The following is a 142,810-nucleotide window of genomic DNA, read 5'->3' as shown; positions in this document are numbered from 1 at the left end:
ACCCATCCTCGATCTGTCAGTGTCCAACAAGGGAATGGCCTTTATGCATGCTGACGATCAAACAGGTTCTGGAGTGTTCACCAGGGAGGCACATCCATAGTCCTGAAGGATGCAGTCCTCCACGTAACCATCATCCCGAAACACAGAATTTCCGAGAGGGGACCTCCACGCTCAGGACAGTTCCGGTGCAGACCTCCACTCTCAGAACACCTCCACTGTCAGTACAGGAAGTGCACGCTAAGAATTCCAAAATAAAATCACCACTATCAGTACAGTGCCACTTTCCAAACAGGAATGCACGCAAATACAAAATAAAATCGGATCGTGACGGATCGTGACACTTATTATATACATATGTATATATCTATATCTATATATATATAGATATAGATATATATCTATATATATACATATTTTATATACGGACACCTTGTATTGTAGTTACTATCAGTAAAGCCGCAGCGCCACTTTCCGAACAGGAAATGCACGCAAATACAAAATAAAATCGTACTGACACTTATTATATATGTAACAGAGTTATAAAGGTTGGTGTAAAATCCAGGTTAAATTGGAGAATTACGCCATCTGGTGTTACAAACGTGTGCCTGCATTGCTGTAGCTTTGTTACCGCAATGGATTGTGGGAGGTTCTCATACCGCGTGAGGATCTGTTGAGAGTAAGGTGCTATTGTATTATGTCTGTGGACAACATTTATGTTATTATTTTATTAGGACAATAACGTTCTGTTTGTTTAGTTTAATGTTAGTCGTTTAATGCTCACAGCAACATGTTTTTGTGTGATTCGCCATTTGTGTTATTTGATTTATTAATGTGTTCGTCAATAGCTAATTTGAGCTAATAGGCTAACGTGAGCGTGGTGCTATCTCTCCAACAGAACGCAGCTCACGTGTTCATTGTATGTGTCCATTGCAATGCAGGTATGTGAGTTTTGTACACCAGTTTGTTTATGTTTAATGTTTCACATTGTTACCACTATACGATCATTGTTGTGTTGTTGATTATTGGATTGTAAAGGAGATTTAGATTCTGCGTGAGGATCTGTTGAGAAACGCAGCTCACGTGTTCATTGTATGTGTCCATTGCAATGCAGGTATCCTATGTATGGAGTAAACGGAAGTAATAACCAGCTCTGAGTGGTCTGTTGCCGAGAGGACATTACACCGGGGTTACATATACATAAAGTATATATAGATATATATAAAAATAGGGACACCTTGTATTGTTTACTCTCAGTACAGCACCACTTTCCAAACAGGAAATGCACGCTAATACAACATGAAATAGCACTGACACTTATTATCTATATATATATATATAATATATATATCTATATCGCTATATTTATTTATTTATATATATAAATAGCCTACGACATCTTGTATTTTAGTTACACCCGCTAGACAACAGTGGAAGGTTCGAGAAACAACCGTGTTTGCCGGGTGCACCGCGGCGGAGCTGGGGAGGTTCCAGCTGGGAACCTCCACCCCTGCTGCGGGACCCCTGGACGGTGCGTCTTGGTCACGCTTCATATCGGCCGGCGTGGAGGCCCTCCGACAGTGGGTCGCGTTTTCCATTCGATCAGTGAGAGGAGAGGAGAAAAATGCAACAAAAATGGTCAAAATCCGTTAATATATGGATGAGTGTGGGGGGGGGGGCTGGACACAGGCCGTGGGGGGACACCAGAGACCGGGCAGTCCCCGGTAGAAACCGGGTGAAATAGCCAAAAAAATAATAAAACCGGGGAAAAATGAAAAAAAGTGTCCGAAAATAGGCACTCGTGAGGAGGGCAGAGTCCTCCCGAATGTACTCCCGTTACATTCCTCCATGGTGTCATTTGAGCAAAAAACTTTTACGAGAACCAGGCTGGGGGGGTCAAAAGAGCTTGACCAAGGCTGACCCAAAGTGCACGGTGGTCGGACTCATCACCTCCGTGATGAGTCTCCATTGTGATTTGAAAACTTCCATCAAACGAGTCCTTCGGTGGGCGGGAAAAAAACGCATCAGAATCGTCACTTCCTGTACTGACAGTGGAGGTGTCCTGAGAGTGGAGGTCTGCACCGGAACTGTCCTGAGAGTGGAGGTCTGCAGTCAGGCTCCCATGGAATTTCCTGCGTTTCTCATTCCTGGCTCCACGCACTTTTTCAAAGTGGGTGGAGCCGGTGGGAGCAGCTACTCAGAATGGGGAGTGTTATTTTACCTGGACGACCGGCTGTGGCTGGCTCGCTCCAGGAAGGGAGGAAGCGGCTTACAGACGATACAGTTCGTATCTCAGGGAGCACAGAGACTCAGACATGTGTCACGCGCTTTGGCGCCTCAATGGGGTTTTGGCTTAGTGTTACGCGCACTGAGTAAAGCTCCATTTGAACCTTTAGATCAGGTCCCCCTGAAGTTCTTGTCAGCCAAAGTAGCTCTGCTCTTGGCTCTCACATCAGCTAAAGGGTGAGTGATATGTCTGCTCTCTCTGTGGCTCCGTCATGTCTCCAGATCCAAGGAGATGGCAGCTCAGCTGTTTTGCGCCTTAACCCGGCTGTTACGTCCCCACTAAGGTCTAGGGGACCTGGAGACAATAACGTACAACCAATAATTATGAGAGAGTCAGAGTAAAGGTTGACAAAAGGTTTATTCCTTGTAACCTATCATATAATACAATTAAACAGAAACACTCTGTTTGTGAGGAGGAGGAGGAGGAGGAGGAGGAGGAGGAGGAGTCAAAGGATTGTGCCAAACAAAAGAAACAAGCATAACAAAACCAGGCCAATCTCTACAACTATCCTTTGAAACCAAACTCAAACAAAAACCCTCACTAACTAACTACAAAGAATTTGACAAAACAATATACAGGGGTGGCAACAATCCGCTTACCTAGTGTGTCTAAACAATAGTTAGCTCGGTGGTGAGAAATGTACAGGGTACCCCAGACGTACCTAACTCCTCCACCTCTCAACACACACACATTAACAAAGTTCAGATTATTCAAATAGCTTTAGTTGCTAAACACAGCCGTGTTCCTTCCTCAGCAACAGGCCCAGAGTGAGAGAGAGAAGACTTCCTGGGTGCCTCCTTTATGGTCGGCCCTGGTTGCTGATAGGCCAGCTGAGGGTGAGAGGATCCAATCAGCCATCAGACTCAGGTGCACAGGCAGATACCGATCAGCTGCTGATTAGCTGTGCAGAAGACAGGGAGAAGAGAGAAACACAGGAGGGAAGGAAAACCACACATGTACAGCCTGCCTGGCACGTAACACCCCCACACATATAAATCCAAACAGTATGTTTGGCCCTTACAATGAACATTCTATTTAGATAGCACGAGATAGTGCATCGGCAAGAACATTATTGGACCCCTTTTTATAACCTCTCTCTTAACTGGGTTAACTCTGTACGCACGCTGTTTGATGGGCGAGGGGTTGGTCAAAACCACATCATGAGCTAGGACAGAAGTTTGTGATGGAGTGTCATTAAAAAGACATGCAAAGTCAAATATCAGTTTCTGTATATCACTTCCTTGGATATCAGGAAGATGAGACAAGTAATTGGGCAAATCAGCTAATACCTCAGTATTGCTTAGTCTTGCCCCCTGTGGTGTTGCACTGCGCATCACCAACTCATCCTCATCCTCATTTGGGCTCACCTTTGAAACTGAAGCCATAGGAGAGACGGTTGTCTCCACCTGGTGAGCTTTAGAAGACTCACTTTGGTCTTCCCTGGTGCAGTACTTCTTCAGCATGTTGATATGACACACTCTGGTAGGACGTCTGCGGTCAGGTGTTTGAATGACGTAGTTTGTTTCACCGAGCTTCTTATCTACAACATAAGGACCAGCAAATTTAGTAGACAGAGCAGAACCAGGTACAGGCAATAGAACCAACACCTTGTCACCTGGCTGAAACAAGCGTGCTACCGCCTTCTGGTCGTAGCGTTTCTTCATGTTCCCCTGGGTAGAGGTCAAAGCTTCCCTAGCCAAGGAGCAAGCACGATTTAGACGATCCTTAAGTTTGGCGACATACTCCGGGATACTGCAAACTGTTTTCGTGGGCATGATCAAATACTCTTTAAGAACCCTTAAAGGACCTCTGACCTCATGTCCAAACACTAGCTCAGCAGGACTAAAACCTAGAGACTCCTGAACAGCTTCACGGGCAGCAAATAACACTAAAGGAACACCGTCATCCCAATCTTTATGAGACTCATGGCAATGTTTTCTTAACATGCATTTCATAGTCTGGTGAAACCTCTCTAATGCCCCCTGACTTTCAGGATGATATGGGCTGGATGTCACATGCTTGATACCTAAGGTGTCAAGTACCCGGGCAAACACTTTAGACATGAAGTTGGTACCTTGGTCTGTTTGAACTACCTTCGGTAGACCAAACATGGAGAAAAACTTCAGAAGTGCCTTGGTGATGACCGGGGCAGTAATTTTCCGTAGTGGGATGGCTTCTGGGAACCTAGTGGAAGCACACATGACAGTTAAGAGAAACTGGTTTCCAGTTTTAGTTTTAGGTAAGGGTCCCACACAATCCACAATCACCCTTTCAAATGGCTCTCCCATTACCGGAATAGGAATGAGAGGAGTAGGGTGAATCACCTGATTCGGTTTACCAACAACTTGGCACACATGACATGTTCGACAATAAAGAACTACATCAGACTTAAGTCCTGGCCAAAAGAAGTGTTTTAAAACTCTTTGATATGTTTTTGTTACCCCCATGTGACCTGACCATGGATGATCATGAGCCAAGGACATCACCTGAGAACGATAGGTTGTTGGCACGACAACTTGATAAATTGCTAAGGAGTCTGACTCCTCACAGGCATCACTAATCCAGCGACGCATTAATAGGTGATCTTCCATAATGTAGGCCATCTTCTTTGACTTGGCCTCTTCCTGACTGATAACAGAAGAGAGACATTTAGAAAGTGTTTCATCACTTAACTGGGCTGCCATGAATTCTTCCCGAGTGGCAGGCAGTTGTACAAGCTCTGAGCTGTTACTGGGTGATCCAGCACCAGCAGACCGGTCCACTAGTGGCACCTCACAGGGATACCTATGGTGCAGAAGAAGTCCTTGTAAATCCCTGGCACTTTGAGGGCAGACAGATCCAGCAGCTCTCAGAGACATCAACACATAAACTATTCTGCGTGCATAGCTTACTTTCACATAACTACTAATCTCTCACTTTACTCTCTCTGACATTGTTCTCTGCTTTGGATTTGTGGACATCCCAGCCATGTTCTCTACCGGGCCTGGTTTTACACACTGTGGGTTTAAGCAAGATATAGAAATGATGAGACATGATGAGTGTGTAGTTTTAGCATTTGAATTACAATGACATTATTCTCAGACTTGCCATAGTTCTTGGTTTGTACCACTGCTGCTCTGTACAGCTGAGTACTGGGGACCCACTGGGAGTCATGTGACTGGAGCAGGAGAGTAACACACGCCACACCTGCAGCCATGATGCTCCAGCGCAATGGGGGTCGAGTCTTTCAGCCCCACCTGTAAGAAGAGAAACAAAATAAATACGTATTCAGTTTGCTTTGTATTATTTATTTTATGGTAAAATGTTTGTTTAATAACATTGTGCTATTTTAAGGATTAAAAAACAAGTCATATCTTTGTTCCTATATGACTTTGTTCTTTTCTATACTTACAACTTCTTATACTGATATGAATTGATTTACTTTTACACTATCAACGAAGAAAAATAACTCTTTAACAACAGAACAGGAAGAAAAAACACAACTGTGACCTCTGTGCAGCACACACATACCAGTCAGTCCATTTCTGGGGAGTAGCTACCTTGTGCTAGTTATATTAAAGTGGATGTTTTACTATTGGCTGTGTCTAACCTGTCTGAAATGAGCCAAATCCCCAGGAACATGTTGAACCAGACGGTAACTAAGACAGTAACACTTCATCCTGAACTCACTGTGGGGCCTGTCCTCATGGACCTGTAGCATAACACCCTGACACATACAAAAATACATAGTATGTTCATTAAGAATGCACATAATGTCCCTCCTCTGTCTTTCAATGTAGTCAAACTTGTTGAAGAAAAACAATAAGTTTAACGTTACAGAAATAAAAGCTTAATTACTCACCCTCCTAATTGTAGACGTAACTTCACAAGTACAACTTAAAACATGTCTCCCGCTTGTTGCTGGGTGCAGGTGAAAGTAGGTAGACATTTCTGTACATCACTGACATTTGTCACAGGTAAATCTTGTAGGTATCGCAAAAAACATTTCGTTGGATTGACCAAATAACTACACATTCTTATTTACATTAGATAGTTATTCAAAACCAACAACCTGTATGTTGTTTGCAAAACACTGCCACTGAAATACCACTCAATTATCAAGCCCCTGCACCCAGAATGCACATGTTAAAAGCCATGTAACCAATGATATCACTTAGAAATCTGAGCTTGAACACTTTGTTGTGCACAACAATGGAGGCCAATCTTGGAGAGAGAGTTAGAGGAAGAGGTAAATGCAATATACTGTATTTTGTCTTCAGTACCATACAGTAACTATGTTCATGTCATCTTCACTCTCAGGAAAGTCATTGTGTCTGATACTGTTATGAGTATTCAGAATAAACCTATGTGTGTGTTTCCACATTGCATGTGTTCATTCATAGTCCATATTTACAGCGTGCTACAAATGAAAATGCCTAAAACTTTGACTTGAATGTCTTGTTTATTAATCAACTAATGGACAGTGTTTCAATTCAGTTCATGTAAGCCTTACACACACTCTTTTGAGCGTCTAGTGATTATGGCCTGCATTTCTTTCTGTTCTAACTCAGCTGTCAGCTTCTTAGCAGTTTAGACAAACAACAAATTCATAATGTAGACTAGTTGGACAAAATAATGCTTAACAACTGTTCCATTACTCCTGTGTGAACTGTTTTAGGGGTCGACTGTATGATATATTGTTCTCCCGCTTGCTGCTGGGTGCAGGTGAAAGTAGGGCGACAGTTCTGTTCACATCGCTGACATTTGTCACAGGTAAATCTTGCAGGTATGCAACAAACATGACGATGTCACCAGGTTGTCACACAGCGACAAGCTGGACACTGGATTTGCCGACACAGTACAAACCGGAAGTCAGCGAAATAAAGTTATGCACAGAGCTTGCATATATTAATCTCTATAACGCATATCTGCATGTGAATGCAGAAATAAACGTATCCTCGTCAGCATGGGTGCCGGAAGCGGGGGGCCAAGGGTCGTCAGACTTCTGGGTCTTTTACAGCATTGCCATTATATCCTCCTGTCTTTTATTTTGAAATATGTTCTTTAACTTCCGGTTCACAGGACTGCTTTTCTTCATTCTTCATTACAAAACGGAAAATTGAATGAAGTTGTTATCAAAAACCAAAATGAGACCCTTTTTTTTATTAGGTCTTCTTGTTATCCGTTTTTTGATTCACACAACAACAACAACAACGGGGAAACGGGTCAGTGTATGTTTTGGTCATTGGATTTTCTTTTCATAAATGGATATTCAAAAACAAAAAACCACTGGATATTTGATTTTCGTTTTCAAATTGAAAAACCAAAATTGAAATATAAGGCGTTTTTCTTTATCATGGTCAAACATGGATTTACTAAACTTAAAAAACGCGATGATTTTCATTTTCTCCTTCTCAAAACAAAAAATAAAATCACGAGAAAACGGAAACAAAAAAACCCCCGTTTTTTCATATTCTGCTACCGGAAGTTGTTTTTCAAAATAAGAGCGCAGATGAGGACGGCCAATCCGTGTACGGTCCATTTGTTTTCACAACGAAAACAGCCAAGACACATATTGAGCCCAGATAATGAATGTTATATTGAGGGCTGGAAATATAATAGGCCTGTGTCTAAAATGGACAACATTGTTAGGAGATTTCAACTATACAGCGATTCTGCACTGCGGTCACTCAGCCGTCTCTCGAGTTTGTTATTATTTTTTCTGCCAATAGTTATTCGTGAGATCGATCCTGTTGGACTCAGTAGCCTACTAGTGAAACTACTCCCACAACAAGTACTACAGTATGAAGTACTTACTGTGTAGTTTTTGAGTAATCCTCTGTCAATGTCCCCTACCGCAACCATGTCTCCTAAAAATTACGTTCCCACAGAACTAAACTGCCGTTGGGGACGTGGAACGTCACCTCTCTGGGGGGGAAGGAGCCGGAGCTTGTGCGGGAGGTGGAGTGTTACCAGTTGGATCTGGTTGGGCTCACCTCTACGCACAGCGTCGGCTCTGGAACCTTACTTCTGGATAGGGGTTGGACTCTATTCTTCTCCGGAGTTGCTCAAGGTGTGAGGCGCCGGGCGGGTGTGGGGATACTCACAAGTCCCCGGTTAGGTGCTTCGTTGTTGGAGTTTACCCCAGTGGACGAGAGGGTCGCCTCCCTACGCCTGCGGGTTATGGGGGGGAAACTCTGACTGTTGTGTGTGCTTATGCACCCAACAGCAGTTCAGAGTATACGGCCTTCTTGGAGACCCTGGAAAGAGTCCTGTATGGGGCTCCTGAAGGGGACTCTTTAGTCTTGCTGGGAGACTTCAACGCACATGTGGGCAATGATGGAGACACTTGGAGGGGCGTGATTGGGAGGAACGGCCCCCCTGATCTGAACCGGAGTGGTGGTTTGTTACTGGACTTCTGTGCTAGTCATGGATTGGCCATAACAAACACCATGTTCGAACATAAGGATGCTCATAAGTGTACGTGGTACCAGAGCACCCTAGGCAGAAGGTCCATGATCGATTTCGTTATCGTATCATCGGACCTGAGGCCGTATGTTTTGGACACTCGGGTAAAGAGAGGGGCGGAGTTGTCAACTGATCACCATCTGGTGGTGAGTTGGGTCGAGTGGCGGGGGAAGCCTCTGGATAGACCTGGTAAGCCCAAACGTGTAGTTCGGGTGAACTGGGAACGTCTGGAGGAGGCCCAAGTTCAGGAGGCCTTCAACTCGCACCTCCGGCGGAGCTTTTCGAGCATTCCTGTGGAGGTTGGGGACATTGAACCAGAGTGGTCGGTGTTCAAAGCCTCTATTGCCGAAGCCGCGGCGGGGAGCTGTGGTCTCAAGGTCCTAGGTGCCTCAAGGGGCGGTAACCCTCGAACCTCCTGGTGGACACCGGTGGTCAGGGAAGCCGTCCGACTGAAGAAGGAGGCCTTCAGGGATTTGTTATCCCGGGGGACTCCCGAGGCAGTTGCAAGGTACCGACAGGCCCGAAGGGCAGCAGCCTCATCCGTGGCCGAGGCAAAGCAGCGGGTGTGGGAGAAGTTCGGAGAAGACATGGAGAAGGACTTTCGGGCGGCACCAAAGTTGTTCTGGAAAACTGTCCGACACCTCAGGAGGGGGAAGCAGGGGACCATCCAAGCTGTGTACAGTAAGGATGGGACGTTGTTGACCTCAACTGATGGAGTGTTAGGGCGTTGGAAGGAACACTTTGAGGAACTCCTGAACCCGACAACTCTGCCCTCTATGTTAGAGGCAGAGCTGGAGTATGACGGGGGATCAACACCAATCTCCCGGTGGGAGGTCACTGAGGTCGTCAAACAACTCCACAGTGGCAAAGCTCCGGGGGTGGATGAGATCCGCCCGGAAATGCTGAAGGCTCTGGGTGTTGAGGGACTGTCATGGTTGACACGTCTCATCAACGTTGCGTGGAAGTCGGAAACAGTACGGAAGGAGTGGCATACCGGGGTGGTGGTTCCCCTTTTTAAAAAGGGGGATCAGAGGGTGTGTGCCAATTACAGAGGCATCACACTACTCAGCCTCCCCGGGAAAGTTTACTCCGAGGTACTCGAAAGGAGGGTCAGGCCGATTGTCGAACCTCAGATTGAGGAGGAACAATGCGGATTCCGTCCTGGTCGTGGAAAGACGGATCAGCTTTTTACTCTCGCAAGGATCCTGGAGGGGGCCTGGGAGTACGCTTATCCGGTCTACATGTGTTTTGTAGACTTGGAGAAGGCGTATGACCGAGTTCCCAGGGAGTTTCTGTGGGAGGTGCTGCAGGAGTATGGGGTGAGGGGTCTCTACTCAGGGCCATCCAATCTCTGTACTCCCAAAGCGAGAGCTGTGTCCGGGTCCTCGGCAGTAAGTCGGACCCATTTCCGGTGAGGGTTGGCCTCCGCCAGGGCTGCGCTTTGTCACCAATCCTGTTTGTAATATACATGGATCGGATTTCGAGGCGTAGTCGTGCGGGAGGGGTCTGCAGTTCGGTGGACTAAGGATTGCACCACTGCTTTTTGCAGATCATGTGGTTCTAATGGCTTCATCGGTCTGCGACCTTCAGCACTCACTGGATCGGTTCGCAACCGAGTGTGAAGCGGCTGGGATGAGGATCAGCACCTCCAAATCTGAGGCCATGGTTCTCAGCAGGAAACCGATGGACTGTCCACTCCAAGTAGGGAATGAGTCCTTACCCCAAGTGAAGGAGTTCAAGTATCTCGGGGTCTTGTTCTCGAGTGATGGAACAATGGAGCGTGAGATGGGCCGGAGAATCGGAGCAGCGGGAGCGGTACTGCAGTCGCTTTACCGCACCGTTGTGGCGAAAAGGGAGCTGAGCCAGAAGGCAAAGTTCTCTGTCTACCGGGCCATTTTCGTTCCTACCCTCACCTATGGTCATGAAGGATGGGTCATGACCGAAAGAACGAGATCGCGGATACAAGCGGCCGAGATGGGTTTTCTCCGCCGGGTGGCTGGTGTCTCCCTTAGGGATAAGGTGAGAAGTTCGGTCATCAGGGAGGGACTCGGAGTTGAGCCGCTCGGAGTTGAGCCGCTCCTCCTTCGCGTCGAAAGGAGCCAGTTGAGGTGGTTCGGGCACCTAGTTAGGATGCCACCTGGGCGCCTCCCTAGGGAGGTGTTCCAGGCACGTCCAGCTGGGAAGAGACCAAGGGGTAGACCTAGGACCAGGTGGAGGGATTATATCTCTTTGCTGGCCTGGGAGCGCCTTGGGATCCCCCAGTCAGAGCTGGTTGATGTCTCCAGGGAAAAGAAAGTTTGGGGCTCTCTGCTGGAACTGCTACCCCCGCGACCCGACCACGGATAAGCGGGAGAAGATAGATGGATGGATGGATGGAGAACTAAACTGCATTCTCAATTACGTTTAGCGAGAAACTTATTTTCTCCCACGTTACGTTCGTTATGAACGTATCTCAAATACGTTTAATTTCTACATATCTTCTAGAAACATATTTTCTCCCACGTTACGTTTCTTATGAACGTATCTTAAATACTTTTATTTTCGACATAACTGGACTCGAACGCCCCCCCCAGAACTACACATGCTGGCTATTGTGTTCCGCAACATGTTCTCTATGGCACGTCTCTACTGGGAATTGTAGTTCTAAAAGACGTTTTATTTTTTCCCAAAATTAGAAGTTGACACTGACAGTATCAAACTGTGTACAGCCCTGGAGGTTTAGGTGATAGGAAACACATTGGTGTGGACACATTTAAAACATATAATTACTAAATGGGTGAAAATCACTTGTGTCCATAATGGGCAGCATTAATATATACCCACATGACAGCTCATTGTTACTTTGTAATTCTACTCCACTACAATTCAGAGGTTAACCTGGTATTTTTACTCCACTACATTTATTTGAGTTACTTTGCAGATTCTGATTAATGATGTGAAATATAAACAACCCTTAAAGCAGACTTTAGCTACACCTGGGTAAAATTCAGGGAAGGTGATTGTCAAGTGCCAACAATCAGGAGAGATATTTGATAGTTGGTGCTTGAGAAGACTAAACATTTATCTGCAGATCCGTTTAAAGTATATTAATTACTCGTTATGCTCTACTAATAGTTACTTAAAAACTGTATAATGGCTATTTTGCACATCCCTTTCAAGATTTTCAAAGGATTATTGACATATCATACACAACTACGGTGTAGTTATGCAATGAATGAAAAACTTGGGTCACAGGTTCCTCAACAGTGCATTACAAGACATCCATCAATATGTGTGTACCTCCACCATTACACTGTCATATTCTGCACATTTCTTATTCTATCTACATACATAAGTGTATAATTAATATGTATAATATCAGTTAAAATAAGTGCTTCAACATAGTTAACATTGCAGGAAAGCAATATATTAGATGTTAAGCACTTTGTCAGGTTTAATATTTATCTGTAGCTTTTTTCTTATTTGAAAGAAGACCTTAACCTAAAGTATTCTTTAATGTGTTAATAAAGGTTAATTAGTTTGTCAGTTTTGCACATCCTCATATTAATATCTTTGTACATCCAGCACTAAACTGTTTTATTGTAGAGATCACTTACAGTATCGTCTTTTTTTATATTCTATATTTCTATCACAGACCTTCTACTTTCCCCCTATGAAAGTATGTACTCTTAATATTGTTTTCATCAAATAACATTGTTCAACAAAAATAACATTATTCAACAAAAATAATTCAATAACGTGCTTTAACCACTAGGCGGTGCACACAAGGTACACACAGCATACTAATAATAACTTTGTATTATTAGTGTAGGACACTTATGTATGTATAACATCTGTATGTGTAGTTTTATTCATGTTTTTACATAATTTTACAGGATATTGCTATACTATTTCTCATGTTTTACTTCTACACATTAATATCTGATTTGTAAAACATCACAGACAGAAAGGCATATCCGTCATTTAATGGTAAGCTATTGAAATTGTGAATCCATAGATGTGTCTCCCATCACCCAAATCCCCTGACTATTCTCTCAACTCAGTATTTACATTCTGATATTCAAAGAAAATCAGTAATATCTTTAAAAACTACAAGTCTTTTTCTATCAGCTGTGCACCGTTATGGTGTAAATGTAAGCTATCTACCAATTGGATCAAATATAAAAGTCAGCCGAATTACTATTGATACTGCAAGGAGACGTATTTTGTGAAAATAAATGCAAGATGTTGTTTAATTGTTGATATATTTATGATCCAAGTCACATATTCAGTTTTGGCAGTAGTTCTCCTGTTTGTCCAGAAGTCTTCTCATCAGGGCTCTATAAATAAAGAACTACGTCAGATGTGTAATATGTAATGCAGCCGAACCGTGTATTTGTATTACAATGCCGTTATGTGATGACTTTCAAAGAGAAAAGCAAGAACACTCGGAATAAAGTTTTTTTTTTTTTTTTAAACGTTTTCGGATATCATATCGCATTAATATCATATCCCAACATGCATTGCGGCTAAAACATCCAATCAATGAGCTTCAAGTTGAGGATCTTGGGTAATCTGTTCAGTGGGCTTGTGGTGTGTATTGCTGGAAATGTCCCTTATAGGCCTACGTCTGTTTCCAGTGACTTTATTTACGGCTAAAAAGCCCAAGATTATAGAATTAAACGAATAAATAAAAACAAGGATAATTGTGTGTTATCGTTGAGTAAATAACAGTGTGTTATTTAGAAAATAATAACAAATTAGAAGGAAAAAAAGATTTTCAAAAATACAGATTTCAGTATTTTGAGGCTCTAAGCCCCATTTATTTTCCTCACAGACGGCAAAAAAAGTCCGACATTATACGATTTAAAATAAAAACAAATAAATAAAAAGATAAAACACTGGCATGTAATTTACGTTACAATAAATAGAATGGTTTTGAATAATAGATGAGAGTAAAATCTACGTCACTTTACAGCCCGCCCACTTTTGGGGAAACCAATGCTGTCATTTGAACAGCGATCAAGCCTGAAGCCACAGAGATCTTCTGTTACTGTACTTTCTCTAAGAAGAAACACACACACACACACACACACACACACACACACACACACACACACACACACACACACACACACACACACACACACACACACACACACACACACACACACACACACACACACACACACACACACACACACGCACACACACACACACACACAAAGAAAACCTTTTGAATTCATATAGAGTTGTTTTTTCTATTTCTTCTGAATTGTAGAAATCCTTGGTGTTTCAATACCCTCGTATTATATCATTGTTGCCCTGAGGCAACAAACCAACCCCTGGTTGAGGGGTGTGGGGGGGTCACATGTTATAATTGATATAATATCATTGACCCCTAAGCTCCTAAAACACATGGTGAAACATTGTTTTTCCTCCCAAAATAAAAAGTCATGCCATAGAGGGATAAGGCACCATTACAAATATTCTTAATTTGCAGTATTTTTATTTTAAAAGTGTTCAGAAAGACTGCATCAAATATGCTATATCTATATATCTATATAATATCAATATTGTTATTAACTTCAATCAAAGTCAATTTAAATAGCGGGCAAGACTTTCCAAGGAGTAAAAATGCTGCTGCTGGACTACTGACTGGAGGTATTGCTGATATCATGTCTACCATCCTCTTAAAATACTCTGTCCAACAATGAAGAAAGGTGTTTTAACGCTGATTCAAAATAGCAGAGAAACATGCATTCTTGTTCTCAGGAGGGGACATTGACAGAGGATTACTCGAAAAGTACACAGAAGTACTTCATACTGTAGTACTTGTTGTGGGAGTAGTTTCACTAGTAGGCTACTGAGTCCAACAGGATCGATCTCACTCACGAATAACTATTGGCAGAAAAAATAATAACAAACTCGAGAGACGGCTGAGTGACCGCAGTGCAGAATCGCTGTATAGTTGAAATCTCCTAACAATGTTGTCCATTTTAGACACAGGCCTATTATATTTCCAGCCCTCAATAACATTCATTATCTGGGCTCAATATGTGTCTTGGCTGTTTTCGTTGTGAAAAAAAACCCCCTGTTTTTTCATATTCTGCTACCGGAAGTTGTCTTTCAAAATAAGAGCGCAGATGAGGACGGTCAATCCGTGTATCTACGGTCCATTTGTTTTCACAACGAAAACAGCCAAGACACATATTGAGCCCAGAAAATGAATGTTATTAAGGGCTGGAAATATAATAGGCGGGCCTGTGTCTAAAATGGACAACATTGTTAGGAGATTTCAACTATACAGCGATTCTGCACTGCGGTCACTCAGCTGTCTCTCGAGTTTGTTATAATTGTTTCTGCCATTAGTTCTTCGTGAGATCGATCCTGTTGGACTCAGTAGGCTAGTAGTGAAACTACTCCCACAAGTAGCCTACTATGAAGTACGTACTGTGTACTTTTTGACTAATCCTCTGTCAATGTCCCCTCCTGAGAACAAGAATGCATGTTTCTCTGCTATTTTGAATCAGCGTTAAAAAACATTTCTTCATGAGACTGATATTGTTGGACAGAGTATTTTAAGAGGATGGTAGACATGATATCAGCAATACTTCCAGTCAGTAGTCCGGCAGCAGCATTTTTACCCCTTGGAAAGTTGCTATTTAAATTGACTTTGATTGAAGTTAAGAACAATATCGATATTCTATAGATATATAGCATATTTGATTCAGTCTTTCTGAACACTTTTAAAATAAAATACTGCAAATGAGGAATATTTGTAATGTTCTGCACACATTTGAAAACACGTGGCAGCTTTATTAATACAGCAGTTGAAAAGATTTGCGGAAGGATACATTCTTCATGGGCTTCAATGGCTCTCAAAGGGTGTTTTATGGTTGCTTGTATTATCCTCAGATAGGGGTTTGTTTAAATAACTAGTGACATTTTAATAAATATTGCAAAAAAGGGCTCCAAAAACGGCATTTATCCTGGCCGGCTTAGCCAGTGTGTATTTTTTCAAGCACCACAAGATTCATAGTTTATAAAGTACAATTCTGGGCCATTGATTGTTTCATTTCTCCAAACACATACAGTAGAAATGCCAGTTTTGAAGCCTTAAAATTGTGCAGAAAAAGGACTTTACATTGTATTATACTTAAAGACAGGACTATTCAGTTAAGAGAAGAGAAAAAAGGAAAGCAAACTGTTATAATGGGTGATGTAACATTAATGACAGACATAATATGAGGTCCTTGGCACACACTGTGTGATCATGGGGCATCACCCTTACAGCATCAGGACAATGTCATATGGAGTCAGACACTGGAAGTGTGCTGGAGGCGTTGACTGGGACTGATGGAAGCATGAGGCTGATGAGACTGAAGAATCTGCGAGGAACGAATTAGCGGCTGAGAAATAGTTATATATTAAAAGACACCAGCATCATAAGAGGGCAACCAGAGTGACATAGTGTGTCAGTGTGCTGAAGGATATTTGTGACCAGCTATCCAGGCCAGACTCTAAAGAAGTTCCAAGGTGTAAAATGCTGCTGCCGGAGTATCTGGAAGTATTGCTGATATCGTGTCTACCATCCTCTTAAAATACTCTGTCCAACAATATAAGTCTCAGGAAGAAATGTTTTTTTAACGCTTATTAAAAGAAAAACATGCATTCTTGTAGTCGGGAGGGGACATTGACAGAGGATTACTGGAAAAGTACACAGTAAGTAGCCTACTTCATAGTAGCCTACTTGTGGGGATAGTTTCACTAGTACTGAGTCCAACAGGATCAATATCACGAAGAACTAATGGCAACAAAAAATAATTCCCTCATCAAACTTAGCAGAAGTGGCTTGATTTTGTTCTCAGCAGGGGACTTTGACAGAGGATTTCTCAAAAAGTAAATTAGAAGTAAATTACTTCAATGTATTGTAAGTAGTAGGCTAACTAATACAAAGTCAAACAGTATCAATTTCATTCAGTGTTATAGCAGAATGTTTAATACAGCGTATTTCTGATATTCATTAAAGATCACATGGCATTCCATATGATGTGTGTTATTGAGTTGGGTCACACACAGTTAGAGAGACAATGGTCTCACTGTGAACCTCTGTCGCCTGTCAGCGCAACTTACATGATGCCGTTTAAAACATATAATAATAAAGGGCGGGCCGTCAGCGAACTGAGCCGGCCTTTCTCCGCATCTGATTCATGTCATCAGATTTTAGAAAAGCGTTTTAGCCAATCTAAATTAAATATGCGGGACATCGTCTCAATGTACGTACAAATCGTGAAAATGCTGTGCAATACCGCACAAAGCGGGACATCTGGGGCCTTATTTATAACGATGTGCGTAGGATTCACCTGGGAAGGTTGCTTACGTAGTAGAAATCCAAAAAATAGGTACAGACATTTTCCGACATTTTCCGATTCACCGAACATTGCGTACGGGCGAGGAAAGTGCGTACAGCACTTCCTACGCCGGTTTCCCTTTATAAATCACAATCGACTCAAAATGCGGTGCAGCTTTTGCGGGCTTCACGTAACGCCCATATTTGCCTATAAATAGTCAAAGAAACGCCCATTAATTCATTCATTCTGACTGACTTTATGAAGAAGATCGCAGGAAATGACGACAGAACAGCTAAAAAAGACATCTCATACCGTGTCAGATTTGGGTTATTTTGGGAGGTGGAGATAAATCATATTGTTTGGTGGATGCAGTTTGAACCAGAGTAGCAGCATGGAGGTCGGATCGTCACCAAAATAAATAAATAAGTGGACCGAAAAAGGTTAATGACAAAAAAAATACACATAGCCTTCCTCAGGCAGTGTGTTTGTACCGGGGACAGGAGACACCCCCCCCCCCTTGATGAGAAACTGTAAGAAGTGAACGGGGAATCCCTCCGGAGTGGAGTCATGACGACTGGATCTGAATTATGTTTTTGTATTTGGTGGTTTGTGTTCCAGCTGTCGATCAGCTGTGCGCAGCGTCTCCACTGCAGCCTGTGCGTCTCAACCCCCCCCCCCCCCCCCCCCTCCCCCCGCAGCAACACCAGTTAAAGGAAATACAACCAATGTGTTGTGTTATATGACCTGTACAATTTACCACATATGGTGTTCTTAGCATCCATACTCCTGTGTTTTACGAGCGACTTATCAAGTCTTGGCAAACGGCATAACACACGAATAAACATGATAAAACCATGCTCATATCTACAACCTATAGAAATGCAAAACGGCGTCAGTTTAGACGTAATTCTGTCCTCCTGGCTGCTTACCGCATAATTCATGAGAAAACATTTCAACATTAACACAACATATTCGAGGTGGTTTTAAATAATAACCCGTATTTATTTATTTCTCCAAGTTATGTTTTTGTGTGCACTGAGGAATCGCAAACAGGCGTTTGTTTAATCATTTTAAGATTGGCTTTAATCAATGTTTGAAAATGAATTGTTCATATATGATAAATGAGAGGTAACATTTTGTTTCACTTTATTTCCACATATTTATCTCCATTCTTCCTTCTGCCAACGGTGTCGCAGTTTCTCGTCTCTCCCGTTTTTGTGCTTAGTGCGTACCTTTATATATACAGTCTATGGTGCGTGGGTTAGAGTTTGCGTGGAGGACCGCACATTTTCCCGTCAAGTTAGTATTTTATAAATCGCAAACATTGCGTAGAAACTGGCGTATGCCATTTTTTGAGCGTATATCCCTTTATAAATGAGGCCCCTGGTCACCGCGGCTGAGCTGACCGCAGTGCAGAATCGCTGTATAGTTGAAATCTCCTAACAATGTTGTCCATTTTAGAAAATATATATATATATTTAGCCCCTAATAACATTCATTTTCTGGGCTCAAAGTGTGTCTTGGCCGTTTTCATTGTGATCGCTAAATTCCCCTTGTTTATAATAATCACAGTTCCTTCAACAGGATACTGTCGTGATTCGAATTGTGATTTTAGCATAGCCTACGTGTGTTTTTGTTTTTGAAATCACTTCCGTGAGTTTCGTCTGCGCTCTTATTTTGTAAGGTAACTTCCTGTAGCAGAATATGAAAAAACGGTAGTTTTTTTGTTTCTGTTTGCTATTGATTTTATTTTTTGTTTTGAGAAGTAGAAAATGAAAATCATCCCGTTTTTTAAGTTTAGTAAATCCCTTTTTGACCGTGATAAAGAAAAACGCCTTGTATTTCAATTTTGGTTTTTCAATTTTAAAACGAAAATCAAATATCCAGTCGTTTTTTGTTTTTGAATTTCCATTTGTGAAAAGAAAATCCAATGACCAAAACATATATGTTTTGGTCATTGGATATACACTGACCATTTCCCCGTTGTTGTTGTTGTTGTTGTTGTTGTTGTTGTTGTGTGAATCAAAAAACGGATAACAAGAAGACCTAATAAAAAAACGGTCTGATTTTGGTTTTTGATAACAACTTCATTCAATTTTCCGTTTTGTATTGAGAATGAAGAAAAGCAGTCCGGTGGACAGGAAGTTAAAGAACATATTTCAAAATAAAAGACAGGAGGATATAATGGCAATGCTGTAAAATACCCAGAAGTCTGACGACCCTTGGCCCCCCTGCTTCCGGCACCCATGCTGACGAGGATACGTTTATTTCTGCATTCACATGCAGATATGCGTTTATAGAGATTAATACTTGTATGCAAGCTCTGTGCATAACTTTATTTCGCTGACTTCCGGTTTGTACTGTGGCGGCAAATCCAGAGCCATTTAATAGAAGAGTTATGACAACGGAAGTCCAAAAACGGTTATCGTCACGTGGTTCATGTAGACGAGGATCGTTCCCCGGAAGTTCATGGCGGGCAATGTGAATGCATTGATAACAGGAGATAGAACTACGATTTTTGGTAATTATTAGTGAATAAAGGTTTTGATTTGCAATATTTATACAACAAATCGATATGTGTATGTATTTACATCAATATGTTTTAAAAAATAAAATAGAATTTGCTAATATTAAGTGATAATATTAGGATTAGTGTGAACAGCTAGTTTACATGTTAGGCTAACAGTGCCTTGTTAAAGAGCCTGTTGTTGTTTATTTATAGCTTTGGATTCTTTAAAACCAATATTATCTTCTTAAACTTGTATGGTAGTCAGGAGCATCACTTTCTAATGTTTATTGATATATTTAGAGGGAGGGTATCTAAAGTAATGCTTTAAAATTAAGATTAGATTAATTTCTACCATTTTCTTAAATTCATGGTAGTTTCAGTAATCCCATGGTAATTGAGGACACAAGTTATCTAAATGACTAATGTCATCTTTATGGCTTTCAGAAAGGACAGGAGACCGACAGGTGACTATCAAAGGACTAGCAGCAGCAGCAGCAGCAGCAGCATGATGATGATGATGATGTTAAATGTGTTGTTTTAGGAACATCCATTGCAAATACATGAAATTCAATAAACATTGAATAGCATATCATGCAGTTTCTGTTTGTCTGTGCCTTTTCCTCCGTGTTGTCATGGTTTGCTGTGCTGCCTGGGGATGCTCAAATTGCTCCGAGAAAAGAGTATGAATGTACGGCTTCCCCACTGACACAGAGCGGAGGAAAAAATGGCTGGCTCAAGTCAGCAGGAGCAATTTCACGACCAACAGCAGAAAAATATGTGATTTATATACAAACACTGCATTTGCACTTTTTCACAAAACGAAAACCACACCATTGGGAGAGCTTAATGTTTTGTTTAATAAAACAAAACAGGGAAAGGCTTGAAAAACACTGAGAGTTGAGACTCAGGGTGCAGGGTGAGGGTCTCAGTGCAGGTATTCAGGCTCCATTGAACCCCCCTCTGGTTCTTGTGCTGAAAGAGGGAGTAACAGATAGGAGAAAGGGTTATACACACCTATATAGCACACCTATTGGATGGGAAATTGCCTTGGGGAGATAAGGTGTGGTCTTTGTTCCCAATCCCAACTGAAGTTATGGAACTTTATTATTTGTGAGTTTAACAAAGTATGACAAATGGCATCAGTAACAGATGTGATATGAATTTCTATAAAGTTGTCTCACATTCTTGGTCATATTTTATATACAGTAAGTAATGAGTATAACATGTCCAGTAAGTATAAAGTGTTTCCTAATACTGTGTATTCAACCCCTATGGAATATGTATGTGGACAGACAAGATTGAGTTGTTCTGTGTGTGAAGTAACCTCAAGTCACTCCGCAGGCACATTTTGATGCAGACCAGTTTGTCAAGACAAAAAAGGGCAAGACTAGGCTGAGAGCAGAGGCTATACCCACCATCTTCGTGCATCGCCCTGTGGTCAAAAAGAGAAGGGCCCCTGCACCACGTTTCACCCCGGGACCTGTATCTACAAAGCCCATAGCTCATGATCACAGCTGTAGGAGCCAATTAACTGTGGGTATAAAGGTAGGAACCTATGTGTGTTGGGGAGAGGTTCCGCCGGAAGGCCCATACAGTTTTGAACACACACGGAGAACACACACACACACAAGCAAAGCAAAGGTATTGTGTAAACGGTAATATCGTGTGGTGAATATGAAAAGAAGCAAGTAAATGGAAACCAGTAAAATGGAAATAAATGGACTGTTTCAAACTGGAAAACTTTGTTTCTGACCTTTATTCGGCAGCAAACTTGTGTGCGTCAATTACACCCACCAAGCGGATCCTCAGAGGCTTAAAGCGTTGGCTTAGCCTCTACAACAGCTATAGTGTGAAAGGTGACACAGGTATAATAAGTATGAACTCTTAGTAACAAAAGTAATATTTCTTATTTTTAAGTGGTAGCCTATACTATTTTAAATTTTCGAAAATGTACAGTGCCATTGTTACGTGCCGTAGTGTGTGTGTGGTCGTGTGTGTGTGTTTTCCTCTCTCTCCCTCTGATTGTCCCCAGGTGCAGCCTCTCCCCAGGTGCTCCTAATCGACAATCAAGGCTTCCATATAGGACTGGAGGAGGACGGCAGTGAGGCCCTTCTTTCTCTCCTTCTCGTCTGGCTGCAGGGGTGCAGCATGTCTCTGTGTGAGACCCAGCCTAGTGGTGTGCCGTCTATTGTAAACTTGTGTTGTAATTTGGCTGGTGAGCCGCCTCACTTATGTTCTTATTAAAACGTCACTTAAACTCCTTCAGCATTGAGTTTCCTCTCCTTTTTCTCTCTTCCAGCTATCTTTTGTGTCGCTACTTCCCTTGGTACCCCTAGATCTACAAGGGAACGTAACATGGGGGCTCGTCCAATCTTTGAGACAAAGAGTGAGTATGTGGTTGTTGGTTAGTGTTATTGTGTTTGGTGGTGAGCAGTAGGGTGTATATAGGTGTAGGATTGGCTGTGAAATTATTTACTGTTGAACAGCTTCCTCAGTTTAGACAGGGGAGTGTCTAGCTGGACTGAATCAGTCCTTCCTTCAGGCACTCATTTTTTATTTTGCCTTTTTTATTTTCGGGGTAATCCTGGGTGGGGATTTATTCCCTGTTGGGGGCAGGCGATTCAGGGTTTCGGCCGCTGATGTTTGCCTTTAAAATCGCCTCGAGCCCGGCACGCTCCAGAGGATAGTTAGGTACAGTTTGGTAGGCAGGATCTGGAGAAGTTTGTAAATAAATAAATAATAATATTTGTAAGTAGCCGTTGCTATGGGGTCTAAATTAGATGCCAGGGTAAAAGTGCGTATGGCTCGTCTCCAGTGTGAGAGGGAGGAGCGTGAGCGAGAGTTTCAGCTCAGGAGGGAGCTGGAGATCAGGAAGAAGGAGCTGGAGATCAGGAAGAAGGAGCTGGAGATCAGGAAGCATGAGCTGGAGATCAGGAAGTTGGAGGCAGACACTGCTGTCCGGATGCGTCAGCTAGAGCTTCAAGCAGCTGTGGTGGGTGATTCTGCCGTTACACCTTCAGGTTCTGCTGCTGCTTTTGATGCTGGTAGCAACATTCAGCTGGTCCCTGTCTTTCTTGAGTCGGAAGTGGAGATGTTCTTTGGTGCATTTGAGCGCATTGCTGCTGCTCTGCGCTGGCCAGATGACGTGTGGGCCATACTTGTACAGTGCAAGCTAGTCGGCAAGGCTCAAGCGGCTTGCTCTTCTCTTTCTGTCGAGGATAGTTTGGAGTATGACAAGGTGAAAGGTGCTATTCTCAGGGCATACGAGCTTGTGCCTGAGGCCTACAGGCAGCGTTTTCGCGGCATGAAGAAAGCTTCTGGCCAAACATACGTGGACTTTGCGAGGGAGAAGAAAGTCCTCTTTGACAGGTGGTGTAGAGCATGTAAAGCGGATGACATCGCTTCAGTATGTGAGCTGATGCTGTTGGAGTTCAAAAACTGTGTCCCGGAGCGTACGGTAGTCTACCTGAATGAGCAGAGAGTGACTACCCTTCAGCAGGCTGCCACTCTGGCAGACGAGAGTGCGCTGATACACAGGAGCGGTTTTTTCCAGCGGGATCCTCCTCAGCGGGACACTTATCGGAGAGCTCCTGATAATGATGTTCCCTGTGCCAGTGTTCCATTGTTAGGTCCCAGGATAGACAGAGCTTGTTTTTTTTGTCTTGACCCAGGTCATATGATAGCAGACTGTGCAGCTTGGAAGAGGAAGCAGGCCACCACTATGGCGGATGAGGAAGGGCTTGAGCTATCACACAGTGGTGTTTTGGCTCAGAGCGATTCTCCTCATCGTTTTGGTTTCCGGAAAGCTCGTAACAGGCGTGCCACACATGCTCATTCTGCTTCTCTTCCAGGACCCAAGAAAAAGAGATTGTGTTTCTTTTGTCTTGATCCTGGTCATCTAGAGGCAGAGTGTGTAGCTCGGAAGGAGCAGGTGGCAGCTGCTCTGGAAAAGCCAAAAGACCGGCACCCGGTTGCGATGCGACAGAGTGGTGAGTTGCAGTTAAGTTCTGCATCCGTCTGTGACAGTACTGTGGGTGTGGGTGTTTCCGTCTCTGAAGCGGTGGGTGTGGACCTAGCTCAGAGCGATGTGGTTCAGTGAGTGGTGTGTGTGTTGTGTGTGTTCCATGTGTTGCTCCGGTGTTGGCTGCTGGTGAGCAGTATAAGGTGTGTTTTATGGGGGGAAGTGTTACGTGCCGTAGTGTGTGTGTGGTCGTGTATGTGTGTTTTCCTCTCTCTCCCTCTGATTGTCCCCAGGTGCAGCCTCTCCCCAGGTGCTCCTAATCGACAATCAAGGCTTCCATATAGGACTGGAGGAGGACGGCAGTGAGGCCCTTCTTTCTCTCCTTCTCGTCTGGCTGCAGGGGTGCAGCATGTCTCTGTGTGAGACCCAGCCTAGTTGTGTGCTGTCTATTGTAAACTTGTGTTGTAATTTGGCTGGTGAGCCGCCTCACTTATGTTCTTATTAAAACCTCACTTAAACTCCTTCAGCATTGAGTTTCCTCTCCTTTTTCTCTCTTCCAGCTATCTTTTGTGTCGCTACTTCCCTTGGTACCCCTAGATCTACAAGGGAACGTAACAGCCATGTAGTGCTGCGTACCTGGACTCACATTCAGGTTCAGGTCCGGACTCAAGTCCAGAGGTTCAGGTTCAGGTTCAGGTCCGGACTTATAAGTCCGGACCTGAACCCATGGCTTGTGTCAAGTTGTGTGAGTAACTAAAGTGAACTTATTGTGAGCTAATTATCAATTGAAAATTAACTCATAATCAACTCAAATTCAAACTCGTCAGGTTTATTGTGCTCCCTTCCAACTTGTGTCCACATTTCTCTACAAAGTACAAATGTAAAAAAAATACTTTTTGCCACTTAGTCTACAAATGACTTATGACAGCAACTACAGTGAACTACTACAAAGTGCAGTGCAAACATTTATTTCATTTACCAAACTAAAGTAACCAAACAGTCCCTGAGCTGACTGAGCCTAAATCCCTAAAACGTTGCTGAAAGGTAGAGTGTAGAGTAGACCATACGCATTACACTGTTACACACCTACTATACAGTATAGGCTACACTGTAGTGACTGTACAGTCAGAGTGTACTGTACTGTCTGTACACCATGTCTTTTCTACAACTCTACATGTTTACATTATACAGTACATACTACATACATAGTGATGTACATACATACTGTTAGAAATTAAAATCAATGTTGATATGGCGTAATTTTGAATTAAATACACTATTTAATTTAAATCAATTTTATTCTGAAAAAACCGGAAGTTCACACTTAACTTAATACTTTTATTCTGAAAAGTATTCACTTCCGGTTAGCATTAGCATGTGGCGAAATGCGAAATGTGATGTTGTACACTGAGCACACTGGGATTAGCACTCATTTATTGCCGCTGAATAACGTTTATCAGGGAATGTTTAAATAACCACAGAAACCAGAATATACCTAGTGGTAGTTTTTTTTGCGAGTCCAAGTACCGGTTCCCGACGTTCCGGTTTTAACCGGACTTGAACCGAAACTTTTTACAAGTCCAGTACCGGTTCGGCGTACCGGTACGCAGCACTAGTGCCATGTCTTCATGTCTTCAAAACACGTGACACGTTTTTAAATCCAGAACAGACAGACAGCTGTCAAGGATTTATTGACCGTTGTTAAGGACGCTCACATCTGCACAAAGAAGTCCGTTCGATTTAACTGTATAGAGTTTGGCTGAAACTAACTGACAAGACAAGAGCGACAAGAAAACAGCGGAGAAGTAACGGGCAGAACCCCTCCTTTTTACGCAGCGTTCCAGACATAGGTCAGACGGCGACACCTATTCAGTTGCCAGTTACTTTGGCATTAGGGCAGGGATATCTAGATACTTCCCAAGGTTTGACATAATGAATTGTTCTACTTTTAAAGCAAGCAACGATTTTTTCAAATCTGTGATCAAAAAGCTCCTCAAAAACGCTATCAGTTCCTGCCATTGCTACGTTAGTTCAAACAGTAACAACGGACTATTTTTCTTAGCGGATGCATGTCAATTTAAATACATACAACTATTTTTTAAATCAATAAAATCATTTTCTAAATCCACAAAAGCATTTCAATTAATATTGGGAGTCATGTCGTTACTTTGTTGAGAATGTGGCCATGTAATAAGCGGGATAATGTGCAGCAGCGCGGTCATTATAGGGAAAAGAACACCTTCATGCCGATCTAGATCCCGCCGCTTCGCGTAGAGAGGCGAAGTCACGCCCATCTACTTCCGGCCCATGGGACCCCGGAAGCGAAAAATTTACATTGAATTCAATGGAGAGAGAAAACGTATATTTTGATCCCGTTTGAATTGTGCCACGAACTACACATATGATGTTTGTCAATCTTAAACAATAAGTTCCATGTCAAAAAAGTCACATTTTGTCGTAAAACTGTTGAAATATAAGACTATGAAAAATACGCGACTACAAAGACTACAAATCCCAAATCCCATTCTGGCTCGCGTAAGTGATGTCACAGGCGATAATGCTCCAAGTGGTTGTGACTCGTAATTAAAGCGAAGAAGAAGAAGATCTCATAACTGATTTAGAGATTGCTAAAAATAAATTCACTTTTACAAGATGCCTGTGTGCTTTGTACCAGGTTGTAATCACATAAGTGATCATACCACTTGCTCGTTCTATCGATTCCCGTCTGATGAAAGGACCAGGAGTCGCCGGATCAGACATATCAGGTAATGCACATGTTGTGCATGGAACACAGTCAAGTTAGCTACCTAGCTAGTAGCGACGAGTAGCGAGCACGTTAGTTAGCATTACATTACTTTAGTAATGGTAGCCTTACCATGAAATTATTATTTTATTACATGAAGTAAACTAAAGCAAACAGATATTGTTCTAAACTGTATTAAAGTAAACAGGTATTATCTTGAACTGTATTGAAGTGAACATGTATTATTTGGGACTGTTTTAAAGTAATCCTATATATATAAACCTTCTTACATACACTTTCCCAGACACCCTGACACACACACACACACACACACACACACACACACACACACACACACACACACACACACACACACACACACACACACACACACACACACACACACACACACACACACACACACACACTACACTCCCTGACCAAGATATCAACACACACACTTTCCCAGACACCCTGACACACACAATACACTCCCTGACCAACACACACACACACACACACGTCCTTTTCAAGGTTCTTTTTGGGGCCAATATAATCTCAAGTACTGATAGCTTTGCATGACATTCTTCTGGACGTGTTTCATTGTGATGACAGTGAGGGTGAGTCAATCTGTTTGTTGGAAAGACAGTAGTTGAGTGATTACTGAGAGAAAATTATTAGAAGAGATAATTATTCAAAGTGTTGTTACTTTAAAGTGTTGTTACTGACCTTTTTCTCTTTTATTTCCTTTACCTCACCTGTAACTGCTGAGACCCTGAGGAACATGCACACTGACCTGCTCTGGCAACCTGATTTCCACTGTACGTAATAGTATTTGGTTATGGTATATTATTTATATACATCAAAGGCACAATGCACCCCCCAGAGACACACATGTATTGAGTGTGATATTGTGCATAGGTCAAGTGAAATCATCTTTACACACTAGAAAACTGTAGGAGCGGCAACTTGTTTTGAAATTGAATTTGTAATATCCGATAATGAAGTTGTTCTGTTTTCTTTATTCTTCTCTCTTCCCAGCTCCATCCATCACCGTGCTCTGTTCCTGCAGGTCCTGCTTGCTAATCAATGCTCTATTTTTTTACACAATTACAAATAAAGTCAATGTATTGTATGACATGAAGTTGTGCTTCATTCGGAGTCAATAATAATAATTTCATTCTGAAGGTTGTTTTTAAGTTTACTAAAATCTATCGTTTCAACTGTTTCACTTTATAAAAAGGAACAGGTGAGTAGAGCATCATTGAGTCAACCCTAAACAAATTGATTGTACCTTTTTAATAATGACCTTACATGGTCGCCAAAGTTAAATTAACTTCAGAAAATCAAATCAATTAATTTCTCCAACAGTCAACTATTTTCATAAAGAATATATATATTTTTCAAAGTCAACTTTATTGTCAATCTTACTCAGTTTGTGTTTATAGACAGAGAGATCAAAAAGACTTTTAAATCAAATAAAATTATACAATTTACAGATATGTATACAAATATATATATATATCCTATATACACCATCATGTATAATGATGGTGGACACTTCACTGTCTGGATGGCAGCTTGCTGGTCTCTGCTCAGTCGCATTGAGGCAAGCATTGCCCCCATGCCCCTTCACCAGCTCCGGCACGGTGACAATGGCCTGATGTTGAGGCCGCGGCTCTGGCTCAGGTGACAAAAGCCATGCCATCCCACACTGTGCGCCCCTCAGTGCAGACCTGAACCAGTCTACATCCTGAGTGGCGATGTCTCTGGCCAGTGGGTTGTATGTCTCCTCTCACTGTTGGTAAAGTTGAGACACCGGCTGGACTACTTTGGAAGTGCCAGGCTTCCTCCACTGGCACTCAACATCTGTGGAGCTGATCTGCCACATGGCACATATTGCCAATGCTGCAGCGTGGCTGCATTTGTACATCCCCCGTGCACAATCACAGACAGCGCTCTGCATCGCGCCATCGTCTCCCATGCAGATCTGTACAAATAAAGAAAGTACCATGTTTGTTAGCATGCTATAATAGATTGAATGAGCAATAATACAAGGATGGTCCGGATCTGGGGGTGGGAGGGGTTATTTTTCCATAGTTGTGTCCTCTTGTCTGATTGTTGTTATTGTTTGTTTTTTCTGTATTTTTTGTAATTTGTGTTGTACTGGTTGTGATTGTACATTGTATTTTTCTAAATGTGTATGAATATATTTTTGAAAAACATTTGATCAACAATAAAAAAGGATTTGGTCAGGATCTAGACTCAGTGTGTAGTTCATTAATGAATCAATGCTCTCTACATTAGGAAAACACATACCAGTGTACCAGAGGGAGTCACACACAGCTGTGCCTGGATAACCAAACAAATTGACAAGATAACCAAAACCCTTGACTCTACACACAGCAAATAAACTCAAATGACACAACGAGATGTAAAAGGAGATCACACATACAGTATAGTCGATATAAAACTGGCCGCTTCAATCTGAAGAGCAACTAAAACAAAACACGGGAGTTTACCTTGTTCTTGTGAACACTAATGTTATCCACAGCATACACAGAGACCACGAAGTTCTTAAGGAGAAAACTAGTTCCTGAAACAAAACACGTTAGTGTACCTTGTTAGCTAATGTTAGCTAGCTGACATTAACGTTACACATTGCACTCATATTACTCACCGAAACCTTGTAAAGCCGGTCCCGCTGCTCTTACAGAACCGACTAACTCCCCTTTCGTGTATGTACAGCTCTCAACGTGTCCAGATTTGTAGTGATATTCACCTCGTTTTATACTTTTATTCTCATTCTGAAAGAACCAGGTGAAATTTGCTAACGTGACGGCCGTCTTTGTGATGGTGACGCATATTGTGCGAGACTAGAGACCTGTAGTTCACTCAGCGGTTTCACACAAAAAAATGTGTAACTTCACAGTTTTACGACACATTTTTATTTTTTTGACTTGCAAAATATTCTTTTAAATTGACAAACATCATATGTGTCATTCGTGGCACAATTCAAACGGGATCAAAAGATAACCTTTCTCTCTCCATTGACTTCAATGTATAATTTTACGCTTCCGGGGTCCCATGGAGGCTCCCGGAAAGGGAGGGACTTCGCCTCTCTATAGAGTCTGACTGCAGACCGCAGCAAGGAGGCGTTTCCTATAGGGGCGTTTCCTATAGGGGCGTTTCCTATAGTGAACGACGGTGTTGTGCCATAGATTGAAGCCTTGCCGTAGATTGAAGCCCTGTTCGCGGGGACGCGCAAACGTGACGTCATCGCCTGTATTGAGTGTTCGTCTAGTTTAATAAGCTTTTCTCTCTCTTTTGAATGATATATTTCCCATCAGATTAAACAGCAAACGGCTGAATAAATAATGTGCATACAATTGCGAGGAGGGTCGTTTTAAGGACACTTTTCAGATAGTCACAATCTTCGTATTGGAACAAACTTCAGTTTTTGAGTGCAGTCCCACTCTGTTATATTCCTCCTTCCTACAGAACAGACAATGACAGGATAATAATTATGTCATTTGTCAGTATAGTCCTATTTCTTAAAACCCTCTCTGTTGTTTAAGTGTCTGATAACCACGAATAGTAAGCAATTATATGACAGAAATAACATATGTCAGACACTGTGTTATTTTCAAGCAAGCCTAAAAGATATGTGTTCAAACTGGCTTCACTCACTTTAATTGCTCCTTTGAATGTAATGTTCCTCTGTGGTTTCCTACTCAACACATGTTTGTATTGTAATGCCACTCATATTTTATTTTTTATTGTATTTTAAGGTGACATTGAATGCTTTGAAAGGTGCCCTAAAATAAAGTGTATTATTGATCTTATATCTGTGCCTATATCACACTATTAATGTTCCTTATTTTAGATCTGTACTGTTCTCTATAACATGTTCAGCAGAGCAGGTATTTCTCCTGCCAGATATGGCACCCCCCCCCCCCCCCTACAACTTTCTCCAGGACAGTCACAACTTCACCAAAATCACACTGGTGTTGCATGTTCCCCTCTAGTTTATGCTCACAAAAGCATTTCACTCTGGGCCCAGCAGGTACAAAAATAAAGAGGGGCTTCCATATCCGGCAGTGCAGTTGCTAGAGCTGCCAGATTTTGAAGCGCCCCTTGTAATTTTGGCCAGGACAGTCACAATGTCACCAAAATCACACTGGTGTTGCCTGTTCCCCTCTAGTTTGTGCTCACCAAAGCATTTTACTCTGCGCCTAGCAGGTACAAAACTAAAGAGGGGCTTCAAAATCTGGCAGCACCAACACCTGATCTGCCGGATTTTGAAGCCCCTCTTTAGTTTTTCACCTGCTAGGCCCAGAGTGAAATGCTTTTGTGAGCATAAACTAGAGGGGAACATGCAACACCAGTATGATTTTGGTGAAGTTGTGACTGTCCTGGAGAAAGTTGTAGGGGGGGGGGGGGTGCCATATCTGGCAGGAGAAATACCTGCTCTGCTGAACATGTTATAGAGAACAGTACAGATCTAAAATAAGGAACATTAATAGTGTGATATAGGCACAGATATAAGATCAATAATACACTTTATTTTAGGGCACCTTTCAAAGCATTCAATGTCACCTTAAAATACAATAAAAAATAAAATATGAGTGGCATTACAATACAAACATGTGTTGAGTAGGAAACCACAGAGGAACATTACATTCAAAGGAGCAATTAAAGTGAGTGAAGCCAGTTTGAACACATATCTTTTAGGCTTGCTTGAAAATAACACAGTGTCTGACATATGTTATTTCTGTCATATAATTGCTTACTATTCGTGGTTATCAGACACTTAAACAACAGAGAGGGTTTTGAGAAATAGGACTATACAGACAAATGACATAATTATTATCCTGTCATTGTCTGTTCTGTAGGAAGGAGGAATATAACAGAGTGGGACTGCACTCAAAAACTGAAGTTTGTTCCAATACGAAGATTGTGACTATCTGAAAAGTGTCCTTAAAACGACCCTCCTCGCAATTGTATGCACATTATTTATTCAGCCGTTTGCTGTTTAATCTGATGGGAAATATATCATTCAAAAAAGAGAGAAAAGCTTATTAAACTAGACGAACACTCAATACAGGCGATGACGTCACGTTTGCGCGTCCCCGCGAACAGGGCTTCAATCTACGGCAAGGCTTCAATCTACGGCACAACACCGGCTCTCGCCCCGCGAACGAGCCGTTTTTTGTTTTGTTTTTGCGGAGGGATCTAGATCGGCATGAAGGCACATTATGCAATGTGCAATGTGGACATTATCCCGCTTATTACACATGGCCACATTCTCAACAAAGTAACGACATGACTCCCAATAATAATTGAAATGCTTTTATGGATTTAGAAAAAGATTTTATTGATTTAAAAAATAGTTTTTTGTATTGATTTAAATTGACATGCATCCGCTAAGAAAAGTAGTCCGTTGTTACTGTTTGAACTAACGTAACAACGGCAGGAACTGCTTCTATAGTGTTTTTGAGGAGCTTTTTGATTACAGATTTGAAAACATCGTTGCTTGCTTTAAAAGTAGCACAATTCATTATGTCAAACCTTGAAAGATATCCCTGCCCTAATGCCAAAAGTAACTGGCAACTGAATATATGTCGCCGTAGCTATGATGTCTATGTCTGGACCGCTGCGTAAAAAGGAGGGTTTCTGACCCATTACTTCTCTTCTTACTTCTATAAGAATAAAACACGGAGGACGGAGATCTCTTTTTGTCCCCCTCTTCTCCCCGCTGCATCCTAGCAGTTGATCTCAAAGCACGCTCCCCTCTCCTGCAGGGAGAAAAACTATATTTATATACTTTATATAGGTTGATACAGTAGCCCCTTTTTTTAAATAGTTTTTATAGGTGTTGCCATTTGTTTTGTGTAGCGTGGTTCTACAAGCAAGTCAATGCATTCATTGGGTGGTATCAGAGTTACACGGGTCTGTAAATGCAATGAAAACAATTGGTCACAGCAAATAATTTATATTAAACATGTAATGTTTACTTTTGAATACTTTAGTACAAAGGATGTCTTGAATAATGTAAGTGATATATGTGTACACATATAAATCATTAGTCAAAACAGGGCTACATTTGATTTAATTAAAAGGTATAATATGTGGTAAACTGAAGAGCCCTTTGGGAGCCGAAAGAGCCGGCTCTTCTTGGTGAGCCAAATGATCCGGCTCAGCAAGAAGAGCCGGAATTCCCATCACTAGAACAATGACTTCTTCTGCGAGGATTTATAAAAGCAGCTGGAATCCCTTAAGTTGCTATAGAGAGGCGAAGTCACGCCCATCTACTTCCGGCCCATGGGACCCCGGAAGCGAAAAATTAACATTGAATTCAATGGAGAGAGAAAACGTATCTTTTGATCCCGTTTGAATTGTGCCACGAACTACACATATGATGTTTGTCAATCTTAAACAATAAGTTCCATGTCAAAAAAGTCACATTTTGTCGTAAAACTGTTGAAATATAAGACTATGAAAAATACGCGACTACAAAGACTACAAATCCCAAATCCCATTCTGGCTCGCGTAAGTGATGTCACAGGCGATAATGCTCCAAGTGGTGGCGACTCGTAATTAAAGCGAAGAAGAAGAAGAATAAGAAGATCTCATAACTGATTTATTCCCTCCAATAAATAAGAGATTGCTAAAAATAAGTTCACTTTTACAAGATGCCTGTGTGCTTTGTACCAGGTTGTAATCACATAAGTGATCATACTTATAGATCATAGCTCGTTCTATCGCTTCCCGTCTGATGAAAGGACCAGGAGTCGCTGGATCAGAGATCTCAGGTAATACACATGTTGTGCATGGAACACAGTCAAGCTAGCTACATAGCTAGTAGCGAGCACGTTAGTTAGCATCACATTACTTAGCCTTGTCATTTGTATTAGCCTTAACATGAAGTGAACCCAAATGTTAAACAGTAAGAGTAGTCATGATGTTAAGTATTTTGTGAAACATTTGAAGAGGAGCCTATCGCCAGGTGCTAAGGGGGCGGGAGGTAGGCTAACGGCAGATTAGCATCTGCGATCTTTTCTACTTAATGCTATCTGCTCAAATGGTTAACATTGAACATTAAAAGATCAGGCAGTTCAGGGAGAGTCGAAGGAAGGAAGGAAGGCAGGCAGGCAGCTTTGCATGACATGTATTTATTTATAGAAGGACCATGCATACACAAACATTAATCTCAGCAAAGAGAAGAGATGCAATATGCCAGATTATAGCTAATAGCTAATTTCCATCTGTGGTCCATTCTTCTGGACGTGTTTCATTGTGATGATAGTGAGTCAATCTGGTTGTTGGAAAGACAGTAGTTGAGTGATTACTGAGAGAACATTATTAAAAGAGATAATTATTCAAAGTGTTGTTACTTTAAAGTGTTGTTACTGACCTTTTTCTCTTTTATTTCCTTTCCCTCACCTGTAGCTGCTGAGACCCTGAGGAACATGCACACTGACCTGCTCTGGCAGCCTGATTTCCACTGTACGTAATAGTATTTGGTTATGGTATATTATTTATATACATCAAAGGCACAATGCACCCCCCAGAGACACACATGTATTGGGTGTGATATTGTGCATAGGTCAAGTGAAATCATCTTTACACACTAGAAAACTGTAGGAGCGGCAACTTGTTTTGAAATTGAATTTTTAATATCCGAAAATGAAGTTGATCTGTTTTCTTTATTCTTCTCTCTTCCCAGCTCCATCCATCACCGTGCTCTGTTCCTGCATGTCCTGCTTGCTAATCAATGCTCATATGTTTTCACACAATTACAAATAAAGTCAATGTATTGTATGACATGAAGTTGTGCTTCATTCTGAGTCAATAATAAATCCATTCTGCCTTCAACTGCACAATGACTGTGGACTGCACCGACATCCATGTAGCTGCCCCCCAGTAAGATGAACCAAGCAAAGAGGGTCAACATCATGCCCAAGGACATCCAGCTGGCCCGCTGCATGCGCGAGAGAGGGCTTAGACTGACCTGAGACCAGCACACCCAAACACAACGGCTCTTTTAAGAGCCACCTACAGTTTCAAAGAGTTGCAATCCTACGTTATTATAATGATTAAACTGGTTCATGTGTCACTTAGTTTACTGAACCGTGATGAATGAAAGAAATTAGTGAGGTAGTGGTTTAAAGAAGTTACAAAGACATTAATATATGAGTGACAGGTCAGTGTAAACACAAGCTTCTGTCAATTATGGATCACTCAAACTATTTATATAAAAATATGTAATAAAGTTCTAAAACAAGTATTCGGTATATTCCTTGATAGCTTTTGGAGAAGGTTGTTTTTAAGTTTACTAAAAATCTATCGTTTCAACTGTTTCACTTTATAAAAAGGAACAGGTGAGTAGAGCATCATTGAGTTTCTTATTCTGTCAGTAAATTTTCCAAATGAAATGTTTATCATTATTTTATTCAACCCTAAACAAATTGATTGTACCTTTTTAATAATGACCTTACATGGTCGGCAAAGTTAAATTAACTTCAGAAAATCAAATCTGTTCTGAGAAAAAAACTAATAAATGTTTAAAGATAGGAACTTGCCATCCCACTGAAGAACAGTCCGTAGAGATTTAAAGGCGTTGTAGTTCAGTCCAACGTTTCATTTGGATTCATTTCGCCAACAGTCAACTATTTTCATAAAGAATATATATATTTTTCAAAGTCAACTTTATTGTCAATCTTACTCAGTTTGTGTTTATAGACAGAGATCAAAAATACTTTTAAATCAAATAAAATTATACAATTTACAGATATGTATACAAATATATATATATATATATATCCTATATAATGATGGTGGACACTTCACCTCCAGCAGGGCAGATGGCTGCACAAGTCCATCGGGGGATGCTCCCAAAACACCGACTCACTCACAAAGAGACCAGACTCGAACACTGTCTCCTGAGAGGCCTGCACAAAAGCCTTCGGCCTCGTTTAAAACCCCCCAGTTGACAGCCATGACTCCGTCCAAGTTGTACCCCCCGAGCACCCTCTTCATGAGGGACGCGCATGGAGTGGATGAAAGTCCCGACCGCAGCACAGAACCAAACTTGCTGGCTGTCAACCTGCCCCGCCTGTGTAACTGCCACTTTGTCCGCTGTCCTCCGGTGGCTGTCTGGATGGCAGCTTGCTGGTCTCTGCTCAATCGCATTGAGGCAAGAATTGCCTCAAGCCCCCGACCCCCTTCACCAGCTCCGGCACGGTGACAATGGCCTGATGTTGAGGCCGCGGCTCTGGCTCAGGTGAAGCCATGCCATGCCACACTGTGCGCCCCTCAGTGCAGACCTGAACCAGTCTACATCCTGAGTGGCGATGTCTCTGGCCAGTGGGTTGTATGTCTCCTCTCACTGACACCGGCTGGACTACTTTGGAAGTGCCAGGCTTCCTCCACTGGCACTCAACATCTGTGGAGCTGATCTGCCACATGGCACATATTGCCAATGCTGGAGCGTGGCTGCATTTGTACATCCCCCGTGCACAATCACAGACAGCGCTCTGCATCGCGCCATCGTCTCCCATGCAGATCTGTACAAATAAAGAAAGTACCATGTTTGTTAGCATGCTATAATAGATTGAATGAGCAATAATACAAGGATGGTCCGGATCTGGGGGTGGGAGGGGTTATTTTTCCATAGTTTTGTCCTCTTGTCTGATTGTTGTTGTTGTTTGTTTTTTCTGTATTTTTTGTAATGTGTGTTGTACTGGTTGTGATTGTACATTGTATTTTTCTAAATGTGTATGAATACATTTTTGAAAAACATTTGATCAACAATAAAAAAGGATTTGGTCAGGATCTAGACTCAGTGTGTAGTTCATTAATGAATCAATGCTCTCTACATTAGGAAAACACATACCAGTGTACCAGAGGGAGTCACGCACAGCTGTGCCTGGATAACCAAATAAATTGACAAGATAACCAAAACCCTTGAATCTACACACAGCAAATAAACTCAAATGACACAACGAGATGTAAAAGGAGATCACACATACAGTATAGTCGATATAAAACTGGCCGCTTCAATCTGAAGAGCAACTAAAACAAAACACGGGAGTGTACCTTGTTCTTGTGAACACTAATGTTATCCACAGCACACACAGACCACGAAGTTCTTAAGGAGAAAACTAGTGACTGAAACAAAACACGTTAGTGTACCTTGTTAGCTAATGTTAGCTAGCTGACATTAACGTTACACATTGCACTCATATTACTCACCGACATTTTATTCTCACTCGTTTTAACTCACCTCGTTTTATACTTTTATTCTCATTCTGAAAGAAACAGGTGACATTTGCTAACGTGACGGCCATCTTTGTGATGGTGACGCGTATTGTGCGAGACCAAGAGACCTGTAGTTCACTCAGCGGTTTCACACAAAAAAATGTGTAACTTCACAGTTTTACGACACATTTTAATTTTTTTGACTTGCAAAATATTCTTTTAAATTGACAAACATCATATGTGTCATTCGTGGCACAATTCAAACGGGATCAAAAGATAACCTTTCTCTCTCCATTGACTTCAATGTATAATTTTACGCTTCCGGGGTCCCATGGAGCCTCCCGGAAAGGGAGGGACTTCGCCTCTCTATTGGATAAAAAAAGTTAGGAAACGCCCCTATAGGAAACGCCTCCTTGCTGCGGTCTGCAGCCAGACCCATCTCTCCTGATCAGCCTGTCGGTTTTCTTTTCCTGCTTATCCATGAGAGACCTTCTGCAGAGGAGGGGCGTTTCACCGACGACAGGTGTTCTTACTTTTATGTAGCTGACGGAGAATATTTACTTTACACGCCACTTTTCAACACTTAATTCTGCTTTACTCTTTAACTAAACAACCGCGGATATCTTGAAAGACTCTTTGGCTAAAGATTTTTGAAGATATCCGCGTTCTTGTGACACGTAAATACTGCGCTTCCTATGTTTTGGTGCGGACTGCGTTCACACCAGCAATTAACCGCTCCAGAGTTCGCAAGCAAGCGCTCCGAGACCACCTATTTTAGCGGACTACAGTCCGGTTGTTTAGTTCACTTAAGAGGTCTCGGACTGCGTTCACACCGACCCAAATGAACCGCACCAGGGTTCGATTCAACCGGACTATACAAGGCAGGTGTGAACGCACCCTAATGTCTACTATGTTTGTATATCATGTATGCGGAACTGCAGGACGGAGTCCAGAACAAATTTCCTTACGGGGACAATATAGTATATCGTATCGTAATAGGAAAGGGTTTTCGTTAGGTGTCCCATTCATTTAGACAAAAGGGATTATTTAATTTTTGTATTTGGGTCAGCGATCCCTCTTTTAGCCTCAGGAGCATTTGGGCATGTGCTTTAAGAGTTAAAAGGTTCCCCCCTGCAGCTGACATTTGCTGGGCAGCTATTATCTTACTGTTTCGACTGAACTGGAACCATTATAAATGGTCCATTGAAACACTATACAGCAACTTCCAAAATGAACTTCGATGAAGAATCTGAAGAATCAAAGAAAGAGGTGAGTAGAAACCCAAACTCGGCAAACTTGTAATGCCTCAGAACTTCAGAAGGCTGCAATGCTCCTGCTCTTCTGATGTCTGAGACATACATCAGGAGTCAACACTTTACTACTGCTGATTTTGAACATAATGCTTAATTAAACATTACTGTAGTTCAGGTTACATAGCCTATGGATTCAACATCTCTATGACATGTGTTTGACGTTCGTAACTTTTAGAATGTATTGTAGAAACACGAGTTTATAATTTATAAAGTTGGATAATGATTTAACAGTGTGGCTGTCATGAGCCCGACTCTCCGTCTCCTCCACAGCTAAAGGCTGTGTAGGCAGTAGGCTAAAGCAGCACGGATGCTGTTATCTATAATAACTTCTTTTTTGGGAAACATTCTTTTGCGCGACAGCTCGTCAACAGTTGGATAGAGATGTAGTCTACTGAGGGGAAAAAAGCATTTGAAGCTCACATTTGTGATGCAGCTGGTTCTATACGCTGTGAAATCCTGATAGACACGGATTAATAGAGCCAATTCTCCTCACCTCGCTGTGACTTCATGACAATTGATCACTTGTATCTTCCTAATGATAAATCCATCCTACCGTCATTTAAACTTCCTTTTGAGAGCAAACTCCTCTCATGAAGGACACACAAACGAGAAACCACATTGGACTTTGAGCAAAAAAATCAGTGACAAAATGCCAAAAGAATTTACGGATGAATTTGAGCCTCTGCTTATTAAAGATTTCAATGGACAAAAACAATCAAAGGTATGTGGAATATGAGAAAAAAATAAAAAACTATCTCTCCTGAGACGTCGAAATTAAAGTTGTTATTGATGTAAATATATGTTTTGTATGTTTGTATTGCAGCTCCCAAACAGATCACTTGTGTTGGCTGCCTGTGCTGCCTGTATAGGGGGAACCTTTCAGTTTGGATATAATATCTCTGTCATCAATGCACCCACAACGGTAATAACCCACCACATTTACTGCAGTATTTATACACATTTGTCTGTACTCCTTCTAAATGGGCTACTTTGTAATTTTAATTCATTCTGAACATCCATGTTTCTCTTTTTATCTTCAGGATGTGCATAATTTCATCAACCAAACCTGGATTGAGCGTTACCAGATTGGCATACCAGAAAGTGTTCTCACCCTGCTTTGGTCCACTATTGTGTCTATATTCACCATAGGGGGGCTATTAGGAGTGACAGTCGGTGGGACACTGTCTGTGAAGCATGGAAGGTATGGCATATTTTTTGCAATATTTTTATTTTGTCCATATTGTTTTAAACATTAATGCCATAATGTCATATTGCTTTTCCAGGAAAGGGACACTGTTAGTAAATAATGCATTTGCAATAATCGCTGCTCTGCTGATGGGTCTGAGTTACCCCACAGGATATTTTGAATTACTCATCATCGGACGTTTTATCACTGGATTAAATGCAGGTAAATCATTCAGAAATACATCTAGAGAGTGTGTTCACCAGTGTATTCAGTGTTTGGTTTTAATTTTGCATTTCAAACCTCATAAATATAGCTTTAATCACATATTTTATTTTCACAGGCATTGGTCTTTGTGTTCAACCTCTGTACCTGGGGGAAATAGCTCCGACTGCATTTCGTGGCTCCATGGGAATGGGAACCTCAATTTCCATCACTTTAGGGCTCTTAGCTGGACAAGTGGTTGGTCTCAAGTAAGTAAATGCTATATTAAGGCAACAAACAACTCATTTCATTTTAGAATAATCTGCCAATCATTAAAGGTGGGGTAGGTCATTTTAAAGAAACCAGCTCGAGTGCGCTAGAATTTGAAAATACACAACCGTAGAAAATCTGCCACTTTCTCACAGAGCCCCTCCTCCAACACACACGAAAGCGCACATGACCAATGAGGGCACGAGATAAATTTGTGCACAGATGTAAGGCTGAGGCAGGTAGGCCATCCAGTTATTTTAGCTGGGCTGGCTAAAATGATTGGTCGTGCTTTTTACAGTAGCCTACTACGGCTTCCACAGATGAATTTGGATTTTTTTGTCAAAGCACTTAAGATATTCATTGTTATCGGGATGTTAAGAGCATTCCATGGAATATAACAAAAAGTGTATCTTGAGCCGGTTTCTCAAACTTACCCCACCTTTAAGTAAAAACGTCAATAAATAGTGAAAACATATCCATCCTAGTTTCTCAAAATTCAGAATGATGTCTTAACTGTTTTACAGTCCAAGGCTCAGAGATGTTCTGTTAACTATAAGATAAAACAGAGGGAAAAAAATAAATCTCCATTTCGGAGAAGCTTAAAACAGCATTGTGTGTCGTTTTACATGAACAAACATGTATTACTTATCAAAAAAGTAGAGCTTTGATTTACTTTTATAATTGAAGCACTAATGGATATATTTGATTTTCACATTAAATAATAATATTTCCCCATAAACATTGTGTCTGTGCACATGCCACATGCACTGAGGCTCAGTCCTTATCACAGCGGCTCTCACATCTTTGTTCCCTTTTGCCATCCTTGTTCTGTATACCAGGCTTAATGGAAAAAGACAACACTTAAAAAGAAAAAGAGATAAATGCTATACTGTGTTTTTATTTAGACATGTCTGTGTGATTTCCCAGAGAGCTCCTGGGTAAAGAAGACAGCTGGCCCATCCTGCTCGCCACCACATGTGTCCCAGCCTTCCTGCAGCTCCTGATCCTGCCCTGGTTCCCCGAGAGCCCACGCTACCTGCTCATCGACAGAGGAGATAGTGAAGGATGCAAGAAAGGTAAACTTGCTCTGAAACTACTGTACAGATGCTTTCATTTCCAAATATGTGTGATTGTTTCTCTTGACCACCAAGAAGATCATAGCACACATGATAGCATGGTTGAAATGGTTGAGGGCTCCCTTTTATCTTGAATCACCGGAGGCAGATTTTGTCCTCATACCAGTGACTTACAGCATGTGATAACATTGTGTTAATGCCACATTAACACAAGAAACCTTTTTAAATCAGATTCTCAAAAAATATCCCCTCTAGCCTTGTCACATGAGAAGAATGGTAAATATGGGGAAAACTTCAATCACCATGCTTGTCATGTGTTTCCCCATCTGCAGCCCTGAAGCAACTGCACGGTGTATCTCGCTGTGATGGCGAACTTGATGATATCGAGAAGGAGAAGAGAGATTTGGCAGATTTCAAGGCCAAGACACCCTGGGAGCTCTTATGTGATCGTAGCATCCGCTTGCAGGTTCTCACCGTGATGCTGCTCAACGTGGCACAGCAGTTGAACGGCATCAATGCTGTACGTCTATATTATACCTGTTGTTCCTTTAATTGATTTGTCCTGCTACCTCTAACAAGGTTCCTAAAATATGATTCACTTTGTTTTTTAATTTGATTCCTGTAGATTTATTTCTATGCAAATTACTTGTTCACACAATCTGGTATCTCTGCTGAAAGAATTCCATATGTGACCCTTGGCACTGGTGCCTGTGAACTCGTCACAGCTTTAACATGTGTAAGTATGAGTTTTACACTGTATTTTTATTGTGGTGTTCCTTCTTGCTACAGCAACACAACAGGGTAATAGATATAGGTGTACAGCCACAAGGGTAAAACAGTCAAGACATTTCTAATAAAAGCGTCATGCAAAAGATAAGAGTCAGAGTGCAACTGAAATAGATCAGAACAGAATACTACAGAGGAAAAATTGTAATAAAACATTCAATGGTGAGATTAAAAAATATTGTTGAGCAGGATTTAGCGGAAAACAAAACTACGGAGCCCTGGAGGGTTCATAGAGAGAAAAATAAATAAAACGAGGCCACGTTTTATTAATTTGTGCGCACGAGATACAAAACTGACGCGTAAAAGGTCGAAGTTAAATTCAAGGAAAGTGTTTGCCTCGACTCGAGTGTCTTTGGTCCTGTGACATGCTGTGTGTCTCACAGGGTATCGTCATTGATCGACTGGGAAGGAAAGTACTCATCGTGGGAGGATACATACTGATGAGCATCTGCTGCATATTATTCACGCTGACGCTCTCTTATCAGGTACCTCATTATAAACCATATATTTAAACCATTGCTTTTGAGCATAAATAAGTATGTACTCACTAAACTAATTTCTTCTGTTTGGCTTTATTTCTCACAGAGTGCCAGCCCCATAGTTCCTTACTTGAGCATAGCTAGTGTGTTTGCTTTTATCCTCAGTTTTGGCTTAGGACCAGGTAATACGTTTTTCCTTCATTAAAGTAGTTTCTTAGCAGCTGCTGTTGCACAATGGTTATAACTAACTGATTTATTTTGTTGTTTCTTCTTCCTTGAAGGTGGTGTGACTAACATCTTGACCACTGAACTCTTCACTCAAGCAACACGCCCTGCAGCCTACATTATCGCAGGATCCTTGAACTGGTTGAGCTTCTTCTTGATCAGCATGGTCTTCCCTTTTCTTGTGGTAAGCATTCAATAACTGCCGTCCAATTTGATAATGTTTTTCCAGATCGATATATTCTCTGCATGATTATTATGCTAGAAATGATTCACAGTTATGACATTATAGAGATATTTAAAGACATTTTGAGACAATGCTGTCACTCAAAACCATCTTTAACTTTGTTTATTGTATGTTTTACCTTTTTTGTCCAATAGAATACACTCAAAAGACGAGTTTAGGGCAGAGAGAGTTATTCTTTAACCAAGATAATATCTGTAACCAATTACTTAAAAGGTGCTGAATTATTTACACCATAATATAATATGTGTTAAATGAATATAATATCAATATTTCACTTTTCAAATATCACGCTAGGTCATACAGGTATATCACAACACAAGTATGTTCATATAATGGTATCTTCTTTTTAAAATGCTATATCATTATCTGATACATTTCAAAGGACGAAATGAAGGTAATAAACTTGGTTCTTTGAGAGATTTGGACTCATTGTGTTATATCCTGTTTTATTTGTACAGGTTTGGCTGGAGCAGTATTGTTTCCTCGTCTTCATGGCTGTCTGCACCTGTATGGCCATATACATTTTCTTTGTCGTTCCTGAAACCAAGAACAAAACCTTTATTGAAATCCAGAATGAGTTCAAGTCCTCCAAAAAGGCCCGCACTGTCGATGCAACAGGGATGACACAGTTATTATCTATATAACATATTACCCATGAATACAGCAATTAAAGCATTTTTGTCTTCCGCTATTTGTTTTCACAAACATGCGTACCTTCCACAAGGCTTTATAGTCCACACTCACAACATATTCAATCAGAAAATGTAACTTAATATAAATGATAAACATATAGCATAAATCATGGTGCTTTGCTTGAACTAAAGAGATGTGCCTGGAAGTCATAACAACATCACTTTGGTTCAAATTGTATTTGTCACAATATGTCATATTTTGGTATGATAAATGATCAATTGGTGTGTAAAACCCTTAAAAAAGAGCATTTCATTGATTTTTTTTTTTAAATAAAGATGAACTCATGACAGAGTGAGAGTATTTTCAAAGTGAACTGTTATGCACTTTTGGATGCCTGTTAAGTTTCCTGACCTTTCAGTGTGGTATGTGGCCTGGAGAACAAAAGGTTCATTGATGTGTGAGTTAAGTAGTCTGTTTTCATTCTACTGGGATCACATGAGTGCTTTATATTACTTTAACAGCAATTACAGTACTATGATAAATGTTAAAGTAAAATAACTTAAAGTGATCATTCATATGTTTTGAATGTATGTTATTTGAAGTTGCGTACTTAGTCACAGTGTTATCTACAGTAGATGGCAGTCTGCATTAAAGGTCCCATGTCATGGCCATTTCCACTGATCATAATTCCGTTGTTGAGGTCTATTAGAATAGATTTATACTGTGCAATTTTCCAAACTCACATTGGTGAGTGCCAGACCCGATGCATGGCCGATTCAACATGTTGAATCGGCCATGCATCGGGTCTGGCAGTCGGACCAAATAATCACTCTGATTGGCTATTCAGCTAGCAAATCAGTGCATGAGAAGCGAAGAGGAAGTGAGGGATGTAAACAAACGATTTAAGAAGGCACACACAGACTGCTATTCATTTTCATCTCATCATGGCGATCTGGAATGATGCAAACGAAGACCTGCTCATCACCTTGATCCAGGAGAGGCCAGCTCTGTATGATATTACGGAGAAAAGATACTCTTCTTCTTCTCTGTCTTCCGGTTGTTGCCTCTTTTGAATGACGAATACACACTACCGCCGCCTGCTGGTAAGGAGAGTTATTGCCACTCACGCACTGAAGTCGGTGCGGTGTGTTCCCGTGCGACACATGGCCAAAACGCAGGAGAACACGGCCAGGCAACAGCCGACTTCAGCGTCGGCTAGTCCTCTGGTGACTGCTTGGTGTGTCAGGGCCTTAAGTCGGACAGCTCGGAGTCGGAGTCGGCTTGACTGGCTGGGTTTGCAATGGCGGAAATTTCATTTTACCCACTGTAGACAAAGGTGATATCCATTGCTTTATATAGGTTTGTTAATTCAGTCATGATGATGAACCACACCAGTGACTGGATTCCATAATTAGAAATGCTCCTCCCTCTTAATGTTTGCAAAACTGATAGGTGGACAGGCTACAAATGATCAGTCCCTTCAGATCCGCACACATGAAGCTGAATGAGCATGAATTGAACAGACCTGCTGCTGTGTTAATTCTTTAGCTGCCACTTTAAGCTTTATGATGTGTACAACATGGATGTAATTTAATCTTGCCATTTTAAATGATGTATTCAATAAATAAGGTTAAACCAAATCATTGCATTACAATATATTTTATTTTAATGATTTGGTTTAACTTAAAGAGAAACTTTATTGTTATTGCACATATTACAGGTACTGAGAGAACGAAATGCAGTTTAGCTTCTAACCAGGTGCAACACGCAGTGAAGTGGAAAGTAATGTACACAATCTACAGAATAACATATAGAATGAATTTAATGATGAATAAACAGTGGGGTATGAATACACTAGATATCAGCCTGTGAGCAGTATGAACAGTGTGTATGAATATGCTAAGATATATAAAGTACTTGAGTATTTTTGACATTATGTTTCTTTATACTTTTACTCCTCTACATTTTGTAGGCAAATGTTGTATACTTTTCACTCCACTACATTTATTTTATACATTGTGTTACCAGTTACGTTGCAGATTTAGATTATTAATACAAAATATAAATCAACACACATCATTATATATTTTAGGTCAAGCTAGCTACCCAGTGGTAATTCAAATAAACCAATTCAAGTGATGAACACATTAATGCGCCAACATTTTAATTCAAATGAATGTAATCTGTTGCTTAAACTGTCCACAACGAATACTTGTAATGCAGGACTTTTACGAGTATTTATACACTTCAGTACGGAAGAGGATTAGGGCCACAAGTGAAACACTTTTTTAGATCCGACCGAAAGTGAGGATTCTGACTTCTTTCTTGGAATTCTGACTTTAATCTCAGAATAAAATAAAAAAAAATTTGGGTCAATTTATTGACCAAAACAGTAATAATAATATATATATATATTTTTTTTTACTTATGCTAATAATTATAACAAAGTAAAAAAATAATATATAAAAATAAAATAACTTTTGGTCATGTGGCCCTAATCCTCTCCTGCCGCTCAGTGTAGTCTCCAGCAGGGGGCAGCAAGGCTTAATTTACGATAGTTGGAAAGCAGAGAAGAAGAAAGAGAAGCTCCTCTCATTCAACATGGCGTCCTAGAGCAGTGTCCATGCTCGTTTGTTGACATATATTTATACATTAAACTCATGCTACATTAGTGGAAGTACAGCTACTAAAACCATGTCGAGACTCATCATTAAAAACCTCCCTAATGGGGTAAGTAAACTCCCGTATGTCAGCACCATTTTGTCTGGTTTCTCCTGAAGATGTAACCTCGCTGTGTGTTGTGTGCAGATGAAGGAGGAGAGGTTCAGGTCCATGTTTGCTGCCTTTGGCACAGTGACAGACTGCTCTCTGAAGTTCACCAAGGATGGGAAGTTCCGTAAGTTCGGCTTTGTGGGGTTTAAAGCCGAGGAAGACGCGAACAACGCTCTGAAACACTTCAACAAGAGCTTCGTGGACACATCCAGATTGACGGTATGGAGATGACCATCAGTGGTGCAGTATTCAGATGCTTTACTTTAGTAAAAGAACCAATACGTTTGTGTCAAAGTACTGCATCAGAGGTGGGAGAAGTACTCAGATCTTGTACTTAAGTAGAAGTACCAGAGTGTACTTCCCACCTCTGTACTTCATTACAAGTAATGGTCCTGCATTCAACTTACTTAAGTCAAAGTACAGAAGTATTATCAGCAAGATGTACTTAAAGTATAACAAGTCAAAGTAATCATTGTGCCTTTCTGTATTTATATAATTATATTTATATAAGTGACATTAGGAGATAATATTGTTGCATCAAGTAGCATTTTACTTTAGTAGAGAAACAAAGTTCTGATGGACTTTTTGTAAAATATTTTAAATGATTTGACTCTTGTGACTTAAACAGTTAGTCCACTAGTTTAATTTTTAGAGACGCTACTTTTTAAAAGTAGCTAAAGCTTTTAAATTCATGTAGTGGAGTCAAATTATATTATTTCCCCATTTAAAAGTACTGGAGTAGAAGTATAGAGTAGCATATCATGGAAACAACCCTCAAAATTGTAATCAGGTACAGTACTTGGGTTAGTACTTAGTTACCTCTGCTGACCATGCGTGTTGACTGTAACTGTTTGTTTTCCACATGTGAACAGTAAACACTGTGGTTTTCATGTCTTCCAGGTGGAGATGTGTAAGGTGTTTGGAGACCCCACTAAAGCCAAAGCCTGGAGCAAACACACCCAGAGCTCAGCCCCCGAAAAACCCTCCACCCCTGCTGACTCAGACAGCAAGAAGGTACACACACCAGGAAGAAAGTATTATCATCACAAGGAAAAAACAATAACCACATACAAAACAATTTGACATCTCTTCCGGATTCTTTATACTTTGTACAATGTTTACATACAAATCATATGAAGATTTAAAAAAGTATAATGTATATTAAACTGTTCTGCAACACTATCCCGTAAAACCTTATTTTTGTGTCTGCTTTTAGAAAAATAAACAGAAAAAGGAAACCAACAGCACCCTGGAAATTGTGAGTAAAAGTATCAGCTTCTATGTTTGTCTTCGGTTAAATGTTCATTATTAACATCTGAATGTGGACATGATGAAACCAAACTGAAGCTCCTTGTCAATCATACATAATAAACATCAATACTTATTTGGTTACCAACCACAAAGTGCAGAAATCTCCTTGAAGTTGTTATATTTACACCCAGGTCTAAATCAGCCTCACTAAAATCTGTTTAATATTGACGACATGACATTTTTGACGTAACTTCAATAATTGTTATAATAAGTGACAAATGACAGTTTTTCTGTTTTTAAAAGAGAATCCTTTTTGGACATTTGACCATGCCAATATCTCACAGTTATAGTGGAAAGAGAAGCTAAGTGTGTACAGTTTTCTTTGTTGTTGTTTGTTTATGCTAAGTTGTAATCATTGCATGTCTACTTGTCGTGTGTCTCAGCTGGAAGAGGACCAGGGGTTCAAGGAGTTTCTGTCGGTACATCAGAACCGAAGCCAAGCACCGACCTGGTCCAATGACACTATGCAGCAGCTGCAAACTGATCCTGATGCTGCAGTGGTGAAGACTCAGAGCAAGAAAAAGGTTGCTTCTGATGATTACCTTAACTTTGATTCAGACGAGTCAGAGGAGGAGGAGAAGGAGGAGGAAGAAGAGGATGAAGCTGAAGGTTAGTAATGACTTCTTAGTCTAGGCAAATAAAAGGTGTGTTCTAATTTAGGGGCTTGATACTCTGAAGTCTGGATTTGCATATAGTTCCATAAAAAATGAGTTAATGTATACGTTTATGATATAGCAGGTACACAATCTGTCAGATAAAGTAGTAGTACAATACTGTGCATTCAATAGAAAATGCTAAAATAACAGCAAATAAAAGTAGAGAACATTTAAATGAGGCTGCATCAGATGATTATAAACTGTAACTGGGTTCCCAATGACAATCCAGTTGATCCTATACGACAAATGCTACACATAACAAGCATAGAAAAAAATGTGTGTGAGAGATTGACCGATCTCCATATTTGTGTTGCTTTCAGGTGCCACTAAAGAAGCACTGAAGTCTGGCTTATCAGACATGGATTATCTGCGCTCAAAGGTGGCACAGACAGAGGACACCATGGAGGAGAGTAAGGAGAAGCAAGATGGTGAAGAGGAGGACGAAGATGATGATGAAGGTGTTCCTGCGCAGCACACAGACAGCGCCTATGAGAGCGGTGACAAAGAAAACCTCTCAAAGACCAAAACCGTAGTTTCCTCTGGGGATGAGAAGCAAAGCAAAATAAAGAAAACGGCCAAGCAAGAGGTGACTGTTCAAATACACACGTTAAACAAAGCTGTTTAATTCAGGACATTGTTGGTTTTCTAGTTTACACTCTCACCTGTTTGTTGCAGATGGAGCCGACAACAGAATTTACAGTGAAGCTAAGAGGAGCCCCGTTCAACGTGAAGGAGGTGAGTGAACAACAGCGTCCCGGTTTCAAAGTTACTGTGAAGATATTCCACTTTTAATAGTTCTGTGTATTTCATTTAACAAAAATATCATCTTTTGTGTTTGTCCTCATAGCAACAAATTCGGGAGTTCATGTTGCCCCTGAAGCCTGAAGCAATCAGGATTGGGAAAAACGAAAGTGGGAATAGAACAGGTTTGATATTCAAAGGACTTTTCTCAGCATAACGTACCCTGATAACATTTTATGCTCATAGTCATATTATCCAGAAGTTTACTTACTAACCCTTTTGTTACCTCCACTACTCCATTGTGAGTCACCTTAGGGTGTAATGGTGTGTTAATAAAAATGTACATATGTTGCATCATTTGGATAATTATGGTTATACATTTTGTCACTTAGTTGAAGTAAAGTTAGTCCAATCCAAATGAGTCCTCTAAAACATGACTTGAACTATATTGTATAGATTGCCTCACATGTGCTTATCATCGGGTAGTTTCTAAATGCTAGGAAGCCATATTCTTTATTTCTTACATAAAACTACATTACCAGGTTTAAAATTTGCTGGCAAATGTACTATAGATATTGGACAATGTAAACCACCTGGTGGGTAGAGTTGTCTAAATAAACCCTATGTCTTTGTTGACTGTGTCTTTCAGGGTATGTGTATGTGGACCTGCACTCTGATGAACAGGCGGAAAAGGCTTTGAAGAAGAATAAAGATTACATAGGTGAACAATACTTCATCCTTTTCTCTTGTTCGTGCATCACCATGAATTGAACTGAAATGATCACCAACCTTGTGTGTATCTGATGCCTCTTCCTGGCTGAAAATGACACACCTGCTTGTGTTTTCAGGTGGGCGTTACATTGAGGTCTTCCGTGTGGACCCCAATGGGGGTAAGGGGAAGAGAGACCGAAAGGACAAGGACAATGACAGAAGCTTTACCAGGACGCTCAAGGAGGATGAAGAGGAGGAAGATGTTGCAGAGTCCGGTCGACTCTTCATCAGGAACCTTCCTTACACCTGCACAGAGGAAGAGATCAAAGAGCTTTTTGCTAAACATGGTGAATTTTAAACAAAAACTATTTTTCAAGTTCATTCAGGCTTTCACTTTAATCCTGGGGAATAATAATTGTACATCTTTACAGGTCCTATATCTGAGATACTTTTCCCCATTGACAATCTGACCAAGAAACCGAAAGGATTTGCTTTTGTCATGTACATGATACCAGAGAATGCTGTGACTGCTCTGGCTCAGCTGGACGGACATATATTTCAGGTATTTGTACTGCAACGGACTTAGTATTCCAACTTATTTTCAGATGAAGTTAAGGCTGATAAGTCACGTTCATTCTCTCGTGCTTTCAGGGCAGAATGCTTCACCTGCTGCCCTCCACCATGAAGAAGGAAAAGACGGACTCAGACGCTGGTGGTCCTGGCTCTTCCACTTACAAACGGCAAAAAGATGCTAAAAATAAAGCTTCAAGTTCCAGGTAAACAATATCTAAGCACAATATCTTCTCATTCTGTGTTTGTGGTGTCGTGTGATTTTACATCTGACTACATATTTTAATGTTTTGGTAAATGACATGACCCCTCACCCTCCTTGCTTGATTTCATGTTCTTTCTAGCTCCCACAACTGGAACACCCTATTTCTGGGCACAAGTGCAGTGGCAGATGCCATTGCTGACAAATACAACACAACAAAAAGCAAAGTCCTGGACCATGTGAGTGAAGCTGTTTCCTGTTCATAACGTGTTCATCAACTCCAGCATTAGTGTGTGTTCAGACCAAACACTTTCCTGCATTAAAACAATGCAAATGCTTGAGGTTCCAGTGAGTGCCTTGAGTACTATACTATGCCCAGTTTAGATCTATGAGTTTGAAGTAGGGCTCCACTAGATGAGGAATAAATAAGTGATATTGGACACTGTTGTCAATTAACGCAATTGTGTACTCAGTTCTGTATTCCTGCTGCTTTTCAGTATACAGCTTAAGTACAACTATTAGCTTTAAAATAAATAAAAATACATAATGAAACGTATAGTGAACATTATTGTTTTTTTCAAATGTACCATTAATCTGAACACAAAAGACACTAAAACAATAAAATATCAGTCTTCTACAAATTAGTGTATTTGGAGTTTGACCTCATGATGACTAAACTTAGTTTGAAGGCTCCCAAAACTTTAGTTTATTTAACCTAAAGGAGTCATCAAGGAAAGCATGTTCTATTTTAAAAAAGGAACAGTAAAGATATTCTGTTTACATTAACAAATAATCTACCAGGAGTGCATGTTTGCATATTCTATTGACTTTGCTGGATGACGTCTTATTGCTTTCCAACAATGTAAGTCAGGTAAGTATTTTTTTTTGTAACAACATGTGAATAATATCCACTTGTCTATGCTTGCCCTCCTCTGCAGGAGTCAACGGGAAGTCTTGCAGTGAGGATGGCCTTGGGAGAGACGCAGATTGTACAGGAGACTCGACAGTTTCTACTGGACAACGGTGTCAGTCTGGATTCCTTTAGTCAGGTATGCTCGGTACAAATTCCCATTTACTAATTGCTAAATTGACAATAAACAATATACCGTGGCGGAAATCCAGGAACATTTTTAACATTGTTTCCTACATATAAACATTCCCAGGCAGCAGCAGCGAGGAGCACAACCGTGATCCTGGTGAAGAATCTTCCAGCTGGTGTGACGGTGGCAGAGTTGGAGGAGCTTTTCTCTCCTCATGGCTCTTTGGGCCGAGTGCTGCTGCCGCCCTCCGGCCTCACCGCCATCATCGAGTTCCTCGAGCCCACCGAGGCGAAACGAGCCTTCACACGGCTGGCCTACAGCAAGGTGCGTGTCACTTTATACCAGTAAAACCTGCACATGTACCACATGTTTGATGTTTGACCTGTCCTGACTGTATCTCTGAAATCTGTAGTTCCAACACATCCCGCTGTATCTGGAGTGGGCTCCTGTTGATGTGTTTGTGGCAGGCAGACCAGAGCCAGGTATAATCTCTCACACGTTGTTTCGCATACAAACCAACCTTTCAAGTTTTTTTTTGGACTAATTGAAATAACCTAAATATATTTTTCCACCAAGTATTAGAAAAGGAGGAGGCAATGAAAGAGAAAAAGGAAGAAGAAGAAGAGGAAGAGGAGGAGGAGGAGGAATCTGCTCCTGGTTCCACACTTTTCGTCAAAAATCTTAATTTCAGCACAACAGAAGAGACACTACAGGAAGTGGGTTGATTCATACATTCAACCCTTAATTAATCATTTTAATCATAGCTTAATGTTTAATATTTTTTTATTCATTTGTTTCAGACATTCGCCAAATGTGGAAAGATCACTTCCTGCACCATCTCAAAGAAGCAAGATAAAACAGGTATTAAACATTCAAAAGTACTATGAACTTTCACATCCATAAATGTAAAATAAAACACAGCATAAACTTTGGTCTGGAAGCAACGTCAATGTATGTATGTACTTGTATGCATTTGCCGTTGTTTTCTCAAGCTTTGCAAGAGAAATGTACAAAGTTATTATTATTTTTTAGTTAACAACCACCTTTACAATATTCATTTGCTTCCAGGCAACATGTTGTCCATGGGCTACGGTTTTGTTCAGTATCAGACAGCGGAGGCAGCACAGAAGGCCCTGAGGACACTGCAGGTACCATCCTTATGTCCGTGTTGAACACATGTTCTCTGCAACCTGGATCTTTGTTAATGTGTGTTTTTATATCTCGTCCCTCCACCAGCACTGCTCTGTGGATGATCACCAGCTAGAGCTCAAGGTCTCTGAGAGAGCCACAAGGTAAGATATGCATCAGAATAATCAAATATAAATAATATATAAATTGTGAATGAGCAAGTTTATTTAAAAGTAAAGTGTTATGGAATAAGCCAGGACAGTTGCTATTTTCAAGCTTTGTGCATTAGCACCAACCTTAAGATATTGGAATCTGTATCATCTGAAATGTGCATCATGATAGAAAATGACTTGGTAAAAGCATTATTATTGCTGACTGTAAGAGTTTGTGAAGACAGCTGTTTTGATATGTAAACTCACTTCATAAATAGTTACACATAAATGTATTTCCTCTGTATGCAGGACTCCTGAAGTGTCACGCAAGAAGAAACAAAAAGACAAGAAACAGACGGGATCCAAAATCCTCGTGCGAAACGTCCCCTTCCAAGCCACCGTCCGGGAAATTCGAGAACTCTTCTGGTACTTGGCACATACACACACACATGAGGTTTATCCTCATGTTGTATGGGAAACAACCTGAAAAAGATACATTAATAATACAATGATTTCATCCCCATGTAATTTTCAGTACTTTTGGAGAGCTGAAGACAGTCCGTCTTCCAAAGAAAGCCGCTGGTTCAGGGAATCATCGAGGCTTCGGCTTTATTGACTTCATCACCAAACAGGACGCCAAGGTTTGTATTATCTACGTTTTCAGACTGAAACACTGTTGCAATAAAAATGACCATTACCTTAATACAAACTATGCTCCTGTCTTCTCCCCAGAAAGCATTTGCTGCACTGTGTCACAGCACCCATCTGTACGGCCGACGCCTCGTGCTGGAGTGGGCTGACGCTGAGGAAACAGTGGAGACACTGAGGCGGAAAACAGCTGAACATTTTCATGGTAAGTCCACATTCTTTTGAAACAACATGCAGAAATGAAAGCAACTGTTTATTAATGTATTTATTTTTGCTTAATTGATCCTCCTTGACAGTTGCCAACAAAAAGCAGCGACAGTCAGAAGTCATGGAGGGAATTGTGGAGAACATGGAAACCGGAGGCGATGCAGAAGACTGAATCTGCCCACCATCACTGTCCCTGCCGACTCTTTGACTCTGACCAGTGTCGCCCTTTGTCTTTTTTTTAATAATAGGACTGTGAACAAAATAAGGACTGGTTGGCAAAAGGAGATCATTATTAATAATGTCTCAGCTGTTGGATGTTTTGTGGAACTTCTAGATTTCTTACAATGTTTGGTGTAGAATGATCCTCAAAATAATTTAAATGGTTTGATTTCAGTTTTTATATAAAACGTTATATCGTGCTTTAAGGGTTTAATGTCTTAATTTGTTTGTAACCGACTGAGAAGAAAATAAGCAAAAAAAACATGAATTGTTTGTCTTTTAAGAAACGTTCTCATTAATGATTTTGAATCTTAAAATAATGATAAGAATAACAAAAATAACGATTATATCAAGATAAGGTGAGTCATTCTGAAAAAACCAATACTTTTTTGGAAAAGGTTTCCTACTTACAAGATATTTTCTTTTGCATCACATTGCCGAAAATTGACCTCTATATATTTTAAGAGCTGAAACTTTAAAAGTATGATAATGTTGTAAACTCAAAGGGACATCTAGTGGCAGCAGGCTTGCAGTGAAAACCTATTTAAGACTGAGAAGCATTTTTCTCTTATTATTAATAAGGTAATAGTTATTTAATATTTCTGCACAATTGAGGATACATATTATTCTGTAATAAATATATTTGTATTTTATTTTTGTAGAATCAAATTACAGTCATTGCTGCACAGGATTGCTTCTGATTCATGTGATCCAGACATTTCCAAATATTAGACAAGTTGTTAAGTCCTGAAGTCAATATGTTGTAGTTTATCTATGTGGACCTCATTGAGATACGTGAAACACTTTGTAGATTAGCAGTTATTATATCTGCATATCATGTGTTTTCTTTTTATATGTACAAAGAAACTGACTGTTACATTACATTTAGTGGAGTACACTATTAACATCTGAATTGTAGTGGAGTAGAAGTACAAAGTAGCAACAAGTACTCAAGTGCAAGAACCTCACAATTGTACTACAGTACTTTTGTAAATCTACTCGGTTACTTTACACCACTGTTTATCTGGTGCCAATGTGCATGAGTAGCTGTTTAGTGATTGGTGGAGGTGTGGACATTGGGAGTGGGCGTGTTGTCATGTGACTAGTCACCCACGGTGTCATGTCACGTGACTTGTTCTGGCAAACATGGCGTCCGGACAAAACAAGTGGTCTGCTGCTGGGTTTTTTAAACTTGCGTTTACTGTTTTAATCGGTTTTTGTTTTATGTGCGCATCTGTTCGGGCAGATATACAAACCGCTGTTATTGACAAACATACCGGACAGCTGTCTGTTGTTGAGGGATATCGAGAAGATTTTGTGGCCTGGGCAAACTTCACTGATGACATCAAAACATCAGGGTGAGTTCATGTTTGGGTCTTTCTATTGGAGGGACTCCTTTGCTAATGCTGTTATATTTTTAAGAATATTTAAACGCCTTTCCTCAACGATTAGTTTGCAGTTTATAGACCAATCGACAAATTCTTTCAACTTTTACTTCATCTGCATTTTTACTTCTAAAAATATCCTAAAACCCGATAGCAGAAGTGAAACACGTGACAGGAAAGGTCAAGATAGTCATACATGCATAGTGGACCTCTGTGCAAATGTAAGAATAGTAGTAAAACCCAATGAATGCATGAATTCATAAAAAGGAAAATAATTAAAAGGATATGGAGAAATTCAAGCAAAACATGAGAACACAAGTAGCCCTTTCTTTGCAGCTGGTCTTTCTTGGAGGTCACCACCAGCAGTCAGTACAATGACAGCATCCAGGCTTACGCTGCCGGTGCAGTGGAGGCTGTACTCACATCTCAGGTTAGATTATACAGTCCTTTTTGATGATTTACCTACATCACATTTATTTAACCCTAAGACTTGATGTGTGTCTGTTGTAGCTCATCTATAAGCACTGGATGAACACTCTGATGGGCTACTGTGGGCCCTTCACCTCTCGAACTGGTTACTGCGAGCGCCTTAATACCTTCATCTCAACCAATCTGCAGTGGATTCAGGATCAAATAGAGAAGCAGCCCAGTTCACCCTACTGGTACCAGGTATGAATGTAGTATTTGTAGGATGATTGCATGGCCTGAAACATTTGAAAAAGCCATAAATAACATCTTTGACATTTATTTTCTGCCTGTCAGGTGCATCTGGCCCTGCTGCAGCTGAAAGGTCTGGAGGACGGCTTCAATGAACAGCTGTCATTTCCATTAGGGTCGTTCTACCTCAACCCATTTGGCTTCTTGTAAGTGGCTATCTCCATTTTTTTTTATTAATTCATGTATTAATTTAAAATATTTCTTTACTGGTCCAAAATGTAGTTTCTTGCTCTTACTCTACGTCTACTCTGTCCAACCAGACTGTTCCAAATGGGTGGGGATCTGGAGGACTTGGAATCAGCTCTGAACAAATCCAGCCTTACTCAACCTCTTGGATCGGGCTCCTGTTCGGCTCTCATTAAGCTGCTGCCCAACAATAAGGAGCTACTGGTGTCACATGACACCTGGAACACTTACCAGGCCATGCTGCGCATCATGAAGAAATACATGTTTGCCTTTAGAGTTTCCCCTTCAGGTAATTTCTAATCCAAGTCTATCTTCGGTTCATCATTGCTTATGTTAAAGCTGTGATTGTGACTTTATAAATTGTTTGCTGTGTTTTTAAATGAATTATTTAACCTTTGCTTTTCGCTATTGCATATTTAGTATGAATTAAGATGTGATGATAAAGGCCGTGATGGTCTGGTTAATTATTTTTGGGTTTATTTACCATTTAAAAGTGGTTGCCTGAATGAACCCACATTTTTACAGACCCTTTTTCAAAAAGACAAAATGTGTTTACAAGTTTGAAGCACCAGTAAAGGACTGGCACTGTTGTTGATGTCTATGATGATGAGAATGCCGATAAATCTAACTTTATTATGTTCTTAATTACATTTTTTTCAGACGAGCACCTTCTTCCTGGAGGAATTCAGGCATTCTCCTCTTACCCTGGAACGATCTTCTCTGGAGATGACTTTTATATCCTAAGTAGTGGCTTGGTGAGATCTGTTTGTACTTGCCACAATACAACCGACTGCAAATAATACTGAGTTATTTAAATGTATTGTCAATATTTTTACTTGAGTAAAGGAAACATTTATTTTATTTCCCCTAATCTATCTTGTGTCTCCAGGTTACTTTGGAAACCACCATTGGCAACAGTAACCCCGCTCTCTGGAAGTTTGTGCAGCCCACAGGGAGTGTCATGGAGTGGCTCAGGAACATTGTGGCTAATAGACTAGCTTCTACGGGCAAGGAGTGGGCCGAGATATTCAGCAAATACAACAGTGGAACGTGAGCATTAAGACACAGACCTTCAGGACTTTTTGGTTAAACAAGAGTAACCACGGGCTCATTACGTCGGTGCATGTCTATCAGGACAACAGTGTCAGTAATGAAAAGTCACACTAAGGACACTAAGTCCATGCCAAAATCAACATTTTGTCTTAATATAATCCATCGTCTTTTTTGTTCTGTGTTCAAAGTTCCATTGAATGAAAAGGATAAGATGTGTGTTTTGTGTGACCTCATTCTGTCATGTGGATTGATAGGATAAGGAAGCAGAAACAGGGTTTTTATCAGCAGTCACATGAGAAGTCAGTTGGTTTACACAACTGCAATCAGGCTTGTGTCTTTGTTGTGGACTGCTGAATAAGCGACTTCATCAATGACATGATTATACAGTTAAAAATAAATGTCAGTTAATGGTATTAATTAGGGTAAAGGAGGTTGTATGCTAATTTTAGACTGTGTGTGTCTTTTGTAGGTATAATAACCAGTGGATGATTGTGGACTATAACCACTTTACTCCGGGGAAGACTGACATTAAAGAGGGGCTCTTTGTTGTGCTGGAGCAGATTCCGTAAGTCCTTCATCATACATTATTTCAGCATTATATTATCATGACTTCTAAATAACCTTTTTAAAATATTTTAATGCTGCAGGGGAGAAGTTGTTTTCAAAGATAAAACTCAGGAACTGCTGAAGAAAGGGTACTGGGCAAGTTACAACATACCGTAAGTATGCAGTTTAAAAGTTTTATGTAAATATATACTTTGGATGTGTTATAATTGTGTTGCATGTAAAACTGCCTTTTGTTTATATTTGCTCATATGTAGATACTATGAGGAAATATTCAATGCAAGTGGCTGCAATGAGCTGGTGGAGAAGTACGGCCCGTGGTTCTCTCTGGACCAGAATCCTCGGGCTCAGATCTTCAGAAGAAACCAGACAGCTGTCACAGATGTGGACTCCATGATCCGCCTTATGAGGTACAAACAAACTCTAACATTATACTTTAAATATGTTGATAAAAAAAAAAGTGTTATCAATGCGATTCTTTGTCTCTCCTCAGGTATAATAACTTCAAGGAAGACCCATTGTCAAAGTGTGAAGGCTGCAATCCACCTGGAAACGGAGAGAATGCCATCTCAGCCCGTTCAGACCTGAACCCGGCGAATGGAACGTATCCGTTTGGCGCCTTGAGGCAGAGGTCGCATGGAGGAACAGACATGAAGGTTATTAAATGTTCCCTGTAATGGCAATTTCCTTTCCTATGTCCTATATATTTTTGCCGTTACTTTCACAGAAGGGCTGAAGAGTGATCCAGACGCAGACACAAACAGATAAGTTTCCGGTCCTTTGTTGAAGTTTATAATGAGGTTTTATTCAGCTTTACATACCAGGGTTAATTATACAGTTCTAGTTGTTGTGATGAGCATCTGCCGGGCTGGTGGAATCGGTATGCTCTCTTCCTTCTGTGTCCCTCCCTCTCCTGTCACCTATGACCTCTTTATATACACCCGGTGCAGCTAAACCCCGCCACCCAGTGTTCATAAATAATATTGCACTATACATATAACTTAAATAAACTGACACACCAACAACACCCATAAAATGGCTCCTACATTCCCATGTATCTACTTCCCATCACCCATATCTCTGCCTATGCTTACCCCAACTCTTTTCTATGTGCTTGCTAAATCTGATGCATTGTGTGTTCCTGTTCAGATGACCTCCTACGGGATGTTTCGTGACTACGGTATGATGGCAGTGAGTGGACCAACATGGGACCAGGTGCCGCCCTTCCAGTGGAGCACTTCCCCTTACACAGATCTGATGCACATGGGGCACCCCGATACTTGGGCATTCAAGCCGATAAAAGTCACCTGGAATCCTTAGTTGTTTAAACGCTGAATATACGAGTGGCATGATCAATGTAAAAACTGCCGGCGGTTTGGACAAAGGGAAATTATACTTGGATTCATTGTTACTCCACTTTTATGAACTCAATAGTCATTTTAATGATTCTCAGAAGAGTGGCAATAATATCCAGCAGGTATTACAGTTATGCACTATTTTCATAATTAAAGCACACAAGGTATACAAATTTTGCAATATGAACTACCTATCTGATTTTCATGTTTTGTTTGCTTAATAAGTGTACCTGCATACATCCCACTTGTTTCAATTGTGCTGCCATTTTCTTGAAATTGAAAAATGTTTTCACATGACCTCACCTTTCTTTTGAGAAAAACGCTAAGTTCAATAATACAGATAAAGAAGGTACTGTATGTCACTGTGAAGTCAAATGTCTTAATTAGTTTTCGAATAATTGTAATATAATGCCTTATATGATTTGGGTATTTTTTTCAAATGATTTTCTAAATAAAATACTCAGATTGTTGAGATGAAATGTCTTCATGTTCTCTACTGCATCATTTAAATTGTTATTGTGGATGTGTTCAAATATATGTTTGTCACTATAGCCAAATAAAATCATATCGTTGCAAATACTAATACAATGGTAGAAGAAGTACTCAGATCTTTTATTTAGTTAACAGTAGCAATACTACATTGTAAAAATACTCTGTTACATTACAAATAATGAATTGCTAAAACAACATTGAATGTAAATTGGTTTTATTTTTATTTATTTTATTGAACTTTATTGAACAATTATTCCAATTAACCGAAAAAACATCAGTATTCCTTACATTAATTTAAAACTGAGTGCATTATGAACGGAAAACAGAAACAAAACACAAGATCACTCATTGGTTGTGAAAACAGTCTGTCCATCACGTGACCAGCCATGGTCGTCGTCAGGCATTGCACTGTCGTAAAGTGACAGCGCGGTCGTGTTGTTATCTTTGAACAGCTCCTTTAGCTGAACTTTAAACATGTTAAAATGTCGATCTGCTGTTCACTAACTGCACGTAACTCTGGAGAATACCTAAACTGTTGACGTGATCATAGGAGAATGCTTAAATTCAAGGTATGAAGTTTTCTGTAAGCTCATTGGTTTGCAACATTACAAACATAACGGAGTAACCTAACGTTGCATGCTATTTATCAATGGAGCTCGTTTGCTGATATGGTAGACAAGTTACACGTGTCCTATCGCTCTGTGGTGTGCACTCAGTCTGTAGTGCATTTATTTATATATACAATCTATGGTGTGGACTAGCTAAATTCTAGTTATTCCTCGTATTCCAAACATTGGCGGAAAGATGGTTTTCTGGGTCAATATTTGTACAGGTTAGCTGTTAGACGGCATATGGCAACTTAAAGTCAGCAGTGTGTTTAAACTTGTTTTGGATTTCACTAAGCTTAAAATGAGGTAGGTAAAGGTTATATAAACAAGTCCTGCAGAAACGCTAAATTGTTCTGAATATGATGAAACAGTCCTGAACATCTTGCTTTAGTTTAGGTAATCAAATGTGCTGACCTGGGTCCAACAACCGACCAAAGTCCATGAAGGAGACCAACTTGTAGAAACGTCTCTAACTGAGGTAACTGACTTTTGTTTACAGTTTTGCATAGGTGTATCTGGAGTCTGATGATGGGTTTCTGGCAGCCGGGGACCAACCTCAGGGATTATGTATCCCAGAATCCTCCATTGGTGACATTTTTCCTGTGTCTGTTGACTCTGGCCATCTCCTTTATCTGCTTCAGTTCTTACAGCTACACCCACACTGTTCCAAACCCCGACACAGTGAAGGTAAGGACTCACTTATTCAATTCATGATTTGAGAGTGGAATTGTCTGATGTTCTAGCATGCAATCTGTTCACACAATCCTTTTAAGAGGACAAGTTATTGTGTGTAAGTAAAACATGATGTTGTGCAGACTGTGAATGCATGTTTGCTTGTGTTTCTGTGTGTCTGGAACTGATTTGTAAATGACACACTTTATTCCTCTTTTAGGACTGGAACCATCTACTGTCCTCTTTTTCACAGCACAAGTTTTGTGTGCAAGCCAATGCAAGTTCGTCTGAGCTTGTCTCACCAGTGCCTTCTCCTCTGATGGATAAAGACAGTTTAGTTTCCTCAACAAAGACACTCACCACTTTGCATCTCAAGGTTCCTCTGTCTGTGACTACCAACTCAAACATTGGCTCCCTGAAAAACCTTGCTTTACACACTGCCTTCAGAGCCAGTCAGTTACATCTTGGAGGTTAGTTTTTCACTGCATTGCTTTGTTTCAGAATAAAGTTAAAGCAGGTGAATAACCATAACATCTCACTCATGATCGATTGTTTTACTCTAAAGGAACGGAGAGTGTTGATGTGACTCTGGAGTTTTTGACTGAAAACGATTCCTACACCTGCCTCACCATAAGGGCCCCAGCGCACCTCCTACCCATGAAACTGTAAGTTAATTCACCCTCAAGTTTCTAAGCTTTCTTAAATCACTATCTTTAGTGTAAACCGCTTATAGCACTCACTGTCACAATGATCAACCGTGTATATGGATCAATAAGATTCCTATACATTGTTGTATTTTAATTAAACGCAGCACAGTCATTTGTTTTGTGCAGATTTTTTGGATAAAAAAAGTTTACAAATCTGCTAATTAAATACAATTCCGTAAATAATAAAGCTCTCTGTTTTATTCTTTATATGTTATGAATATGCAAATGTCAGTAAAATGGGAATATGCATGAGTAATACATGAATTCATATTAATGTCATTTTCATTTACTTATGGTGATTAATTTTTATGGGTGGGTGGCGCAGTGGTCTGTGCATCCGATCATCAGATCAAGGGGGAGTGCTGGGGAACTCCAGTTCGAAACCTATATATACAGTCTATGTTCGAAACCCGCTCCCGCCCCCACTGCGTCAGGCCGTTGTGTGCTTGGGCAAGACACTTCACCCGGATTTGCTCCTGTGGGTATTGTCCAAAGCGCCTCGATGACCTCGAGGCGTGAAGATGGACAGTGTGGCGCAGTGCGCTGTGCAATGATCATCAGATCAAGGGGTGAAACCCGCCGCTGCTGCGTCTGTAAAGCCGGTGTGTCCTTGGGCAAGACACTTCAGCTGAACTTGCTCCTGTGGGTATTGTCCACAGTTTCTGACCATTGCATGTATGATATATGTGTAATGTGTGTATATGTAAAGCGCTTTGAGTCATTGAAAAAGCGCTATAATAAATGTAAGGAATTATTATTATTATTAATTTTGACAAAGACAGAGCTTTCCACTGTACCTAGGAAAAATCGCTCCTGAATTTGTCATTTTTTGTGTGCCTCTAATTTCATGCTTTTTCTTTAATTAAAGACTTCCGCCTGAGTGCCCAGAATTTAAGAAAAACATTTCCCCGCTCCATGTGGAAGTGAGCGACAAGAAGCCTGCAGCATCACAAACCTGCTACAGCCTACACTCACAGGATGACCCTACACTCACAGTCATGTTAACACAGGTACAGGATGTCAAACATGAACAATATAACTGAGCCATACCGTCTCGACATTTTGTCAGTCATTCTCTACTTGTATTCTTTAGGACGAGCGAAACGTGGCAGTGAGACATCTGATGGAAGTCAGTGTGTGTCTGCTTGGAGTTTGTTTGGTACTCTGTGTCGCTGCCAGTCTCACACAGTCGCTCATACGCCGCCATCATTGGAATGGACTAGATATACAAAATGTAAGTAATTTCTTATATGACCATACCACTTTATATTTGTATCTCTGGCTATGGTTATGCCATAAGATTGAAAATCTACATACTGTATCGTAGTCTTTGCATTTGCTGTTATATGTGCATATGTTGTTTTACCTAACCTTATTGTTGACTTTTTTGTTTGCAGGAGCCCTTGATGGACACATGAATATTTGTTATCTGCTGACACCAAAGTAATTCATTTGAGAGAAGAGCGTTATGTGTCACTACATTTATTTTTAAGGCACATTCAATCGATTTCTATGGGGAGTAATATTCAGTGTTTAAAACAAATTGATTACAAACAGATTGAGTACATTGCATGCAGTGTGTTGTGCAATTTTGAAGACAGCCTACATTTTTATGTAGCACCCAGTGAGATGAGGATACCGCATTGAACATCTGCTGCATCAATGTTTAACATTTTTATGACATATCTCGAAGGTTTTTCCTGCTTTAAGAAAGTGTGATGCTTAATTAGTAGAGAATACATGATATATGACAATGAAATGTTATACAGTATCAAAGGGAGAAATAATTATATTATATTACATATATTATATTATAATTATAATAGAGAAGGAGTATATTTTGTAATGGGATCCTGATGTACTCTTCAACTAGTAATGCCCACACTGTTGATTGGTCATACATTCACTATCAAGTCTAGTGCATTTTGTACCATGTTTACGTCATACATTTCCGATGCATTCTGCCGAGGGAGAGCTCAGTGTTCTCCATGAGTTTTTGTGCATCCACCTGTAATGTGTTAGTGGGTGTCAAGAAAAACCCAAATTCCTGTTGCTCCTAAATTATTTCAAAGCAAAAACCTTTGTTTAGGTGGAAAAAAAGGAATGTACCATGTGCTGCTATGATAAAACTAGTTGTAATAACACTTCAAATAATGCACAGTTTGTCACCTTGAATGTCTACCCTGCCATCAGTGATTTAATGCATTTGAGAATGATGACATGTCGTCGCGTAATGGGGTGTAAAAGTGCTTTGAGAGGTCGGACAACTAGAAAGGCGTAAAATGAATGCAAATTAATTTACAAAATATATACTGACATGTCCTACAGACTCACTCCAGAGTAGGCTAACTCTTAGAAACAGATGACTGCAACCTGTTTTCTAACATTCTTTCTCCAGTGTTTGTAAGAATTAAACATTAAAATTGGAACATAAAAACTAGGTTACTATTGCTGTTATGGCTAGGGCGCTTAAACTTTAAGTGTCTTTTTAAAAGTAATCCACACTATTAATGTTACCCTTTAGGCTTGGGGCTTAACCATAGGGCTTGACTTGGTGCACACACCACAATATTGGTAATAAAGCACTGTGAAATGTATTTAAAAAACCTTACAAAGTTGTCTGCATCACCGATGGTGATCGAAAAAAGTGTATCTTTAGTGGAGTCCTGCCAAGACCATCAATGGATTATGTTGATCAAGTTAAGAGAGCTGAATTGGATTTACAGTTTAAATGTTTATTTAAAGAAAACTGAAATGTCCCTTACATTTACATTACAATTTTATTGGAGGTTAATGGTTTATTAAAGTATGAAACTCCATCTGAACTATGATCTCTCTTATGACCCTTTGCCAAAATGGTGTGTGTTGCCGAATGTGATCAGTTGACAAACTCACAATAAACAAATGTTTTTTTTCTAAAAGTCTGTTTCAAATTATACATATAAAATTGTGTTTACAATATTTCAATAGTCATTCCAACGACGTAAGGCGGGACCGCTGATGTACCGGTATGTTACCTCGTCTACGTAGCAGGATCTCTCGTCCAATCATTGTAAATAATATTTACAGGGGGCTTTCCTATTGGTTGAATATAGAAAAATAGAGGCGGGATTTGTGCAGAATGCAGATCGAAGTGGAACCAACGTCGAAGTGGTTGTTGGATTATTCGCGGCCTGACGGATTGTTTTATGTTAAGGACAGGGAAACGTAACTTTACAAAGTATGTATTATTGCTTATACATATTATTACTCTAGGCCGAAGCAACTACAAAGTCGCCATATTTTAAAACGGTCGGCAAAGTGTGTGAAAATGACTTGAGAGAGCTCCATGTTTCCAGTGTGAAGCTAGCTAGCTAGCTAGCTAGCTACTGTTAGCTAATAAACACTCAAGACGCAAACGTCTGTTAGCTACAGTTAGCCTAACATTAAACGTTAGAATCGTTAATGCATAACGTATGAAACGTTTATTAAGGTGTATATCATGTGCACTTTACTTAATATGACTTTGCATAGACCTAAAACAATCACTGACTTCAGCATAAACAACTTATATAAATGTGTCTCTTGATAGCTAGCTAAGACTGTGCCTAAATGCGCCCTTTGCTCTCTTCCATGAAATGTTGATGTACCTAGTCAGGCCCCACACGTGGAGCCTCTTCCACGGGGGCAGCGTTCATTCAGCTGGATGTTCAGTTTCCCCCAATGAACTGTTGAGTGACTCAATCATCTGCTGTCGCATCATGTCCATGGTGACAGCAAGAGGAGTCACGTTAAAACCTTGTAGGTCAATATGCAAAACCTTTGATGGTGGTCTTTCCTCTCCAGGATGAAAGCTATGGTCTAGAGCTCCATTGTGAAGAAAGAACACAAACGGGAAACCAGGAAGCTAGAAATATTTCTGTGTGGCCATGGCCTACTCAAACTACAGCAACCTGAGCAGGGCTCAGCTCACCTTTGAGTATCTGCACACAAACTCGTAAGTACTGACATGCTGGCAACTAATATGTGCATATTAACTTGGTACTACACATAATTATGCTGGGGAATATCACAGATCAGCAATTAGATATACATTATACAACACATTACACCTTTAACCATCATTCGTGTCAATGTTTTTGAAGGTTCAGACTGAAAGGCTTACAACAGATCAACGCCCACATTACAGATACACCTTAACTCTATTAATATCTGTTACACAGTCTACATAACATGTAGCTTGTACTGATGATAATGTCTGGTAAAGCCTTATAATCAGTTCAATTAAGAAGAAAATATGTATCCATGTAATTTTGGCAGTTTGAAAAATAATAGTCTCTTAGTCTCACATATGACTGTTATGTCATATGTGAAATGTATATTAACTAACATTTCTAAAATCCACTCTGTCAGTGTGTTTAACAAGCAAAGATGGAACCAACGTGCTTTATCTTGTCATTAATAGAACAAGTAGACTAATCGTTTTTTCGCGAACAGATCGGTCCATGGTTGAATAGGTTGTGGTGCCCCGGTCAACAAAGTCAGGAACATGGCAGTTAACACATCCTGGGCTCATTTCCAAATCCACTGCTATGGGATTATGCACTGGAAGGGTTTACCCAAAGTACTCAAACAATAGTGCTTTATTAGGTGTTTGGAATAGCTGATGAGCTTGTGGTGTGCACATTACATATGGAGTAAACATTAGAAATAAATCAAAATAATAATGAAATGCTCTTGGAACCGGAAGCTGTATACTAACTCTGTTTGAGTGTAGCTTATACTCAACAGCTGGTTTGCATAAATGCATATCTCTTCATACACTTGAGACAAATACAGGTTGTATAACAAATGCATGCAGAATAATAATATGGATATCTGTATCAGGGGCAACAGTTTGTCTTTACCAGCTGGTCCTGCTATATCAACTGAAATCCTTCTTCACTGTCTGTTTTCAGGACGACCCACGAGTTCTTGTTTGGAGCCTTAGCCGAGCTTGTGGACAATTCAAGGTGCAGAAAGAACATTCAATGGTGGACACATTATGACTGATATCGTTCTTATTAAGTAAAATATCTCACAGTTGCTTTATTTCCTTCACAGAGATGCAAATGCCACACGAATAGACATCTACACAGGTACACCTGAGAATAATAGTTTACACAGTGAAGCATGCACAATTATTCTTTGCTCACTTTACATGTGGTTTTCCTTTTCACAGACAAAAGGCCCGAGCTGCGGGGCGGCTACATGCTGTGTTTTCTGGATGACGGTGTTGGAATGGACCCTTGTAAGCGCTAATTTATTCAATCACTAAAAGCATCTTTTTATGATAAAAGGTGTTTTGTTGTCGGAGTCTTGTAAGGTTTTCCGATGATGTTCTGCATGTCTTTTATTTGAAACATGATGAATATATATTTTATTAGATGAGTCAACTCACGTGATCCAGTTTGGGAAGTCAAGCAAAAGGTCCCATGAGTCCACTCAGATTGGCCAGTATGGAAACGGACTGAAATCGTAAGACGTTCTCTGCTTCTGTTTGAATATGACATGTTACATTTGGTACATTTAGTATTTGAACAATTTTTTAACATCGTTAAAAATGTTTTTGTTTTCCCAGCGGCTCTATGAGGATCGGGAAAGACTTCATCTTGTTCACGAAAAAGGGCAATAAGCTCACTTGCCTCTTCATGTCGAGGACTTTTCACGAAGAGGAGGGACTGGACGAGGTCAGAGTCAACTTTTAGATAGAGCTGTTGAATGGCGGTCGTCAATTTGAATAGCTCTATGTACTAGTTTAGCTTTGCTTGTTACTGTTCTGTATTACATTGCCTGTTCAGGCTTCAAGAGATAATTATTTACCGCCATTTTCATCCACTTTTGACAAGCAGAGTGAGTTGTTCTTCCATCTTTGATCATTCACTTTAATGGACTGGGAACAAACTGGTTTCATTATCATGTTTTACTACATTTTCTTGTTCTCTATTTCTTCCTCTACATTTACTCAGTCTGTAAAATTACTGTATAATATGTCATTAATTGATGAAATAACTGTATTTAAGTCCTTTTGAATACTTGATTCAAACTTATTTGGGTACCAATTTCACTTTTCATCTCAAGCTTCTCTTAACTTAACCTTTTGATCCTCTCTTCAGGTGATCGTGCCTCTTCCCTCCTGGGATCTGAAAACCAAGGAACCGCTGACCTCTGACCCCGAGAAGTACGCCATAGAGACGGAGCTGATCTACAAATACTCACCTTTTAAAAGTGAACAGCAGCTGATGGAGCAGTTCAACAAAATAGAAAGTAGCAGTGGTAAGCAAATGAATGTTTGTGAAGAGAACAGTTGTGTGGGAAATGATTTGTCTTGTGTCTATATCAACACATTACATTCTTTATATACAATTTGAATAAGCTTTGGTTTTTGTGAATGACGTGGTTGCTCTGTATTGCAGTGCTTACTTTAGTGTTGTGCTTTGTTGAAAGGCACTCTTGTGATCGTCTATAATCTGAAGCTGGACCACAGAGAGCCAGAGCTGGATGTAGAGACGGATCACCAGGACATACTGATGGCTGGGACTCCTGTTGAAGGAGTGTAAGTGACTCCATTGAACCGGGCAATCACTAACCCATGGTGAAAGGAATTGTATTTTGTATTGATAGGACATTTAATGAGTGTTAATGGCCGCACTCTTTCCTCCCGCACAGGAAGCCGGAGAGGAGGTCCTTCAGGGCGTACGCTGCTGTTTTGTACATTGACCCACGCATGAGGATTTATATCCAGGGACATAAAGTCAGGACTAAGAGACTGTCCTGCTGTTTGTATAAACCGAGGTAAAATGATAACTCACTTGCACTGTGTCTGTTAACCACAGCGGTCTAGTGACAACACTTTAATCCACCTTCTTGTTTTGTTGATAGGGTTTATAAATACACATCGACTCGTTTCAAAACTCGTGCCGAGCAAGAAGTGAAGAAAGCGGATCACCTGGCTAAGATTTGTGAGATAGGGGTGAAATGGGACTTGTATTTACATTTTAGTTTTGTGACTCCCGTGCTAATCAGTTACGACTTTGGTTATTTATTTCAGCGGAGGAGAAAGCCAGAGAGGCGGAGAGTAAGCAGATGGCTCTGGAGACCAGACTAGGAGACGACCTGTCAAAAGATTCACGGGTAAGCAGAAGGGGATAATTTTAGTTTATGGCGCGTGTCCATACCATGTTTGTATACAAATATGATTGTTATTTGAAACCCCTGCCTTAATGTGAGGTTGTTAACGTTTGTTCCTCCGTCTTTTCTTCCTCTAGGCAATCCTTCGAAAGGTTCAAGATTCAGCCATGATGCTTCGACGGGACTGTGACATGAAGAAAAGGATTCTCGAAGCCAAACAGAAGTATGATAGACAACATTGTGAAACATTATACATTGCTGTGTATATTGAATATTCCTTTGTGAATATGTGTTCTGTATTTTCATGGAAATTATAAAGAATGGTAACTACAGGGGATCCGTGGGGTCTTAAAGTATTAAAATTGATAAATCAATTTAGCGAAAATTAAGGCTATTATAAAGTATTAAACGGCATTTTCCAAGGTATTACATTTTGTAGCTTGTTTTCAGTAAGTATATGAATTGTCCAAAGAGGTTGTATTCTACAGTCTGCCTGAATGTAGTCATTGCGTAGGTGTGTAGTGTGATTCTGTGTAGTTTATTTATGGCATCCCCGTGTGAGGTAAAGTGTGTCGCCAATGTAACCGGTTAAAACTCAAAGTGGCAATAAGGTCTTAAAATGTATGGAAAGGGTCTTAAAAAAGGTCTTAAAAGGTATTCCATTTGACTTCAGGATTCCTGCATATACCCTGAACTAGAAAGAATATCCCAACACAACACCTTTTTTAAAATAGCGTTATTTCTGAGCTTTCTCTATTTCCTATCTGTGTCCAACACTTTCTTGTTCTTCAGAGCGCTAAAGGAGCCCAAGGAGTTGAACTTTATATTCGGAGTGAACATTGGTCAGAGAGACCTGGATGGGATGTTTGTGTACAACTGCTCTCGTCTCATCAAGATGTACGAGAAGACAGGGCCTCAGCTGGAGGGAGGCATGTGAGTAACATCGAGCAGAGTTTGAAAAGTGACAATGTTTGATAATAAAGATAAATATTTTACACTTATGTGATTTGTGTGTTTTAGGGCCTGTGGAGGTGTGGTTGGAGTAGTGGATGTCCCGTATTTAATTCTAGAGCCTACTCACAACAAACAGGACTTTGCAGATGCCAAAGAGTATCGACATTTACTGAAATCCATGGGGGAACATTTAGCTCAGTACTGGAAGGACACTAACATTGGTGAGTTTCTCTGAAATGTGGGTTTTTCATTTGCCACCAACACTGGACATGCACAATAATCATTTACCAGTTTAGGTCATAGCTTCCTCCCTACAGCCTAACACTGCCCTCCCAATAAGTGCCCGACTGATACGGGGTTTTCAATGGCCGATTTTTTGAGAAGGAGAGAGAGAGTAAATGTCCACAAGTCATCTAAAAAAAAAAAACGTTGTTAAACCAAAAAAAGCTAATTGGTAAGAAATATAAATATATTTGAACTTGCATAAATGAATGAATGTTCATGTATTTGCTTTATTTCTTTTTAATAAATGAATTTGCAGTATGAAATGCTGAGCGTCTGTTTGTTATGCAGCTCAGAAAGGCATAGTGAAGTTCTGGGATGAGTTCGGATATCTGTCGGCCAGCTGGTCCGCACCCCCGTCATCAGAGCCGAGATACAAGAGGCGTCGGGCCATGGAGATACCGCTTACTATCCAGTGTGGTAAGTTACACATCAATACACACACCAAACTCACACACTGTCTCGTCAAGCGTACTTACTGCCACATCCTACACTGACTCTGACTCTGCAATTTATCTTCAGATAAATGTTTAAAGTGGAGAACGCTGCCATTCCAGATGGATGCTGTGGACAAACGCTACCCAGACAGCTGGGTGTGTCTCATGAACCCCGACAGCAACCAGGACAGGTGGGCAGAGTGGGGTTTCACAGGATATGTCTTTAAAGTTGTAATGCATTGTTCATGTTACATGTGTATTGCATGCCAAGGTTGTTGCTGTTTATCAATCAATGTAGTGTTCCTACGAGCTAAACAAAGTGTGCGTTTTCTGTTATTAGGTGCGATGCTTCTGAACAGAAACATAATTTGCCATGTGGTGTTCTGAAGAAAGACAAGCTGACGGGTGAAGTCAAGCAAAAAGAGCTGGCAGAGAAAATCAAACTGCAGCAGGAGAAACTCGAGGCCTTGCAGGTATTTAATCAGTGCCTCTCTTTTCAGCGCTCTCTGTTTTATCTACATCAGGAAACAATTGATTGTATTTTCTCTGACCAGAAAACCAGCACCATCAAATCTGCAGCGGATATAAAGAAGCTGCCTCTGGATGCCAGCATGAAACCCTCCGAGGGTTCCTCTCAGGTACAAACTCCCCTTACTGGGCTTCCTTTCGGGTTTGAATTCAAAGTCATTTCATGCCTTTATTTGATTCGGTCATAGTTGAGATGTGAGGCATTGACCATCATTAGTATTTTCATTATGTTTTATTTTCATACTGGGGATATCAATTGAAATACGAGCAATAACACACAAGTAATAACATTCCCGGTAAAATAAGTTTGCACAGATGTCTAATTTATGAAAAAAATGTTAAAGATTGAATGATCAACAACCCAATTTGATCAAAGCATTAATATATAAATTCCTCTTTAACGTCTAATCGCATACATTATAAAAAAGATTTCTTCACAGTAATACAATTATTTTTGTGTGCTTCTCATGTTTTTGATTTAGGCAACCAGGTCTTCTGAGAGGTCCATAACGCGGGCCCGCTCCCCCCCGCTTCCAGCTCATCTAAAGGGCGGCCCCCCATCTCGTGCCTCTCCTCAGCGCCCCACCCGATCACCTGCTCCGCCACCACCAAATAAAGTCGAACCATCCAGGTCCAGAGCTGCAGCAGCAAAACCTCCTCCACCTGCAGCCAAGCCTGTACCAAAAGCTACTGCCAAAACCCCCCCGCCCACCCGCAGCTCCCGGGTAAGATTCATGTTTCAGGCAACGCTCACCACAGAAAGAACAGCTTCTACCCCTGAGCCACCAGGCTGCTCAACCAACAGCCCTAAGAGACAACTCTTAATTACCAAACTCAAATGCACTTTCTAACTTCTTTTTTTTAACGCACTCTAAAGATTTTACGCCATTGCTTCTCTATTTATTCGGCCCTGTATGATTGTTTACGTTCATCTGCCATACCGAGCCCCGGCATTAAACGGGCCCCGGGGCTGAATTATTAAAGACCGTAGTACCGTTAAGCTCCGACGTTATCGGTCTTTTTATCGGTACTGGAGACAAGTAAAAAATATGTCATATGTATTATTGCTACATAAACATTATATTGCAGTTTTAGTGTCGCCAACTCCGTTTCTAACATGCAAAATGCGTCTATGATTATTTTCGATCTTTCCGAGATCTCTCTCCCCCGTCTGTGTGCGAGGGGGCGGGGCAGTTTACACACACAGCTGCTACATGCAGCAACACACACGGCAGAGATGGCGAGGAGAACTAAGCGCTCCAAGGTGTGGTTAAACTTTACCCGTCTCGATGCTCGTTGCCAAAAGTGCAATAAGAGTTTAGCATGTAAGGGCGGTAACGAGCAATTTGTCTAAACATTTAGCAAAAGTGCTCCACATCCAGACGGAGGAATGCACCGGGTTCGACTGTCTTTCTAGTAGCTCTGCAGCCCCGTCCACGAGGAACGTTTCCACGTCAGGTCTTATTATGTATGCTAGCAGCAACACACAGAGTTAACTCAATTATACAACATGGGTTAATGATTAGAGGTAACGGAGTTATTTATTTTTGTTAAAGTTTCAGCTATTCTGTTTACAATTCTGTCATCAGATTATTTAATACGATTTGTTAAAACATTGTTGTTGTTTTTTATGTGAAATATTATGTATTTCATTTAAATAAAAAGCAATGTTAGTTTTGTTCACAATTTGTTTGGTTAGTTTACCTTCTTTTTTTTCTCCAAAAGAACCGATAAAAATACCGTTAAAAGACCGGATCGATAAGCGGTATCGATAAAAGTAGTAGTACCGTTAAAACCTTAACGATACCCATCCCTAGCCATACTGGCGTGTTTTTATTGTTCGTCTAAAAACTCGCTGTATATTTTTGTACAACGACAACAAAGGCTTTCTATTCGATTTGTAAAAACCACAAAGTACCAATGGAAGGTTTTGTTGCTGGTCGTACAAGTGAATGTTAAATTCTGATATCTCTCTCCTGACAGACACCAGCCAAAGCATCACCAGTCAAAGCAACAGCTGCTGTACAACGCAAGAGAGTCATAACGGTGGTCGACAGTGAGGATGAGGAGGAGGAAGAGGAAGAAGAAGAAGAGGAGGAGGAGGAGAAGGATGAGGATGATGACAGTGAGGTGGAGAGTGAAGAAGAACCGCGGACAAAGAAATCCAAGATGGCGGCAGCAGCAGCAGCTGGTAACCGTGGGAAAGTGATGGAGAAGTCCTTGCCTCCCAAACGTGGCAAGTTGGACGAGGTAAACACACAACAGACTTTGCTTGTAGCTCAAAGGTCTGTACACCTTTATCTAAAGAATATAAAATTACACCTTTTGCAAAGCTACGCAAACATTCAGGTCATACCTCATAAAGTGAATCACCCTGTGTGCATCAGTGTTGTGAAGGACTCGCCTTTAGGCAGCGAGGAAATGAAGAGGACAGATCCTAGGAGCCTGAAATTAGCAGCATTGGGGCAGTTTGATTAAAGTTTTCATCCATTACAGATAAGCGTGTCACACATTTAGAGCGTAAAGACTAATGTGTACCTACACAGGGGGTCCGCGGGGTCTTTAAAAAAGTATTAAAAGTTGATAAATCAATTTAGCGAAAGTTAAGGCTATTAAAAAGTATTAAACGGCATTTTCCAAGGTATTACATTTTGTAGCTTGTTTTCAATAAGTATATAAATGGTCCAGAGAGGTTGTATTCTACAGTCTGCCTGAATGTAATCATTGCGTAGGTGTGTAGTGTGATTGTGTGTAGTTTATTTATGGCATCCCGTTGGATTGGACGTCATGTGAACAGGACATCGCACGCTCACTGCTTGATAGCGCGCGAAGGTCCGTTTACGCCGGTTGTTAAACAACATCATTATGGGGAATGCAAGTAGTAGGAAGGATAATCAATACTGTATATAGTAAACGTGAGGTAAAGTGAGCTGCCAATGTAACTGTAAAAGGTCTTAAAGGTCTTAAAAGGTATTACATTTGACTTCAGGATTCCTGCACATGTGTATGAGAATGGCATTCATTTATTTTTTTATAGGATTATGTGACTTTTACTTATCTCTCCAGATCAGTGAGAAAACTGAAAAAATCAAATGGGTTAATTTCCTTCCCAAAGTATTTGTGTATAAGGAAGAAAACCTCCAAACAGACCATACTCTCGACCTTGCAGGTTAAAACCCTCTCCGAGCCCGAGAAGAAAGGACTTTCTTCTCCTTTACAACAAAAGCCAACCACATCGACCTCTATTCCTGAATCCATTTCCATGCAGCGGCATGGCGCTAAAGCAAAGGTAGCTTTGTTCGGTCCCTCTCTACTACCCTTTAATCAAGCCGGGCTGCCGCTGTTCTCATAACCTCTAACTATAATGAATTAACCTTTCAGCTGTTATGGGTACTGTCGGATTATCACTCTCTCTTCTCACAATCATCTCTTTCCCTCTAACAACTACTATCAAGCATGACACCCTCACCCACTGCCTGCAGTCAAACTGGGTCTTTAACTTCCTTCTTTAAAGCCCCTGTCACACTGTCCCGAAATTGACACCAGATGGACACACGATAAAGGAAATGTTCAAATTCGGCTCTGGCCGTAATAACATCAGGCCATTCGTGAGGGCATCTTAAGCCATCGTATGACCGCTGGTGGAATTTTTCAGGCTCCAGCAGCAACTTCGTGAGCGGTGGCAAAATCTTTGGCATGCCAAAAAATTGCCGAAGGACCTTGCGAAGGTTCATTTTCGTGTTGAATTCGTGTGTCCATTTTGCCCTTCGTAAGGCACTCGTGAGGGCATCTTGTCAAATCGTGTCATCTTCGTGTGATCATCGGTGCCATCGGGCATTTTTCGCCTCACGAAGACAATACGAAGGAAACAAGAAGCTGCCCGATTGTCCTAGGAAGGCCACACGACTACGTAAACCCTCGCAATGCCGTCGTGTAGCCATCGTATTATAGTACGATGACATCGAGATTGCATTTACTGCACAACAAAATCATGTAAACATATTATGTAAATAGCCCGATTTGTGTTCTGTGAAACTGAAAAGGATATTACATTGTTTTTGTTACATTCGTTGCAGTTGTATGTCTTAAATGTAATTTAGGTTAACTTCCTGTTTTATTTAGATGCTTTTATTTTGAAGGCGAGTTTACGCTGTTGACAGGACGTTGTTGGAAACAACATGACGGAGATAAGTAATATCTTCTAATCTACATATACAGACGGAGAAAGTGAAGAATAAAGTGTATGTTTAAATGATGGCACCCGCCGAAGAGGCACAAGCTCTTACGTTGAGTCTCTGGATACATTCTAAATCATCAGTAAAGTCTACGAGCATATTTTCGTGTGTGGTTCGGGTGCCATCGTGTGGCCTTCTGTAGGCATCGTACTTGCTTCGGCTGTTGACCAAGTTCGGGGCCATCTTCGTGCGAAATTCACAATTCCATCTTCGTGTGTCCATCTGGTGTCAATTTCGGGACAGTGTGATGCGGGCTTAACAGGATGCAAATATTTTCTTTTAACCTTTCTTTTCAGTAAACACTTTATTTCACTGCAGCGGGATTTACGATTGTCTTCTTTTGTGCAGGCCTCGGAGAAGCCCCTACAGGAGGAAACGGGGGACAACACAAAAAATGCTCAGAAAGGTGAGTTTATTGTCTGACCTACACCAACAATGCATGGAGTGATCAGCAGGCGATCAGTCTTATTTAGTCATATCAAAGCAACACACACATCCTGTCAGTGGTGTGGAGTTCTTCATTCTGCTTAGAGATGATTAGCCATGTAAGAACAGCTTCACACACAAAGAAAGTCCCGTAACTTGGTGCCGTTTTGGATTAGATGGGAGTTATTTAAAGTCATTGAAATGTTGTGTATGCTGTCAATTGTAGTTCTTAAAAAGAAAACAAATCAGATTCTGCAAAAATAAAAATCTGACTTAAGAAATCAGCCAAGAAAGCAAATAGTATCACTAATAAAACAAAAAATATAACCTGATATAAGAATGTCTACCTGGGTTTATTTGTCTACAGATAAAGGGCTGCTGGTTGAAGTACGTGTCAATAAGGAGTGGTACACCGGCAAAGTCATTGCTGTGGAGGTGAACAAACAGAGCTTTCGCTGGAAAGTGAAGTTTGACTATGTACCTAGAAACACTCCTAAAGACAGATGGTGAGACTCTTAAGCTGCATTCAGGGCACATGCTGGTGACTTTGTCAGATTACTAATTTCCTATATGGGTATGTTTGTGTCTGTGAAGGGTGTTCAAGGGAAGTGATGATGTCCGGTTGATGCGGCCGCCATCTCCAATCTCTCAGACCCCTGACACCCAGCAGGAGGCAGAGAAGGGGCCGGCCCCCATGGAGCCCGACACCACCCAGCCAGGCACCAGCCGGGAGGTGACCGATAGTCTGGTTACCATGCTGAGGTGAGCTGGTTACAATGAACTGGTGTTACCATGTTTAAAGGAGGACCGCCACTCTCTTAGTACTGTGGCTTGATCTCTGAGCCCTCTGTGTTTCCAGGACCATGCTGCGTTACTTCTTCCCTCCTGCTTTTCGGATCCCAAAGGACGACGTTAACAGCATGTCGGCTGAGGAGTTGGTGGCCTTTCCTTTGGTAAGATAACTAACGCTTGAATATATTCATAAGTGTTGGTGCTTTATATTATTTATTATTACACCATTTACTTTCTAGCTGTTTTGTTTATATTAAATTGATCATTATTTAAGGTGTATATTTTAGTTAATTAAAGTCATTCTTATGCTTTTAGGCGATAATATGCTTTTTTTTTACCAGGAAAAGCACAGGTCAAAGGAGAAGTCGTTTGGTCTGTTTGCATTTTGGGATATTGGAACAAAGAGTAAATAAAATGCACCAAAAACTAATTCTTGCCTTGGAAAATGGAATATTATTTCCTGCGTGAGATTTGCGTTCTGTTGCCTCGGCAGCAGTTTGAGTTATAAAATATCTGTTCATTTTCACCCTAACACTAAGAGTCAGATTTAGATTTTTTTTTTTACATATTTTTAATCAATAAATTGTTGTGGTTTGCCACATGCAGTGTGGTTAAGATATTAAAATAAATAAAATGCTGAGAGAAGCAATATTGTATCTGCAGTAGGGATGTGCATCTCCATCACTGAGGCCGATGCGATGCGCATCTCGATACGTTGCCACGATACCATACATTAACGATACATTTGAAACACCAGGCGATGCGATACGATACGATTCACCCCTGTTGCGATACAGTTCGATACGATTTGATTCAACATTATGCGATTCGGTGCAATACGATGCGATTCAACACTATGCAAAAATAATGATACTTCAATATGGTACGACAGAGGATTTTTGTTATTCCTTATATGCAGCAAAATCATACATAACACAAAAGTGCTTTACCATATTTGGTACTGCACATCCCCATCATGCCGTTTATTTTTTACCTTTAAAGCTCTCCAGAGTACAGTACAATTGTATAACACCTCACAGTTAAACAATGTAAGGATGCAGTGCTCATGATTAACAAATAACAGCTACCATGGTGCCATGCCCATACAGCTGCCAGCCTGATGTGCTTAACACTCATAGGCTAAACTCACCAGTGGGTTCTATAACAATAAAGAATATAAATAACCTTTCCAAACAGGTATTTCATAACTGCTTATAGTAAGGAAGACATTTAAATTATTATTGGCCTTCACAGGCTGCTGTAAAACTAAAACCACCTCTCTCTGACAGAACACCTCACTGAGTGATTGAACTCATTATGTCTAACTTTCAGGTTTCTCTTCAGCCGCAGACCGCCCATGTCGCCTCTTTATGTGCGTCGCAAGTTCCTCGTACTACTTGTGTACTTTAAAGCGGCTCGGCATCGTTAACAATTTGCGAGCGATTTTTCAAGTTGACTGTAGTATATAGTGCCGCGCACATATACCATCAGGACGTTACTGATGGGGTGCGGCTGCAGAGTGATACTGTGTGTATGCAAGCCCGCATCTAGGACGGATCTATGTATCATGGCTGTAGACCCTGTTAAGTAATAAAGATACCTCATTACAAAGGTCTACGGATACCTTATACTCTCCATGACCTGCGGTCAACTATATAGCATAAAGGATATTACACCGTCTTTCTGAACAATCCGAAGTGTTGCCAAACGTTTATTTGTAGGTATTTTTCGGTGCGCTGTGTTTCTCTTTCTCCTCAACTTCCGTGTGTGTTGATAACTGAGACTCTCGGCCTCCGTAGTGGCGAAGCAAATATCAAAGATCGTCTCTGCTGAGCGTTGACAAGATGAGGGGATTTTATATGAATGAATCGGTTTTTTTACCGATGCAAAGACGCTACGCAATCGATGCATCGCGAGTTCAACCCAAACTGTAGCCGATGGCACTCTTTCAACCGGTGCACTCGCATCTTGAACGTTTATTGCCGGTGCACCGATGCGAATCGGTGAATCTTAACATCTCTATCTGCAAGAGGAATTGATTTCCTTCAGCAACATTAGCATAGAGCTGCTTTCACACCTCTGTGCAGCACATGCCCTAACGACTGCCTGCCTGCAAAGCATTCTCCAAAAGAGCAATGCATTCTGGTAAATAGGATGCTGACAGTGTGGTGCTTCTTCAAATGTCATAATGGGTTTCTGGTGAGAGTGCAAGTTAAGGTCACTGTAAATATTTGAAACCAGGTCCAGTTTTTCTTCTGGTTGTACTTACTGTTGCTAGTGCAATTTTGCACAACCCCAGCATTATCACAACCTCCATTGCTCCTTTTCTTCTTCCTTCTGCCGCCTCCTTCTCCATCCACGATGCCCTTCACGTTTTATTCTACTTTACTTTAGCGACAGTTGTGAAAGCCCCTTAATGAATATTACAGTTCTGGGAATGTGTTGATTTGTTCTTACTATTCTTTTTATTATTTCCTCCTGCTTTTCAGAAAGATTATTTCCAGCAGTATGAATCAGGTCTGCAGTCTTTGTGCAACTCGTACCAGAGCAGAGCTGACGCCAGAGCCAAAGCTGTTGAAGAGAAGAGCAACAGCAATGAGGTGAAACTGAAGGAGGCGGACGAGAAATTACAGAAACTACGAACAAACATTGTAGCACTCCTGCAAAAAGTTCAAGAGGTAAGTCTGCTTCGCCTGGTCCGAGAAACAGGACATCCAGATCTTCAAATAGTTTGACAAAATGTATCTTTCTATCAAATACAATCGTTGTTGTATAATTGTCAATGTTTTGCAGTTACTAATATTGCTTTTTTACACTTTTAGGACATTGATATAAACACAGACGACGAGCTGGACGCCTACATAGCGGACCTTCTGACCAAGGGGGATTGCAAGAAGACCTGAGAGAGAAGAGTCCATGCACATAAACAGGCAGTTTTTCATACAGCCATTACCTGCTGACGGCTCTGTAAGACTCGTGCTTATCGTGCAGAGGTTGGGTGTCACGAGTTTGATCTTTGAGTTTGGGCAGGTTCTCTGGTGTTTCTACAGTGTTCGGTATCCTGTGGTTTTATCTTAAGTTCTTTTTATATCCTGCTGTATCTGTTAATCTATGTTAAGCCATCTTATCTTGATTGAAATATTGTATGTAGGTTTACAAGACATGTATGCTCTCTTTATATAGTCGGCTAAAGCTGTTGACAAACTGTTCCTCGTTGGTTCATCGTCAGGTGAGATTTGGAAGTGACTGGGTTGCGCTCTGCACATGCAGCCTGTAGTTTTAACTTTTATTTTTATACACTATAACACTGAAGTGTTTCCCATTACCTTTTACATCCTGGTCCAACGAGGGAACAGGTTAATATTTTACGGTTGGGTGCTGTTCCTCACCATTAACGAGAACTACTTACTGGGTTTTATCAGTATGATTATTCCCTCATTTCCCTCCCACATTCAAACTGACTGTTTCTGTGTTTTATTTTGAAGAAAAAAGTAATCTCACTCGGAATGCGAAAGTTGTGTGTTCATAATAATGTGCCTGTGCCCTTCCCTTTTGAACAGATTTTTAACATGTCATGGAAATGTTTTATCAAACTGTGCTATGCTTTCAGTCTTTTTGTTCTGATTGGAACAAATGATTCTGTATTTTTGACAAATCTTTACCTAGAACAATAAAACCGGTTCCGCAACACCTCATGATGAATCGATGTTTGTTATTGTTCATATGTCTGTATGTGTGAAAATAACAATACATTTAGGACTTCAGTAAAAAGTCAAAATCAGTTAATCAATTATCGGTTTCCATTAATACAATCTTAAAGGTTGAGGTGGGTGGAGTTTGTATTTTTTGAAACATAATTTAACTGTAATTATAATTGTAACAATCTTGATTATAACGGGAAATCTTCTTGCATTAGATAGTTAACTGTTTAACTACTCAATACTGTGAGCTCTATAAACGAAATTCCCTTTTAAATAAGTGGAAGTCTCTGAAGGATCTTACGAACTGTGTAAATATATCTAAACTATCCGCATACCACTTTAAATGTTATGTTTTTGGAACAGGACTTTTATTTTGAAGGGGAGAGTGGAGGCAGCTGTGGGGAATGTAAACAGTGCTGGACACTCAAGCTTCAGGTAAAATAATATTTTTCTTGCATCTATGAAGCTCATAATTCAACATGCAGACGATTTGCTGTTTTGAAGCATTCCACAATGTGAAAAGGCTAAAACTGATGGTCTTGACACGGTATTTAAGCTGTTCGCTTGTTATTTTACAGAGCTCGGGTCACTTCGGGCTACGAAGTTGACGATGTAAACATACACAGTTTGACAAAGAACAGCTAAGCTTAGCAGCGTGCTAACTGTATTAAACATTATACTATGATTAAGTCAGATAAAATACAATTACTCAGAAGCGAATATCTGCATAAAAAGGGCTGCGGAGTCGAGTGGAGTGAACTTTGACCCACTTTAATGATCCTCAGTCATCATGGAGGCACCTCATAACATTGCTTTCAGTTTAATGTTGCTTGAAAATGATTTCAAACCATAGCCATGGGAACATGATTCAATTGGGGGGTGCTGTGGGGATGACACCATGGCCGGTTCTGACCAATTTGCTGCCCTATAGGCAAGATTATAGCTGGCAATGAAAAACCGCTATAAAAGACCAATACACTACAAAAAGAGAAACATATTGACATGGTGGACAGCTTATATAAAAAGGCTTCAAATTGATTTAGTATTATAACATGTTTTAATTGGGGGTTGGACTTCACATCCTCTAGGGCTAGGCGGGTCCGGGGGTGTCCCCCGGGAATTTTTTTTTAACATTTTATAGTAAAATGCTTCAATCTGGTGCAATTTGAGGGCCCAATTACTAGAGACTGATCTAGGGGGTACAAACTCTAAACACACATATGAAAAAGATCGTTTTGCATTTTCTTAATCAATAAGTATGTGAACATTTACAATAACCTACCATAGCCAATAACAAATAAATGTAACTTATTTTATTTTTGTTGTTCATTCATATCTTATTTTACCAGTTAACATTTATTTATTTATGCATTTTTAAATCTCTCCAGTTGTAAAACGATATGTTTGGTTTACTCTCCTAGAGTATACATTGCAATGATTCAAACCTGTTTTATTTATCCTAATAATTATAAAGGAGTGCTTGGAAATATTTGTTTACATAAATTGTGATCAAAACGTTTGAGACTCACTGAGATAACTTAGACTAAAGTGAACTATCTAACCTTCAGAGTCCTTTACCTCAATGAGCCTCTCAGTCTGACAGGACAGAACTCTCCCTCCACAATATTGTAAGAAACAGCTTCTTATATCCGTGAGCGCAGCAGAAGCTAACAACATCCCCGCCGGTACGGTGCACCCCCTCTCTATCTCTCTCACTTTGGCTGTGAGCTGCGGGCGCCTGATAAAGCCAACATCCCCCACTTTCATCACTACAGCGCCCATCGTACAGGGCAAATGGAAAATATAACCGGGGTGAAAAGGGTGTTATCTTTACTTAATTATGAAGTTGTGTTGTCGTTTTTTTTGGATTATATTTGTATTATATCTGTGGAACTGCAGATCCCCTGTCGATCCACCAGGGGGTACTGCAGCACCCTCAGCACCCCTACTTCCCACGCCATGTTTCAAATTAATTATATAATACTGTGCCTGTATGTGGCACGTCTAGATATCTCTTGAATCGATTTCTTCTTCAGCTCTCTTGTATTAGTTAAAAAACAAACAATCAATTCAAGATTCATTTTAGACTCAAAGAATAGCATAGCACAAATAAAATATAGACTAAAACCAGAGCCATGTAGGCCTATCCTTTAATTACAAAAAACAGAGAGTGTATGATTACTGACTGAATTAAAGGGTTTTGGTCATTTGAAGTATTGTTATTTTTGGAAGAAATGTATTAAAATTGAATAACACTAACGTGAAATAATGTAAAAAACAACAAAAAAAAACAAAGAATACGACCCCAATGTTCTGCAATAACACAACGCCTTTATTGTAAGTTGCTTTGGATAAAAGTGTGAGCTAAATTAAATGTATTGTACTATATTGTCATGTTTCCTCCCCTCACCCTGCAGGTCCTGAGTCATGTCGGTGTGCTCAGCCCTCCTGAGCCGGCGTGTGGCTGGAGGCGGCTGCAGGTCGCTGTGTGCTGTTTCCTCCATCTCTCATGCACATAAGATCAGCCAGGTTAGCAAGAAGATCTGATGAGGACCACTGTGGGAGGAGACAGGGAACCTGCCGTTCTCCAGAGCAAAGATAGGATCCTTCATCCAGGAAAGACCCGTTCTGAAGAACCCGTTTCTAGAGGATGCTTTGCTGAGAGGATACCTGAGGAGACACCTGCCACACGAGGTGAGAAGAGCGCACAGCTGGGCCTTCAACAGCTGGAAATATTACTATCAAATTAACTTCAAGATTCAAAGGCTTTATTGGCTTTATTATTGCACAATAACTACAGTGTTAGATATGGCAATGGAAGTCTTAAGTCCCAGGCTCCTCCAACAATGCAGCATAATAAGACATAAAACAATAAAACGAATGTATAAAACCAATAAAATAGTGTAAGAACAGACAGTAGATATACATGTAAAACTTAATTCAGGGTCTTTAGGTCTTGTCCATAATCTATGTGACTCTTTTGGTTTACAGGCAGCTTTTTCAGATTTGTGTGCATTTGGAGAGCGTGTGGCCAATGAGGTGGACGAGTGGGGCAGAGAGTGTGAGATCACCCCCCCACGGTTGGTGCACTTTGATCCCTGGGGGCGAAGAGTTGACCACATCGTGACCTCCTCCGCCTGGAAACGCATGAAAGACCTCTCGGCACAGGAAGGCCTGGTCGCCATTGGCTATGAGAGGTCATTCGGCGAGTGGAGGTAGTTTTAGATTTCCCTTTCACTTTAGCTCACTTTCTAATTAATTATATAATAAGAAAAGTTTTTAATGAGAACCTGAGATCAATATGTGTGTGTGTTTGTGTTTCAGCCGTGTGTACCAAATGAGCAAGTTGTACATCTTCTCTCCGTCCTCTGGTCTCTACACCTGTCCTCTGGCCATGACTGACGGAGCTGCTAAAGTCATCCAGGTGTGATAGAAAATCAAGATAAAACTGAATCATTAAATTATGTTTACAATACTTAACATTTACAAACAATTTAGAAGCCAATTATTGCTGATGGGAAGTGTCCTAAGTTATGTGAACACAAAGCCTTTTTTCATGTTTGTTTTTTTACAAAAGCACATGTAAGATGAAGGGAAACTCCACATGTGTTGCTGTGTCCAAGATTCAATCCATAATTCTTGTTTTAACCTGATGTTTTCCCTTTTTTTTTGTAAAATATTGAGTGATTTTTCTTGTTGTGTATGTGAAGTCCATCGGTGTTTCATGGCCGGTAGATGAAGCCTACAGCTCGTTTGACCACTCGTCAGCCTGAGCGTTTCTGGACGTCTGGACAGTGGATGACGGAGAGACAGGGAGGATCTGACGTGGGTCAGTACTGATGTTCATCAGTGTCTTACATGAACAATATCAGCTTCAGCTTGCAGATACAAAAGGCTAGAGTGTAATATTTAAAAAACACTAGATATTTTATTGTTACTCTATCGACGTGGAATAAAGTACCTAAAACCTAGTACCATACTATACACTAAAGTACCTAGTGGTGTTACAATTCTGCATTAAAATGTATCAAAATGACAAGATCTTTTTCATATATTTCCTTGAGTTGTATTCTCTTACATTATCCCAACATTTTTGGAAAAAAAATGTAAGCACAGAGCAAATTATTAATATGAATCCAGGTCACAGTCTGTTCTTTTTTGCTGCCCTGTGTTGTGATGCCTCATGAGTTTCCTCTCCCCATCTTCCCTCTCCTCAGGCAGCGGCACAGAGACGGTGGCTGCTCCCCAGGCGGACGGTTCTTACAAACTTCACGGCTTCAAGTGGTTCACCTCGGCAACAGACGCAGACATGACTCTGACTCTGGCCAGAGAGCAGGACAGATCAGGAGCTACCACACCAGTAATGCTGACATCCTCTTGTATCAGCCATACACTCAATGACTTACAAAGTGAATGTATTGCCCTTACAGTTAGTTTGTGTGCTCTGTTTCTGTCCTACAGGGCAGCCGGGGTTTGTCGTTGTTCTACGCCGAGGTGAGCAGAGGTGAGGATGGACGACTGAAGGGGATCGAGGTTCAGAGACTGAAGGACAAGCTGGGCACAAGACAGATGCCGACTGCTGAGTTACTGCTGGACGGCCTGCAGGCACACAGGGTCAGCTACACATCATGTCTTTTTAAAGGTCTCCTATTGTAAAACGTTTGATTTCCATGTCTCTTAAAGTAAGTATAAGCTGTAGATTCCTCCTCTGGTCTTTGCATATAATGATTAACGCCTGTGAGCCTGACATTTGTATATTTAAGCTTAAAAAGAGGAAATACAATATTATGTATTGCATTGACACGTGTAATCATTGTTGAGGCAGCTACAGCAAGGACATCTCTCTAATTGTTCCCCTGAGCCAAGCCACTCATTTAGAGACATATTCAGGGAATCAGGAAAACATATTCAAATATATTTGTATTGTTATATGTTCAGAGTTTAAGGCTTTTCTGCCAACAGCACAGGGTCTCTCCATCGTCTCATACGTTCCTCTGTTAAGACAGTCTGCTGATTACATGTTTTAGACTAAATAAATGTCAAAGAACTTGATTCCTTTATTTCCTCTCTAAAATACAGATCTCAGAGGAAGGGAGAGGTGTAGCCTCCATAGCTAACATGCTGACGATAACCCAGGATACACAACAGCATCTCTGCAGCAGCCGCAATGAGGAGGCAAGACTCATAATACTGCACTGCATCCTGCGCTGATTCCTACAAAACAACACGCCATCGAAAGCTTATTATGTATAGGTGTGTGTGTGTGTGTGTGTGTGTGTGTGTGTGTGTGTGTGTGTGTCGGGTGTGTGTGTGTGTGTGTGTGTGTGTGTGTGTGTGTGGTGTGTGTGTGTGTGTGTGTGTGTGTGTGTGTGTGTGTGTGTGTGTTCACAGGGTCGTCCAGTTAGCTGGGGACTCTGCCCACTCGCCGCACTGCCCTTTGGAAAGCTTCTCAAAGATCACCCGCTACACATGCAGACTCTCGCCAGGATGGAGGTGAGCTGGGCTGGCTGATGCCTAAACAAATGACCCACTGTATACAAACTCTCCCGTCATACCACACACACGTTTGCTCTGGCTGTGGACAGGTGGAGACCCGTGGAGCGTTCCTTCTGAGTGATGGATGTGTGTCGTCTGCTGGGCACGAGAGGAGAGCGGCGTGGCGACTGAGCTCGATTGCACATCTGCTGCGTCTGCTCACTCCTGTGGGTCAAACTGTACACATGGGAAGCAGGTGCGCCGACCTGTTCAGTCTGCTATCTTGTTATCTGTGAGTCATCTCGCCGTTTGAAAGCAACCCTTACTGTCTTCGTTTCGTCTCAGGCGGTGGCTGTCGGTGTCGGAGGGTTTGGAAAGCTTCGGTGGACAGGGGCTACATTGAGGTATACCGGGCCTGCCTGGACTACTCCGCGATGCACAGGTGAGGTCAACTAGAGCTTTCACTGATAGGTCCACTAATCAATAAAAAGTTAAAGGAGGTTTTTCATGCAATCATGGCAGAGAATGCTGTTTTTTTATTATGAGTGTTATATTATTTAAAAAATGAATATCTTTGGGGTTAAAAACCAGACATTTGAGAACATCTTTGACTTTGAGAAGCTTGCATAGAAATGTTTTAAATTGTCCACCATTGTATTGACAAAACGATTGATCCTGGAAAAAAAGGCATAATATTAAAAAGATTCTCTCCTTTTTTCTCAGGTGTTGAGTATATGGGAAGGTACCACAAATGTCCTGTCTCTGGACGTGCTGCGCTGCGTGGCTCGTAGCTCAGGAATGGTTTCTTGACGCTTTCTTCACCCACGCCAAGGTAAGGGTTCAGGAAACAGCCCCATTTAAACAAGTTCAGTAACTCATCTGTGGACAGACTTGAACTGGAATATGATCTTGTTTTCTTCTCCTTGTAGTTCCCTGCTTGCAGGAGCATCGAGTGTTTCCTCCTTGAGCCCGGCGGTGACAGCAGTGGACACTGCTCTCTCGGAACTGAAGGACTTTGTTCAGGTTGCAGCTACTCGAGAACCCGGCTACCTGGAACTGGCAGCCAGAGACCTGGCTTTCAGCTTCGCTCGCATCTACACAGGTAGGTAACATTACCTTTGTCGTTAGAATAGTAATCCCACATTAGTCATCATGCATCAATGTTAAATATGTGTAGTTATTCTCAGAAAGTCAAAGTCATTATATATTGACTTTTGGTTATTTTAATAATACAAAGACAAGTGCTATCAGGAAGTATGGTGTGAAATGGTCAATGGACTTCAGTTCTGTTTACTGGTTAATTGTACATTAGAATCTTCTCTGTTACGCAAACATTATGGTATGTAGATACCCTAAATAGGTAACATTTTTTAAAAGTTTTAAATGCTAACAGGTGCCCTTCTCATTGACCATGCATCTTGGAAAGAAGCTTCTTCATCTGACACCTATGCCAGCTCTCAGGTAAAACATGAATCAAAGTTTACATTTACAATTCTTTCAGGTTTAATAAAAAAACAAATACAACACCATTTCTATTTCCCTCCTCAGATGGTGTGAACAGGACTTGTGTCCTGTGTCGACTCAGCAGGCGAGAGGCTGCTATGATCCCAGCACGGCACCACTGGATGCTGCACTCGTGTATGACCGGCCGACACAAAGCTGAACGTTCACTGATAATGGAATAAACTCACTCTGATTAATTAGTCATTTACTGTATCCCAGATTTATTGTATTTTGTAGCTGATTGAGAACATGTTTTATGTTTATGTTTTTAAAGATCTAAAACCCACTTCTGTACAGCAGCACGGCAATCAAACAGTAATTGAGTTTCTAATGCCATATGATCCTTTGTAATGGGATTTGGTGGTATTTTCGATATTTACTGTTTAGTATTTGAAATATATATTTTTTTGTTTGTAATAAATGTGAAATATGAATGTACAACATTTGCAGTTTACACCTTTTTTGGAGGTCTGGAGGCTATGTAATTGTGAAGTGGATGAGTTGAACATGACCCTGGGCATTTCACCATCACATTCAAGAACTCTGTTTTAAACCACAATCCCTGTCTGCTTGCATAACTTCCTGCTGTTAATGCACTCAGTGTATCAGTTATTCTGAAGTGTTATTGTTATGCATTGAGCTCAATATGAAATATCCATAACATATGCCATTAGTCATCAGTTTACTAAATGGTAAAAAAAATGGGTCACTTATGAAAAAAGGTTGAAACACCCAAACTGGAGCACGGGTCAGAAGCGTCAGAGCAGGAGGGAGTTCAAGTTCAACAAACATGCTGCTTTCAAGTGTTGGAAAAATTGTGATCTCCAGAACGATGAGAAATGTGTTCACTTTGTAGTTTTGAACAATTAAATACATCAGGAAACTATTTTAAATTGTACAAAAGTTAATTATCTGGTATGTGTACTGTTTCATTGTGCCAAACTCTATTGTATAAAAAAAGGTGCATAAGCAATGCCTACAATTGATGTAGGGCAGGAAACGTATTTTTGGAAATATAAAAATAAGGTCCCGTTAAACATATACTCTCGATGAATAATGTATTTTAATTGTATTTTGAATGTTATATTTTTAGAATACATTTTTTATGTATTGCAATATTGATCCAAGATTCAAAGGCTTTATTGTCATGCAAAGTAGCTACAGTGTAGACATGGCAATGGAAATATAAAGTCCGAGGCTCCTCCACAATGCAACATAATATATTATAGACATTACATTTCTTTTACAAATTTAAAAAACATAAAATAGTGCAAGAAAAAAGAGTAGAATAAAATAGTGCAAGATTATTTTTGTAAGACCAATGAGCAAGTAATGCAGAGGAATTAAACCTTATACCTGTCCAAAATACAATGGGCTAAAATGGTACGTGAACAAGTAAATGCAGGAGTCTATATACATGTAAATGGAATAAGATAAACAAGAATACGAGTTCTGACTTTACGAGCAGTCCTGTGAAGGCGCCACACGTCTGGCCTGGAAAAACAGTGGGTGGGGTTAGAGCTGTTTTCACAGACAGTGCACTGTACACAGTGTACGCGGACATTGAATCCGAGCGGATAATCTCTGAAAGAGACTTTAATAAAAAAACTACAGAATAATCGACGTGTGGATAACACAGAAGCCGTTTTATTTTACCAGTTATATTTAAATTGAAAGTTTTGTAAGAGCAACACAACCCAGCACAATCTTCCACCAGAATGGACGCGACTCCTGGTGTAAAGTGAATGATGTCTCGCCTCTGTTTACCTGTCACTCCTACTGCTCGTGATATCGGATCATCAACAGGTGACTCGCGCTCCCATGTCCCCCGGAATCAGCGTGGAGTCGGATCAGCCGTGCGGGCTTTAAACACCACACTAACCATGATGTACCAAGCAACAACGATGAGGTCGGTGGGGTCGACCTAATGATCTTTTTATTGATTCAAGAAAAATATATGTGTATATCAAACATGATATCAATCAAAGTTTATGTTATACAGCCCAATACCACAACACACCTTTGGTCTCAGTGGGTTTCACAGATGAACAAACATAGCTGACAGTGATAAATAAAACTTGATTTGATTTGGATAAGAGATAAATAAAATGACAAGAAAATATTAAAAAGACAGATAGAAAAAATAGATACAATAAAACGAGTTGAAATACAACAAAAATACAACAAAATTACAATAAATAAAATACCATAACATCTAGGCTCAGTTGGTAATCTTAACCAGCTTTAACTATATGCTTTATTTTATTTTTTTAAGGAAAGTCTTCAGCACACTCAAATACAAAACATTGACATCAGGGGTACAGTAGCTATATATACAGAGTAAACATATATAAGAAAATACATTACATTCATAACATGTTACTTGCTTTTATCCCAAAGTGACTTACATACTCAATACTGTTGGACAATCCCCACAGGAGCAATTTGGGGTGAAGTGTCTCAGGGACACAACTGACTGCAGTGGGGTTTTGAACCTGTGCCACTCCTGATCCGAACACCAATGCACTAGTCCAATGCGCCACACGCCTTAAATACATTAAAGGATATCAAATTCAGTTCTTTCCCAGGGCCATATGTGCACTAAACGCTGCTAATATTTAAGTTATATAAACCTTCCGTTTGCAATATGAGGGGAATCGTTGCAATTAATTTATTCTATTATTTATTTATGTACATATTCCCTTTTTTTAAGTCCCATTTATTGTTTTTATTGTTTTTATAGTGTCTTGTTGTTTTTTATATTGTCTTGTGTGTGCGTTGTTGGCACCTTGAGTCTGTTGTAATTCGTTTGGTACTTGTACAATGAACAAATAAGTTTATATCTCTATCTCTCTATCTCTATCTCTATAAAGAAATCGGGATAAAAACAATTTAGTTTTGATTGCCTGCCTTTTTTAAATATCTTTAATAGTGGAGCCATTGTAAGTGAAACTGCTGCATATTTGGTTCAGTTGCCAGTCCATGTCTTCTTGTGAATGTGACTACCCAACTACCAGATGATCAGGTTTTACTGCCAGTGCCAATTGTAACAGCATAGTTTGATTGAAGCGTACAGGTTGTCACATGATCATAGCAGACAGCTATATAGAAACATCTTTCTACACACTACCTGGCACCCTTAACACTTATAGGAACGTTATGTAATCTAATAAAAACCCGCAACAACATCTTGTCTCATATCCAACAAGAAGCTTTGTCCGGTTCCAAAAAGGTCATTAACTCCATGTTTAATACTGAGGTTGTAGTTAGTGGTGGGTGTTGTATTGATCTCTTAAGTATTGTTAATGTGTTCTCATTGGTTATTATTCTTCTTCTTTATCATGTTTGTAAATGTCACCTTTCTATATTATCTCTGGGTATTATTAGGCCCTGGATGTAGCTGGGCTGCTTGTTCTTTATATCATTATTTCATTTCTATACATATTCTTTGCAACAATGCAATGAAGTTCCTTTTTTTCAAGCGGTTGCATTTGCTGGAACATTATCTATGTCCTCCTTAGTGCTTGGTCTCAGTTGATATTATTCTTACGTACTTTTATGTTTGATCAAATCACAGCAAGGGGATGGTCTCTTTTTTCTCTTGGCAAAACATTGCAAAGCTGCCAAATGTAGTGTCTAGTGTCTATTGTACTTGATGCTTAACACAGCAATATAAATTATTATAAAACATTATTCTTGTGATATCTTGTGATGTCTTTCACGATACTTGGAATTTTGCGAAGTATTTATTATCATAAGCCCTATAATGATGGGAGATGGCGGCTGTATAATTGTAGTCATTTAGACCTCTAAATAGGTGAACTGATGTGTCTTTCTCTGTGTGTGTACAGTGTGTGACCTTGTGATGAACGTCAGTGCTGCAAGACCGCTGTGCGTTTGTGAAGAACACTCCAGACTTGCAACTTGGAAGATGGCTTCCTCAACTACCTTAATCTGGCCTTCTGTCTGCTTCCTCCAAACCTCACACCCCTCACCATCACTCTCTGTGTAAGATGTGGTGTGTGTGTGTGTGTGTGTGTGTGTGTGTGTGTGTGTGTGGTGTGTGTGTGTGTGTGTGTGTGTGCGTGTGTGATGTGTGTGTGTGGTGTGTGTAGTTGTGTGTGTTGTGTGTGTGTGGTGTGTGTGTGTGCGCGCGTGCGTGCGTGCGTGCGTGCGTGCGTGCGTGCGTGCGTGTGGTCAGCATGCAAACTGCAGCTCAGCTCAGTTTTGAGGAAGATGACTTTGCTAGGAGGACTAGGAATGATCAACACCTCTGTTTTACGACACTCAGGGTGTTTCTCAATGTCGAGTACGCTTGCTTGGTAGCTAGTGGTCGTTTTATATGTACAAAAGTGGTGGGGCATAAACAACTTATATGTCTATAGCTTCTGCAGTGAGGTTCATGGCTGGTGAGGCACTGGCACTGACTCTTCAGGTTACAAATATTATATTTTGACCTAAATCAAAATATAATATTATTTTACCCAAAAAGATACCCAAAAAAAGGATACCCAAAAAATGTAATTTATCATTTAAATATTGAATTGTTCTCTCTTAGTAAGATCCCATTTTCAATAAAATTGCAGTCTTACCTTGACTTGAAGATTAAGTCCATTTGCCTATCCTTCTGGACAAAAATCTCTATTACTTTTTTGTAAAAGTCCTCCTTATGTTCTTGTAGTTTCAAAAGTCTATCATAAATCTAATCTAATCAATAGATTTATGATTCGAACATTATAAAAGTAGGGTAGACATGTGGGATATTATCCGGCTGAACAAAACGTGCATTTATCTAACAGCTACGTTTCCCACAGACCTTATTTGGAGCTATTTTCTAAAATCCTATGGAGAAATCTCATTGCTTTTTTGTCGAGGGAAGGAGGGAAGCCATGCGCAGCTTACTTCCGGGTTTTAGGACGCGTCTCTCGTCTCCTCTTCACATACCACAGTTTTCGCGGCACATGTACTTACAGCCAATCAGCTCTGAATGATGTGAGATGACGTATGGTGGGAATGGTAGCACTATGCCCCTATGGCAAAGCCCCCAGGAAGTGCGCCGGACTCGGATGAAAATATTCGTGCTGGCCAAACGGCGGTACTACACTTCCGTTTGGTTGCCAGGCCCGGAACACTTTTTCCCATTGACTTACATGGAGAAAGAGTGGTCTGTAAATCGTTGGATAATTTTAAAAACTAAATAAACTACCCAGTATGAACACTTGTATAGCCCTTATTAAAAACATTCGTTCCTCAAGTTGTAATAATGTGCTAATAACGTTATTCTGAGAGTTATTTCCCTCTGCATTATGAACGCGCATCTAACCCACGGGACCGCGCCCGGCCCGGCACGTAGTCTTTACTTTGGGAAAAGTATAAAGTTCAAACAAAAAAAATCACTCCTAAGAGGCAAAACGTAGCCAAAGCAAATTACAAACTAAATAAACTTGACTATGGTCACTAAATACAATAATCTCTTGCGAGACAAGCTGGATCTCTAAATGGCACAAGGCACAAGACGAACTGGCACAGGACAAAGGGAGACAGGACTATGTATGACATGAGGTAAGGGGGAACAGGTGGAAACAATCAGGGGCGGACAGGACACTGACGATGGCGGGAAAACAACACAAAGGGAGGAAGTAAGGGGACCTGAAATGAAACCAGAGGTAAGTACAAAATAAAACAGAAGTGCAATGACAGGACTAGACAGGTGAACAAAAAGACTTGACTAAACATAAATCTAACCTGGGCTATGAACTAAACGTGAAACAATAACATGAACCTGATTAACATGACATGAACAATTTAGCAGACATGACGGGATGTTACAACGTGTCCAGACCAATCAGAGCACACTGTGCTCACAGGGGGGGGTGGGGGCTGGAGCTATTGGAGCTACAACGAGCCGTTAAAGGCAGAGAGTGAAATTCAGTGAATACACGTAGTTTACAGAGATGCTGTTTGAGAAACCAATTGTGAGTTGCGTTTATCTTTACCCATGGATGCCGATAAGAACGGACCCATATCGTCTTACTGCCACCCCACGGAGCTGTAATAATGGATATATTGCACATGTTTGCTGTAATTCATTATCATACTACATGGGCTGTATGATTAAATCTTGTACCGTAAATGTTGTATTAAATCAAGTTAATATTACTTATTATATAAGTATATATATATACAGTGCAATCATTCTTTCATGCTAAATGAAGCTCTGTTTGCTTGGATATCACTAGATCCTGTTGTTACAGCATAATATAAGTATATAACGATTGATGTGACATTAGCATACTTACTAGCTAGCCGCTAGCTGCTAACTGCCGCCTCGTTAATATCAAATCCATCCTAATAACAATTCATTACCACGCTGTCATGAACGTGCGGTGCTGTTACGTGTACGCAAATTGACGTGCTTGATGTGAACGAGCATTTTGGTTAAAGTTGCGCATGCGCTATGAACGCACATACGGGTACTTCTCAGGCATGCCGGGGTAATCTGTGACGTTTCACTCTCTCAAAAGTTGGGCCATTTTATCATCATGCTAATAAAAAAAAGAGCAACTCTCATATGAATGAATGACGCCCTGCCTCCCACGCTGTATCCAGTTCTTATTATACATCCATGCCCTATGGGTCATTATTTTTTTGCCACACACATTAAATAGGAAAATATTCTGAGCATGCACAGTGTAGTTTTTACAGTCACCGTTCACTTAGACAGAGAGCGGGAGGGGCTAGATCGGGTTTTGTCCCACATGGCTCTAAAGTAGCTCAATAGGCACACACTGTAGACACTCATTAGAAGAACACAGACTAAAACAGCAATGTACAGACGAATCAGATGATTAAACATATTTTTTTGCATTTTGTTGTAATCATTATTTTTAATACTTTCTGCTGACACTAGGTGGGGCTGTGCCTCGAAATTTCCCGCTACGAAGTACGCCGGGCTCGGTAGAATTCCAAGTATGCTGGACATTGGAACATTGCTTGAAATAGTGGCTCTGGAGCAGCTTTACTCGACATTGAGAAACAACCCCAGTCATTTCACTTTCTGCTCAACTTGGGAACTTCCTGAATTGCATTTTTTCTGCATGACAAAACTGTCACACTGATAAATCAGTAAGCATATTGCGGGGGGGGGGGGGGGGGATTACGAGGGAGATATCACAAAATCTACCACGGACATATTCTATATAATACATAAAACATCCATGTTTCAGAATAGAAACAACAGGATCAGTGTACACACACACACACACACACACACACACACACACACACACAACACCACAACACACACACACACACACACACACACACACACACACACACACACACACACACACACACACACACACACACACACACACACACACACACAGTACGAGTTACATGAAGGCTCGATAATCAGCTCACGGCATATAGGCAGGGGTAAAGTGCTATTTTTTACGAGTGGGGGGCGGACCACACATCCTTTAGGGGGGTCCGGGGGGGATGTTCCACCGGGAAGATTTTTTTTAAATATTGAAGTTTAAAAGTATCAATCTGGTGCACTTTGAGGTGCAACATGGAGAGATCTATGGATACATCTCTCAACACATTACATTTCATTTTAGCTGATGCTTTTATCCAAAGCGACTTACAATTACCAATTACAGAGACATTCTCCCTGAAGTAACTAAGGGCTAAGTGCCTTACTCAAGGGCACACTAGGGGAACACCCATATGAAACAGAACTGTAAACAGATTATCTTTTTCTTTATGGATATTTTACAATCATTCTCCTTTTAAACTCTATTCTTGTTTACTGCATAGTAGAGTTTCATAACTGTTTTTCCTTTCTATCTCTTATTTTTTAACTATAATGATCATATGAAGGTGTGCCGCGGGAGATAATCTTTTGAATAATTTGTGACCAAACCGTTTGAGGACCTACTGAGATAACTTAGATTAAAGTTCACTATCTAAACACTCAGAGAGTCCTTTGTTTAGCTCACCTGAGCCTCTCAGTCTGACAGGAGAGGACTCTCAGTCTGAGAGGAGAGGACTTTCCTCCAGCTTGTTGTGGAAAACAGCTCCTTATGTCGGTTAGTGCAGCTAGCTAACCAGATGCTAACAACACGGTCCCTGCTGGCACGGTCCCCCTCTCTCCCTCTCTCCCTCTCTCCCTCTCTCCCTCTCTCTCTATCCCTCTCTCCCTCTCTCTCTATCACACTAAATGCGCTATCGCTACACACACCACAGAGCGAGCTTGAATGACACAAAGCACACGTTTATTTCCATTCAACTCTCTGATTGGTCTCTGTTGCATTCACTGAACGGGAAATTACAGTTCTGCCGTCCTCTCTTGTTCAATAGTTTGTAGTTCAAATATTCTGCCTGCTTTTCCAAGCCTTTTTACTTTCTTTTCTTCTCTTATCACACATTCAAGCCCCCAGTGTTCATGTATTATTTCAATCTAAATTCTTCACTTTCTTCTTACACATTACATTTCAGCATTGCAGTTTAGCGTCAGCTTTTCAGCATAAAGCATTCCCACTAGCAATTTCTTCAGGAATTGCATTCTCTAGTTCACACTCTTCTGCTTCTCCACAGGTTATATGGCTGCTCTTTTTGTTCATCCTTCTGGGACTCACAGCGTCTAAATTGTAAGTTTCTTTGGTTGCTATTGTAAATATGTGTCAGACAAGTTCCCCTTTACAGTATGTGTGTCATGCATGAAAGCCTAAATAATTAGCATTTGTTTTCACCTATTGAGAGTATAACCGACCTCATGTGCACACTGCACAGTGCACACACATTTACAGCCTCAGTGGAGTCAGCCTTATAGTCACATGGAAAAGAGTCACATGACTGTCGAGAGATTTTCTCCATTGTTTCACTTGAGTTGTGAGATTTCTTCAAAGGAGGAAGGACAATTTGTTCTCATTCAAACTTCACCCACTGAACCCAATGCACTTTAGTAACTGTAATGTGTCTTCTTTAATATAACATTTCAGGAAGAATATCGTGTAGAAATTATGAGATGCTTTTCATCTGTATTTGCTTTTCTTAGGATCATACTCACTTGTTTTTTTACTGTTTCTTCCCAGTTTCTGTCCCAACCTGTCAGCCATCTGTACCAGTCTGCACCTCACTCACAACGTGGCCGTATCCTTTATTTACATCTACGGCACTTTCCTCACAAGTTAACACTTTGATATACAGTATTTCTGTTTAACGTGTACAAAGCCATTCCATAAGACGGATTATCCACCAACATAGACCAAGGTCACATATTGCACCGGCGAAACTCAAACAGAAAATGAACTCTGCTGAGGCACCCGTTAGCGAATCTCACGCAGGGGCAAGGATCCAAATCCAGGCAAGAATATCCTTAATGGGCATTTATTTCTGATGATCTTATATCACACAACAGTAGTACAATTAACAGATGTTCTATATATTCATTTCCTGCAGCCTTGAAATTTCCTATGGCTTTCCTTAGTCAGCCTGGTAAAAAAAAGGAAAAGATATGCCTCTGCTGGTGCAATGATCCCACCACCACCTGTCTCCAATTTATACCGATCACCAGGTACCTAAAACGGCCTTCAAAATAAAAGCATAAACACTTAAACACCTGTATATAAATGTTAGAGAGATGGTTGTTGTTCCTCTCGTTACTTCAAATCAAATCAAATCAAGTTTTATTTATATAGCACATTTATAAACGATGTTTGGTCGAGCCAAAGTGCTGTACATATAATAAAAATAGCCTACAGTAGAGACACTTTACAGCAAATACAACAACACAGATAGTCCAGGGTGAAAATGTAGGATCAGAAACAGAGATAGAGAGCACAACAACCTATCTCTTCGTCAGATGCACTCCCCCGCCTGGATAAGCAACTCTGTGCCCCATCCCCCTCTACCGGACCTTAGATCCACAGAGGGAGAGGGGAGGGACCAAGCCCAAGGGGGGGTTTAAGGTTTTAAAAGAAAACCCAGCAGAGATCCAAAAATGGATGAAGAAGTAATTACAAAACGGTTTACAAAACCAAGAGGTTATCCCTCATATTTCTAAAATGTTCTAATCTAATTCAGGGTTATACCAACTCAGCTCCAAGCAACCAGACGTAGCAACCAGTCAGTCCAGTCAGACCCCTCTCTAAGTTAGACTTGTTAGACTTTATGTTGTTAAATGCATTATTTGTTGAGAACATGTTCCTTGACTGGCGTTTGTTCTGAGGGTGTGACGTTCCTCGCTCTTGGTAATGGTGCTCCGGACGTCTTTAGTGCTATGGCAGCGTTCTCCCACCCACACACTGCTGGACTGGCTGTCGGAGCCTTATTTGGTAGGCACAGTCTCACACACACACACACACACACACACACACACACACACACACACACACACACACACACACACACACACACACACACACACACACACACACACACACACACACACACACACACACACACACACACACACACACACACACACACACACACACACACACACACACACACACACACACACACACACACACACACACACACACACACACACACACACACACCTTGAACAACTATAGCTGTATAATATGGACACCTGGTTGATATGTCCCCCTCCACACACAGGAGCTGGTATATTTGTCACCACAGTGGTTGCCGGCAGCGTGGCGCTGGTCAAGCCTTTCGCTGTGGCCTCCCGTCCATTTCTGCGGGACGTCATCTTCTACATGGTGGCTGTGTTTTGGACTTTCCTCATGTTGTACAGAGGAACCACCACACTGGGAGAAACACTGGGTACATACACAAACACACACAATGACACACACATAGTGTTTATACGGATTGACAATGTTTCTTTCTTCCTCAGGGTATTGCATATTGGTCCTTTTTTGGGAGGCATTTTTAACATCCATCCATCCATCCATCTTCTCCCGCTTATCCGTGGTCGGGTCGCGGGGGCAGCAGTTCCAGCAGAGAGCCCCAAACTTTCTTTTCCCTGGCGACATCAACCAGCTCTGACTGGGGGATCCCAAGGCGCTCCCAGGCCAGCGAAGAGATATAATCCCTCCACCTGGTCCTAGGTCTACCCCTTGGTCTCTTCCCAGCTGGACGTGCCTGGAACACCTCCCTAGGGAGGCGCCCAGGTGGCATCCTAACTAGGTGCCCGAACCACCTCAACTGGCTTCTTTCGACGCGAAGGAGGAGCGGCTCAACTCCGAGTCCCTCCCTGATGACCGAACTTCTCACCTTATCTCTAAGGGAGACACCAGCCACCCGGCGGAGGAAACCCATCTCGGCCGCTTGTATCCGCGATCTCGTTCTTTCGGTCATGACCCATCCTTCATGACCATAGGTGAGGGTAGGAACAAAAATGGCCCGGTAGACAGAGAGCTTTGCCTTCCGGCTCAGCTCCCTTTTCGTCACAACGGTGCGGTAAAGCGACTGCAATACCGCTCCCGCTGCTCCGATTCTCCGGCCCATCTCACACTCCATTGATCCCTCACTCGAGAACAAGACCCCGAGATACTTGAACTCCTTCACTTGGGGTAAGGACTCATTCCCTACTTGGAGTGGACAGTCCATCGGTTTCCTGCTGAGAACCATGGCCTCAGATTTGGAGGTGCTGATCCTCATCCCAGCCGCTTCACACTCGGTTGCGAACCGATCCAGTGAGTGCTGAAGGTCGCAGACCGATGAAGCCATCAGAACCACATCATCTGCAAAAAGCAGTGGTGCAATCCTTAGTCCACCGAACTGCAGACCCCCCCCCCCACGACTACGCCTCGAAATCCGATCCATGTATATTACAAACAGGATTGGTGACAAAGCGCAGCCCTGGCGGAGGCCAACCCTCACCGGAAATGGGTCCGACTTACTGCCGAGGACCCGGACACAGCTCTCGCTTTGGGAGTACAGAGATTGGATGGCCCTGAGTAGAGACCCCCTCACCCCATACTCCCGCAGCACCTCCCACAGTAACTCCCTGGGAACCCGGTCATACGCCTTCTCCAAGTCTACAAAACACATGTAGACCGGATAAGCGTACTCCCAGGCCCCCTCCAGGATCCTTGCGAGAGTAAAAAGCTGATCCGTCGTTCCACGACCAGGACGGAATCCGCATTGTTCCTCCTCAATCTGAGGTTCGACAATCGGCCTGACCCTCCTTTCGAGTACCTTGGAGTAAACTTTCCCGGGGAGGCTGAGTAGTGTGATGCCTCTGTAATTGGCACACACCCTCTGATCCCCCTTTTTGAAAAGGGGGACCACCACCCCGGTCTGCCACTCCTTCGGTACCATTTCCGACTTCCACGCAACGTTGATGAGACGTGTCAACCATGACAGTCCCTCAACACCCAGAGCCTTCAGCATTTCCGGGCGGATCTCATCCACCCCCGGGGCTTTGCCACTGTGGAGTTGTTTGACGACCTCAGTGACCTCCCCCCGGGAGATTGGCGTTGATCCCCCGTCATACTCCAGCTCTGCCTCTAACATAGAGGGCGGAGTTGTCGGGTTCAGGAGTTCCTCAAAGTGTTCCTTCCAACGTCCCAACACTCCATCAGTTGAGGTCAACAACGTCCCATCCTTACTGTACACAGCTTGGATGGTTCCCTGCTTCCCCCTCCTGAGGTGTCGGACAGTTTTCCAGAACAACTTTGGTGCCGCCCGAAAGTCCTTCTCCATGTCTTCTCCGAACTTCTCCCACACCCGCTGCTTTGCCTCGGCCACGGATGAGGCTGCTGCCCTTCGGGCCTGTCGGTACCTTGCAACTGCTTCGGGAGTCCCCCGGGATAACAAATCCCTGAAGGCCTCCTTCTTCAGTCGGACGGCTTCCCTGACCACCGGTGTCCACCAGGAGGTTCGAGGGTTACCGCCCCTTGAGGCACCTAAGACCTTGAGACCACAGCTCCCCACCGCGGCTTCGGCAATAGAGGCTTTGAACACCGACCACTCTGGTTCAATGTCCCCAACCTCCACAGGAATGCCCGAAAAGCTCCGCCGGAGGTGTGAGTTGAAGGCCTCCTGAACTTGGGCCTCCTCCAGACGTTCCCAGTTCACCCGAACTACACGTTTGGGCTTACCAGGTCTATCCAGAGGCTTCCCCCGCCACTCGACCCAACTCACCACCAGATGGTGATCAGTTGACAACTCCGCCCCTCTCTTTACCCGAGTGTCCAAAACATACGGCCTCAGGTCCGATGATACGATAACGAAATCGATCATGGACCTTCTGCCTAGGGTGCTCTGGTACCACGTACACTTATGAGCATCCTTATGTTCGAACATGGTGTTTGTTATGGCCAATCCATGACTAGCACAGAAGTCCAGTAACAAACCACCACTCCGGTTCAGATCAGGGGGGCCGTTCCTCCCAATCACGCCCCTCCAAGTGTCTCCATCATTGCCCACATGTGCGTTGAAGTCTCCCAGCAAGACTAAGGAGTCCCCTTCAGGAGCCCCATACAGGACTCTTTCCAGGGTCTCCAAGAAGGCCGAATACTCTGAACTGCTGTTGGGTGCATAAGCACACACAACAGTCAGAGTTTTCCCCCCCATAACCCGCAGGCGTAGGGAGGCGACCCTCTCGTCCACTGGGGTAAACTCCAACAACGAAGCACCTAACCGGGGACTTGTGAGTATCCCCACACCCGCCCGGCGCCTCACACCTTGAGCAACTCCGGAGAAGAATAGAGTCCAACCCCTATCCAGAAGTAAGGTTCCAGAGCCGACGCTGTGCGTAGAGGTGAGCCCAACCAGATCCAACTGGTACCGCTCCACCTCCCGCACAAGCTCCGGCTCCTTCCCCCCCAGAGAGGTGACGTTCCACGTCCCCAAAGCCAGCTTCTGCCGCCCGGGTCTGGTCCGTCGAGACCCTCCGCTTTCACTGCCACCCGTCTGGCAGCGCACCCGACCCCATCGATGTTTCCCGTAGGTGGTGGGCCCGCGGGACAGAGAAGCGGAGGTGTTGCCCACGTTGCCTTTTCGGGCTGGGCCCGGCCGGGCTCCGTGGCAAGCCCGGCCACCAGACGCTCGCCGACGAGTCCTCCTTCTGGGCCTGGCTCCAGAAGGGGACCCCGGGCTTCCTCCGGGCCGGGTATCCTCACTTCTTGTTTTTCCTTTCATGAGGTCCATTTTTAACATGCACTTGGCTAATAATAAACAATCATCATTTTGTATGATTGAAATCACTTACTGGTTTCTGGGCTGGAAAGGTCCAAGGACAGAGAGTGTCACATACTGTACGAATTGTAAAGCCTAATGACTTGACTTAAATAATATACTAAATGTAACACACTCCATGGTATGGGTGGACTTTACCGCCTCAGCTCTGCTTCAGAGCCATTTCTTTGTTTGTTTTGGTAACCCGTTAACAGATTCAATGAGGCATAAGCCACATTTAGGCCAGAACAAAAGTGAAGTTCCTCCTTTGTGAATGCAGTTGTGCATGCAAAGTGTGTGCATGCGTGTGTTTTCTTGTCATCTGCAATCTCGTCTATTTTCTGACCAAATCTAACTCAGATTGCAGTTCAGACTCACTCAGCCGTATGTTTCTATGAAGTCTCTGGAGGCATATTTTAAAAATATTTGTAGCCTATCTGGTGTTAGGTAGGGTCCTTTTTTGCCAAAAAACACTTGAGAAATGAATAACATTGATGTATTTCTGCATTTAAAATGTATGTGCAGATTTTTTTGATCAAAATGTGATCTGAGCTATGATCGATTTAAAAAATGTAAATATAAATTGAACTTTAAAGCCTTTTGTTAAAAGCCCTACATTAAGAGTTTTAAGAGCAGTTTCACTTCAGTCTTTCAGTATATGATCTTCACTTTGCTTCATTTCCTTTTTCCTAGGGTACCTTGGCCTCTATGTGGTGTACGTGTTGATAGTTATTATCAGCGCGTACATCTACAACCGACAGAAACGTTTGATTAACTCCAGTGTGCAAAGTACTGCACAAATTCCAGGTTAGAAACACAAATACATTTACACCCACCTCAAAATAAAAAATATGTTTACACATTTCCCCATTGATGATATTTTTTGTCTTTGCAGCAGAGTTTCACTCGTCTGATGATGATGACGACGTTCCCTGCCTGAATGGAGGACCCGTCCAACAGGAGTACGGTAGGAATGCAACACGACAATTTAAGTTGATAAACACTAGGATTTCTTTTGCATGATCAGGACCATAAACTGCACGTGCATGTGTGTTTCAGAGTCAGAGTACAGGCCACTTCTGCCCTACTCCGAGTCCACGAGTCAGATCCTGCTGAGCTCCATGAACCCGGTGGACAGCAGGAAGTGGAGGAGAAAACCCTGGAGCTGGAGGGCTCTCAAAATACTGAAGGTGGGTGGGCTGTGAAGCTCAAAGTCTGAATGAATCTGGTTAGTACTGTAGGAGCCACATGTAAAGTATTTTCTGTGTTTGTTACGTCATATTTCTTGAATCACTATAGGTGGTGACGTTTGAGGTTTTATCCGGTTGCTCTTACCTGCGCACTTTGTCTTAAATGGAGGGGGATTGAGCTGGGGAAGGAACATTTTTGTACGCAATCGCATTCTCGATATGGACTAGAAACAATTGTATTTTTGCTTGTTTCGTTTGCAAATAAAAGGTCAAACGCATACCAGTTATACCAGCATACCAGATAGATTGTTTTCTTGCGCGTCAGACAATGTTTTTCTCTTGTTTAGTCCCTCGCGGCACTTTTTTGGATTACTACAGCCGCAACAAGTACCAGACCCGGCGGCAGACATACGTCTCTGGGCGGGCATTTGATGTACCAGGGCGGGCCCACCCCGAAACTTACATTTCCCGGGGAAATTGAATTGTGAAAGAGCTGACATGCTGAAAACCCAACCCCTGCAGGGGGGTCTGGGGAGATTCTCCCCCAGGAGATTTTTTGAAATACTAACATAAAATACACATTCTGGTTCTCTCTTGAGAAGAAAAATAAATAAATCTATTACTACACAACATATTTCAGTTTTGTGTTACTTTGTTCTGAAAGCTGAACCTGCTGCTCCTCACAGAGAGAAGAGGGAAGAGGCTGTGAATTACTTTACATTGTGGATAAGGGTGGAAAGCCCCCATTGTTCTGTGTGTCGAAATGAAAGACAACCCTCACATCAATCATCAAACCGTGGGGTCTTATTTAATTACGTGTTAATTTCTATCAACACGTAATGTTGTATCGATGTATATAGAGATGTACTACAGCAAAACTGTATTCTCCATCGGGACTTCCTGCAACAACACCACGTCGTTATCTTGATTCTGATTGGCCAGAAGACATTATCAAAGATGTTCTATTGAGAAGATGATCACTACGTGACAAGTGACTGCTGAAATCAATCTTACTAACTGCTGTCTGTGCAATTTACTCCGTGCGAGTTGGCGGACTTTATTTAGCTTACTTTAAAATCATTTTTCATGGTGGGGCTAAGCCATTTATTGGTATGGCTGTAGCCTACCCAAGTATACCCTGGCGCCGCCACTGAACATAATAATAAAACAATTACAATTTTGTATTCAGCCCTGATTAAAACAGCGGGCCCAAATCCTGGATGGGCGGGCCCGGCCCCATAGGGCCCGCCCATGACGCCGGGTCTGACAAGTACACTAAGGCTGCAGTCGGATAGTTTAAAAATCAGCTCCTAAATTCTAACCCTATCGTCTATTCCTTGACCTCTGCGTGAAACGTCACGGGGTTAAGGGATAGTGGATAGGAGAATTTAAAAGGACTTAGGAGAAGAGACTGCGGTACTTTAGAGAATCCGAATGCACTTTCACTATCCGACGTGTTTATGATGCGCCAGCGGACGTCATTGTGTGCGTCTGCTGCTGTGGGGAAACTATGGAAACCACAATTTTCTATACAGCGGACGACAACATGGATGTTTAATAAGAACGAGGGACTACTGTAAACTCATCTAGAGACTCTGCACCGTGCTCTGATGCTGCTGCTTTGCTTTATGAACGTGGACAACAGAGAAACATATTCTTCAGGACCAAAGTTGGAATTGAAATAAAAAAGGAAAGTGAAACTGCTCGTCACCCTCTCCCTCCGGTCCACATTAATACAAATGATCCCAATACGTATGATTGTATGAACTAAAGATCTTAAAATCAATACAGATGTATTTATTATAAACGTTAGTCCTTAACATCTATCACTGTGTATATCACCATTCAAACATCTTTTAAAAGTTGAACAAACTCCACACAGCTCAGTAAAGACTGAAATGTTGACTTTATTTGATCATTTCAGTAAAAACTAAGGTTCATATTTCTCTCTTTGATTATAATACTGATGAACGTTCAAAACAAAGCACTTTGGCAACTTACCACCTATGTTTTAAAAAGCTTAATAAGCACCGTAACTTTCATGATATAATTTCTCCGTCATAATCGTTTTTTTCCGTGAACGGCCGACTGTTGTGTGACGGCAAATGCTGCGGCTGCAAGGCATTGTGGGGCAGCATTTTCGCTTCTCCTGCCGGTTAGGGAAGTCCAGTGGTTCCTAAGCTAAAGGAGGTTATAAAGGAAGTTTGAAACCTCCTTTCCTATCATTCTCATCATTCTAGAGTATTCGAACGGCACTTATCATGGCTGCCACTGAGGGACTTCCGGGTCATTTCACTCCTTTAGGAAGGTTCCTAAGCTAAATGGACTATTCGACTTCAGCCTAAGGCTGCAGTCGGATAGTTTAAAAATCAGCTCCTAAATTCTAACCCTATCGTCTATTCCTTGACCTCTGAGTGAAACGTCACGGGGTTAAGGGATAGTGGATAGGAGAATTCAAAAGGACTTAGGAGAAGAGACTGCGGTACTTTAGAGAATCCGAATGCACTTTCACTATCCGAGTCTCCGACGTGTTTATGATGCGCCAGCGGACGTCATTGTGTGCGTCTGCTGCTGTGGGGAAACTATGGAAACCACAGTTTTCTATACAGCGGACGACAACATGGATGTTTAATAAGAACGAGGGACTACTGTAAACTCATCTAGAGACTCTGCACCGTGCTCTGAAGCTGTTGCTTTGCTTTATGAACGTGGACAACAGAGAAACATATTCTTCATGACCAAAGTTGGAATTGAAATAAAAAAGGAAAGTGAAACTTATGCTCGTCACCCTCTCCCTCCGGTCCACATTAATACAAATGATCCCAATACGTATGATTGTATGAACTAAATATCTTAAAATCAATACAGATGTATTTATTATAAACGTTAGTCCTTAACATCTATCACTGTGTACATCACCATTCAAACATCTTTTACAAGTTGAACAAACTCCACACAGCTCAGTAAAGACTGTGAAATGTTGACTTTATTTGATAACTTCAGTGAAAACTAACGTTCATATTTCTCTTTTTGATTATAATACTGATGAACGTTCAAAACAAAGCACTTTGGCAACTTACCACCTATGTTTTAAAATGCTTAATAAGCACCGTAACTTTCATGATATCATTTCTCGGTCATAATCGGTTGTTTCCGTGAACGGCCGACTGTTGAGTGACGGCAAATGCTGCGGCTGCAAGGCATTGTGGGGCAGCATTTTCGCTTCTCCTGTCGGTTAGGGAGGTCCAGTGGTTCCTAAGCTAAAGGAGGTTATAAAGGAAGTTTGAAACCTCCTTTCCTATCATTCTCATCATTGTAGAGAATTCGAACGGCACTTATCATGGCTGCCACTGAGGGACTTCCGGGTCATTTCACTCCTTTAGGAAGGTTCCTAAGCTAAATGGACTATTCGACTTCAGCCAAAGTCTATTTAAAACTCTACTGTCTCATCAGACGCCCCTAGAGGTGGTGCTGCTGCTCTGCATCCCCGTGGTCGACCCCGATAAAGAAGACAGGAACTGGAGACGCCCGCTGAACTGCCTCCATCTGACCACCGCTCCTCTGGCCTGTCTGCTCACCTTCCAGTCTGGGGCCTGTAAGAGCAGCATGACATACTGAAGCAGCCATAATAAGATCAAATATACGGTTAAATCATTAGCCTGCCATTGTAGTTTTGTTTATTGAAGTCTTCACGTGTTCCTCAACTAATGTCTAGATGCAGATTATTTGATCCAAGGGCAGTTTCCCGTCTGGCTGCTGATGCTCCTGCTGGGATTCTTCCTGTCTGCTATCGCCTTCTGCACCACCACTAATGACTCTCCTCCCAAATATCATTCAGTAAGTATTTGTTGAGATTAGAAAAGGAGCTAGCAATCTCCAAATAGACAGGATATGAAGCTTTTTTTAGGGTTAATTAGTGCCACCTTCAGGTCAGGTCTCAAATGTAGAAGATGCAATCGTCTATAACTTTAACACAACTAAGAGTTTACAGCCATGTCTGCTCTGTGAGTCTCAGCGCTACACAACTAAATGCTAACATGCCCACATGCTAATATTAAAAGGATGTTTACAATGTTCACCAGCATTGTTTAAATGGTCAGCATGCTAGCTTTAGCTAATGAGCACTTCAAAAGAAGGACAGTTGAGGCTAACAGGCATGTTGTTGAGTTTTGCAGGAACTTTTCATAACCCAAAACTATTTATATAACATATTCTGGCAATACATTCATTAGTTGTTGAGATATTTCAGGCTGGTTCACAGTGGTTGACTGAACGAAATTACATTGCCATCCCTATAGCCATGTTGCTAGCAAGGCTTAAAATAAATGCAGTATGTATTCATCACAATTTATTTATCATTAGAGTACGTTTTTTCTCCAGATTGGATAAATGTAGGGTTAATCCATGGTTGTGTTTCTCTTCTCCAGCTGTTTTCTCTGCTGGGCTTCCTGGTGAGTGCGTTGTTGATCAGCGCAGCCGCCTCAGAAGTGGTCAGTCTTCTGCACATGCTCGGTGTGGTGCTGAGTCTCAGCAACACCGTGCTGGGACTCACTCTGTTGGCCTGGGGCAACAGCATAGGAGGTGAAACTCATTGCCGTTTGCTAAAATATGAGTGTACTTTTAATTTTTAGCACATTATGTATAACTTCTTTTTTTCAGACTGTTTTTCTGACATCACCATCGCCCGGCAGGGTTACCCACGGATGGCCATTTCTGCCTGCTTTGGAGGCATCATTTTCAGTATCCTTTTTTTTATAAAAGAGATCGTCTATCAATCTAAAGACATCACATATAGTATGTGTAAAGATGGTTGGGAATAAATGCTCCTTGACTGTTTCCCCTTCAGACATGCTGCTTGGAGTTGGTTTAGGAGGTCTGATGCAGATGGTTGAAACACACAATGATGTGCAGGTAATCACAGGAGTTCATAGTTTTTTTTTTAAACACGAACCATTAAGATGCAAAGACTTTCTATTGGATCTAACAACCTTTGTCTCTTTCTCCTCCTCAGTTTGAAACAGATGGTTTGACGTGGGTTCTTGCAGCATCGCTGGGTTTGTCTTTGGTTCTGTCCTTCGTCATCGTTCCTATGAGCCAGTTCCACTTGGGTCGAAACTACGGGATTTTTCTCCTCGTCTTCTACGCGATCTTCCTTATCATTGCGCTGCTTACAGAGTTTGGAAAGATACACTTTGTGTAGATCTGACTACACAACGCCTTTCAGTAAAGCAACATGACACACTGGAACAGATTCGCCTCTGCTGGGCATAATGTGAAATCTGTATTCATTCAACAACAGAAACCTGCACATGCCAAACTGGCAAATCAATAAGACTGAGACTTCTCTGCTCAGGGAGAGCTGAAATTATTACACTGTGCCTTTATTAAACGTTTTGTTTGTGCTGACTGGATCTGGCACTTTGGGAGTCCAGAATGAAAACACAGTTTGTAAAAATGTATACTTTAAAGCATTGTGAATTTGTCAAATATACTGAGAATCAAAATGTTAAAATGACCTTGTACAAAACTGCTTTACGGGCATTAAATAATTTTGGTTTGGTATGTGTTTTACAGGTCGTGGTAATGCTATGCTGGTCTGTGTTATATGATACATTGTAGGTCAATTAGCAATTACCAGCCATATGATAGTACAGCAAAAATACATAAATGCACATAACAACTCAAACAAAATCCCTTCTTACTAACTGAAACACATCACAGAATAAGAAGTTATAGAAAAGTAAAATACTTTGAATCCGTTTAACATTAGTTAGGAGATACACTGTTATTGTTGCATTGGGTTGAGCTGAAAGGATTGTTTGTACTTTTGGTCTTAAGAGAACTTAAATGTAGTGTCTGTTGATACTGATCAGAGGAGCCACTTAACTAAGGCATCGGGGTTTAAGCACTACAGGATTTTCAGGAGGTCACAAATGGCCTTCAGCAGTATACGTAATATCAGTCTTTGAAAAGGACATCAACGCTTCACTGGTCCAGCAACAGACCAGCACTGCTGTCTTTCTGTCTTTCTCAACTCGTCTCCCTCTCACGTCAGTCCAAAAGGCCCCGGACTAGTTTCCCACTGTGGCAAATAGAGAGAGTGGGGGAACTGGAGAAGACCTGGAGTGATGGGAGCTCCTCTGCATTTGAAAACACTGAGATGGTGCTGTGTATGTACAGTACTGCTTGCTAACTATGTGTTAGTTGACGCTGTGAAGTCCAGTCTGTGCATTGAGCTGAGGCTCGGGGAAGGAAGACGAGTCAGAGACGGGACTGTCCAGATCCTGACCCGGGCTTTGGTCCAGCTCAGGCAGGTTTTCCCTCGAATACTCTGCATACCACTCTTGCTGAAACGAGAAGGTAAGGAGATTGTTTTGGTTAGAAAAGTTCCCTACATAGTGAATTGGTTAATTTTTGTATCTCTTTTAGCATAGGGTCCAGTGGCCCATCGTTTATGAAAGATAATTATGTCCCACAAGTCCTTGTAGCAGCAACATTTTTAAAGGAGATGGCAGACCAAAGTCTATAACGACTGTCTCATAATCACGTAGCCTAGTGTAAGTGCAGTCAGATTACTAACACCACTTCTTCTGAATCCTTATGATTTAGCCTTGTTACATTTTCCATTGAGCTAAAAGAAAGTTGGTAAGGAAAAGCAATGGGACACAGTTTTTCATCTGAATTATTTCTTCAGTTTCTTACCTGTATTTCCTCCTCGTACATTTTCATGCTAAGGTCACTCTTGGTCCTAGACCTGCGGCCCAGGTACACCAGAGACGTATGCTGTGCACAGCAAAGCAGGAGGGAGGGCTGGTTAGTGGGACTTCATGTGAGGGGAAGGAGTAAACGTTGTGTGTGTGTGTGTTCTTACCCCTCCCCTGTCCATGGCCTGTAGGACCCCCTGTAGAGAGCTGAGGGAGGACACTCCTGGGCACGTCTGTTTGAAAAGCTCCAGAGTGGTCAGAGCCTCATCCCGACTCACCTCGACTTCGAACACTATCCCGTTTTCATCTAAAGAAATAAGAGCACACACAGACAGAATGACTCACTTTCATAAGGAAGGTTTTGTTCAGAACAAAACATAAATTATCTTGCTTTGAATTTATTTATTGTACTACGTTTTTTAGTTTATTTTGTATATTTGTAAACACTTGACTTTAATATTTTTTAATGCTAAATAGGTTTTTTTACATTTTCTTTTATAATCGTTATATTTTCAACCTTCTCTTACAACTTATTTTCTTATGTTGTTTATGTTTCCAACATCGTACACCAAAGAAAATGTCTTGTACATGTTGATTCAGATTTGCCATGCAGGAGTTCCTTCCTTTGGTATACTTCCCAAAACATCAGGGAGGGTAGGATAGCTCTGCATCTCTCTCTATGTCCTGACAGGCTTCATACATTTAGCGCCATGTTATTGTTTTTGATTGGTTCTCTTGTTTCAATTTGCACCAGTTTCTCACCCTCTGGGTTCTCCACCGGTTCCCCGGTTCTTGCGGCTGTAGTTCATGCGGAACACAAACGCATCCGAATGAACGCTACGATGATGGTCATCACCACCTGGAGAAAATCAAAATGACAATCATTCACCGTCACACTGACACACAAGAGAAAAGCAGAAATGCAGTGTTTACTTCCAGACACAATCACAAACACAAATGACTACACTCACCCATGGTAACTATGTAAAAGGTCATGAAGTAGAGCCGGCTCCAGTGCGTCGTCATAGAAGTGACTCCTTCCTGTGGAGAGGGAAACACACACTGATCAATGACAAGGCTGCAGAGTGGGGTCGGATGAAAGACCACCAATACATGACTTCAATCTTACCATTGTAATGTACCAGTTGTTGACCACAGTCAATTCAAAAAGAGTCACTGGAGAAAAAAAACGAAGAGGAAGAAATAAATCGACAACTTAGATAACTGGAAAATGTACACATCTAAATAAATATTACTGATCCCATTTTTGAGAAGAATTGTTAATGTCACGGCAGCTTAGAGCAAATACAACAAAGATAATAAGCACAAACTATACAGTCCGCATCAACTAAAGGTTCAAATAAATGGAAATGATTCAGGTTTCTTATATTTAAGTGTCTTTGGTCATCAGTAGGAACGAATGAGCTGCACGAAGCACAGACAGACGGGAAGTTGTAAACGCACATTCATGGGATTCCTTAACAATACCAACAAAGAATATCTCCAGCATTTTTTAAAAGAAAAATTACCAAAGCTGCTGAGAATGTTGTTGAAGTTGTTGAGATAATAGTATCCTTCTTGCAACACTGTTTTGTTGCCAATCGTTACATTCCTCAGTCTGTAGGAGTCTGCCACTGTGCTGGTGCTGAGAAAAGAAACACTCATTTATCCTCTTGAGCCAGCAGGTGTGAAAACATGCAGAAGATCAAAGTGACTGCCTGTTTATCCAAATCTCCCAATGTGGATACAACTGAAAAGTGACTGTCAGTTACTCGACTCACTTGCAGCAGTTGGGGTAAACCACATCGGCAAAGAACTCCATCCCAACAATCGCAAAGGAGTAGTAGAAGATGATTAATGTCAAGCCCAGACTGGCCATCCTGGGAAAGAGCTCGAACATGGTGTCCAACACATTACGATACCGCTGCTTTATCTTAAACAACCTGAGAAAGACAACAGACCCACAGTTTAACATAAAGAAAAACTGTGAAATATAAGTTCATAATACTCTTAAGAAATCAAAGCGTACCGGAGCAGCTGAAGTGGTCTGAGGACTACGATGAAGTAAAACGGCTCCATATCAAAGGCAAGAGCAATCAGACCGAGGAAGGCAAACAACGTCACAGTGAAGTCAAACCTGGACATGCATCACAGTGAGCATTAATGTCAAAAACACACAAAACCAGGACATTTCAAATAGATTTAAGTTGCGTTTTCACTAAATATCCACATTAAAGGCACAGTGAGAAAGATGTGTAGGTCGCAGTTTGTAAACACTTAAACTTGGCTCACTATAATTTGCATGTTTTTATGGGCAGTGTCCACCATTTGCTTAGCTTCTTCTTGGAAGTGCGTTTAAGATATAGCACCAGGTTCATTCTTTTTTTTAGGAGGTTGAAACCAAGACATTTCCGGAACACAGCAACATAAAAAGAGAAAAGTGGAGGGGAAGTATTTAATCTATACATTTCAAATCCTTCTCATTGTGCCTTTAAAGTTTCAGTAAGAGTACTGAATCCGAATGTACAGATATATATATTCTTATGCTCACTGTGGAGCTGGGCATTACCTGTGTACAATTCTGACCATTATGGATTCAGTACTCTCTGAATATGTAAATAAATCGACCCAGTATCCAAGTTATTACTCACAGATTCCACCCAGAGCTGATATAAGCCATCGGCCCCAAACCAGTTATTTTCAACAACACCTCTACACCATAAACTAAAAATGGAAAGACAGAAGTAGAGTTAATATTGGTGTAAGTGAATGTAAACAACTGTCATTCTTGACACCCTCTATGACCAATTCATTAGCATATGATACTGTTCTGTGTGAGTGGGAAACTGCACACAGTGTACTCACTGGTTAGGAAAACAATGTAACTCCAGGGAACAAATCTGGACCAGGAGAATCCACCTGCATGAGGACAGGAAGATGAGTGATCTGAAGTTCAAAACACTTTGCTTCAGTCCTCTGTGCTTATCATCAGGAAAGATCTTACTATTCAGAGAGTATGTCTCCACGAGGATCCATACGCCATTGATGGCCACCACCACACCTGCAGCAAGAGAGAAGATAGAACAAGTTTATGATTAGAGACTTTGCATGGATACCTCTGGGACCAGCTGGGAGAATGTAAATGATATCACTTACACATGGCGTATTGAAAGGCCTTTGACTTCACGAGCAGGTTGATACCTAGTGAAGTAAAGAAGGCTGAGAGTAAGAACTTAAGACACAGGTGTGTTGGTCTGATAAACAGAAGAACAGGAGGAAAAGAGACTTGCCTTTGAAAATGAGGAAGGTCGTGTGTGGAAGATCATCAAACCAATGTTCTCCACTGCGTCGTGCCTAGAACACACACATAGCTTTATATTTAAAAAGTACAACAACAACAAAAAGTGTGAAATATAACTGCACATATGTAAGGATACTCACCTTCCATTTAAGGCCAGTGACCTCATAGAACTTATAAAAGTCCTGTAGACTGAAGCAGAACAGAAATATAACTTAACAGGTGAAGATCTACCAATGGCCACAAGGAGGGGCTATTGGTGCCATGCTTCAATATGTCATTCTGTTGGACAACCGTTTACCAAGTTCATTTGATTACAATCCAATCGTCATGTTTAAATGTAAGTGTAGCACAGTCTGCAGATACATATGTGTAAGAGGTCACACACTTGTGCACGTGACTGAAAGTAAAACATTAACATTGAGGCAGTTACCTGAGCATTGGAGCCCCTGAGGTGGTTGAGAGCTTTATATGTGAGAAAGCGGTCTCTTGCAGACATCCGTGGTCTGTAAAATCGCATCAGACAATCAAACTGTTTTAGTGTCACACCCGACGGCCTCTGCAGAGAAAACAACAACAACACAGTGTTTGTGAGTGCTTCGTATTAAATAAATAACTTGTACCAATAAACATTGGTGAGGGCTTACCTGCCGGCTAACTAACAGCTGAAAGGCATGGTCGATAGCGGAGCGTTTGTGAAGTAAAAGAGATTTAAACTTCATCTTCTCAACGTCATTAACGTATCGAACACAACTGCCAGGAGCTGTGGGGGAAGAGAAGGGAGGCTGATGAGTGGACATGTTTAAAAAACACTTGACATAAGCCATATCTTATTATAACTGAGGTATTATAAGTGGTGGAAACAAAGTACCAGGTTCATGATGAAGTAGAGCTCTATGGAAGAGGTAGACAATGAAGAACACACAAGACCAGCGGTTCTTGGAGTAGGAAGGCATCATCACATCAGGGAAACTACAAGAAAAAGGGAAACATGAGAAATGAGGTATAACATTAAACTGTGGAATCAGCCAAAACACATGTGGGGAGGGGAAATCAACATCATTTATGATGAGCTCTGAAAGCAGGAAGTTCTGCTTGCATGGCATGTATGTAAAACGGGAACAGTGCTTTGTGTGGCTGTGCTTACTTTGCTGTGGTGACCAGCACAAACAGACTGACGAGGCTGTTCTCCAGGGTGCTGAAGTACTGCGGCGAGAGCACAGGCTTTAACACAGAAACCTGACACCAAAAAATCCCCAGACTAACACAACTCAGATAAACTCATGTCGGGCACTAAAGACTCAACATACCGGGTCCGTTTTGTTCGGAGAGAAAAGGCAGAAACCTGGAATGAGACAACAGGATAGTAATGCACACGGAGCAACAGGAAATAATGCTACAAAAACCAAAACCCCCCCCAAACTAGTTTCTATGTTTTCTGTTTCCTTTTGCATTCTTACCCAACATAGCAAATATAACCATGAAGAAAAGCAGCAGTAGGAGGATTCAATGAAAGGTGGGAGGGACTGGAAGATCTGTCGCAAGTTTCTGATTGGATAAAGAAACATTAGTTAGTACAATGAATGGTTTAACAGTGAAATCATGGACACATGGAAAAGGGAGATTACTTTGAATTAAGTAATTTACAAATAGGTGATTAAACTGACCATCAGTGAGCAGTAAATGTTCCTTTTTGTCAAGGCAAGTTTATTTATATAGCACTTTTCAACACAAGGCAATTCAAAGTGCTTTTACAAAAAATGAAAGACATTAAGAAAATGGCATTTAGTCAATTAAATTTACAACAAATGGTGTACATTAAACTAGCTGAAAATCCTATTTGGCCATGAATTTGACCTGACTGCGTGGATGTGTGATGTGTTGGTCACGTGTACCTGCGCACAGCACCACAGTATCTACAGTCCACCAGGAAGATTGGTCTGAGAGCTCTGGTCACTCTCACGTGAGACGTCTGTCTGATCAGAACCACAATGGCCTCCACAAACTGGAGCAGCAACACAGACGTCTGAACAAGGAGGAGAGACGTCATGAACAATGTGCAGCGGACCAGACCCTTTGATGTCAAGCATCCAGCATGCTGAAGTAACTAAAGCTGGGCTGCACAATGAATCCACACAACCAAAATCAACAGCTAAGGTGAGGAAGAACAAATTCATTTACCAATTCATTCCACCACGAAACACGGTGCTTACGACTGTCTGTTTTTTGGCAGAGAATTCAAAGATGACAATAGAAAAGCCTGCATTACTCTTCAAGAAAAACTAAAACATGACACATCACAACCTGCGGGAAATCCCCATCAGCTGTTCGACAGGTTATCCTTTAACGAGTCATCATATTGACTGTTCTGTCTACATGAAAACAATAAAAAAAAAAAATGGTGTTCTTAAGAATGATAGGAGAAATCAGGATTCCAATTTTGAGTTGAAAACATTTTGATTCTCATTTTTACCAGAACTCAGCAGCACTTCTATAATGTCACCAGAAAGAGCCCATCATGGATCAGTTACCTTCACCATGGTCCTCTTGTGTCGTATGAAGGTATGGAAGCCTAACCAGCGCAGTTTCATGCATAGCTCGAACGCCATCATAACCAGAGCCAGCAGCTCCAGAGTGGCATGGACCTGCAGAGGGATCACAAACACAGGGGCTTTTAGAGGGAGCTGTGTGTGTGTGTGTGTGTGTGTGTGTGTGTGTGTGTGTGTGTGTGGTGTGTGTGTGTGTGTGTGTGTGTGTGTGTGTGTGTGTGTGTGTGTGTTTACTCACGTAGACGTCCAGACGCAGTGAGGGCACAGCGGGGGCTTCACACAGCGACAGCATCATCAGCAGCAGGCCTGTCAGCAGCTCCATCATGTAGAACAGGTGGTTGTGGGCAAACAGGTACGCTGCCAATGCCTTAGGGTTTCGAGGATGGGTGAAGAACTTATCATTGTTCTCTCCCTCCTGTGTGTGACATTTAAAGGACGCATTTAAATCTCATGTTGTCAGTTTTTCTCCTCTTATTTAATCAATGTCCCACCACTCTGCAGCGGTATCTGAGAAACACAACGCATTATCTGACATTGTGGTATGATGAAGCAGTGACACATGTTCCTGTACTTCATAGAAGACAAAGTTGTGGATGTGTGGTGGTAAATGTTATCTGTTTACAAAGTTGTACCTTTTAATGAATGAATGCTATAGAGCAATCTTTTTTACGATCTCAGTTTTGTTTCCACAAACAAGTGTGTATGCACACAAGAATGCGGGTTGATTCAAACGGATTCTTCACCAGTAGGTAGCGGTAATGTGCCAACAAAGGCAGTGAAGAAGAGTTCAAGCAATGCCCAATTTATAGTGTGTTAAAAGTCGTCACGCATTCAAAACACTGTCAGGCCTGAAGAATAGACACAATTCGTTTTGAGACAAAACACCATGGGTCTCAAACTCAAGGCCCGGGGGCCAAATCCGGCCCGCAAATTCATTTTATGTGGCCCCGCAAGAGCTTTCGCTTCTCCTGTCGGTTAGGGAGGTCCAGTGGTTCCTAAGCTAAAGGAGGTTATAAAGGAAGTTTGAAACCTCCTTTCCTATCATTCTCATCATTCTAGAGAATTCGAACGGCACTTATCATGGCTGCCACTGAGGGACTTCCGGGTCATTTCACTCCTTTAGGAAGGTTCCTAAGCTAAATGGACTATTCGACTTAAGCCTGGGCTGCAGTCGGATAGTTTAAAAATCAGCTCCTAAGTTCTAACCCTATCGTCTATTCCTTGACCTCTGAGTGAAACGTCACGGGGTTAAGGGATAGTGGATAGGAGAATTCAAAAGGACTTAGGAGAAGAGACTGCGGTACTTTAGAGAATCCGAATGCACTTTCACTATCCGACGTGTTTATGATGCGCCAGCGGACGTCATTGTGTGCGTCTGCTGCTGTGGGGAAACTATGGAAACCACAGTTTTCTATACAGCGGACCAACATGGATGTTTAATAAGAACGAGGGACTACTGTAAACTCATCTAGAGACTCTGCACCGTGCTCTGATGCTGCTGCTTTGCTTTATGAACGTGGACAACAGAGAAACATATTCTTCATGACCAAAGTTGGAATTGAAATAAAAAAGGAAAGTGAAACTTATGCTCGTCACCCTCTCCCTCCGGTCCACATTAATACAAATGATCCCAATACGTATGATTGTATGAACTAAAGATCTTAAAATCAATACAGATGTATTTATTATAAACGTTAGTCCTTAACATCTATCACTGTGTATATCACCATTCAAACATCTTTTAAAGTTGAACAAACCCCACACAGCTCAGTAAAGACTGAAATGTTGACTTTATTTGATAATTTCAGTAAAAACTAACGTTCATATTTCTCTTTTGATTATAATACAATGATGAACGTTCAAAACAAAGCACTTTGGCAACTTACCACCTATGTTTTAAAATGCTTAATAAGCACCGTAACTTTCATGATATCATTTCTCGGTCATAATCGGTTGTTTCCGTGAACGGCCGACTGTTGAGTGACGGCAAATGCTGCGGCTGCAAGGCATTGTGGGGCAGCATTTTCGCTTCTCCTGTCGGTTAGGGAGGTCCAGTGGTTCCTAAGCTAAAGGAGGTTATAAAGGAAGTTTGAAACCTCCTTTCCTATCATTCTCATCATTCTAGAGAATTCGAACGGCACTTATCATGGCTGCCACTGAGGGACTTCCGGGTCATTTCACTCCTTTAGGAAGGTTCCTAAGCTAAATGGACTATTCGACTTCAGCCAAAGTCTATTTAAAACTCTACTGTCTCATCAGACGCCCCTAGAGGTGGTGCTGCTGCTCTGCATCCCCGTGGTCGACCCCGATAAAGAAGACAGGAACTGGAGACGCCCGCTGAACTGCCTCCATCTGACCACCGCTCCTCTGGCCTGTCTGCTCACCTTCCAGTCTGGGGCCTGTAAGAGCAGCATGACATACTGAAGCAGCCATAATAAGATCAAATATACGGTTAAATCATTAGCCTGCCATTGTAGTTTTGTTTATTGAAGTCTTCACGTGTTCCTCAACTAATGTCTAGATGCAGATTATTTGATCCAAGGGCAGTTTCCCGTCTGGCTGCTGATGCTCCTGCTGGGATTCTTCCTGTCTGCTATCGCCTTCTGCACCACCACTAATGACTCTCCTCCCAAATATCATTCAGTAAGTATTTGTTGAGATTAGAAAAGGAGCTAGCAATCTCCAAATAGACAGGATATGAAGCTTTTTTTAGGGTTAATTAGTGCCACCTTCAGGTCAGGTCTCAAATGTAGAAGATGCAATCGTCTATAACTTTAACACAACTAAGAGTTTACAGCCATGTCTGCTCTGTGAGTCTCAGCGCTACACAACTAAATGCTAACATGCCCACATGCTAATATTAAAAGGATGTTTACAATGTTCACCAGCATTGTTTAAATGGTCAGCATGCTAGCTTTAGCTAATGAGCACTTCAAAAGAAGGACAGTTGAGGCTAACAGGCATGTTGTTGAGTTTTGCAGGAACTTTTCATAACCCAAAACTATTTATATAACATATTCTGGCAATACATTCATTAGTTGTTGAGATATTTCAGGCTGGTTCACAGTGGTTGACTGAACGAAATTACATTGCCATCCCTATAGCCATGTTGCTAGCAAGGCTTAAAATAAATGCAGTATGTATTCATCACAATTTATTTATCATTAGAGTACGTTTTTTCTCCAGATTGGATAAATGTAGGGTTAATCCATGGTTGTGTTTCTCTTCTCCAGCTGTTTCTCTGCTGGGCTTCCTGGTGAGTGCGTTGTTGATCAGCGCAGCCGCCTCAGAAGTGGTCAGTCTTCTGCACATGCTCGGTGTGGTGCTGAGTCTCAGCAACACCGTGCTGGGACTCACTCTGTTGGCCTGGGGCAACAGCATAGGAGGTGAAACTCATTGCCGTTTGCTAAAATATGAGTGTACTTTTAATTTTTAGCACATTATGTATAACTTCTTTTTTTCAGACTGTTTTTCTGACATCACCATCGCCCGGCAGGGTTACCCACGGATGGCCATTTCTGCCTGCTTTGGAGGCATCATTTTCAGTATCCTTTTTTTTATAAAAGAGATCGTCTATCAATCTAAAGACATCACATATAGTATGTGTAAAGATGGTTGGGAATAAATGCTCCTTGACTGTTTCCCCTTCAGACATGCTGCTTGGAGTTGGTTTAGGAGGTCTGATGCAGATGGTTGAAACACACAATGATGTGCAGGTAATCACAGGAGTTCATAGTTTTTTTTTAAACACGAACCATTAAGATGCAAAGACTTTCTATTGGATCTAACAACCTTTGTCTCTTTCTCCTCCTCAGTTTGAAACAGATGGTTTGACGTGGGTTCTTGCAGCATCGCTGGGTTTGTCTTTGGTTCTGTCCTTCGTCATCGTTCCTATGAGCCAGTTCCACTTGGGTCGAAACTACGGGATTTTTCTCCTCGTCTTCTACGCGATCTTCCTTATCATTGCGCTGCTTACAGAGTTTGGAAAGATACACTTTGTGTAGATCTGACTACACAACGCCTTTCAGTAAAGCAACATGACACACTGGAACAGATTCGCCTCTGCTGGGCATAATGTGAAATCTGTATTCATTCAACAACAGAAACCTGCACATGCCAAACTGGCAAATCAATAAGACTGAGACTTCTCTGCTCAGGGAGAGCTGAAATTATTACACTGTGCCTTTATTAAACGTTTTGTTTGTGCTGACTGGATCTGGCACTTTGGGAGTCCAGAATGAAAACACAGTTTGTAAAAATGTATACTTTAAAGCATTGTGAATTTGTCAAATATACTGAGAATCAAAATGTTAAAATGACCTTGTACAAAACTGCTTTACGGGCATTAAATAATTTTGGTTTGGTATGTGTTTTACAGGTCGTGGTAATGCTATGCTGGTCTGTGTTATATGATACATTGTAGGTCAATTAGCAATTACCAGCCATATGATAGTACAGCAAAAATACATAAATGCACATAACAACTCAAACAAAATCCCTTCTTACTAACTGAAACACATCACAGAATAAGAAGTTATAGAAAAGTAAAATACTTTGAATCCGTTTAACATTAGTTAGGAGATACACTGTTATTGTTGCATTGGGTTGAGCTGAAAGGATTGTTTGTACTTTTGGTCTTAAGAGAACTTAAATGTAGTGTCTGTTGATACTGATCAGAGGAGCCACTTAACTAAGGCATCGGGGTTTAAGCACTACAGGATTTTCAGGAGGTCACAAATGGCCTTCAGCAGTATACGTAATATCAGTCTTTGAAAAGGACATCAACGCTTCACTGGTCCAGCAACAGACCAGCACTGCTGTCTTTCTGTCTTTCTCAACTCGTCTCCCTCTCACGTCAGTCCAAAAGGCCCCGGACTAGTCCCACTGTGGCAAATAGAGAGAGTGGGGGAACTGGAGAAGACCTGGAGTGATGGGAGCTCCTCTGCATTTGAAAACACTGAGATGGTGCTGTGTATGTACAGTACTGCTTGCTAACTATGTGTTAGTTGACGCTGTGAAGTCCAGTCTGTGCATTGAGCTGAGGCTCGGGGAAGGAAGACGAGTCAGAGACGGGACTGTCCAGATCCTGACCCGGGCTTTGGTCCAGCTCAGGCAGGTTTTCCCTCGAATACTCTGCATACCACTCTTGCTGAAACGAGAAGGTAAGGAGATTGTTTTGGTTAGAAAAGTTCCCTACATAGTGAATTGGTTAATTTGTGTATCTCTTTTAGCATAGGGTCCAGTGGCCCATCGTTTATGAAAGATAATTATGTCCCACAAGTCCTTGTAGCAGCAACATTTTTAAGGAGATGGCAGACCAAAGTCTATAACGCTGTCTCATAATCACGTAGCCTAGTGGTAAGTGCAGTCAGATTACTAACACCACTTCTTCTGAATCCTTATGATTTAGCCTTGTTACATTTTCCATTGAGCTAAAAGAAAGTTGGTAAGGAAAAGCCAATGGGACACAGTTTTTCATCTGAATTATTTCTTCAGTTTCTTACCTGTATTTCCTCCTCGTACATTTCATGCTAAGGTCACTCTTTGTCCTAGACCTGCGGCCCAGGTACACCAGAGACGTATGCTGTGCACAGCAAAGCAGGAGGGAGGGCTGGTTAGTGGGACTTCATGTGAGGGGAAGGAGTAAACGTTGTGTGTGTGTGTGTTCTTACCCCTCCCCTGTCCATGGCCTGTAGGACCCCCTGTAGAGAGCTGAGGGAGGACACTCCTGGGCACGTCTGTTTGAAAAGCTCCAGAGTGGTCAGAGCCTCATCCCGACTCACCTCGACTTCGAACACTATCCCGTTTTCATCTAAAGAAATAAGAGCACACACAGACAGAATGACTCACTTTCATAAGGAAGGTTTTTGTTCAGAACAAAACATAAATTATCTTGCTTTGAATTTATTTATTGTACTACGTTTTTTAGTTTATTTTGTATATTTGTAAACACTTGACTTTAATATTTTTTAATGCTAAATAGGTTTTTTTACATTTTCTTTTTATAATCGTTATATTTTCAACCTTCTCTTACAACTTATTTTCTTATGTTGTTTATGTTTCCAACATCGTACACCAAAGAAAATGTCTTGTACATGTTGATTCAGATTTGCCATGCAGGAGTTCCTTCCTTTGGTATACTTCCCAAAACATCAGGGAGGGTAGGATAGCTCTGCATCTCTCTCTATGTCCTGACAGGCTTCATACATTTAGCGCCATGTTATTGTTTTTGATTGGTTCTCTTGTTTCAATTTGCACCAGTTTCTCACCCTCTGGGTTCTCCACCGGTTCCCGGTTCTTGCGGCTGTAGTTCATGCGGAACACAAACGCATCCAGAATGAACGCTACGATGATGGTCATCACCACCTGGAGAAAATCAAAATGACAATCATTCACCGTCACACTGACACACAAGAGAAAAGCAGAAATGCAGTGTTTACTTCCAGACACAAATCACAAACACAAATGACTACACTCACCATGGTAACTATGTAAAAGGTCATGAAGTAGAGCCGGCTCCAGTGCGTCGTCATAGAAGTGACTCCTTCCTGTGGGAGAGGGAAACACACACTGATCAATGACAAGGCTGCAGAGTGGGGTCGGATGAAAGACCACCAATACATGACTTCATCTTACCATTGTAATGTACCAGTTGTTGACCACAGTCAATTCAAAAAGAGTCACTGGAGAAAAAAAACGAAGAGGAAGAAATAAATCGACAACTTAGATAACTGGAAAATGTACACATCTAAATAAATATTACTGATCCCATTTTTGAGAAGAATTGTTAATGTCACGGCAGCTTAGAGCAAATACAACAAAGATAATAAGCACAAACTATACAGTCCGCATCAACTAAAGGTTCAAATAAATGGAAATGATTCAGGTTTCTTATATTTAAGTGTCTTTGGTCATCAGTAGGAACGAATGAGCTGCACGAAGCACAGACAGACGGGAAGTTGTAAACGCACATTCATGGGATTCCTTAACAATACCAACAAAGAATATCTCCAGCATTTTTAAAAGAAAAATTACCAAAGCTGCTGAGAATGTTGTTGAAGTTGTTGAGATAATAGTATCCTTCTTGCAACACTGTTTTGTTGCCAATCGTTACATTCCTCAGTCTGTAGGAGTCTGCCACTGTGCTGGTGCTGAGAAAAGAAACACTCATTTATCCTCTTGAGCCAGCAGGTGTGAAAACATGCAGAAGATCAAAGTGACTGCCTGTTTATCCAAATCTCCCAATGTGGATACAACTGAAAAGTGACTGTCAGTTACTCGACTCACTTGCAGCAGTTGGGGTAAACCACATCGGCAAAGAACTCCATCCCAACAATCGCAAAGGAGTAGTAGAAGATGATTAATGTCAAGCCCAGACTGGCCATCCTGGGAAAGAGCTCGAACATGGTGTCCAACACATTACGATACCGCTGCTTTATCTTAAACAACCTGAGAAAGACAACAGACCCACAGTTTAACATAAAGAAAAACTGTGAAATATAAGTTCATAATACTCTTAAGAAATCAAAGCGTACCGGAGCAGCTGAAGTGGTCTGAGGACTACGATGAAGTAAAACGGCTCCATATCAAAGGCAAGAGCAATCAGACCGAGGAAGGCAAACAACGTCACAGTGAAGTCAAACCTGGACATGCATCACAGTGAGCATTAATGTCAAAAACACACAAAACCAGGACATTTCAAATAGATTTAAGTTGCGTTTTCACTAAATATCCACATTAAAGGCACAGTGAGAAAGATGTGTAGGTCGCAGTTTGTAAACACTTAAACTTGGCTCACTATAATTTGCATGTTTTTATGGGCAGTGTCCACCATTTGCTTAGCTTCTTCTTGGAAGTGCGTTTAAGATATAGCACCAGGTTCATTCTTTTTTTAGGAGGTTGAAACCAAGACATTTCCGGAACACAGCAACATAAAAAGAGAAAAGTGGAGGGGAAGTATTTAATCTATACATTTCAAATCCTTCTCATTGTGCCTTTAAAGTTTCAGTAAGAGTACTGAATCCGAATGTACAGATATATATATTCTTATGCTCACTGTGGAGCTGGGCATTACCTGTGTACAATTCTGACCATTATGGATTCAGTACTCTCTGAATATGTAAATAAATCGACCCAGTATCCAAGTTATTACTCACAGATTCCACCCAGAGCTGATATAAGCCATCGGCCCCAAACCAGTTATTTTCAACAACACCTCTACACCATAAACTAAAAATGGAAAGACAGAAGTAGAGTTAATATTGGTGTAAGTGAATGTAAACAACTGTCATTCTTGACACCCTCTATGACCAATTCATTAGCATATGATACTGTTCTGTGTGAGTGGGAAACTGCACACAGTGTACTCACTGGTTAGGAAAACAATGTAACTCCAGGGAACAAATCTGGACCAGGAGAATCCACCTGCATGAGGACAGGAAGATGAGTGATCTGAAGTTCAAAACACTTTGCTTCAGTCCTCTGTGCTTATCATCAGGAAAGATCTTACTATTCAGAGAGTATGTCTCCACGAGGATCCATACGCCATTGATGGCCACCACCACACCTGCAGCAAGAGAGAAGATAGAACAAGTTTATGATTAGAGACTTTGCATGGATACCTCTGGGACCAGCTGGGAGAATGTAAATGATATCACTTACACATGGCGTATTGAAAGGCCTTTGACTTCACGAGCAGGTTGATACCTAGTGAAGTAAAGAAGGCTGAGAGTAAGAACTTAAGACACAGGTGTGTTGGTCTGATAAACAGAAGAACAGGAGGAAAAGAGACTTGCCTTTGAAAATGAGGAAGGTCGTGTGTGGAAGATCATCAAACCAATGTTCTCCACTGCGTCGTGCCTAGAACACACACATAGCTTTATATTTAAAAAGTACAACAACAACAAAAAGTGTGAAATATAACTGCACATATGTAAGGATACTCACCTTCCATTTAAGGCCAGTGACCTCATAGAACTTATAAAAGTCCTGTAGACTGAAGCAGAACAGAAATATAACTTAACAGGTGAAGATCTACCAATGGCCACAAGGAGGGGCTATTGGTGCCATGCTTCAATATGTCATTCTGTTGGACAACCGTTTACCAAGTTTCATTTGATTACAATCCAATCGTCATGTTTAAATGTAAGTGTAGCACAGTCTGCAGATACATATGTGTAAGAGGTCACACACTTGTGCACGTGACTGAAAGTAAAACATTAACATTGAGGCAGTTACCTGAGCATTGGAGCCCCTGAGGTGTTGAGAGCTTTATATGTGAGAAAGCGGTCTCTTGCAGACATCCGTGGTCTGTAAAATCGCATGAGACCATCAAACTGTTTTAGTGTCACACCCGACGGCCTCTGCAGAGAAAACAACAACAACACAGTGTTTGTGAGTGCTTCGTATTAAATAAATAACTTGTACCAAATAAACATTGGTGAGGGCTTACCTGCCGGCTAACTAACAGCTGAAAGGCATGGTCGATAGCGGAGCGTTTGTGAAGTAAAAGAGATTTAAACTTCATCTTCTCAACGTCATTAAACGTATCGAACACAACTGCCAGGAGCTGTGGGGGAAGAGAAGGGAGGCTGATGAGTGGACATGTTTAAAAAACACTTGACATAAGCCATATCTTATTATAACTGAGGTATTATAAGTGGTGGAAACAAAGTACCAGGTTCATGATGAAGTAGAGCTCTATGGAGAGGTAGACAATGAAGAACACACAAGACCAGCGGTTCTTGGAGTAGGAAGGCATCATCACATCAGGGAAACTACAAGAAAAAGGGAAACATGAGAAATGAGGTATAACATTAAAACTGTGGAATCAGCCAAAACACATGTGGGGAGGGGAAATCAAACATCATTTATGATGAGCTCTGAAAGCAGGAAGTTCTGCTTGCATGGCATGTATGTAAAACGGGAACAGTGCTTTGTGTGGCTGTGCTTACTTTGCTGTGGTGACCAGCACAAACAGACTGACGAGGCTGTTCTCCAGGGTGCTGAAGTACTGCGGCGAGAGCACAGGCTTTAACACAGAAACCTGACACCAAAAAATCCCCAGACTAACACAACTCAGATAAACTCATGTCGGGCACTAAAGACTCAACATACCGGGTCCGTTTTGTTCGGAGAGAAAAGGCAGAAACCTGGAATGAGACAACAGGATAGTAATGCACACGGAGCAACAGGAAATAATGCTACAAAAACCAAAACCCCCCCAAACTAGTTTCTATGTTTCTGTTTCCTTTTGCATTCTTACCCAACATAGCAAATATAACCATGAAGAAAAGCAGCAGTAGGAGGATGTCAATGAAAGGTGGGAGGGACTGGAAGATCTGTCGCAAGTTTCTGATTGGATAAAAGAAACATTAGTTAGTACAATGAATGGTTTAACAGTGAAATCATGGACACATGGAAAAGGGAGATTACTTTGAATTAAGTAATTTACAAATAGGTGATTAAAACTGACCATCAGTGAGCAGTAAATGTCCTTTTTGTCAAGGCAAGTTTATTTATATAGCACTTTTCAACACAAGGCAATTCAAAGTGCTTTACAAAAAATGAAAGACATTAAGAAAATGGCATTTAGTCAATTAAATTTACAACAAATGGTGTACATTAAACTAGCTGAAAATCCTATTTGGCCATGAATTTGACCTGACTGCGTGGATGTGTGATGTGTTGGTCACGTGTACCTGCGCACAGCACCACAGTATCTACAGTCCACCAGGAAGATTGGTCTGAGAGCTCTGGTCACTCTCACGTGAGACGTCTGTCTGATCAGAACCACAATGGCCTCCACAAACTGGAGCAGCAACACAGACGTCTGAACAAGGAGGAGAGACGTCATGAACAATGTGCAGCGGACCAGACCCTTTGATGTCAAGCATCCAGCATGCTGAAGTAACTAAAGCTGGGCTGCACAATGAATCCACACAACCAAAATCAACAGCTAAGGTGAGGAAGAACAAATTCATTTACCAATTCATTCCACCACGAAACACGGTGCTTACGACTGTCTGTTTTTTGGCAGAGAATTCAAAGATGACAATAGAAAAGCCTGCATTACTCTTCAAGAAAAACTAAAACATGACACATCACAACCTGCGGGAAATCCCCATCAGCTGTTCGACAGGTTATCCTTTAACGAGTCATCATATTGACTGTTCTGTCTACATGAAAACAATAAAAAAAAAAAATGGTGTTCTTAAGAATGATAGGAGAAATCAGGATTCCAATTTTGAGTTGAAAACATTTTGATTCTCATTTTTACCAGAACTCAGCAGCACTTCTATAATGTCACCAGAAAGAGCCCATCATGGATCAGTTACCTTCACCATGGTCCTCTTGTGTCGTATGAAGGTATGGAAGCCTAACCAGCGCAGTTTCATGCATAGCTCGAACGCCATCATAACCAGAGCCAGCAGCTCCAGAGTGGCATGGACCTGCAGAGGGATCACAAACACAGGGGCTTTTAGAGGGAGCTGTGTGTGTGTGTGTGTGTGTGTGTGTGTGTGTGTGTGTGTGTGTGTGTGTGTGTGTGTGTGTGTGTGTGTGTGTGTGTGTGTGTGTGTGTGTGTGTGTGTGTGTTTACTCACGTAGACGTCCAGACGCAGTGAGGGCACAGCGGGGGCTTCACACAGCGACAGCATCATCAGCAGCAGGCCTGTCAGCAGCTCCATCATGTAGAACAGGTGGTTGTGGGCAAACAGGTACGCTGCCAATGCCTTAGGGTTTCGAGGATGGGTGAAGAACTTATCATTGTTCTCTCCCTCCTGTGTGTGACATTTAAAGGACGCATTTAAATCTCATGTTGTCAGTTTTTCTCCTCTTATTTAATCAATGTCCCACCACTCTGCAGCGGTATCTGAGAAACACAACGCATTATCTGACATTGTGGTATGATGAAGCAGTGACACATGTTCCTGTACTTCATAGAAGACAAAGTTGTGGATGTGTGGTGGTAAATGTTATCTGTTTACAAAGTTGTACCTTTTAATGAATGAATGCTATAGAGCAATCTTTTTTACGATCTCAGTTTTGTTTCCACAAACAAGTGTGTATGCACACAAGAATGCGGGTTGATTCAAACGGATTCTTCACCAGTAGGTAGCGGTAATGTGCCAACAAAGGCAGTGAAGAAGAGTTCAAGCAATGCCCAATTTATAGTGTGTTAAAAGTCGTCACGCATTCAAAACACTGTCAGGCCTGAAGAATAGACACAATTCGTTTTGAGACAAAACACCATGGGTCTCAAACTCAAGGCCCGGGGGCCAAATCCGGCCCGCAAATTCATTTTATGTGGCCCCGCAAGAGCTTGCAAAGATTATAATACGTTTATTATACGGTTACATGCCACTTTACAGAAGCAGGTTGCCCATGAACTACATGTCCCACAATGCATCTTGTTTTGTGACATGCGCACTGAAGAGACTTGCAATTATTTGCCCTGGACTTCTGCTTTCAGACGTAGTTCATTAGGAAGTTATTACCCTATCCGATAATAATCCAATTCAGAGGCAATAATGTAATATAATGCGTTATTATATATATATATATTACCTATTTATATAGTTACAACCGGCCCTTCGTGTGCAACCTTTATGCGAATGTGGCCCGCGATGAAATTGAGTTTGACACCCCTGCACTAAATGTAAAACAATACCTATAAAAACACACTTAACACATTACACATGAACTGTGCAACTCCTTAAAACTATAATGAATTACAAACAATAAGATGATTTTACCATGAAATTCCTCATTTGAGCTTCCCTGTTTCACTACTTTATTTATATATACTTTGACATTTGAATGAGTACAAAGTTTACCCATCACATGTAGTCCAGTGAGAAGGATGCAATAAAAACCATGATATAACCATGTGGACTCCGCAGTCTGGCACACTCAGTAACTATCACATGACACACTTCACTGCTCCTGGGTACCTGCAGGTAGATGGCCGCCTCTTGGAAGTTCATCTCCCAGCTCTGCCGTAAGGACGCATGTTGGGCTCTGTGGAGTTGTGGCCCGGGCGTTGAGATCACAGCATTGTTCACTATGTCATAATTTCCTCCTCCTCCATCTGGAAGAAACACGTAAGTGTCAGTGTATTAATACATGATGTGGAAAAGAACAAAATAACAATGAAGTTGTTCCAATATGGGTTACACAAACACAGTACATCGAGGGTCCTACCAAGGCAGTCTAGTTCTAACTGTAAGGCATACGAGGAGATCACTACTGGAGTCCCGCTGTGAGTCTGATCTTCATGGGAATCAGCTGCCTGTCCGCATATGCACTCCATTGATCAGTTTGTCTGAGTATCGCTGCTGTATGAATGAATAAAGGTCCCACAGCTCAAGTGTGTGTGTGTGTGTGTGTGTGTGTGTCATTCACAGTGCACTGGTCTTGTTCCAGCATTCACACACATCTGGAGATACTAAGGGCCAAACATTCCAGGCCTGATTCAAACTCCAGACACAAAGTCAGGATGAGAGTCCTTACAGATCCAGGAATATTCAAACTGAAACGGGGATCAAAGTGACACTGGAAACAAAACACCTTTTAAAGCTGTTGACGGTGCTTCAAAAGTTATTTTCTGACAATTGTTTGCTTCTATACAAAAAGTGACTTTTACAACCGCCTTAATGAGAGATACCGGTGACAGTAAAATGTTACTGCCATAGCCACACAGATTGAACTTTCAACCCCGTGCATACAGTCGGTAAGAAAATGCCGTGTTTGCACTGATTTCACATTGTCTAAACCGTCCCCTTCCTGGCATAGACAGGATACAGGCACCACTCAGATCAGCCAAAAAGAGGAATTAATCCTGTGATACAACAAGGAGAATGACTTACTTCAAAAGACAGGGATGACATCTAAATATCTAATAACACTGAAAAAGCAGTAGCATATCAGAATGAAGAATTACAATTAATATTTTATCTCATAACCTGAAATGATAGATTAAAGCAAGATCCTTCTTTAGTACGAATCAGTTTCTTTCTTAAAAAAAGCAATCCCTCCATTTGTCTTCCAGCAGCTGCATACTTCAATCCTATGCGAGTCTATCTGGGTGTTCTTCGCATGTGCTGTGCATCACATGTCTCGGCTTCTGCACACGTCCTTGGAATAAAACATAGAGGAGATGAAATGTGTCTCTGGAAAGCAGTCACACACTGTTCCTGTAAGCTAGGACAGCAGCAGCTGAGATGTGAAGGTCAGATTCCAGTCCAGCGGCAGCCTGGCTGTTATCCTGACAGAAGAACACCGTGTGTCAACCCCTCATTTGTTAGAGAACAATAATATGTTGTCCCAGTCAAAAACACGTTGGGGTCAGGCACACAGAAGCCCAAATAGGCTCAGCAGTAGGACGAATACAATCTAGTTTTGTGGTGATCTCAAGGGTCCTGACCACCAGCAGTTAAACTGAACTCCACAAGTGATTTGCCCCTGAAGGGATACAATCCAGCCTTGGTTCTCAGCGTCCAGGTTCAAACCCCCTCTTTTTGCAGAAAGCTCCAACAACAATCAGAAAGAACAGTATGATACTTCCTCCCCGTCTGTCCACCACTACCGAATATCCTGAGGACAAAAAAAGAAACTTCTCCCCTCTTCCTGTTCAGCTCCAGAGCAAGAGTAAATGCTTCAGTTTGCTCACACACAAACACACTTACACACAGGCTGCAGACATTCACACACAACACACACATGCGGTCCATGAGCACCAGGGAGGGGCGGGGGGGTGCACCGGTGTGCTGAGGCAGCAGGTTCTCAGACGGGTCATTTTGTAGCTTGTATGTGAGGAACACAAAGGCAGCAGGATTATTATGTTGAGTTGATGCATGGATACCCATACGTACTTTGAGCGCACACACACATGCACACTCACACACGTGACCTCCAAGCATAGTGGACAATCTCTTCTCTCCGTTACAGCAGCAGGGCCTGGATGTGCAGAATGTATGCAGCTGACTGTAAACAACATTAAACGGCTATGACCCGGCTAGTGCACATCTGGTGAGTAGACAAGCTTTACCTTCACAACATATACTGCAATAATAGCCTAGACAAAAATACTACATACTCTTCTATAAATAACACAGTTATATGAACACAAAACAATGGAGCCAAAACAGAATAAAACACCAACGACACCTAAAATGATTTTAGACAATAATTTAACATTGTGCAATACTATGAGATTTGTTTACGACATACTAATCTATGACTTTTATTTGTGCATACATTAGGATTTTTTTAATGAAATTATATTTGATATGACATCATTTTTTTTATCGCACACAAGACATTTATACGACATATTATATCTACATGTATACTATACTATGACTTTGTATGAACACAATACAAAGGATGTAAGGTGTATTTTTTGAGACATAGCATAATATGACTTATATATGATATTTTACGACAGGTAAGTAAACTGCCACAGGGGTAAGTGAGGAAACACTTGATTTTAAACCCTGATAATCTTCATGGAGGGAAGATAGAGTGCAAAGATGGTAATATGCTCAGAGGGATGTTGACTTTAATTCTAGGCCAACATCTTAAACTCTGCCAAAATATTATATTATTATAATAAGGAGGTGGGAGAAGTACTCTGATATTGTACTTAAGTTAAAGTAGAAGTACCAGAGTGTAGGAATACTTTGTTGCAAGTATATGACCTGCATTCAAAAATATTACTCAAGTTAAAGTACAAAGGTATTAGCATCAAAATATACTTAAAGAACCAATAGTAAAAGTACTCATGCACTTTTCAGAATAATATATTATATGTTTTGATTATAATTATTGATGCATTGATGTTAATAAAAGCTGGTAGAGGTGAAGCTAGTTTTACATTAGATATAATATTAATGATATTAAAGAAATGTAGTGGAGTGAAAGAACATGATTTACTTCGAATTGTAGTGGGGTAAAAGTTTAAACTCACAAAAAATGGAAGTAGAAGTCTTCCAAAATGGTAGTTAAGTACAGTACTTGAGTAAATCTACTTAGTGACTTAACACTGAATATGGCAGCTATTAGCAACACCAGTGTCCATGGTCATGGGTCTGGCCAAACAATAGTCTGCATTGTGGGGATATGACACAACTCACTTTCGTCTCCTCTTTCGGTCTCCTCGCTGAGCAGACCGCTGTTTGCTTCGTCCCATGTTAAGATGAGAGGCACATCGTCGTCTGACTCCATGTTAGCAGATAAACAGGCTTAATGTAAATCGAGTTGTCTAATCCGCCCACAGGCTAAATAAGTGCGCGGTTTGTTCCGCAAAGACACATCTTGGGTGCTCGCTGTTTAGCAAACAAACAGAGGACTCAGGCGGTGCTAACTGAGACAGAGCTAAGTATAAGTCATTTAAAACAGGAACTAGCAGCTTTTAGGTTGTTAGCAGCTGACAGGGCCCGCGGGTTGATGGTGTTGTCCTGTCAGATCCACTGGATCACTAACTGCTGTCTGTTTCCATCACGGTTGCATCATCACAAAGCTTTAATAACCAATAACAGATGTTCTGAAAACACCAAACCTACAAATAAGTCCTCCGATTCTATATCGATGACAAATAAATCCTTCCTCAAACAACACTATCTGACACTTATCAACGACACTAAAAGAAAGCTCTACAGCACAGATGATAGGCTACTACTGTGGTATCAACAAACATTCGCGACACCGAAACATTTCACGGCAGCAGGGCAGCCGGCAGAGTTGCCAACCTTTCAAAATAAAAGTAAATCATTTAAAAACAATGTTGTAAAAACATGTGTTAAAACAATTAGGTATATTTATTTTAATTTTATTTATCACAATTAATTATATATTCGAAACAGACCATAGGTTGATGTTTTTTCCCCAATAAGATGTGCCAGTGTTTTGTCTACGGTGGTATCTTAGCAACATGTAAACAATATTTTTCGTCTGAGCCAACAAGTTCACAGGTAAGAGCTTTACTAGTTTATATGTCAATATATATACACACAAACATCTAAAGCAACAAAACCAAAGGATTTTGTGTCATCCTCGTCAATTTTAAATACATTTGAAAAAGCAACATAAGTGTAGTATCAGTATGTTGTCTAGCCTGAATGTACACACCCTAATGCTCACTTATTTGATCAAACGTAGCTTCAACTAATGGGTCTTTTAATCTTTATTATTCTCATTATGCATTTATTATTACAATTGTAATTGTTTGATGTACTTATTTTATAGGTTTTATTATTGTACTGTATGTATTCGTTTTGTCCTATATGTCATCCTTTATTTTACAGAGAGGGATCATTATTTATGTTGTTTAATTTATTGTTTACTTTTCATTATACCTGTTTTACCTCTTTGTGTCCCTTGCATTGTTGAATTGTGCTTTTATGCTGTATGTGTGCAAAAAAAGGTTTGACCTGAAGTGAATTTCCAGGTTTTTGGTTTAATTTGTGATCTGTGTCATGTCGTCAAAGCACCCCGAGCTGCACCTGGTGCTATACAAATAAGATGTATTATTATTCATTACTATTAATAACTGAAAATACTGTTTATAAATAACATGCTCAAAATAGTTACTATATAGGCCAATGACTTGAGGCTGCCGTATATCAACAAACAATCCATTTGATTTGTTTCTACTTGTTGAGTTCAGAAATACCCTGTAGACACACGTATTGTAGAGCATCTCATTCAGAATAACGAATCATATATTTTGGGATTAAGGCTTTAATGTTGCAGACACTTATTTATTTGTTTTGCTATACAATAAGCTAGCGTGTGAATATCTCCAAGCATCATCTTTGTACTTAATGCTTCATGATTTGATCTTTAAAGACTGTAACTACAGCTATCTGAAAATGTAGTGGAGTAAAAAGCACAACATTTGCCTATGGGATGTAGTGGAAAAGAAGTGTAGCTGGATTTAAAAATACTCAAGTAAAGTCCCTTAAAATTGTACTAACAGTACTGAAGTAAATAGTTACATTCCACTAGTGGGGATAATATTGTAAGCCAAGATTTTATGTCAGTTTCTAAAGGTTACAACATTAATCTTTTGCTATTCTTGACTGTGTTCCTACCATTTAGTGACAGTATGTCTGCAAAGAGGTCCACAGTGCTGGGAAAGACAAAGACCCAATTAGAAGAAGCTCCAGAGAACAATGAAGTGCCACAGAGGAAGCCGCTCTCCCTTGAAGCGAAACGCATCTTCAACATGTTGGAAAACTGCATTAGTGGAGTTGAGTTTGTAGCAATGCTGCCTGCTCTCCTCCAGTTAAACAGTCTTTCTAGTGTGGTGGACAAGGACTTGAGTATGGCTCTTCAGGAGCATCAACTATTAGAAAAAAGACTGGAGACATTTGAATGTCTCATGCAGGGGTCAGACGGGGAACAAGGGAGAGAAGTTAGTAAGGCCATGGCTGGACTTGAGAAGGACATCAAGAATTCTTTGAGGGATCTGTTAAGGCTGGCAAAAGCCCATCCTGATGCCATTTCTGGTTTGAAGGCAGAGCTAGGTAAGACGCTCGCTGTAGGGGAGAGTGAGTACAAACTAATTACAGGGCTTGAGAAGTTTCAGAGCTGTGTGGTTGAAACGCTGCTGACCAGTGTGGAGGAGGATCTACATGATCAGCTGGATCTCCAAAAGTCTTCATACCAAAACCACCGTCTGGAGGTCCTAGCTTTAGAGCAAGAAAAACAAGCAATATTCATGGAGCAACAAGATGCAGAGGTGAGGCAATACATTGAATGTTGACAAAAAGAGACCCTCATGAAACAAGTCTAATCTAAGAAATGTATAACTTGCTTAAATGCAGCTAGATAAGAAAGAAAAATCTCATTAAGGCATCATATGTTTGCCCCTTTTATCATCTCACCTCTCCCATCGTTGTTTTTGTATCACAGATCTTTGAGAAAAAGGAAGAAATCAAACGCTGCCAAGGTTTTCTGGAAGTTAACAAGAGACGTAAGGCAGGTATTTCACTTCTTCCGGGCCAGCAGAGCCAGCATACTGCATCAAAGATGAAGAAGGCCGGTAAAACACAAGCTATTGATCAACCGAACATTCTGCTCAGCAAGTTGATCTTTGAAAACAGACAGGCAGAGAGAGTAATCCAAGAGGTACGTTTAGTGTATCTAACACATCACAATAAACATACAAATGTCTTTTTATTATAACATAACGGTCTCTGTTCTTTTTCCTTGGCAGAAAATTGAAAAGGTGGAGACAGAAATTGAAAACTTGCTTTATACTTTTGACGCGGAAATGGAAGAAAAACAGGTACCGTTTCAGACAAACGTGCCAAAGATAACTGGACAAATATATGTTTTTTTACCTGGATAAAAGCTCTTGTGCTTGTGAGGCTATTAAGGGTGTTAAACATGCAGTCTGGTCTTGACCCCAGATAGGATAATTTAACAAAATAATCTGAACACAGAGTCCATTTAAAAGCTTTTTCCTGGAGCCTTCAGCTGCATCTCACAGTCTTTCTCCGATTAGTTTTGGTCAGTCTCTATACCCTGATGGAGAACGTTTGTTTAGATGATTATAGGATGCTCAAATGGCTAATGTTTCGAAACACTTTATCACATTTCTGATTTTACTTTAACTGCCACCATCCCATGTCTCAGGCTAAACTGGATTTGAACAGAATGTATTATGAAAAGGAGGACGGGGAGCTGAAAACACTGGAGAAACTCTTCTCTGTCCTAGAAGTCGAGTGCAACCAGATCAAAGAGAAGCGTCGGCTGGCAGCAGAGAAGAGAATGTTGGAGGCGAAGGAGCTGGAGCTAAAGACCAAAGCTGCAATTATGGCACAAGCCTGGTGGAGAGGCTACAGTACTCGCAAGGCCTTAAAAAACAAGGGCAAAAGCAAGAAGGCCAAAAAAGGAAAAGGCAAAAAGACCAAATAAACCGCTGACTGGTTTAATTATGATGCACAAGGACACACCCTACCCGAATGAACGTTTTTGGATGTTTTATTTAAAATATATAAATATTCTATTGAGCGAATACCATTATACTTCACATTCAGAGTGTGTTTGTCATTAAATATGTTATTTTTTAAATGAAGTTCTATGTGTTTTAAACTCAAACAGATGTTTTGGTTTGTTAAATGTATATAATGTCTTGCTGCAAACATGATCAAACTATGCAGATGTCCACAGATGCACCTGTTGGACATACACCTTTATATCTCTTGTAAGGACATGGATTTAAATGACCTGGCAAATCCCCAGCAAAGCTTTCCTTAAAAAATCAGCTAAAATAAGTTAACACCAATTGCTGTTTTCTTTAATAGCCACGAGGGGGCAGTACAGGGCTTTTTGTTCTGAATGATTCATTGTCCTCATTACATTGTGCCAATAGGAGGAGGATTGACTACCAACCATAAGATATCTGATGTTGCTAGTAGATATACAGCGTTTATGAACAAGTCACCCTCAAATGTTTAGCTACCACTATCAGAACCATTTCAGAATTTTGAATCAAACCATGTTACTAACAATGATGAGATACATGGACAATAGTTGATTGCACTCAGTGTTCAGGTTTATTGAAGTTCAGTGTCTACAAGTTCACAGTTAATGAAACTCACAGAGTTTAACATTAGATAAACACACTTTAATTATTTAGTTCCATCTCAGCAAAGGAGACTCATAGTAAAAGGTTACTTTGAAGCCTTTTTTTACGGTGACTTGGAAAGCTCGTTTTGTCTCTTTTCTTTCCATCTTGTCTCTGTGAAGAAGTCTGATATTGTTTGACCATGTCGTCGCTGTCTTGAATGAACGTCTTAACCTGAGGAGACAGTAAAAAAACGTGTGTATATGTGTGTATAGTGTATATTTTCTGTCTGCTTTTTACCTCCACCTCTGCTCTGTTGGGGTACACACCTGGTCCAGCTGTTTCTCTGTGTTGTTTATATCAACCGCTTCATCTGCTTTTTCGTCTTGACACGTCATTTCGTAGAGGTTGAGTGTCGCCATCTTGATTTGTCCCAGGAGAAGTGTGTCTTTGATGCGGTTTCCTGAATCTGGTTCCACTTCCTCTCCTGTGTGGGGACAGGGACAACTTCATTTCACACAGAAGGTCATCATTTGATTTGGCGTTAGCTCTGATGCCGGACTTTGACCCGGGGTCAGCTCTCGTACCCTTTCCAGAACTTCAGAGCGCGCTTTCTCATGCTCCACCTCCATCTGGGACAGCTCGTAGTTCTTCTGCAGACGCATGAGGCGATGCTGTTCTTGATTTGACTGCAGGGTTCTCCTCAGCTCGTCATACTTCTCACGCTTCTTCAGGTCCTGCTGAAGGAGACTCTCTCGAATTCGGAGAAGGTTCTCCATATGATCTGCGAGGCTCTTTGCGTCCTTAAACTGTAACACACACACACATAGAAACACACACAATGTAACTCCAAAATTCAAATTCATCATCTAATCAAACACATGATTGCACTTGTTTTAAATAAAGCATAAACCTGGAGGAAGAATGAGACAGAAAGGCTTTTCCACACCATAATGTTAAATGTGTGTGAATACGTTGAGGACATCATCAAGAGACAAGATTTAGAACGATCAAAACAATTATAAAAGTAATTGTTATGATTACACACACAGACTATTCCTGTACAATAAACATGTTTAAATTAGATTCTCTAGCTTCTAAAAGAATCCCTCGCAGTACCTTGGTCAACTTGGCCGCCCGCTCGAAGCTCACAGCGTACGGTCTGAGTTTCACTAGCTGGCGCTCTCGCTCCTGTTTGCTCTGCAGCTCTTCAGCTAACTCCACCACCAGCCTCTCATGCTCTGCATCCAGATGAAAAACCTCTTTCCTCTCCCTCTCTGCTCCCTCTGAACATTCAGTAGCCTGGTCCTGCAGGGAGGGAGATGGAGAGATTTAGTTTAGAGTGAACCCAATAACGTTAAAACAGTTTCATACAGGAATTGTGTGTGAAATGGTCCTTCACTGTACCCTGAGAATCTTCTCATAGCTGAGGTTCATCTTGTTAGCTTTCTTAATATTCTCCTGCAACTCATCTTCACGCTGTTGCAAATTCTCCAGTTCCTATAATGAGACACACACTTGGGAACATTTATGATGGTAAGTCAGGACAGTGAGCATTAAGTCAGAAAGTTACACTGCGTGGGTAACATCAACACTTGGTAACTGTTCGATTTGTTAATAATAGCATTTGACACAATGAGCTATTAATGAAGGAATTACAAATATATGGATTTAGCGGGATGTCACTTTTGGTAAAGCAGATACCTGGAGAAAAAGAATTAACCAGTGGCGAGCCGTGACTTTTATACCTAGGCCCTCTGACCCCCCTTCCCTCGAAAAAAAAGAAGAGATATTACGTCACAGCGGAATATCAAAACAGAGGCCCGGGGTGCAAAACGCATCAATGACAGTGACCCTCTACCACACAGAACAACACCATTTATATAAATACCTATCATGACAGGGCAGCCACAGCCAAGTAACAATTACAAATGAATTAAGTCGGCACGGCGGCCCTCATTGAAAATGACTTAGGCCTACCTTTGATGATCAAAGGTAACACAAAGTCCATCCTCCCGTCCTTTTGGATGAAGCACTTGCGGGTCATTCAGCTGGTCCTTTGCCACTCCAGTTTATCATTGTAACTCAATCTTGAAAATGACTCGGTTAATAATTTCGCAACGATGTCATCACTCTCACTGAAGTGAGCCATCATGAACGAACTTATGCTAATTATAAATCTATCGATCATAAATCTATCGATCATAAATCTATCGTTTAGATTTATGATTCGAAAATAATAAAAGTAGGGTAGACATGTGGATATTATTCGTCTGAACAAAACGTGCATTTATCTAACAGGTTCGTTTTCCACAGACCTTATTTCCAGCTATTTTCCAAAATCCTATGGAGAAATTCCATTGCTTTCTGTCGAGGGAATCCGAGCGCGGCTTACTTCCGGGTTTTAGGACGCGTCACTGAACCACTTGCATAGACCTCACAGCGGGCGGAACTTGTCATAAAGTCCGCGAAAAGAAAGCCCGCCCATTTAGAGGGAAGATATGATTGGTCAATTGTACTGTCATTTGACATTACTCTCTCGTTGAGTTACTATAGCTGGCCCTCTGTGAATGTAGAGAGGGACCAACAAGCTCTCCCGTCTTCACAGAACTCGCATAGACGGCATTTAACCCTTCACATTCCAACAGAAACTGAACAGGCAGATTCGAAGGATTTATTTCTTTGGAAATATTATTTTACATACAGTTAAATCAAGTTATAACAACAAAAACATATAAAAAAAAATATTTAAAAAAAATGTTTTTTTTTTAATGTTTTCAAATATTATTTCTTAGAATATCTTAGGCCCTAGAGGGCCTTGACGGCTCGCCACTGGAACTAAAACGTACACAATTACAACTTTAAAGCACAAATACTGCATGTTACGAGTAAACAAATATTTTGTGGTGGTAAGAATCCATTTTTGTTCGAAACATAATTTAAAATGGTATGATGGGTCTGATTCAAATAAAGTAACACTTACACTTTAACTCAACTGAACAGGGTGTACGTATGAAACTTAAAATCTTAAAAACTTAGTGATGTTAAACTCTTGTCTTTTTCAGTTTTGTCACATATAATGTGCCTCTTCGATAACTGTCCACAGCAGGCCCTCCCAGAAACATTGGTCTAGAGCTGCCCCTGGCAAGATCACATTTGTAATACTTGTGTCAAAAGTTATACATTTAGCTATTTTACAATTATCCATTAGGCCTATACTTTTAGTCAGTCAACTATTTGAACTGTTTGCTTACAGTTCAGACTTTTCTTGTAGGTCTTCCTTACATACATCCTCAACTGTGTTCAAGTTACAACTGATCAAGCATGCTGTATTTTATATTTTATTATACATAAAATACATTTTGTACTACACAGTAGTGGGAAGTAACTAAGTACATTTACTCAAGTACTATATTAAAGTAACATTTTGAGTTTCTTGTACTTTACTTGAGTATTTCCATGTTATGCTACTTTGTACTTATACTCCACTACATTTATTATGTACCTTTAGTTACTTTAGAGATTTGGAACAATAATGTGAAATGTAATCAACACTTAAAAAATACTTTAGTCACACCTGGAGTAAAATGTACTAGTACATGCAGTATACAAAGTAATCAAAACTAGTTTAACTTTTACCAGCTTTGATAACACTTCAATGCAACAATAATATAATGAAAACATACAATATTATTCTGAAATTGACCAATATGCAGTACTTTTTTTGGTACTTTAACTATATTTTGATGCAAATACTTTTGTACTTTTAATTGAGTAACCTTATGAATGCAAGACTTTAACTTATGACAGAATATTCCTACACTCTGGTACTTCTCCTTTTACTCAAATACCAGATCTGAGTACTTCTCCCACCTCTGTAAGGCTGCGGCCACACGAGGACGAATTCGGTCGTTTGCTGTTTAGTGTCATATAGACCGTTCGGCCACACGAGGACGACCGAATACGGCACTAAACGACTGAGGAAACGATAACGGGTCCCAAGGTGGATAGAAAGGCATACGCAACTCTCTGGGGGGTCAAACGGCTCCGTGTGTACGCCCTATCCAAACATTTTCAGATCACTGATAGTGATTGCGCAATAGCCCCACCTCTTCTGCTCACCTCCGCTTACCCCGCACTATTGCTGAAGTGTTTGGCCACCAACAACAACAATGGCGGATCGCAGAGTTGCTATCGTGCTCCGGACGCTATTGACCATGCTACAGAAATAATGATGAGGCAATAGCCTCTCCCCACCTCTGCTGCTCACCCCCGTCAAAGTAAACTGCACCCTGAATTCAGATTATTTATCTTTCTCTCGATATGGACCTAAACGCAAGTGAAGTCTAATCTGACAGGACGGAGACACGCAGCTCTGCTCACCTGCAGCTCCTCCCGCTGCAGCAAAACACACACTTCAAGTCAGATCATCACCCTTAGCTATTTTAATTACCTCTCAAACTCCCTAAACTAGTTATAAATATGCTGTCTCGTGTGGACAGACACTATCCGGATAACTATTGCGTGTGGACGGAAGCTTGTTTGTGATTGCGTTTGCGTTAATCCTATGCGTTTAGCCGTTTTCGTCCTCGTGTGGCCGCAGCCTAAGTAGGCCTACTCTTTGTTGGGATGAACTGTATCGTTACACACACACACACACACACACACACACACACACACACACACACACACACACACACACACACACACACACACACACACACACACACACACACACACACACACACACACACACACACACACACACACACACACACACACACTGCTCACACTGATCCTGGCTCTACACACACACACACACACACACACACACACACACACACACACACACACACACACACACACACACACACACACACACACACACACACACACACACAGCTCACACTGACCCTGGCACTGTGAACGCTGCTTCCACGGACACTCCTGGAGGTCATTATTTTTTTTTTACAGTTTTCACGGCAGAGTAGAAACAAAATGTCTCCAGTGCTGACTCTCTTCCTTCTGCTGCTGTCGTTGGTTTGTGTTCAAACTTTTTACGAGCTCTCAGCGTCCCTCCCCCTCGTTTCCATGGTAACAAAACAAGAGTTTCAGATATTTGATTGATAGGTGCTAACACAGGGAGGTGTGATTTTTGTACTTTACGCACACAAATCACACTTGATATCACACCTATCTGCTGCTGACACTTTGAATGACACCAGACAGTTCAGGTTAGCATGTGGTTACGCAGCAGGCTCCTCAATATACACAGGACTGACACACGTTGTGACAATTTGCTGAAAGCACTTCAGAAACAAGATCAGTTGTGTCAAATTATTAAGGTTATTTGGCTTAATTAATGTAAGGATCTATTGGAGTCTATCAAAACAAAAAATGTGTGCATGAACAAATATCCATAGCCTTAATTAACCTGGGATGTTGCACAACATGGTATGCATCATAAACCACTGAGCCATAATATTTCCATGGGTACCAATTCTGTCTGGTAGAAATCTTAAGAAATGTGTCAAATGTGATGCAAAAGACGTGTCAAATATTTCCATTTTGAGTCTTGGTTTTGAATAGTTTTGAAAGTCAGCTGATACAGAATTCACATCATAAAAACTATTTGGAATAAGATGATTTAAACAAGCTTAAAGCTAACATGCCTACAGTTATATTCACCAAATGAGAAATATTACCAGGACATTATGGCTGATTGCATGCCAAAAGTATCTTTAAAAGACATGTTACCACCTTTACACTGAGTTGGAGCCTTAACGGATTGTATTAATAGTAATTTGACATTACATGTTCATACTGGGTAGCTCATTGCTGGATGGTGACAGAGGAAGGTGGCATTAGAGCGCCTAATGGAAATGCTGTGTGCTGTTATTTTTGCATAATAATTACCAGGTGTGGCGAAGATGGTTATGCTGACAGTGAAAGCAGCATAACCAAAAAAAATGCATCTGATTTAAATGTGTCATGCACACACACACACACACACACACACACACACACACACACACACACACACACACGCACGCACGCACGCACGCACACACACACACACACACACACACACACACACACACACACACACACACACACACACACACACACACACACACACACACACACACGTGCGAGCAGAGAAAGAAAGTGAAAAGGAATGACTAAAAGGCAGTGAAGGGTAAAAACAACAACACAGATAACTGCAGGCAGAGATGCTGCTGTATCCATTTTTGATGAATGAATAGCTGCTGCACACATGCACTCAGGCATTACTTTATTAATACTAATGGAATGATGCTATTATAATAAAAGCATATTGTGACAGGAGATGGGCAGAGTGTGAGGCTGGGGAGATGGAAACATAACACCCATGTAAACACCAGCAGACCTCTTAACAGCTAAGTAGGATGAGGAGAAGAATATGAATAGTTCAGAATGTATAATGGCATGCACAAAGCCCATGAGGACAATAAAAGCAATACTGATAGCACTATTCATTTTAATAAACCCTAATGTTACCCATTTTCCCCTTAAGTGTCCTCTTAGTTGCACACATTGTTCAGTGTGTCACAAAGGCTAAATGACCCTTGCCTAATAGCTAATCCAAATATCCCAAAACAATATGATTAAAATCATGTAACATTAAATCAAATGCTAAATTATTCTGTGATTAAGTGTTCATATTTGAGACCATTAGATGTAATAATATCTAAATAAAAGTTGTTGGATTTGAACACTGCTTGTCCGTTAATTTGCTCCTATAGTGGCACATCTGCATCTTTCTCAAGTCATTTTAAGTTTTTGAATCACAAGATAAAACATAACATTTTGAGACACACATCTAATAACTGAAGCTTCTTCATCGGTGGACTGTTTGTTGTTTTTGAGAGTCTTTCAATTGCCTCATGATTCTTTGAAAAGTCACATAAGTTCTTTATGCCCTGCATTTTCTTCACAATTGATTCCCTGGTAATTCCTCTTAGCATCTTACATCTTACTCAGAACTGTTTTTGACTGTTTTCTTGTAAACATATACTTTAGAAATGTGAAATGTTATCCTGCTCTCATGTTCATTGTCAGGCCCCTTCTTAAGTATTATAATGCAACAAAAAAAAGCACGATTGAATAAGCAACTTAAAGCTACAACAGTAAAAGCCTCTCACCGAAGCCTGCACAGCACACACATACACACCCACAGACACACACTCACACACTTGAGTGGACAGGTAACAAACATTTAGACATCTATAATTAAAGGTCAACAGTGTGGTGCAAACAGATATTGAGAGGAAGTCTGTGTTTATGCTAATGCCTTGTCAGACAGAGAGGCTGGCGACTCTCGGACACCATCTATTAATAATGAGACAAGATCCCAGAAATGCACTGAATGTGAACCAAACAATGCTGCTGCTGGCAAACACCGGTGCGTGCCAGCCAGATGAGTGAGTGCTTTGAAATTGGGCTGCATGTGCACGCAGTGTTCGGAGGGATTTGGGTGTGTGAACGGATTTGTTTGTTTATTGATGTTTGTGTTTTGTGTTTGCCTCACAGCAGTGATCCTGTCTGGCCTGTTTGCAAACATGCTTGTACACAAATGTTGACAAGCCTGCAGTAAAGCATGGGCAACCGCATGGAGAGACGGGGGACTGCTAGGGGATGCTGAGTCACAGGGGACTTCTGAGGAGAAATGGATCAAGTCTGAATACAACAAAATGTGTTAAATATATTTTACAGATTATAAAATGATTTTTCCTTAATACTGAAATTATAGCTGGGACA

The 142,810-nt window shown here is 41.1% G+C and overlaps 12 protein-coding genes, 1 long non-coding RNA gene and 1 pseudogene across 15 annotated transcripts; 11 read left to right on the top strand and 3 right to left on the bottom strand.

Annotated features, from left to right (window-relative positions):
* The first annotated feature begins 22,561 nt into the window (after positions 1–22,561).
* LOC139434441 (uncharacterized) lies at positions 22,562–24,039 on the top strand. The gene is made up of 2 exons (XM_071204280.1): positions 22,562–23,562; positions 23,828–24,039. Exons 1-2 carry the CDS (start codon positions 22,665–22,667, stop codon positions 24,037–24,039), a joined length of 1,110 nt encoding a protein of 369 aa, XP_071060381.1. The 5' UTR covers positions 22,562–22,664.
* An 8,875-nt stretch (positions 24,040–32,914) lies between these two features.
* LOC139434440 (uncharacterized) lies at positions 32,915–34,093 on the top strand. 2 transcript variants are annotated; one of them, XR_011643793.1, is made up of 3 exons: positions 32,915–33,092; positions 33,730–33,786; positions 34,007–34,093. It is a non-coding gene; the product is annotated as an uncharacterized lncRNA (long non-coding RNA). The 2 variants fall into 2 exon arrangements; XR_011643792.1 differs by having other exon boundaries at positions 32,915–33,585.
* Positions 34,094–38,484: 4,391 nt separating this feature from the next.
* Positions 38,485–43,254, top strand: slc2a11b (solute carrier family 2 member 11b). Its single transcript, XM_034091790.1, has 12 exons — positions 38,485–38,574; positions 38,677–38,775; positions 38,894–39,054; positions 39,137–39,261; positions 39,380–39,509; positions 40,438–40,586; positions 40,919–41,106; positions 41,212–41,322; positions 41,756–41,857; positions 41,958–42,033; positions 42,133–42,260; positions 42,779–43,254. The coding sequence occupies exons 1-12, from the start codon at positions 38,503–38,505 to the stop codon at positions 42,962–42,964; spliced, it is 1,527 nt and encodes a 508-aa protein (XP_033947681.1). The 5' UTR covers positions 38,485–38,502; the 3' UTR covers positions 42,965–43,254.
* A 2,286-nt stretch (positions 43,255–45,540) lies between these two features.
* On the top strand, positions 45,541–53,578 carry rbm19 (RNA binding motif protein 19). The gene is made up of 24 exons (XM_034091729.2): positions 45,541–45,683; positions 45,762–45,944; positions 46,626–46,739; positions 46,942–46,983; positions 47,420–47,645; positions 48,013–48,278; positions 48,368–48,427; positions 48,540–48,618; positions 49,083–49,154; positions 49,282–49,491; positions 49,576–49,706; positions 49,796–49,920; positions 50,059–50,155; positions 50,855–50,965; positions 51,080–51,280; positions 51,369–51,438; positions 51,533–51,672; positions 51,757–51,817; positions 52,025–52,104; positions 52,193–52,248; positions 52,546–52,662; positions 52,772–52,877; positions 52,969–53,089; positions 53,181–53,578. Exons 1-24 carry the CDS (start codon positions 45,648–45,650, stop codon positions 53,261–53,263), a joined length of 2,787 nt encoding a protein of 928 aa, XP_033947620.1. The 5' UTR covers positions 45,541–45,647; the 3' UTR covers positions 53,264–53,578.
* Positions 53,579–54,420: 842 nt separating this feature from the next.
* On the top strand, positions 54,421–59,053 carry plbd2 (phospholipase B domain containing 2). The gene is made up of 12 exons (XM_034091611.2): positions 54,421–54,668; positions 55,032–55,125; positions 55,206–55,364; positions 55,458–55,558; positions 55,673–55,887; positions 56,259–56,353; positions 56,488–56,648; positions 57,121–57,216; positions 57,299–57,370; positions 57,473–57,625; positions 57,709–57,871; positions 58,365–59,053. Exons 1-12 carry the CDS (start codon positions 54,457–54,459, stop codon positions 58,533–58,535), a joined length of 1,692 nt encoding a protein of 563 aa, XP_033947502.1. The 5' UTR covers positions 54,421–54,456; the 3' UTR covers positions 58,536–59,053.
* A 388-nt stretch (positions 59,054–59,441) lies between these two features.
* On the top strand, positions 59,442–63,970 carry LOC117452367 (transmembrane protein 248). Its single transcript, XM_034090958.1, has 7 exons — positions 59,442–59,631; positions 60,170–60,357; positions 60,563–60,812; positions 60,908–61,007; positions 61,918–62,059; positions 62,143–62,283; positions 62,447–63,970. The coding sequence occupies exons 2-7, from the start codon at positions 60,196–60,198 to the stop codon at positions 62,465–62,467; spliced, it is 816 nt and encodes a 271-aa protein (XP_033946849.1). The 5' UTR covers positions 59,442–59,631; positions 60,170–60,195; the 3' UTR covers positions 62,468–63,970.
* Positions 63,971–64,156: 186 nt separating this feature from the next.
* On the top strand, positions 64,157–78,755 carry morc2 (MORC family CW-type zinc finger 2). The gene is made up of 28 exons (XM_034091373.2): positions 64,157–64,269; positions 64,875–65,025; positions 65,987–66,040; positions 66,132–66,166; positions 66,250–66,318; positions 66,455–66,545; positions 66,649–66,757; positions 67,184–67,343; positions 67,515–67,623; positions 67,737–67,862; positions 67,950–68,029; positions 68,119–68,201; positions 68,336–68,421; positions 68,991–69,131; positions 69,219–69,373; positions 69,726–69,854; positions 69,957–70,062; positions 70,212–70,344; positions 70,426–70,509; positions 70,882–71,124; positions 72,383–72,649; positions 73,569–73,688; positions 74,983–75,040; positions 75,428–75,566; positions 75,655–75,822; positions 75,920–76,013; positions 78,342–78,530; positions 78,675–78,755. Exons 2-28 carry the CDS (start codon positions 64,958–64,960, stop codon positions 78,753–78,755), a joined length of 3,177 nt encoding a protein of 1,058 aa, XP_033947264.1. The 5' UTR covers positions 64,157–64,269; positions 64,875–64,957.
* A 1,257-nt stretch (positions 78,756–80,012) lies between these two features.
* LOC117453193 (acyl-CoA dehydrogenase family member 11-like) lies at positions 80,013–87,550 on the top strand (annotated as a pseudogene).
* Positions 87,551–90,300: 2,750 nt separating this feature from the next.
* slc8b1 (solute carrier family 8 member B1) lies at positions 90,301–107,443 on the top strand. Its single transcript, XM_071204299.1, is given in 17 exon segments — positions 90,301–90,316; positions 90,383–90,414; positions 90,416–90,448; positions 90,450–90,539; positions 95,133–95,185; positions 95,630–95,687; positions 96,766–96,871; positions 97,161–97,328; positions 101,385–101,498; positions 101,587–101,658; positions 101,751–101,881; positions 105,335–105,476; positions 105,597–105,718; positions 106,309–106,462; positions 106,541–106,621; positions 106,728–106,792; positions 106,893–107,443. Coding segments are annotated over 17 exon segments (1,626 nt in total). The 3' UTR covers positions 107,082–107,443.
* LOC117452621 (two pore channel protein 1-like) lies at positions 107,247–114,993 on the bottom strand. Its single transcript, XM_071204298.1, is given in 31 exon segments — positions 107,247–108,228; positions 108,584–108,664; positions 108,753–108,892; positions 109,348–109,369; positions 109,371–109,414; positions 109,417–109,445; positions 109,559–109,626; positions 109,715–109,761; positions 110,115–110,230; positions 110,367–110,528; positions 110,615–110,722; positions 111,237–111,309; positions 111,451–111,504; positions 111,590–111,646; positions 111,742–111,786; positions 111,876–111,939; positions 112,027–112,075; positions 112,317–112,339; positions 112,341–112,442; positions 112,531–112,622; positions 112,625–112,646; positions 112,755–112,784; positions 112,786–112,855; positions 113,031–113,089; positions 113,194–113,228; positions 113,344–113,391; positions 113,394–113,431; positions 113,779–113,909; positions 114,415–114,528; positions 114,671–114,879; positions 114,966–114,993. Coding segments are annotated over 31 exon segments (2,307 nt in total). The 3' UTR covers positions 107,247–108,081.
* A 2,530-nt stretch (positions 114,994–117,523) lies between these two features.
* On the top strand, positions 117,524–118,798 carry LOC117452620 (mitochondrial sodium/calcium exchanger protein-like). The gene is made up of 4 exons (XM_034091329.2): positions 117,524–117,818; positions 117,897–117,977; positions 118,084–118,148; positions 118,248–118,798. The coding sequence occupies exons 1-4, from the start codon at positions 117,539–117,541 to the stop codon at positions 118,434–118,436; spliced, it is 615 nt and encodes a 204-aa protein (XP_033947220.2). The 5' UTR covers positions 117,524–117,538; the 3' UTR covers positions 118,437–118,798.
* On the bottom strand, positions 118,602–131,215 carry LOC117452077 (two pore channel protein 1-like). The gene is given in 27 exon segments (XM_034090526.2): positions 118,602–119,581; positions 119,937–119,959; positions 119,962–120,016; positions 120,105–120,244; positions 120,702–120,798; positions 120,912–120,980; positions 121,069–121,115; positions 121,468–121,583; positions 121,720–121,881; positions 121,968–122,075; positions 122,589–122,661; positions 122,803–122,856; positions 122,942–122,998; positions 123,094–123,138; positions 123,228–123,291; positions 123,379–123,427; positions 123,670–123,794; positions 123,884–124,000; positions 124,109–124,208; positions 124,386–124,444; positions 124,549–124,583; positions 124,697–124,785; positions 125,133–125,263; positions 125,769–125,882; positions 126,036–126,212; positions 127,386–127,522; positions 130,569–131,215. Coding segments are annotated over 27 exon segments (2,481 nt in total). The 5' UTR covers positions 130,660–131,215; the 3' UTR covers positions 118,602–119,434.
* Positions 129,210–134,514, top strand: iqcd (IQ motif containing D). 2 transcript variants are annotated; one of them, XM_034090528.2, is made up of 5 exons: positions 129,210–129,462; positions 132,535–133,177; positions 133,351–133,566; positions 133,655–133,726; positions 134,077–134,514. In XM_034090528.2, exons 1-5 carry the CDS (start codon positions 129,440–129,442, stop codon positions 134,356–134,358), a joined length of 1,236 nt encoding a protein of 411 aa, XP_033946419.1. In that variant the 5' UTR covers positions 129,210–129,439; the 3' UTR covers positions 134,359–134,514. The 2 variants fall into 2 exon arrangements, with proteins under 2 accessions (XP_033946419.1, XP_033946420.1); XM_034090529.2 differs by lacking the exon at positions 129,210–129,462 and adding an exon at positions 131,334–131,405.
* A 462-nt stretch (positions 134,515–134,976) lies between these two features.
* LOC117452079 (coiled-coil domain-containing protein 42-like) lies at positions 134,977–136,527 on the bottom strand. Its single transcript, XM_034090530.2, is given in 6 exon segments — positions 134,977–135,244; positions 135,340–135,458; positions 135,461–135,497; positions 135,598–135,819; positions 136,130–136,318; positions 136,418–136,527. Coding segments are annotated over 6 exon segments (738 nt in total). The 5' UTR covers positions 136,448–136,527; the 3' UTR covers positions 134,977–135,103.
* Positions 136,528–142,810: the final 6,283 nt, after the last annotated feature.

The sequence above is a fragment of the Pseudochaenichthys georgianus genome, chromosome 9, assembly GCF_902827115.2.
Source record: "Pseudochaenichthys georgianus chromosome 9, fPseGeo1.2, whole genome shotgun sequence".
Lineage (NCBI taxonomy): Eukaryota > Metazoa > Chordata > Actinopteri > Perciformes > Channichthyidae > Pseudochaenichthys > Pseudochaenichthys georgianus.
The sequence above is the reverse complement of the archived record's forward strand: the minus strand, read 5'-3'. Positions and strand labels throughout refer to the sequence as shown.

Bases quoted from the DNA above. Each gene is read 5' to 3' on its own strand.
- LOC139434441 (XM_071204280.1), top strand. From the start codon at position 22,665: ATGTTCTTTGGTGCATTTGAGCGCATTGCTGCTGCTCTGCGCTGGCCA. The intron at 23,563-23,827 runs GTGAGTTGCAGT...GATTGTCCCCAG, and splicing joins GGTTGCGATGCGACAGAGTG to GTGCAGCCTCTCCCCAGGTG.
- slc2a11b (XM_034091790.1), top strand. From the start codon at position 38,503: ATGCCAAAAGAATTTACGGATGAATTTGAGCCTCTGCTTATTAAAGAT. The intron at 38,776-38,893 runs GTAATAACCCAC...TTTTATCTTCAG, and splicing joins TCATCAATGCACCCACAACG to GATGTGCATAATTTCATCAA. The intron at 39,055-39,136 runs GTATGGCATATT...TTGCTTTTCCAG, and splicing joins CTGTCTGTGAAGCATGGAAG to GAAAGGGACACTGTTAGTAA.
- rbm19 (XM_034091729.2), top strand. From the start codon at position 45,648: ATGTCGAGACTCATCATTAAAAACCTCCCTAATGGG. The intron at 48,279-48,367 runs GTGACTGTTCAA...TGTTTGTTGCAG, and splicing joins AGAAAACGGCCAAGCAAGAG to ATGGAGCCGACAACAGAATT. The intron at 49,492-49,575 runs GTGAATTTTAAA...ACATCTTTACAG, and splicing joins AGAGCTTTTTGCTAAACATG to GTCCTATATCTGAGATACTT.
- plbd2 (XM_034091611.2), top strand. From the start codon at position 54,457: ATGGCGTCCGGACAAAACAAGTGGTCTGCTGCTGGGTTTTTTAAACTT. The intron at 54,669-55,031 runs GTGAGTTCATGT...CTTTCTTTGCAG, and splicing joins GATGACATCAAAACATCAGG to CTGGTCTTTCTTGGAGGTCA. The intron at 55,126-55,205 runs GTTAGATTATAC...TGTCTGTTGTAG, and splicing joins AGGCTGTACTCACATCTCAG to CTCATCTATAAGCACTGGAT.
- LOC117452367 (XM_034090958.1), top strand. From the start codon at position 60,196: ATGATGGGTTTCTGGCAGCCGGGGACCAACCTCAGGGATTATGTATCC. The intron at 60,358-60,562 runs GTAAGGACTCAC...TTCCTCTTTTAG, and splicing joins CAAACCCCGACACAGTGAAG to GACTGGAACCATCTACTGTC. The intron at 60,813-60,907 runs GTTAGTTTTTCA...TTTACTCTAAAG, and splicing joins CAGTCAGTTACATCTTGGAG to GAACGGAGAGTGTTGATGTG.
- morc2 (XM_034091373.2), top strand. From the start codon at position 64,958: ATGGCCTACTCAAACTACAGCAACCTGAGCAGGGCTCAGCTCACCTTT. The intron at 65,026-65,986 runs GTAAGTACTGAC...GTCTGTTTTCAG, and splicing joins GAGTATCTGCACACAAACTC to GACGACCCACGAGTTCTTGT. The intron at 70,063-70,211 runs GTGGGCAGAGTG...TTCTGTTATTAG, and splicing joins CCCGACAGCAACCAGGACAG to GTGCGATGCTTCTGAACAGA.
- LOC117452620 (XM_034091329.2), top strand. From the start codon at position 117,539: ATGTTGCTAGCAAGGCTTAAAATAAATGCAGTATGTATTCATCACAAT. The intron at 117,978-118,083 runs GTATCCTTTTTT...TTTCCCCTTCAG, and splicing joins CTTTGGAGGCATCATTTTCA to ACATGCTGCTTGGAGTTGGT. The intron at 118,149-118,247 runs GTAATCACAGGA...TCTCCTCCTCAG, and splicing joins AAACACACAATGATGTGCAG to TTTGAAACAGATGGTTTGAC.
- iqcd (XM_034090528.2), top strand. From the start codon at position 129,440: ATGACCCGGCTAGTGCACATCTG. The intron at 133,567-133,654 runs GTACGTTTAGTG...TTTCCTTGGCAG, and splicing joins CAGAGAGAGTAATCCAAGAG to AAAATTGAAAAGGTGGAGAC. The intron at 133,727-134,076 runs GTACCGTTTCAG...CCCATGTCTCAG, and splicing joins CGGAAATGGAAGAAAAACAG to GCTAAACTGGATTTGAACAG.